This window comes from Ambystoma mexicanum, chromosome 2q (genome assembly GCF_040938575.1).
Source record: "Ambystoma mexicanum isolate Mex_15411 chromosome 2q, UKY_AmexF1_1, whole genome shotgun sequence".
NCBI lineage: Eukaryota > Metazoa > Chordata > Amphibia > Caudata > Ambystomatidae > Ambystoma > Ambystoma mexicanum.
Window position 1 is genome coordinate 1478864427 of NC_090924.1, and position 144179 is coordinate 1479008605.

The 144179-nt window shown below is 45.7% G+C and overlaps 1 protein-coding gene across 2 annotated transcripts; it reads left to right on the forward strand.

The window, feature by feature from the left end:
- Window positions 1-48566: 48566 nt before the first annotated feature.
- On the forward strand, window positions 48567-116524 carry LOC138570296 (zinc finger protein 300-like). 2 transcript variants are annotated; one of them, XM_069649067.1, is made up of 3 exons: window positions 48567-48717; window positions 63935-64122; window positions 110848-116524. In XM_069649067.1, the coding sequence occupies exon 3, from the start codon at window positions 111694-111696 to the stop codon at window positions 112672-112674; it is 981 nt and encodes a 326-aa protein (XP_069505168.1). In that variant the 5' UTR covers window positions 48567-48717; window positions 63935-64122; window positions 110848-111693; the 3' UTR covers window positions 112675-116524. The 2 variants fall into 2 exon arrangements, with proteins under 2 accessions (XP_069505168.1, XP_069505169.1); XM_069649068.1 differs by lacking the exon at window positions 63935-64122 and having other exon boundaries at window positions 48619-48717.
- Window positions 116525-144179: the final 27655 nt, after the last annotated feature.

The following is a 144179-nucleotide window of genomic DNA, read 5'->3' on the forward strand; positions in this document are numbered from 1 at the left end:
CCAAGGTATCATTCCTAGCATGAAAAGGACACAGACACAACAGGTCGGTACGTGCCGGTAGTTTTGTTAGTGTCACGTGACACACAGAACACTTCTGTTCCACTGCGGCACTCTACCTATAATAGTAGCAGTGAGTTTTCACTCTGTGCCTTTCAACTGTTTCCGGCACCTTTCTCGCTACTTAGTTTTCTTAGCTCCTGCATTTAACCGACCCTTCGTCTGTTTTCTGCTTTTTATCTTTTTGGATTTCCCTTTGGCTTTGTGGAACTGGATATTGACTGCTGTTGTTGCTGACCTTGATTTTCTCCTGGATTTCTACTTTGGATATTTCTTTGGTTTTTGGTGTTTTGTCTACTTGGAGATTGGGACAGTGCTTTTGCTGAAACGTGGATTCCTGGACCTTGACCATTGTTTTGAGCACACAGACCTTTCACTTTACCTTGTCCCTTCGTTTGCACCCTTGTTCCGTCCGGGAGGTTGCTTGCTGCTTTGGATTTCCCCTTGTATCCTGTTTTCAACCCTCCTTGGTTTCTTCCCAGCGCACCAGCACACGTAAACATGTGCAAGACAAGTCTGCTCTGTTGTTCAAAATCCCTGCTGTGTGCAACCTTCTGTTGTTTCTTTGTTCACAGCTGGCGTGTTCTGAGTGGCTGTCCTCTGTCCTCACCTTTTACTTCATTGGTTGGTCAGGGGATTAATATTCTTTTGCTCTGACAGGCACATGAAGGAGAATGCCCTATAGTTGACCTGGGACCGATCGTTACAGGTGGGCATACGATATTGGAAGGAAACCTTCTCAATTTTAAAATGGTCTCTCTGAGACTAGTCTTCCGGGTCTTCCTCATGATAGTTGGGGTACCCCTTGGAGGAATCCTCTGTTAGTTGGTGATTCATCTCAAGATTTTCCTAAAAACAGTCCTCTTCCTCTTGGGTCACCTCAGGAGGATCCTCAAGATCTTTTTCGTCATAGGAGGTTACGAATTCCGACTCATGTACCTGTTCCCTCTTAAACACTGTGGATTTATCTAGTTAAGGTAAATATATACCATCTTCTACTAGGCAATATCCTGGGGGAAAGTCTTCCCACGATGAATCCAGCTCAGAAAAGGGAACCAGAGAGTAACCAGGTGGTATGTTCTTCACGTCATACCCGAGCTTGAGATTTCGGGTGTCCTTTAGGTTCTCTGGTTTGTTTATTGGAAAGGAGGGTGTTTCTCTGACTTTAGGTTCTAGGTGGTATTTTTGGTTTTTGGGAACACCAAGGAGATTTTATTGTAATCAAGGGTTCCTCGCCTTCAGGCTGGTTTGTTAGAGAATTATCTAAATCTTCTGTTCTAAGAAAACTTCAGTTTTTGGGTAAAAGAGGTTTTTGGGTCATTTAGTACCCTCTCTTTGGATTGGACAGGGTGAGAATTTGGTTACATTTTCATATATCAGGTATCCTATCCCTTCACCTCTCTTAATTGTCATTGGGGTTGCCAAAACGTTTAAAAGGACAAACACCACCTCATTTCCATTTGAGAAAAGTGGAAGCAACTTACTTCCTCTCTTCCGATCATCACAACATGGGTGGGTATTTTTACCTGGAGCTCTAAAGAGATGAGAATGTTTTCCCATCGTGGAACCCAATAGTCACTGGGGCCAAACAAGTTGTAGTTATTTCCCTCTACCATCTTTCTCACCGGGGGGATAGCCTGGGGAGTTAATAGTTGGAAAGCCAACCCCTTAAAATGTTGGGGTCTATGGGGCTCATTCTTTTCTGTATCGGTATCATAGGACATGCTGTGGGAGAAAATGACATTAGACCAATTTTGGCCTGCGTTTTTACTCTTAGGATTCAGGACCTTCTGCTCCATCTTGTTACTTTGGTGGGATCGCAACTTTGTATCAGTCTGGCCACATCCCACTACTGACACGGTATGTGAGAATCTAGAGACATAAAGGGTGCAGACACAGGATTGATACTTGCAAATGTCTTTATTTTAAATAATAAAGGGGTTGGATAAACGCCTAACTTGCCCTATTTGTAAATGGGAGTATTCTCACCCATTAAACCAACCAATACCTTTGTTGTTGTCAGGATGTCAAAATAATAAAAAAGTGTCTACAGTCGTGTGTCAAAAGAAAACAATAACCTACTCTGACCCTCACAATTGCTATACCACAAAAACAGTAATTGGGAAAATAAATAATAGTGGGCTGCTTCTCTGGTGCTGCCCAATGGCTCTTTTGCCAGCATTTTTCAAACAGTAAAGTTCATTTTCCAGGGGGACACTCCCCTTCCCTGCTCTTTCCAAATGCTTGGGGTCTTGACAATCCTAATGTGCCAGGTGAACACTCCCCTTTCCTGGTCTTTGCAAATGTTTCTATGTCCTCTTGTTGAAATTCCAGGGGGAGACTCCCCTTCCCTGGTCTTTCTTTATTTTTGTTTGTGTCACTGCCTCACATAGGATTCTCAAATTTTGATGCCCAAGTAAGTATCATAGGACAAATGGTTTTCCACCTTTTGACATGTCCTTACTGACTTAAGCGTCCCACAGCTTTTTATGAGAAACAAATTCTGGGGAAGGGGTGTTGTCACTTGTTTATGCTTCTTCATTTTTATGTAGTCCATTAGCGTACCCCATCCAGCCCCCTCCTTCCCCTCTCCATACCTTAGGCTACGAAAACACATCTTCCTGGGTACCTTCACTCGGCTCTCCAGTGTGTGTTCCAGGTGGCGCGCTGTTTCTCTCTTTCTCTGCACCGCGCTGTACACCGGGGTCCAAAGCCTGACTGTAACGCTATTGGTGTGCTACTTTTTGATTTCTCCATACAGTGCTGGATTCCCTACCGCTGCCTGTTTCCCACTGAGCCCTCGCCGCACTGGGAGGGGTGGGAGGGGTTCCCGCCTCCTCACTTGTATGTGCTGACTCCGTGGGGAACCGCCAGCCACTTCCCGACGCCCAAACTCCCCTTGCCACGAGAAGCACAATGTCATCAAACCTCAGCTGGTTCCTGAGGCGTTCTTCAGTATGATGTGATCTTCCAAACTCCCACATCAGTTCTCTGCTGCCCACCACTTGTTGGCCTGCTGCCCCTCCTCACGCCTCCTCCTTCCATGATCCCGGGTCACTCGATCATCACTAATGCTGTTACACAACTTCTCCTTCCAACTACGATCCCCTCCAATGCCCAGTTCCCCACTTCTCCATCTTCCATATCTACTACTTCCTCCAGTTCAGCCGCCATTCCAACAACTCTTTCTCCCTCGTTCTCCACTGCTACCACGACCGCTTCGACTGCTACTACTACTACCCAACCACTCTGTATGTTTTGTCCTTCCTTTATTTTATTGGTGAACCCGTTATTAGACATACAGGATGGACTAAAATGTTGTGCAGGGTTCTGGGCCTTCTTTTGTGGCCTCCTCGTCCCAGTACTAGTTTTTTTCTAATGCTGTTGTTTCTGTAGCAGAATATATGCCGTGACATGTTTTATTCATATCTTAAATAGGGAAGACAGCAAAATTGTTTAAGGCTCGACAGTTGGCCAACATGGAGGTAGTACTCGTTGTTGAAGGGACATGGGTGATCCCTCCAGTTTCACCACAGCACCCACAACCACACGCATGCACATATGATGCCGTATAGGCACCCCAACCAAAAAGATGGGTATGTGATGCCATATAGGCACACCCAACCGAAAACAAATGTGTATGCGATGTCGTATGGAGACCCCCACCCAAAGAAATGCAGTATGAGATGCGTAACGTGAAGGCAATGGCTTGCGAAGCACCCCCAAATGTGTGTCTGCAAAAGTGAATCCTCTGTCTCTGTACCTTCTCACGCCCGACTGGAAATGTGCGTTGCACCTCTTAAATTTCTCAGTCACTGCTGTGGGCCAAGTAGGCAGCTGCATGCAGCACGTAGCATGTAACCTACACGCTAAGGCCCCTTAGTCTGGTATACATGCTGCCTCCAAATTGATGCGATACAGAACTTTCTCCTGACTCTGTGCTATTCTTTTTACCTCCACCTGCACTGTATTGCCTCCAAACCTCACCATCTGCTGCTGCCTGGTAGCGTGTGTGTGTCTGCTGCCCACCAGCACTGTCTTGGAGTGCCTGTTCCCCCATTGCCTGTTCTCCTGGGTCTGCCCTGTAAGGCCATGTGACCACCTCATCTGCCATCTTGGGACTTCTACCTCCCTGTTACCCCCCCACGACTCACAGCACATTGTCAGGACTCAGCTAGCCTTCACCTGCCTCTGGGATTGCCATGTCTGCTCCATCCTACTCCTCTCCATCGAGTGACACTCTCCTTGCAGTGAGGCAGAGGGCTGCCAACTTCACATACACTGAATGTGGCATCCTGGGCATCAGGTTCTGACAAACTATGATTCCCTCTTTTCAACCCAGCAATGCAGCTCAGGACAGATGGTTGTCTTCGGGTCTGGCAACACACCACAGCTGCAATCAACATGGAGGGTGTGGCAGACCATTTGGTGAAGACCGTGAGGAATCGCTGGGAGGACCTCAAACACTGGAGCTATGATAAGGCGAGGGCAGCCCTTGAGGCAGGTGCCACCATGGAGGTGCACCATGTGGGCTGCCATCAGAGGTCATTCCTTCAGCTCCGGGTCCTCGGGAGGTTCTACCCAGAGCTCCACACCCAGATCCTTGACTGGCAAGGAAGTCTAGAAGTTGTTGGTGAGTGCCCATGTAATGCACTGATGCACAGTGTATGGTTGTCATGGAAGGGTATACATAATTGCAGGTACTCCATTCTGTACAGGGCTTGTGTGTTGCAGTGATCTACACTGGCATGCAGCCTCCTGGCGGTGCTGGACATATGCGATGGCAGACATCTGTGAAGTGGACAAACGTAGGTATGTGCACTGTCAGCTCTTGGAGAGTTGGTGCACTTGTGCGCATGCAATGTGAGTTGGTGACAACAAGTGCTCTGACAGGTACAGATAGCAGATTACGATGTGAGGGGCATGCCTGCATGACACCTCTATGGGTTGCACATGTGGAAGTGAAGATTGCATCATCCACAATCAGCAGCTGAGACTGACACATGTATATGGATGTCTGGAAATGTCATGTTGGTGCATTTACCACCTCTCAGAGACGGAAGTGTGATCTGTCAGCCCACTAAATGGGGAGTCAGAGATGGTGTGTGATCATGCCATTTGTTTGGGCTGGGAGCAACAGCATAGCTGCATGTACCTCTACAATGTGTGCCTGTACATGTTCCATGCTTAGAGGTCAAAGTGTCAGGATGCATGTTGCTACATGTAATTGGGTATACAGGTCCACAAGCAGGTGTTGTGATACCTCTCCACCCGCCCGCATGGCCATGCTGTGTGTAATCAAATCATGACAGGTTTGTGTGGCCCTGCGTAGAACAGGGTGGTTTGATAGCTATGGTGTTCCCAGCAGTGCACCATGCATGCCCGGGTGGTCCCCTAGAGCAGCTATTCTCCGATGCATTCCGTGTTTGCCCACCCCTCTACTCCTGCGTTGTGCCTCCCAGGGCCACACAGCGTGGGGGGGTGGGTGGGGGTGGTCTTTTCCGGTTGTATTCTAATTGACCTTTTCACAACTGACCTCGGGAGAATTGACCTCGGGAGAATTGACCTAATTTAGAAGGTCAATTAGGACAAATATTGTAAAAAATGTAAATTGTAAAGAGTCAATTTAGGTAATACCGTCTTTGCCAGGTGCCCATAATGATCCTTTGGACTGCCCGGCCATCTGATGATGGACCTTGGGAATGCATGCTAGGTCCAGAACGCTGGTTGGCGCATGAGATCTGGATGGGCCATAATCTGGAATGTATTCCTATTGTGTCCATGAGGCGGCATGACACTTTTGGCTAGTCCTCCTCGGTCACTTCAGGTACACAGTTTACAAGAAGCAAAGTCGCCTTCATCTGGTAGTGTATAAGGGTCCTGTCTGCCCTTCACTTGGAACTCGCTGACACAGCCAGGCTCCCCACATCCCCAGGATGGACAAGGACCATGCACCATGCAATGTGCCCACAGAGCTTTGCCTGATGGGACTGCTCTTCTGAGTGGGTGTGCACTTTTACGGCCCAGCAGGGTGCCTGGCTTGCTGCATTCCACAGGTTAATCTTGCACACTTGGTTCATTGAGACAGGCATTTACAGGCCTCCTGCGTAGGGAAGGTGTTGACTCAAGGCCATGCCCCACCTGGGAGCGCCCCCTCCAAGCAGTGCAGAGGCAGAGCAGGTCAGCAGTTTGCCAGTGCTCATATGAGAGTATACAGATGGTGGGCTGACCACTGGACCCGGCCAACACACATGCCCATGTACTTCTCTACCGAGCTCAGTTTCCAACTGCAGTCCAGGGCAAACACAATTCCAGGGATACCAGCACATCCTTGGTGCGTGCATGGGCAGCAGCTGCACCCTCCTCCTTGGCAGATTAGTGCCTGGGCCCAGACTCTTCCTCCCACTCATCCAGCTGGCCAGTTGGTGCATGCGTGCCCAACAGGGCGCACCGCCTGCAGCATTGGGCCATCTACTGTCACTGAGGTCACATGGACAGGCCCAAGGGTGTGATGCTCATCCCAGGCCAGCCACCCATGCTCCTGTCACCTGGCTACGTACTCATATCGGTTCCATGTCTTAAAATCGCAGCAAAAATGGGCGTAAATACAAAATATTGCGGCACAAATGCTGTGGTTTTGCCGCCACAATCATGTAAAGGATGCAAGGGACACCCCCGCAACCCCTGGACCCATTATACCATTTAAGGGGAGCGGGGGACAACCTTGCAACCCCCGCTCCCCTTAAATGGTATAATGGGTTACACCTTTGCCGGGTCAAACCACAGCATTTTTGCTGCAATTCTATTACCTGATACTCTCATATCAGAGGTGGAACACTTGAAGCACAATCACACGGCGCTGTGATGACAGAAAAAGTGTATCATAAATTGAATTTATGTTTAGAACACAGCCGACACGTGTGTCGACCTCACAGTCTTCTTCTAGGCTGATCTGAAACACTACTTTAATGACCCCAAAGGGATAGGTAGAATAGGAGCTAACTGAACTCACTACAAATTCTCACAGCAGTTTTCAATCAATAAACACTGTTGGGCTAATCAGAGGTGACAAACAGCTACATTAGGGCATGTTACTTGAGTGGATTATTGATACATGTCTAGAAGTCCTTCAGTCACATTGAACGATGTGGGAAGTCCACAGTGCAAATTGCCATTTCATCACCCGACAGCATGTGATATTATGAGGTCATCTTACCAGCACCGCTCAGGGGTCACAAGTCATTTTGATGGGGCTCAACCCACAGACAGTGTTATGCCACTAGCAGTCCCCAGCACAGTTTTGTTGGCATTGGGAAAGACCCTGGATGGTGGCCTTATGGCTACCACTGCCTTATGGCCACATGTCCATCTGTTCCTTTGGTAAGTACCTTCGGCCTGGCTCAACTGCCCATGAGTTGCAGCTGGCCTACCTGTGTCCCACATTTGTCTGCAGCCATGCTCCATGGACCCCAATTTGCACTTACATTGTAGTCTGGTTGGTGTCTCCCTGTGTGATGAAATGTGGCATGGGAGCTTGAGGGGCTCCTCTGTGCTGGCACCAGAGCAGGTGTGGGAGTGACTGAGCAAGGCTAGCAGTTGAAGGTCCAGGCTGGACACAGGCCCCAGTAGGTGTCCCAGGAAAATGCTAGTGGGGCTCCATAAGGCAGCTGGCATTCCCAGGCCTCTCAGGAGGGTACTGCTCTAGTGTGTCTATGGCATGAATCCTGTTGTGCACATTGTAAGATTCTTGAAGGTGTCTCACCCGCTAGTCCCCGGAGATCTCTCGTCTAGGTGGCCAGGACACGGCCATCTCTATTGGATTCAGTTCCTGGTGGTGGACCAGTGGGGGAGGAACACCTGGACAAGGGGTCTTCGGCGAGTGGAAGTGGGATGCAGAGGGTTGAGACGTGGTATCCCCTTCCTTGTAACACCTTTTCCCCATGCAACCCTATAGGATGTGTAGAAGCTCTACCCCCCTTTTCCCACACAAACACTTTCTTACACTGTAACAAACAACGGACTAACACCAGAGCTGTTTACCTGACATGTCCCAACACACGTGTCAGGCAATTGAGAATAATCACACACACCTGATGGCCCTTTACCTTCGCCACAGGGATAAAAGGCGGAGCATGAAAGCACACTTCAAACAAGGCCAAATGCACGAGGCGATAGTGACACCAGACCAGCAGTTCAAACTGAGAAGAAAGGTTGTGAGACCTGGAAGGACGTCAACGTGGGAATTACCCTTGTCCTTTTCAACTCAGACCCATGAACCCTCTGAAAGGGAAAGCAGAAGGTGGAGGATGTTGAATGTGACTTAGCGCTGGTCGAGGCCTTGTCAGACATTGGAGACATGTAGCCCGCTGCCATTTTATGTAGTGACATAGGATTAAGTTTAATTTTTTGTGTGTTTCTCCATGGCTAGTTTTACCCTTTGCATAATTTTCTTGTGAATAGTAAATTCCAAGCTTCTTGCAGTCTCTTTGTCTGTGTGCACATTTACTTTTTTCATGTTCTTCCAGTGCATAAGTTCTGTGTCAGTCATTTGGGTTGGGGCCTCACCGTGTGTCTAGTTGTTACTGTGATGCTTGCGGGGGGACGTGTGCACATGTAGGAGGGGGGCCATGAGACAGCTGGAGGGGGCACTGGCTGATTATCAGATTCCTTTCTGTGTGCATGGAGCACTGCGTGATTGTTGTTGGAGTGCTGTTGTTTGTTGTGTGTATAATGGTGTACTTACGGGTATGGTTGTGGTGAGATGTCTCATGATGGTGTTTGTGGTCTCTCATTGGGGATGGATACTCACTTGTTCATGTGTATTGCAACATGTTACACATGGTTTAGTTGTGTGTTGTATCTGGTGACATCTCATTCACTCTGCAGATTCACTTCTGGAGGTGGAGTTTATTGTACGTTGAGTTCCTTTCTGGTCCACTGATGTGTAGGTCTTCTTTTGGCATTTGGCAATGTAGGGGTTTGAGGTAGGATGTGGCATCACTGTGGATGAGTTGGCTACACTCATCAGTTGTGCACTCAATGGTAGATAGCTGTGCCCCTCCCAAGGTACTAGCACCCAACTGCACACATCTGCAATCAGCCACTACCTGCTCTCATATCGTCCATCACCTCTGCCACTGTAATGCAGTTGTGTCACACGATTGATCCTTCAGTCTAGCTGAACACATTATTAGTCGCCTTGACTCGCCCACTCTCTGAGAAACGTCACCTCACCCAACCACAAGCCTGTTCTACTTGGGTCGCTAGCAGGTACTTTGCAACCCCTACTTACCTACGTATGTACATATAGGATAAAATGCACACATGCATTGTAAATCAGTAGTACAAATCTATGACTCCTCATTTGGTCTTGCAAGGGCATTTGACTTCAGCACTTTGAGGCCATTGCAATGGCACAAAGGTACTATAGAAATAACACATTGCATTGGTTCTCACATATACATAGAGTTGTCAAAGTGTATCTTCTTCAACAGTATGGTGTCTGTTAGGGAGAATTCTCATAAATGTGCTAGGTCCCTTCACCTTAAAGACCCCCAGCAACTGTATTTTGATGTGTGTTTTACTCTTGTGTTCTTTGATTGTGGAGTTTTAGACAACTCCATAGGCATCATCTTTTCATGTGTGTTACACAGCACCCTCAGTGCAGTTAACACAGGGAAGCCTTTCTAGGCTGTCCCAAGGTTTAAATACCTTCTCTGGGATAAACTACTGTTTCCCAGAGAATGCAAAGTTAAATTGACTTTACTTGTCTTTTTAAATTTCTAGACCCAGCACACACTACTTTACAATAGAGTGCTGGAGGGGTAACTTAGTATCCCCTGTGTCTTGAAAATCATGTAGCAGTCAAATGCTACCCTTTCCTATCGAAATGGCTGGTGGCAGTGGTTTTACAACGAACTACCATGATTTTTCCAGACTGCGAACACCGGTAGCGTTAAATCACGGGAGCCATGTTTTGTTTAAACGGGTCCCGGTCTTCTTTTTTCACCATTTCTTTTTGGAAAGGTCCTTCTAGAGTTTGTCTCTGCACGCCAAACCAGATTTGGTCCCTTTGTTTCCATGCCTTTGGCGTGCTTCAGGACTGAAGACCGCCTCTAGCGCCTGAGTGTATAGGATGGGCAGGAAGTGAGGGAGGTGCCCAAAAATCCCTGTACTTAGTCTCGTAGGAGACCCAAATGCACTCTGCCGTGATTGGCTGGCTGACTGTCCAGCAAGGACTGCCACCCTGCTGGGTGAGTGGCAGCTCGGCTGGAATGAATGGGAGAAAACTGTTCAAAAGGCGAGTCTCTTGGCTTGGAAGGCAGAGTCGACCACTAGAACAAAAGAACCGAAGACGGGCTAGAAGAGGATGCTGCTGCAACTACTGGACCGTTGGTTTGCCCGGTGGAGCCCTGCTGCAGGTCCGAATCGCCAAGTTCATCTCAACAGAGAAGCCCTTCAAGGACGACTTCTTCCTTTGAGTTGGTAACACCAATTAACTCGTAAGCCACCTGGACACCATTCTCAGAGCTGGTTGTATTTTCCTCAGAGTGCTGCAGGAAACCGAATAGCCAGGGAGAAGGACACTAGTTTGTGCGCATGAAGACAGCTACTGGAATCGAAGAATTGCCAGTTTGCCAGCTTTGGGACCAGTACAGGAGTGCCCCGATGTCCTCCCTCTTGTCCCCATGACTCATGCTCAGGAACAGCGAGATCTGCAGGAACTGCCAGGAACAGAAGTCTTCAGCTGCATCTTTTTCTTCAATATAAGGTACTGTGAAAACCCGACCGAGAGAACTTACCTCTCACTGCGAAAGTTTGTGAAACTTTGGCAACTTGCAGGTTTAGTCAGCTTGTGACCCGACATATAACTCTTTCTTCAGAGAACTACTTCCGAGAATCGTGGCAAAGACTTTTCCGTTTATCTACCAGAACTGTTTTTACCTACACAAGCATTGACTTTGGCCTACCTATTGCATTGAACCAACTCCTCTGGTTAACTCAAAATATTTGCACTGTTTTAAAGTACCTCTACTATTCATTTAATTAACTTATTCCTTTTTGCTCCTACTTCAATTGCCCTGAATGCCATTTTGCTCCTACTTCAAAGTAGTTTAAATGTTTCAGAGCCGGTTAGTGTGAAGTATTGTAGGATATTTGTGTGTCATATTGATTGCTTCCTTTTAGTGAATGTTTTCTAAATGACTGTGTAATAAATTAAGAAGTGTTTTACCAAGAAACCTTGAGTGTGAGTGTCTATTTGAATGAATTGTATACCTCTGAGTAACCTCATTACAAGCTCACATTCCCTCTTGAGATAAGCCTGGCTGCTCAGCTCGCTACCAAAATCTGTGTGGTACAGACTTATACCAAAGGTTGGTTTTGCTTACACCTGAAGTCCTAGTTGTGTGTAGTGGTCCCAAAGGGTGCTGCATACAAACTTTGCCTAACATTGTCCAGTAGACATACAGCTGCATGTGGTCTACCAACGAGTCATGGGGGAAGCTGCAGTACTGATTCAACTGCAGCACTCCCAGTTTTTAATGCTGGAGGAGGAAATGTGGCAGGTGTACTTCTTGGTGGAGCCAGGCCGGTAAGCCAAGGTAGGTCATTGCTACACATTTGGACTAGGTGGGGAGCAAACTAGTAGGGGCTGCCTGGGCTAGTGGCCGGAAGTGAGTGGGTGTGGTGGGAGATGCAAGGACTTGAGGGGGCTGTCTGGGGGAGTGGCCCAGGGTGAATGGGGTGGTAGGAGGTGTGAGGACTTGGGGCTGCCTGGTTAGTATGCAGAGGTCAGTGTGGGTGTGTGGGAGGTACAAGGACTTGAGTGGGCTATCTGGGGTAGTGGGCAGAGGTGATAAGGGCTGGTTGAAGGAGGGAAAACTAGCAGGGGCTACCTGGTGTAGTGGGTGAAGTTCAGTGATGGTGAGTGGGAGGTGCGAGGACTTGAGAGGGTTGCCTGGGGTAGGGTGTTGAGGGGGCTGGCTGGGGTAGGCTGTGGAGGTCAGTGGTGGGTGCGTGGAAGGTGTGAGGACTTAAGGGGACTGCCTGGAGGTGCGGGTGGAGGTCAGTGGGGGAGAGGTGCAAAAACCTGAGAGAGCTGCCTTGGGGAGTGGGCGGAAGTGAGTGGGGGTGGTGGGAGGTGCAAGGACTTGAGGGAGCTGTATGGGGTAGTGGGTGGAGGGCAGTGGGGGTGGGTAGTATAGGGAAGGCATGGTATCAACAGTAAAACAGTCACAAGTGACCACAGTTCAAGGGTGTTTATTGAACTTCAATTGGGTTTGAAACATGCCTATGTAATCCTAAATCTACAGATGGGAGCAAGCTACGACCATCAAATAATAATAAAGCAGTCCTAGTGGTGTCTTGTCAAAATAAAAGGGCCTATACTAATAAACCTATTGTCAATCCTTACCTCTAAATATAGTGTGGGAAATAAGGTTATGCATAAAGATAACTTTTCAAGAAACTATATGTTTGGATATTCAAGCCGTTGGCTTCCCTTCCCCACTTTTTCAGCACGGGACAAGGCAGCACACTCGAGCTTAGCAGTCTCTGGCTTTTCCAGCACGAGGGTCCAGTCCAAAACTTCAACATCATGGCCTTCTGTGCCAAAGTCCCTCTGCCATTCAAAGTCTCTTCTTCCAGAGGGCCTGATGCAACGAAGTTCCTTTCCATTTTTGTATTTCACATATATTTTCTTAGGTGATTTACTATTCACCTCGGATCCCCCTCCGCCGTGCTCAGATCCACTTTAAAACAATGTTTTCAGGATTTTCATGATTCGCGGATCACCCCAGGTCTCCCTCCGCCGGGCTCAGATCCGCTTTAACACAAAATCTTTAATCAGTCTCCCTCTGCCTGACTCGTACCAACTTTATCTACTTTGTCATAAACCTTCTTTACTTTATCAACATCTATTGTGCGCATGATTTTGCTTCACCCGTCGCAGGACCCCTTCGATTCACAATCCTTTGCACTCTTTCACTTTTGTAAACTCTCAGCTGGATACCTTACAGAGATGTCTGATTGAGCACACACGCAGTGCCGGATCACTCTGTCAAAGGTATTGTATCTTGGCTTCAAAGTTCAATCACTCATCTGGAGTTCAACTTTACTCGCGTTGGTTTTCACACGCGTTTCATACAAAGTTTGTTCCAGGGCTCCCCATACAATGTTGCCACTTGCAACCTTGGCTTCAACAGACTGGTCTTGTATTGGTCTCCCCAAATCACCAGCTTTGTTGATTTCACCGACGCCGCTATGTTGTTGGAGCCAAGGAGAGTACCACAGCAGCTGGTGAATCTCCCCGCCTTGATTATCGACACAGGAGGGCTCCGGGTACCTCCGACACGCAATGCAGGATTCCTCAACCTGTTTTCCTGGTCTTAGGCTTTCTATTCTCAAGGTTTCGTGAAAGTAACGGTTTGTTGTCAAAAAAGGTCAAGGGAGCTTCCCTCCTTGCGATCCCCTTCTGTTTTGCAGTTTCTTTTATCTTGGTAAACTGCCATCTTGGAACTGCGGTTTCCTTGTCTGCCTTGCCTCGCTCAAAATGTGATCTCGTGCTCTGCCTTTTATCCATGTGGGGAAGTGTTATAGAAGGCAGGTGTGTGTGTGTGTGATGGTCAGTAATTGCCTGAGCTTTGTATTGAGACATGTCAGGTATACGGCTCAGGTGTTAGTCCGTTTTCTCTCATAGTGGGCTGTCTGTGAGAAAGTGTTTGTGTTGTAAAAGGGGGGAGGTTGTGTACCTAAATATCCTACCTGGTGGGATGGGGTAATGGTGTTACAGGGAAGGGGAACCACGTCTTACCATCCATGTCCCACTCCGCAAAGACCCCTCAGGTGATCCTCCCACACTGGTCCATCCCCCAGGAACTGGAACCAAAAGCAATGACCATGTCCTGGCCACCTGGATGACAGTTCCCCAGGAACTACTGGGAGAGACACCTTCTGGTTTCTCACAGTTGTATGTGTGAGGACATGAGAGCACTGCCTGGGGTAGTGGGAGGGGTCAGGAATTGGAGGGGGTTGCAAGGACTTCAGGGAGATGTCCCACAGTGTGTGTGCCGCCTGAATTTAGGGTGATGGTCTGCAGTTTCACTGGGGTACTGACTTCCATCAGAGGGAACAGTTTGCACTTTTGCAGGGCGCTGGCTTGCATTGCGGGGTACTGTCCGCAGTTTCACCAGGGTTCTGACAACAGTTCACAGTTTTGCAGGGTGCTGGCTTGCGTTGTGGGAGATGTTTAGCTGAGGTGCTGGGTGGTGGTGCAAAAGCAGGTTACAACAGTTTTTTTGTTGCCGCTAGTTTTTGTTTGCATGGGGGCATGTTGTGGCCGTTGCGTGTGTAACTCATTTCTTTTTCACTGCAGATTACTTTGCGCTTTAGCATCCATGACTCAGGGAACAGTGCTAAACGTTTCACATGCGCAAGTAGGCGCAATGTTCTTCATGGCGCAAAGTAGTTTGCACAGACCTAGAGCTTTTTCTTTGAATTTGGCCCTAAGTCTCTAAAAGCATTAAGCCATCTTTCCACATGTGTAAATCCATCGAGCAAATGAAGCTCCTAACAACTTTTATAGATATTTCTAATCACTAAAGGGTCTTGTTGACTTTGGGTAATTTGCATCATTCTCGAAATTTTATCTCCATTCCTTTTGAGTGTTTGCTTCTTAATTTACTGAACCCAGGATCCTCCTTCAGGGCTCTTTTTGTCTCTTTGGTACTGTCAATTATCAATCTTTTATTGCAGTAGAACAAGACAATTAAATATCTGTAAACCCCTCAATTGAATAGCTTGTACAGCACGTACTTCACATGACACCTGAGTGGCATTTAGCAGTAAGGGAAACACATATGGGTGAGCTTATGTGCAAGTCAAAGTTTGACTAGCATGCAACATAGAAACAGCAGGATTAGAATATCAGCCCTTACAAAGTGCCTAGAAGTGTGTAGAAGAAGCACCTAGCATGTCATTGCTCATTGCCTGTGTTGGGGAGGAGCTAGTACTTTGGCTAGCGTCTTCCTGCACCCCCCAAGTGCTTTACAATTAGGCAAGACTTCTCTAAGCACTATAGCACAGAGAAAGCTTTTTTCATGCAAGAATAATCACAGCCACCAAATGAAAATAGTTAGTATTTAAATATAAGGTGTAAATAACTATTTAGCTGAATACATTTGTAAAACTGTTAAAATGTAGTTTGTTTTTCTCAGAGCATGGTAAAGAGTTCTGTGCCAAAAGGAATGCAGCCTGTGCTAGCAATAGACTACATGCATTGTGTGGGGCTCGGCTAGCTCTGGCAGAGCACACGAAGGCACTGAGCAGCTGTTTTCTGTCCATCAAAAGCCCATATATACTAAGAATAGGAGTGTAGATGCTTAAGGCACGACATACAACATTATGGAAAAACAGGGTTTTAATTGGGGGATTACTGGACCAGATTCAATATACTTATATTGGGTGGAGTGTGGAAGGTATGGCAGGAAGGTGTTTTTATGTAACATTTTTAGCAAAATGAAGAAAAATGAAGTGAAAATGTATTTTTACATAGGCTAGCATTGTGTCAAGTAGCCGGTCCCAAATGGGAACACGGCCATACAAGAAGGAAGACTGCAGGGTCCCTTGTATGGAAGAAAGACAGTTTTAGATGAGCTATGCCAGTATCCAGTACCAAGTTGAACAGTATATAAGGCACCTGCTTGGCATCAGTCAGGAGGAGCCACCCACAGAAGACAGAATGCTAGTTGGGGAGCAGAGTACTTTACCCCCATCCTCATCTTTGTACAGATTAAAGTTTGTTATCCTTGCAAGATGACTCCTAACCTTAATTCCCTAGAGGGGTGAATTATTCATCTGGTGTGAGCGTAATTAGGGCTACCTGATTATTTAAGGGGGTAACCTGTAAGTTGGGCTACTTTTCACCTGCAAACACAGGACTAGCGCTTAGAAAGGCTGAGACTGTATGAGAGAACTGGAAAGTATGTAGAGCTTAGAAGTAACACTTAGAAGCATTCTGACTGAGTAACATGTGGATACATATTGGCACGGTGTGCGGCTGTGTTTCATGTGTTAATGGTCGCCCGAGCTGCTGTCTGTGTGGAGCCTTTCTTTACTGTTCTCTATTTGGAAGTGGAGAATTCCCTTGCGTAGAGCCAGCACAAGACTTTACAAACACAAACTGCGCGAAGTGCACGCGTTGTACGGCTGCATGGTCTGTGTTCCATGGTACATGAATGAAGGAAATCACCTTGTACTCAAGCAGCTGCCGCTGACAAGCTCATGATTTCGGTTTTTTTACCTTTCTTGCGGTTATCTCTTTTCACTTGCACATCAGTACTTTTACAACTTAGAAATACCAGTAGAGTGGCCATGACTAAGAGGGCTGATAAAAATGCTTGGAAAAGCGGCCTCCAAAACCAAATCTAAAGTATACAACCTCTGCAGAAATAAACCCTACAGTAATCCGGCAATATTATTAATGGAACCCACTGTCATGCATAATACTCCTCGGTCTGCTCCGGGTGCAATCCGTCGTCCCCGCTGGTAAACGAGGAAAAATTACCTATTTTTTTCCCCAAAACTGAACAGACGGTTGCCCAGATTCCTATCCCTTTGCAGGACCATGTGGAAAAGGCCACAACAGCAGGAATGTACTGCGAGAAATCTTCTGCGAGCCAGGATTTGTCTCTGCCAATAGACAACAATTCCTTGAACTCTGTTATTCATAACAAAACTCAGCAGCCATCAAGAATAATGCCCCGATTAGCACAGTGCCTTCTCAGCATCCGACACCGAGGAAGTCGTGATACACTTGGGGCAAACCTCTAATGAGCATTTATCTGCCTAACCTGAACTGTATTTTTTTATAACAAATGATCGGGGCAAGCCCGGTTAAACCAAAAAGACTCAAGAACGATTTAATTATAATTATAAAAAACAACACATAGTTACATTTCATACATGTCAGTGATTACCACATGTCAGTGAACCCAAAACATTCCAAACTATAAACATACACTGTAATTTCTAATCATAGTGACTCTTATTAAACATATTTGGAGTATCTAGTATCTCATCAGTACATCCCATTGTAATTGAAAGGGGAATTGTATTGGTATTGATTTTAACAACAAAAAATAAGTATCACGTGTGTGTGTGTGTGACAGACACTGTGCAGTATAAAAAGTCAACCCAACTGTGTTTCGGCATGTAAGTAAGATAGCCTTCATGAGGACAAGAAATTGCGATCGGGGCTCAGACGAACTCTCCTGTGATGGAATTCTAAAAGACAAATGTAAAGTGCTAGGTGCGGGTCCATGTGTGGGCTATAAATATAATTGGCTCCAATAGTAGTTTGAACAGTGTCCCCATGGGGAAACTTACTGTGCCAAATTCTTGTAGCACGTAAAAACCAATGGTAGCACCCCACCTCTAGCTGCGGCAATGCCGGTACACTGTGGGTGGATGCGGAATAGGACTATTATCCTAGGTCAAGACCTAAAAAAGGAAACAGGCCGTCGCTGCAGGGCCCTTCCCCACATAGATTCAACAGACCCTCCTCCAAGTTATCCCGCGGTGGTGAAGAGCTATTTCCCCACTTGTAACAAGTCTCCCATGAACTCTGTCTTGTTCCAGTGCCATGTTGAATAGGCTCCTCTAGTGATCCCGGTCTCCTCCTCTAATCAGCATGTGTAATGAGAGGATAGTGCCATGGGCGAATCAGAATATAAATACCAGAGCTCAAAATTCACCCATTCCAAAATGAAATCTAAAAATTGCATGTATACATGGCTATCTATGTCCCCCCCACAAACTGTCACAGACTACATGGTTGCGGGGCCACAAACCACGAATGTTAATAGAGTACGAGTAATCCAAGCCTGTAAAAATGTTCTCCGGATCCATATCTTGTCTAATCTATCAAGGGTCATGGTAATGTTGAGTTCAAATATGTTGCCATCCTGAATGAGCCTTACCAGCGTGCATGAATTCGCTTAACTTTGTGCAAGTCAGTGAGTCATAGCGCGAGTGATACCAGCATACTAACAGTGGCTGGAACGCGCAAGCAGCCATATTAGAAGCTTGTTCATTGGGCATCATGGTAACCAGACGCCTTGATTACGTGTCATCTAGTATTGCTCGTGGAGGGCAGCCATTTTATAGTAGATCGTGCCGCTCTGAGAAACACTGAGAGCTCAACAGGGACTTTTTTTAGATGGCTTGCCGAAGATGCTTGACAGGACTTCTGTTTGGACCTTGTGTCATGCAGGTAAGGGCGTGACTCTCCAGAAGGCACCCTGCATGAAAGGTAGCAACCCAGGGTAGGTGGCCCCTCGGAGCAGACAGCCAAAGTATGGGGAAAAAGAACAAAACAACCTGTGGGAGAGTTCTTGCAATGGCAGAGGACCAAATCCAAAACGTGATTGACCAGGTAATCGTTGGAATAGATACAAGGAACTTGACAATCCAGAGTAATTGCGGAGAACAACACAAGAGAACCCAATTCCAGGAATGAGTAGAAGGAGGAACCAGGAGGATCCGAAACACAGGGAAAAAAACAGAATGGCAACCAAGCAGAAGCAACAGGGGAAACCAGCAAGGAAGCACAGGAGGGCTAGGAGAGAGAGGAATTCTAGGCGAGAAAACAACTTACAAGGCGCTGAGCTGGGTAGTAACTGAGCATTGAGAAGCACAAGAGCTGCATCAGCCGGTGTATGATAAGACTATGCAGACGGAAACAGGAACAGCGTCCAGCGCCGTGGATAACAAACTAGAGCGCGCTGAACACTTTCCTGTGACATAAAGAGGTGCCATGTTGGGGAAAAAATTGCACCGGTTAGCCGTAGCATTAGTCTTCATGAAGACCACGGCCGATAGTGCATGACAGTATGCTCCCTCGGAAAACCTGCACCACCTGGTTTGCCTTGCTACAACCGATGGAAGCAGAGTAAGCGGGGAGCCTGAACAAAGGACACAGGCTCCCAGGGTCGCTTACTAGGTGGATACCCCTTCCATTCCACTGAATATTAAAGGCACCCTCTGCGGTATAGGAAACGCAGATCCTGGATACTTCCAACTCCAACTGATGATGTTCAGGGAGTACTGGTGGAGGAACTTGTGCCCTGGAATTAGACGCAACATAGGGCTTCAACAAGGAAACGTGGAATGTCAGATGAATCCTTTTCCATAACTGGGGTAGAGCTAGGCCACAAGCAACTGGATTGATTACCTTGACTTTGAATGGTCCACAAAACCATGGGGACAGTTTAGTGGGATGAAAATGGCGAGGAAGATATCTTGAAGAAAGCCACACTAAATCCCAGACACCCTATGCAGGACAGTACTTCCTCCTTTTGTCTGCATATTTCTTGACTGAAGCTCTGGCTTGTTCCAACTTTTTCTTGGCTTGCTTATTCTCAACTTCGACAGAAATATCTAGATCAAGTTCATGTTGATACTGCAGACAATGGGCCTTATTACGAGTTTGGCGGTAGCCTTGCCGGTAAAACCGACAGGCTGCCGCCAAACTTGCGATTATTTCCAGCACCCGCAAATGGGCAATTACCGGGTCATGCCAGACCCGGTAATTGCCCATTCGCGGGCGCCGAAAAAAATGCTCCACATTCCCATTTGAGCCCCATAGGGCTTAATGGGAATGGGAAGTCGGATGCACCGGCACCATTCAGGAGCGAACAAATTAATCATGTTCTTTTGGAAGAATTATTCTTTATTATTCTTTATCAGAATGGTGCCGGTGCATCCGAAATGCTCTGCTCGCGGGTGCAGGTCAGACCTGGCGGGCAGAAAGGCACCCATGAGCAGAACTCATAGTTTGCTGGTTCGGTATCGTTGTTACCAGACCGGCAAACTTCTAATGAGGCCCAATGATTTGTGCAAAACTCAGAACCAAGAAAGAGTGTTTTTGTAACCATGACATGCCAAGATTATTGCAGACAACTTCAGGAGGAGTTATTTCATGATGCTTACAAAAGATTTAGGAAAAGGTATTGGACTACCCCAGGATGTATCCCTTGTGTGTAAGATGGGTGGTATTACTATAGGGTGAGCCTACTTTCACTTTCCAACTTTGCCTTCTATGCTAGAGCACTCAAATGTAATTAACTAAGTTCGCTGATTTAGTATACACAACTACAAATCCACCCAAAAATGTCTCGAACCAACCTGTAAACTCCCTTGCACCCAATACACTCACACAATTACAAATCACTGCACTAAAAACACACTTTCAGTGACCTCAACAGAAACCATTAAAGGCCTACCTGCATGACACACTGCTGACAGTCACTTTACCCAATATCACTATGAGCAGCAATTAGTTCGACCACTCACCACACCCAAGAAAACACTCACTGACCCCACCAAACATCATAGACAATACCCAATAGCACAAAAACATGTACTATTTGGCTCCAACCTACAAATTCACCAGATCAACTATATAGTTCTACACACAAGAGCACTTGCATCTTCAGTTTCACACAGCAGCGTGCGAGCTACAATTATGTTGTCGATTAGTAGCAGGGGCTGACGTAGCAACCAAACTCATTTGTGGGGATGTTCCAATGCCATTGTTTTGAAAGACCGTAATCTCAATGCATGTGTGTGTAGGTTTCACTTTACTGTCTAAACCGGCATGACAGTCATACAGTTACAAGAACACCTTGTTGAGAAAACATGGTGATAGAGTTGAGCTTGTCAAATTAGATATGTCCGACAAACCTTTTGTGGCAATCGACTGTTACTTGATAGTCCAATATTTTGTAGTTGCTGTGCAGCTACCTCTTTGGGAATTGCAACATTACACAGAGACATCTGCTAATGTACTGCTGTGTCTTTAATTGTCCAGGTGAAATAACAGAGGTGGGTTCTGAGGCAGGAATGTACCTCAGAGCTGAGGTACAGAAACCGCTAGACCTCAGACCAGTGGAGCAGGGGAGGACTATTACACCCATCTATTTACAGTGCCCAAACACAACCATGTTGGCCTGCGCACTATACTAAACCTCTCCAATTTCAATCTCTCTCTACCCCAAGAGAAATTAAAGATGATTACGCCCTGCTAGATAAAGTCCTCTCTGTGGACGCTCGATTGGCTCAGCGTAGTACCCTTCAGGATGCCTACATGCATATCCTGATCTGGAGTCTAGATCGAAAATATCTGTGGTTCTCCGTGGAAACGGAACACTTCCAGTATTGTGTGCTACCGTTTGGTCTCAACTCGGCAAGGCATGTCTTTACGAAGATGATGTGGGTTTTCGCAGCATTCCCCGGGCTGCAGGGAGTTCATGTACATCTGTACTTGGATGATTGGCTCCTTCGCAGTCCTTGCCTACAGGCCACAATGGCCAACCTTTGGTCACTCCTTCAGCTCCTGTTCCATTTTGGGCTGTTGGTGAACTGGCGGAAATCGTTGATGATGGTTGCTCAAGGCCTGATCTTTCTGGGTTTCTCTTGGGATACCGTCAGTACCAGAGTGGTTCCGACAGAGGCAAGGATTGATAAATGGAAGCCGTTTAGCGTTTGTGAAGACATTTAATTACCTGTGGATCTGTTTCTCCTCTAATGTATCACAAGGCCCACAGCAAAGATGGCTAGAACTAAGCGTGAACGCTCCACGGTGTGAAGGGGGATTATCTAATTTCAGCAGGGCTTCAAGCATGTTACGGAAGTATATAAGTCAAAATATCTAGCCCAGTTGGCATGTGAGGTGGAAATGTGGGGTGCAAGTGGGAGGAAGAGCTTTGAAAACTACTTCCTCAGAACCCTTCTGGGAGTGCCGTAATCAGTGGTAAATGAATTTCTCTATATGGAGGTAAACATTGGAACAGTGGAGGAAAAGATTCTCACCAAACTTCTAAAATATTGGGTATAGGTGTGGGGAAATCAGTCGTTTTGTATGTTGCATGGTAGTCGTGGAATTGTATTCTACTCCAGCTCGCCGTAGGGTCAGTTGGTTGAAGAACTTGAACACAATATTAACAGAATTATCACTGAGCCAATGGTTCACTGATCCCACTGCAATACAGGCTATCCCTAATGTCATAATAAACTAAGCCCTAAAAGAAAGGGTAGATCAGTGCTGGTTAAAACCACTTGAAAAATGTACTGTGTGAATATATTTGACTTACATATCAAGTGATGGCTTACCATAGGAAGTGACACATATCTCTACATGGGAGCAAGTATGAACATGCTCCCATTATGAGAGAATTTGGCAAACATAAGTCATTGTACATAACCCATGGGGTTTAGAGAAAATATGCTCCATGTTCTACTATTTATTGCACGGGGACCTGAAGAAGAGATGGCTACTACCCATTGTAAGGGACACCGGACTAAAATTACAGGTCTGCTTTTTCCAGGCTTCTGAAACCTGAGCCAAAAAAACACCTTCATAGAATCATTATCTTCGTACGGTTTGCTTTAGGAAGAATTTATAATGATGTATTCTGCATGTATTGTTAGTAAAAATGAGATTGATATTATGATGCATATAGATGTTATGTGTTCATTTTGACATTGATGAAAGTTTTACTATTTAGTTCTGCTGATGTCAAAACCAGTATGTGAATTTAAAAGTTTTATGTATGCTAATATTGTTTTATTGATCTGTATTATATGATACGTTGTTAATGCTGCGTGTTGTTTTGTTATTGATTGTATTGCGAGTTGTGCTTTTATGGAACTATATCCCCTAATTAAGTATTTGTTGTTATGAACAAGGTGAAACTAACAAAGACCTTCTAGAAACAAAATCCTGGGCCTGTGCAGTGAAAAAGGTCCACTCAGTTCAAATTTACCTTCAAGAGTCTCATCGACACAGATAACCATCTAATGGTCACAAGACAGTTTACTTTTAGAAGCTCCTGCCGAAAAGGAATAACCAGTCCTGTCTTTCATTACACCTTTCTATGTCCATTCACTGTCTATTTAGAATGTACTGTTACACTCCAGTCTTGTCTTAACGTGTTCACAGAAGTCTATGGCTCAAGAAACTGCAGTTAGAAATTTGGAGTCTCTCCACCATGAAACACGACTGCATGTTATTCGTTTCAGCATTCAACTTACTAACTCGGCTGGAAAGAGAAACCTGTTGCTAATGTTATCCTTGGTACACTTATTGAGTTAGACTGCTGCATGATTAATTTATTAGCATATTAAAATACATGTGTTCCCACCTTTCTGTCTCTCGGGGTTTCCTGGTTCTGTATGCAGAGAGTTTTCTGTGCCCACCCCCTTGAATGACCCCTTAGCACATGTCCGGTCTGGCAACTCGCACTGCAACCATCCTTCTCTGGGTCTGGAACTCTTCTGTCATAGCCCTTTCTCCTCCCCAGCAGGATGGTTGCTGCTCAGATCATAATAACTATTTCTCCTCATAATCTGGATGAATTCCCCTTCCCCAGATTCAGCAGTGTTTTGTTTTACTGTTCAAAAAGGATAAGCAAATCATGTCTCATAACAAAAAGTTACACTTCGAGTTCTCTTGATGGATCCAATTTAATAGCAAAGTTCCAAGTTTAATTCCAGGAATAGTTCACTATTGTTCAACAACGTTTTTCTCTTTTCACTTGTAGCCAAGATCTTAAAACAGCTTATTTTTCATCATCATAAAATATTTCTGTACTGGATATTTTGGCACCGCCTTATAGAACCACTTGCTTGTTCTCAGCATTACTTCACAAAAACCTGTTGATGATTCTTCAACTGCTTCTTCATGAAATGTACCCCACCATAGTGCTTCCAACAACCTCCACCTGCTTTACTCTCCTGCCAGGCTTACTACTACATCTCTTTGCTCTGGTGTACTCTCATGCCAGGCTTACTACTACATCTCTTTGCTCTGGTGTACTCTCCTGCCAGGCTTACTACTACATCTCTTTGTTCTGGTGTACTCTCCTGCCAGGCTTACTACTACATCTCTTTGTTGTGGTGTACTCTTCTGCCAGAACAGAACCAATGGTTACAAAATCTTCTGACCTGGTGTACTGTCCTGTCAGGCCAGACCAAACTACTAATTACAACTACTTCTGTGGTAACGGTCAACTTCCAATGATTTAACGTCTTTTGCTTCACAGTTTAAGAATTTCTTCAAGGGAAACTAGAACCACACTGGTGCTGTTTATTACACCTATGTGCTTGCCACACGCAATACAGGGTTCACTCTTCCTGAATATCTTTTATCAGAAGGGAAGCCCTCCTGCCAATCTTGTTCCAGCTCTGTATTAACCAAATACTGATTATGATTCTTTCTCTCCTTCACACTTCTTTGGCTTTGGAAATTTAGGTTTAAACCATCTCCTAATATGCCATTTACATATGGGCATTTGTCCTACTCTGTTTTCTTCTTTTGGCTTGGGTAACACTGGTTGTTTATAAATTGCCTTGCTATGATTTTCGTTTGGATTTGGCAACAGTGGTTTATATTCTCTTCTCTGGTTATTGTCCTTGCTTGTGGTTGGCTTTTACTATAACCGAATATGTGATAGTTACAGCCTTCGGGTGGGATCTTCTAGTTCTTATTCTGACAAATGCTTTGTTTTAAATCAGCTTATGTATGCAACATCATTGCTAGCTTGTTTTACATTAGTTCAGCATTCAAATGTTCTGGGCTCGGCCAGCGGGTTGTTAGGGAGCGCCCTGGATCCCAATGCAACAGTGAACTCACCGGGTCTGGTGTGCGCACCCATTTGTCTTGCTGCCTCCAGGTCTTCTGCTTCGGTTTTCCTGTGTGGCCCGATAGCCTATCCTTTATTGCTGCCCACGCCTGTCAGTTTCAGAACTCTCTCGGCTACCACATCAATCAGGTGCTCGACTGCCACTGGTGTACGGTTGACAGTCTGGAAAACCCCAAATGGTACACATTCCACTGCTCAACCTCTTCAGCTGAAATCTCAATCACATGTGACCCTCTCAGCACCGGCACCAACTTCACACGCCACTATGGACCCGGCGTCCGGGCTCTTCTTCGATTTCTTCCTCTGTTACACCGCGGAGGGGTCAGAACTCCTCCACCCACTATTGCTGCTCACCTGCATCTTCCTTGCCGCCTTCTTCTTAATGGCCTGTAACTGAGAGGGGCCTTTTATGCCTCTCAGTCACCTTCAGGTGTGGGTCATTAATCTTAATGGGCTGCAATTCATAGTTGTGTGCCTCTGAAGCCTTCTTCTTCGTCGTCCCAGTACTTTGGGAATTCTGAGACTTGAAGTCCACAACACCAAAACTAACCTTCTCACTGATATTTTCATCACTAAGTTCATTTCTCTTCTTGTGCAAATGTGCTCTAGCACCTTGAAGCATCTCTTGTGCTAGATGGAATTACAATAATGATCTTAGACCAAATAATCGTACAGACTCAAAGAGTGGGGGGAAACTACTACTTTGTAACTGGACTGTGCAACAGCTGCCAACCCTGCCAAACTTGCACAGATAAGGGAAGAACCTTTGAATCGCATGCCATGCGGGAGATTCGTTATTTCAGTTGCCCACAGGTGGCACATAAATATGGAGAGAGTGAGGGGGAGGGTGAGAGACCAGGGAAGACTCTAGCTAAACTGGTCAGGGGGTTTGGGGCAGACCCAGATTGAGTGTGTCAAAGATACGCAGGGTTTCCCACAATGGTCGGAGCAGCAGATACTTCATGCCTCACCTCAAGGACAAAGTGAACATCACATAGAAGACCTCCTGGGCCAGGTACCTATGACATGCATCTCCCATTCAACTAGGGACCAACTGGATGCCCCAATCCTGTTGGAGCAGATTGTCAGGGCCATTACAGACCTCCCAAAGGGTAAGGCCCCTGTGCCTGACGGACTCACTCCCAAATTCTACCAGGAACATGTGGTGATACTTGCCCCCAAATTGTTGGAGGTCTGGACTGAGTCACTCCGAAACTCTATCCTTCCCCCCTACCCTGCGCGAAGCTGTCATAACAGTATTACTTAAGCCCGATAAACCTGGCGATGAATGTGGCTCGTACACGCCCCTCTCACTTATGAATATTGATATTAAGTGCAAAAGTAATTGCAAACCGCTTTCTCCCGATCTTGACACATATGGTTCATGAGGACCAGGGTGGCTTTGTACCAGGGAGATCTGCCTCCCACAATATCCAGAGGTTTTTAATGTTATGTCTAGAATTGACCAGAGCTCGGACGCTGTAGCAGTCACGTTAGACGCCAAAAAGGCTTTTGATATGGTTTCATGGCAGTACATGTGGTTGGTTCTGGAGACGATGGGGATTGGCCCTAATATGAATGGATATATCAAATAGTTATATACAGCTCCTGCAGCTAGGGTCTGAGTTCATTCCCTAACATCCATGGTAATTACACTCTTTAGGGGCACCCGACAAGGTTGCCCGTTTTTGCATTGGTTATCGAGCCGATGGCAGACTACATCAGAGCACGCCATGTCCACAGAGGAATACACTTAAAAGTCTCCCCGGAAATAATATCTCTATATGCTGATGATGTGTTATTGTACATTAGAAACCCCACCGCCCATCTGGACCCCATCCTATGAGATGTCATGCGCATAGGCACTTTCTCTGGCTTCACGATTAATTACTCTAAGTCGGAGATATTCCCGCTCACTACCACAACTCAACAACCTGCATCAGAGTACCCACTTCGCTGGTCCCCCGGGGAATCAGATATTTAGGGGTTCGAGTGACCCCATCAGAATCAACCCTACTGGCTCAAAACTACACTGCCGTCGCACAGCAGGTTGAGTCCAAAATGACGAGGTGTACACTATTGCGTGTCTTATGTTACAGTCAAATGTGCTCCCAATCGAATATGAGGGTCATGGCTGGGAAGGCATCTATAGAGAGATATTGATGCTGACCTGATGGTCATTCATTCATGAATTTGATACAAATTTACTCAGTCATAATCTATTACTTAAAAGCATTTGATGGTCTTGTCTTGAGAAGTTAACTTGTAATAATCTTCTCCATGTAAATAATGTAAACCTACTATAGCAATGTATACATCGGAGGCCTTCATTTAGGCGAAATATGACCTAGTCTTGTGCATAAACTGTGCTTGGCATATACTGATGTGCAGACCTCAGATTGCTCTGCCCTTTGTGTGTGAAGTACACTGTATTTCAGAAGAGACTGTGGGTTTTCTTCTATGCTATTTTATGGAATTTTTGTTTTCTCCAGTTTATTAGACTTCAAAACAGTATAATATTGTTCAAAACAAAAACCATTTACAGTTTCCTCTATTGTGTGTCCTAGGTATGTCACCTCAGGGAATAAGATTAACATTATATTGTAAGTGGCTATAGACAACAAAAGCCAGTGTTTGATTAACTGCAACTACTGAAAGCCCCAACGGTAGCCCTTGTGCTGCAGTCCTTCAATGAACATCAAAGAATCTAAAAGGTGACAATGAATGTATGGTATCTTAATGATCGGGTCTATTCACTTTGCTTTTTTGCCACCTTGGAAAGATGAAAGTATTGTGTTTTCATTGGGTAAAAAGTTAGAATGAATAGAATAGATATGTATTGTTATATATCGCATGAGTTAAGGGTAGTGCCCTTTCATGATTATGATTAATAGATGAGAAGGATGCCTTATGATATTAGAACCGTTTTGAATTTTTGTACATTTTCCTGTCTTTTTTACATTTTACAATGATGATTTGTAATAGCTGAAAAAAAGTTCGAGTGAGTGATGATTGATAACAAGGTAGTAAGCCTGGTGGTGTAACCAAAACAGAAGAGTATGTTTAGTGTTACGTATAAACTAAGATGCGAGGTGGAAAAAAATAAAATGAGAGGTTGCCAACAAAAGGTACATAAAATTTGTATTTAATATTTGGAAATAGTGTAATTCAATATGGAAGTGTATTTTATGAATATGGTTTTAGTCATTCCTGAGGAAATTCCCCCTGATTACTATGGGACCCTAAAATGTGTTTGTTTCAAAGACAGTAGTTGTACCATGTTTGCCTATTTTGAAGTCCTGTCCAGTTCAACCAGCATGGTGAGGTCAGGCACATTTATAGACATCAATTTGGCATGACCTGAACTAAATGCTGTAAAAATCTAGCAGAAAAGAAAGGAGAATCTAATCACCAGCAATTTAATAAGAAAATAAAATTGCTTCCGAGATTGTTCTGGCCTGCATTTTCTTCAAGGAAGGCGTTAATAGCCTTCATCTAATATGCAAAAACGCATGCAAATTAGGGGAAAACGAACAGCAGATTCGGGTGAATGTCCACATGCCAGACTTGCGGCCGACACCCGGGTTCCACTTGTTGCAGAGACCGGCAAGAGACAGAGTGCTGATTCTTAACTTCAAATATAGGGCCCTTGCAAATGTCGGCTTTACCTAATCCAAATATGGTTCATATTCAAGAGAGGACTTCAGGCACCAGTAGCCTAACAAGGTGGCAGATTGGCTAATCGTGAATAATGTGTCCCTCTCATGCTTGGCGTTGAGCGCTTCCTTGATAGAGGCTTTGCCATTACTCTTGATACCTTCAAGGCTGTTGTAAACCTCACTCGGCCTGAGATCGGATGATACCCCACTTCATGTGAGTAGGCCAAGGTGCTGCTGTCCCTCCATCCTGAGACATCCAATCTCTTAGTGCCTCTCCATAATGACCCAGGTGCAGTGATGTCCATATCCTCACCCACACCCAGTAAAAGAGTGGCCTAACCTTGCAATAGGACTCCACCCGTGTCATACCAGTCTCCTTGAACACTGGAAGATTCAGAGTGTTCAAGTGCAAGCCCAATATGTTTATTATGTATTTGTTCTCAGTGACTGACAAGTTCTGACATTTCTTGTGCCCCCACAACTCGGCATCAAATGTCATGGCCTGCCTGGACTGTGCCTGTGCCCTGTAGTCTCTCAAACCACTCTGTTTCTGTTTTCACTAGCAAACCGCATCTGGCCCCACTATACCTTTCTAGGGTAACACCAGCCTTGGCCATTTGCCTTCCACATTTGCAGTTGGCTGTAACCCATATCCCCAAATAGACATACTCTCCAACTTGTTCTGCTGGCCTGGTCTTCAGCTCTAAGTTCATGAGTTTCCCTGTTTTACTAGACTAGGGATTTAGTTTTTGTGATGTTGATAGGTAGTCTGCTCCCCTCACAGAAGTTAGAAAAGACTTTGAGCTGCTTCTTGAGGCCCATTGGTGTTAATGAGAGGAGAACGGCATCATCAGGGAACATCAGAGCTGGTGTTCACCTATTGACCAATATAGGAGCATCCATCTGATGAATTGGACGTTTCTCTATGGCCCGGTTAATGAAGACGCAAAACTATTTGGATGACAGGACAAAACTTTGTTGCAAGCCCATTTCAATATTGATCGGCAGGGTTGTCTTGCCATCCAGTCCCCACCTTACAAGAGCCTGATTTTTTGGATTACAAGCTCTGTATAGCTTTCAATAGGTCGGATGGAATATTTAGGTCCTGCAGCACCTCCCACAAGTGCGTCCTTGGGTTGGTATCGAAAGCAGTGCAGACGAGAACACGGATTGCATAGATGCACATCTTGCTTAGCCTGACATAACCGACCTAATCACAGACTTTGGTCAATGGTACTAATTAATTGCGGAGACCGGCATGGAGGTGGCTTAGGACTCCCCTCTCCTCAATCTATGCTTCAAAATGGAGAAGATTATTTCCACTCTCAGCCAGCAGCAATATTGGCCTGTAGTTCTGTGGTAGGTCCCTTGCACCCTTGTATATAGGGACTATTTCAGCCTGGACCCATGATGTTGGGACCACGTTATGCTCAAGAGCCGAATTGAATAGTTTGGTCAGGTATGGAATCCAAATGCCAGGCTCTTGGGCATAGAAGTCAACCAGAATTTTGTCTTGGGCCCGGTGCTTTACCCAGTTTCTGGTCCCTGAATGCAATACCTACTTCCATGTTGGTTAATACTAAGTTTGGGCAGTTTGAGTCATAGCTATCCTCCCCCGTGCACCCCCCCCCCCGCACTCAACAGGCATCCCTCTTGCTGCGTATATTGTCAATTATACAGTGCAATATTTTGCATTTGCTGAAAATAGCCATACCAAGTTATTCAAGTAAGATCCAGGAATGGTCTAAGGATTATTGAAGCTGTACTCCATAGACTCTATAACTTAAACATATGAAGAGAAACATGAGGAAAGACTGAAGAGATATAAGATATAGACATTTCACAGCAGCAAAACACCATACATTTAAAGGAAAACTATCAACCAATGTAAAAATCAAAGAAGAGTGCATAAGGACCTATTTATTCATGGGCCTCATGTCAAGGTGAATTAGTATAGGGCTCATGGAATAAGCTGTACAAGAAAAGGGGGAGTTTTCTAAACAAAAAGTGTCAGTATGGGAAATTCAACTAAAATCCAGTGACAAAGGGGAGAGAACCTATATCTTAACAAGAACCTAGGCCCTTAACCCAGTGACCAGTTCCTAGTCTCCTGGGGTGTCTGCCCATCCAGGGAAATGTCATGGCTGTCATTCACAGTCTTATTTACGTGCCCCAGGACAGTTGTTGACTTTGGCTCTGCCAACCATAACAGCAGTCACTCACCATCTGTTATTTAAGGATTCCAGCACACTACTTAGTTTTCAGCTCTGTCTTTCTATTTGCCTTTGCTCATCGTTTTCTGGATGATTGAATGGCTTCCCATGAAAGTGTTTCTGGTGTCCTCTGGAGCATTTGCTTTTGACAGGTCCTGCTTACTCAATATCATCCATTATCTTTAGTCTCAACACCCTAATGCCACCTAGACGTCGGCTTCTCCCAACAGTCAAGTCCGTGTATAATAGAGCAAATATTGAAGTTTGTGAAATCCTAATTGTTAAGATGAGAATTCATTATAACATCGCAGTGAGCTTTGTTGTTTTATGCAAACCTCCCAATAACATGCCACAGTTTGAGGAACTCTTTCTGGTCCTTCCCAATGAAATGCCTAGACTTCACTCCCCTGTGACTGTGTTTGGCGATTTTAACCCCTGGGCAGAAAAGGAGGACGCTCAAGTGTCATCCTTACTTGCATCCCTTTCTGCACAGCTAGTGAAGGAGCAGACACATAGAGACCGTCATATATTAGATTGGGTTCTGACACATAGCATCTCCATCTCTCTTATTAGAACACTTCTATGTCCATGGGATGACCGTGTGATGGTTCTATTCTCCACGTTGTTACCTTCTTAACTTCCTCGATTGAATAAGCTACCCAGAGTAACGACTATGACTAGGGATTTTAAACACTTTATGACTTCTACCTTCTCAGCATCCTTAGATACAAACAAAAAACATTAGAACACCTTGATGACCCCTCTCTCTTGGTATCACACTTTTTGTAATCTATTTTGCCCACAATTAATCACCAAGCCCCCAAGAGGACCAAAATAATTAATCCAGAGACTGTGAAGAACTCTTGGTTTAATAATGATATAATTCAGGCCAGAAAACATAAAAGAGCTTTTGAGAGAGACTGAAGAAATAATCCTTGCCTCCTTACATTGGCGGCATACGAGGAGTCTGTATACAGGTTTAAATAAGTCATTATTGAAGCTAAATCCACTAACTTTAATGCCAGAATTAATAATGCCAAGTCTACCTCTAGAGAACTCTTAAGAATTCTGAAGGAAATTGAGGGCAAACCTCCAGTCTTGCCTGTGGTGGAAAAGAACTCAGTGTGGTGTCAGGGAATACAGGACGAATTCTCGAGTAAGATTGCTGTCCACCAACAAGCAATAACATCTCTTAAAAGCCATTTTAAAGATTGGCCTATTCCCGTGGGGCCCTCACAGACTGCACATGGTATAGGAGCTCAACAGGAACTGCATTGCATGTAATAGGAGCTCAATAGAGACTGCATTGCATGGAATAGACACACAGGCAGCATTTCTATGCAGATATCCTTTGTAAGGAGAAGGTGAAGAAGATAAAGAAAAAGGGGAAGAAAAGTGAAGCAAGGGAAAGACCACACGTGTGAGGAGAAAAGGGTAAGGAGAGGAGGCGGTGAACAAGCGGTGTGAGGTGAACAAGCGCTGCAAGGAGAAAGGTGAAACTGCAAGTGGTGAAAGGGAGATACAAGGAGTAGGAGACAAGTACATAAGGCAACAAGGAGAATGAGACATTTGGCAAATGGCAACAAGTGAGAGAAATATGCATACATAATCGAAGAATTCTATGAATCAGTGGGAAGTGTCCATGCTGAATGAAGGGCATCAGGAGCATCACTGAAACTGTTTTATCAGGAAGGAGGAGAAATCTTGAAACTATATAATCGTACAGTAAAATGGCACTGTCAAACGTCAGTGGGCTTCCAATGCTTTTAGCTGCTCCCGGGCCAACAAAAATTAAGTGGGCACAGTGGAAGAAAGGATTTCTTCACTATCTAAAAGCAGCAGGAGGAAATCCTTTTTCAAATGATAGGAAACTTGCCCTTCTGATGCATCACCTGGGTTACGAAGGTCAGAGAATTTATGAGACTCTGCTGCAATTCCTTGTGAAGGAGATGCCTTGAACGAACTAGAAACTGCATTTGCCAAATTGGATGCTCACTTGAATCCCAGAACAAGTACCATCTTGGAAAGGTATAACTTTCACATGAGGGTTCAGGAACAGAGAGAATCTGTAGAAAAATGTGTAACTGTTCTGCACCAGCTAGCATCCTCTTGCAAATTTCAGGGGGCCTTTGATGAACACTTGAGAGATCAATTCATGACGCATTGTAGATCGGATAGGATACATGAAGAACTATGGCTCAAAGATGAGCTGACATTAGAGGAAGTATTTAACATTACGCGCAGAGTGGCACACTCTTTGGCTTGTATAGCAAAACTTTCGAGGAAAGAGACTGGTGCCCCGAAATCAGAAGTGTTAAGTGTGACTGAAAATAAGAACAAGAAGAAGGTGAAAGAAAAGGAGAAGCAAATGCCCCATGGTAATAGTGAAAAACAGAGTGGACGACAGAAAAATGAAAAAAGTGGTAGGAAGGATCGCTTGTGCTATCGTTGTGCAAGTAGCTCCCATTTTGCTGCATCATTTTCATGCCCGGGAAGGAAGGCGACGTATCTGAAATGCAAGAGAAGAGGACATTTTGATAACTGTTGCAAAAATTATTCTTTTAATGAAAGAAAAGTTTTATATGTCAATGAGGAGGAAGCTAGGAGATCGTCCGATGAAGAATGCAATTTCCCAGTGGAAAGCATTATTGTCAATACAATTAATGTAGTGTGTGGAGATGATGATGATGATTGTGAACATCCGTATGCCAATGTGAAGATTAATGGAAAAGATGTGTGGATGATGGCCGGCTCTGGATCAGTAATTACATTAAAATCCAGGGAAGTGTTTGAGAGAGATATGGGAGGAGATGTTCAAAAGTTATTGAGACCTGATATCAGACCCGGGGGTTACAATCTGGATGTCATTCAATTGTTGGGTTTCACATATGGGCAGTTTGAATTTAAAGGACGCAAGTGTGAGGGAAAGGTTTATGTGACTAAGAAAGGTCTCACGTTGTTGGGGTGGAGGGAGCAGAGAAAGTTGAAGATCAGGTTAGATCCCAATGAAGTGGAACAAGTGCTACAAGTTGTAGGCACTATGGCTAGTAAGCATTCAGCGGTGTTTAGGAAGGGTGTGGGTAAAATCGAAGGTATCCAGCACCAGATTTTACTATGAAGGGGCAGTGTGCCTGTTGCTGCCAAGTTGAGACCCGTACCCCTGGCGGTAAGGAAAGGTGTTAAGAGGGAGTTGGAAAAATTACTGGAGAATGGAATTATTGAAAGGGTGGGAGGGGAAGATTGGACCTCCCCTTTGTTTGTTGTTAAGAAGAGCTCTGGTGAGTTACGCTTGTGTGTTGATTTGCTCCAACTCAATAAGTGTATATTAGTTGATCGGCATCCCCTTGCACACATGGGTGAAATGCTGTCAAGAGTGGGTGGTGCGAGAGTGTTTTCTAAACTTGATATGGCGTCAGAGTATTACCAGGTGGAATTGGATGAGGGATCCCGCAAGCTTACAGCATTTATTACACATGAGGGTGTGTTTCAATTTAGACAAATGCCATTCGGGCTGGTTTCTGCATCGGCGGTGTTTCAAAAAGTGATGCATAGACTAGTAGGTGGAATTAGTGGGACATTTTGTTTTCAGGATGATGTACTAGTATGTGGGGGAACGGTTGAGGAACATGATGAGAGATTGGATAGTGTGTTGAGAATTTTTGAGAGGACTGGCATTGTTTTGAGGGAGGAGAAATGTGAATTTGGTGTCACCAGAGTGGAATATCTGGGGTGTGAGATATCAGGAGAGGGGGCAAGACCGAAGGAGAGTTTGGTCAATGCAATAAAAGAAATCAAGACCCCGGAGGATGGAGTGCAACTAAGATCATTTCTCGGAATGACGGAATTCTATCAGAAATTTGTATGTAATTATGCTAGTAAAATAGTGGAATTGAGGAAGTTATTGAAGAATGGGTGTGATTTTGTGTGGTCGGAAAAATGTGAAAAGGAGTTTGAGAACTTAAAGAGTGAGATAGATCTTGCTCAACCTCTTGGACATTTTGATACCAGACGACAAAGCAGGATCACGGTAGATGCTTCAGAAATGGGTCTTAATGCTGTTTTGTCCCAGGTGGATGGTGAAGGTGTGGAAAGTGTAGTTGCTCATGCGTCCCGAGGTTTAATGGATGCACAAGTGCAATACTCCATTTTGGAGAAGGAAGCCGTGGCATGTTATTGAGCGATGGAAAAGTTCAGAAATTTTGTATGGGGTACCAGTTTTGTTTTGCGTACAGACCACAAACCTCTGAAAGAGATATTGGAGAATAAGGGATTGGACAAAGTTTCAAGGATAGTAACTGGGTGGATTAATACCCACTACTCTGCCTTTCCTCTCCTTCCCCCAGAAGCTCATGGTATCCCAAGCTCTGGTTCTCTCTAGGTTGGACTATGGTAACAGCCTCTTTCTAAATCTACCCGCCTCTACTCTCCGCCCTCTGCAACTAATCCAGAACAGGACTGCAAGACTTGTCCTTGGCCTCAAGCCCTGGTATCATATCTCTCCAGCTCTGAAATCTCTCCATTGGCTCCCAGTGGATGCAAGGATTAAATTCAAAACCCTCTGCATTGTCCACAAGGCTTTCTGGGGCCTGGGTCCAAAATACCTTCAGCTATCCCTCTGCAAATACCTCCCCTCTCGAGCTTTTCACTCCTCTACCTTCAACTCCCTCAGGGTCCGTCGTTTCTCAAAGAAACGAGCTGGGGGTAGATCTCTGTCTTCGGCTGGGGCCTCCCTCTGGAACAGCCTCCCTGCCACTCTAAAACTTGAGGAGAACCATCTCTGGTTCCGGAAGCACCTCAAGACCTTCCTCTTTTCTTCTGCCTTCGCTCCCCCTCTCCCCTGCTGTTCTGTTCTCTCTTGGCACCATGCACCTGGCCACCCTCTGTCCTCCGGGCCCAGGTACCTGCTCACCCTGCCACCCTCCCGCACTGCCTCCGGGCCACCCCTCGCACTGGGGTCTGTATCTGTAACCATACAGTCCCCCTTTTCTTTCTGCACTTATCAGACCTACCCTGTCTGCTGCCTTAAACCTAGCACTTGCAAATTGCTGGCTACGCTACCACTGTTTGTTACCTTTATTATTTATTTATTGTTATTTATCTGTTTCTCCTCTGCTTCACACTTTCCACTTCTCCCCCCTTCCATGCACTTTTCTCCTCCCCCTCTCCCATGCACTTGCGCATTCTCAATGTCACTGGGCCTAGTAAGATCGCTGTTTTGTTCTCCCCTGTTCCCCTCCCTTGCCTTGTTGCGCTCTGAAACACTTGTGTACGAGCGTGATAGAAATAAAATATCAATATCAATATCAATTACACAGATGCAGTGTCACAATTTTATGGCTGAGATAGTTCCAGGAAAAGATAATGTTCTTGCTGATAGTTTGTCCAGATTGAGAGTGAAGAATGATAAAGAGTACAAAGGAGAAGAAATGGAAATGGTGTTTGTGAATACGGAAGGTATTGTGACCAAAGACGAGTGGTTGGAGAGGCTAGGAAGGACCAAGTCTTGGAGTTGGTTAAGGCATATGTTGAATCGGGAATGTGGCCAAGAAGGGTGGATGTTGGTCAAGAGATAAAGCAATTTTGGGAAGTGAGGAATGAATTGAGTGTGGTGGACAATGTGGTATTTAGATGGGAGCGCGCTGTGGTACCGAAAGGGATTCGAGGTAGAGTTATAGATTTAGCGCATGCAAATCATATAGGAATTACCAAGACCAAAGGGGTCCTGCGAAGCGATTATTGGTGGCCTGGTCTTGACAGGGATGTTGAGAGAAGGTTGTTGGAGTGTCAGATGTGCAATAAAGTGGGAAAAGGCGAAGAAGCGAGGAAACAACCTGTGTTGGAGTTTGCTGTTCCTTCGGGGTTGTGGAAAGATGTGGCTATGGATATTTTGGGTCCTGTGGAACTTGAATATGGGAGAGGAAAATGTGTTGTATTTGTTTTGGACTTGTTTTCACGTTGGTGTGAATTTAGTATTGTAAGAGAGATTTCAAGTGAGATCATGCCGAGGCAGCTACAGGAGATATTTCCTCGGGAGGGCATTCCTGAGAGCATTTTGACCGACAATGGCCCACAGTTTGTAGGAGGATGTTTTGTAAATGTGAATGTGGTGTCAAACATAAGAAGACAACTCTTTATCATCCTGAATCAAATGGGTGTATTGAGAGAGTGAATAAATGTATAATGGAAGGGATATGAATGGCTGCGGAAAACGGTTGTGACAGAACGGTTGCCATACAGGAAAGGTTGTTTGCGTTGAGAATGTCAGGGACGTCATTTGGGGGTTCACAGGGGTAGCAGCTGCTATCTCTGACTCCCCCTCTGCTACCCTTAGACTTGTCATTGCAACCCCTGGGCCACTGGACAAAGAGGCAGTGCCAAGAGCAGATATCTGTGTTGCACCTGAAAAAGGCTGTTGTAAGTGCAGCTAAATGTGCCACATTTTGTTCACCTGGAATCTCGATCTCGTTAGCTGGGATGCAGGAAAAACCATGAAGCCCCCCATCACTAACAGGTTGGCAGTACATTAGTGAAGAATGCCTGAATGGTTGGGTTCAGAGGCAGGGTTGTCTGTGCAGCTCGTACCCAGTACTGTAGCAACAGGAAGGCTATGGGGGTAGGTCTAGCTAGCTGGGAATGGGTAAGAGCAGCCTGCAGTGACAGCATAGCATTAACTTAAATATCAATGTTTCTCGTTGTCTGCTTTGCACATCCAGTTAGCCACTGGGCCTGTGATGAAAGGGGTGTGACCAAGTGGCTTCTGCCATCAATCCTGCCTGGGCACTGTGTGACCTGATCCAGATCTGCAACACCTGCAGCACAGGCACACTGTAGATGGACGCAAAGTGAGATTGTTAACTTCCATGAAGTTGCCCTCTGCCTTCCTCAAGCAAAACAAATATATATTTGGAAGGACAGCTCAGGGGCAATGCACATGCTTTGGAAAAAAGAGGATGCAGTGCACCCTGTTCCAGTGCTTAGAAGCTGGAGGAGGCCGGCATTAAGCAAGATATAAATTCCCAAAGACATTTATAAAATGGGCCTTTTTTACGGGGTAATGTCATGGAGCTACTGCTGCTTACATTTTAAAATAAAAATAAAAACTGCAGTTACTGTGACCTGCAACATATCATTCTCTATCTTCCATATAACAAAATAACTGTGGGTTACTTACCAAGTAAACAAAACAGAAAGGTGGTGGCTGGAAGGTTGCAAATCTTTCATAACCACTGGCACAGCTCTGGGCAACCCTCCAGACCGTTGTTTTTCTGGCTGGACTTGTGTGGGTCAGTTGCTGGTTCCAGTCAGTTGCCAGACACTTGGGAGGCACTGGATGTCTGCGCTTTGGGCTCTAGGCCTCTTCGAGATGCTCTATCTGTTTACAGTTCGCCCGAGTGAGGTACAATAGTCCAGCTTGTTGTGTTGGACGTCTGCTTACAATCACAGTAATTTGGTAATTATGGGCCTATACACACTGATATTAGCGCTACATATGGTGATCAATTTTTGTATGAAATGTATATCATATTACAGTGATATCGTAACTATATTTTTCTTAGTGTACTGAGGAACAATGCTATGTGATGCCCCTTCCTGTTTTGTCAAGAGGTGAAAGATCATGTGCCATCACTTGCAGTGATGTCACTTGGAGCAGGTTCAAGTGATATCACTTCCTGTGATGTTATCAAAGCTCAAGGGACATATGATGTCACTACCACTACCCATGGCAGTTTGGTGAAATGACATCCCTGATAACAAACCCACCAATCCTTCTCCAACCATTATGGGTTATTGTAAACCGGCTTCACTTAGTTTGTCTGTCATGCCCTTCTAGTACTGAAACGAGGAAGAGATGACTAGGAGGCATACACACCAACATACAACCACACCACTCTGGTACTGAGACGAGGAAGAGAGCCTCAGAGGAATACCACTACAAAGGTCAGGCATGTCTCACTAATAAGCCTAACTACAGTCAGGCAATTGATAGAGAGGACTCACACCTGCAGCTCATTCACACACCACATGTGTATAAAAGGTGGGTAGCCAAAAGAAAACAGAGGAGGGAGAAAAAAAATCCGAGACAATGCTGTGAGCTGCTGGATGCAGAGCTACCATGTGATGAGGGTCGGAATACCATGGACTGCAGTAGCTGGCGGTCCAAACTGTGACAGCGTGAGAACAGGAGTTCTCTGGCATAACTGCAAGGGAAGAGAAGGCGGCATGCTGCGTGCCGGCCCTCTGATGAAGAGAGAGTGTGCTTGTTCTCCCGTGGCACTGTGAGAGTGTGGGAGTGTATCAGGGGCAGAAGAGGGAACCCTGGAGGCAACCAAGATGAAGTGAGGTCAGCGCGGTATGCGAGAAGCCTGCAAAGAAAGCCCTGAGTTCCAGAGACCAGGAAACCCGGTGTGAAACTGACTGCGAGCGCTATGAAGGAACCAGTGATTGTGCAAGTATACAATGTAGCAGAGTGGTCGCGTGGGTCTGAAAGGAGCGGAACACGTTTTCAAAAGTCTCTGTCTCAACTGTTTGATGAATTAACAATCACGTTAAGTGTTAAAGGGACCGCACACCCTGAAAGAAGGGATGGGGCAGTCCTGAAAGGTTCCAACTTGAGAACATTTCAATGGTGTAAATTAAAAGAAATCTTTATCGCTCAACCTGATAAAACCTTCAAACCCATTCTGAACATTGAACTGAATTAAAATAAAGCAGATGGCTCTTGGTTTCCCAAATACTGGATTGAATACAGGTGAGCCACCAGAAAGCTCTACTTGTGGCATAAAAGGCGTTTTCACCTTTTGGCAAAGCACTTAGCTACTGCAAAATGCGCTTTAAGTTCCATGACGATGGGAAAAGGAGTTGCAGGATGATGCTGGAGCATGCATGAGAAGCAGAAGCTGTACATTGGTATGTCTGCAAATGCACAACAGGTTCATTCAGGAATCATCTAGAGTAGGAGGGTGATAAAATAAAGCATCTTTAACCTTGTAGGTCACCTACACAGTGGGTCATGATCGGTCCCTTATTCCTTGTGTTCCCCTCCCCACCTTCTCCTAAAAAGCTTTCAAACAGCCTTTTCAAAGGTATTCCTTATAAAATACCAAAAACATTAAAAATAAGAAAACTTAGCACCATCAATTATCTAAAGCACTTGCCAGTCCTCATTATGTTGTATGGATAAATATGTGTATAGTTTGAAGGACCTACATAATGATCATTTATGTTAAGAGTGTTAGTAACACAGGCACCTTTTTCTGTTTATGATTAGTTCATTAAAACAAAAAAATACAATAGTTATTCAGATCCATGCTTCTCTGTAAAACTATTGAACAGAATAATATATAACAAATGTGATGGTCAGATTATTACAGTTTAGGCCATGGCCAGCTGCTTCAGCAGGCTACAGTAATAAACGCTGTAAGTAGATTGGACATTGAGAATGTATTTTGACATTGAGAATGAATGAATAATACATTTGACTGGAGTTAAATGCAGCAGTCACTTATTACTATATGAAAATAATTTCTATTAAATATATGTATTTAAGCATAATTCCCACTGAAGGGTTTAACAGTGTTAAATGTGTGTTTCATTTTACAGTAAGTATACATTATGTTGTTTGCATACAATTACAAAAAAATCAGATACCAAAATGGCATTCAACAACACATTTGTCTTACATCATCCAGTACAATTGTAAATTTGCAAAAGCTGAAAATATATGGGTATGTGTGTGTGTCATAATCAGCAAATTATCCCTCTACTCCCTGCTCTTCCTCTCCTCCTCCTCCCTCTACTCCCTGCTCTTCCTCTCCTCCTCCTCCTCCCTCTACTCCCTGCTCTTCCTCTCCTCCTCCTCCCTCTACTCCCTGCTCTTCCTCTGGCCCTTCTTCGGCCACCTCTCCTCCCTCCTACTCTGCCTTTCCCCTGTTCGACTCAGACGAGGTTTCTAGACAGGTCCAATCTATGAAAGTCTCATCAAAACAGGATCACCCCTGTTCCTCCAAAACCATCAAGGACCATAGTGACACCCTGGCTCCTGCTCTGGCTGCCTTCTGCAACCACTCCTTTACCACGGGAGTCTTCCCCTCACCCCTGAAGCACTCCCGTGTGCACACTCTTCTTAAAAAACCCTCTACTGAACCTGCCTGCCCGGCTAGCTATCGTCCAATCTCCATCACTCCTTTCCTTGGCAAACTCCTGTAAAAGCTTCCCAACTCTGAGCTTAATCTTTACACAGAATCTGTTGGTTGTCTTCATGACCATCAGTCTGGCTTCAGAGCTGCCAGAAGCATGGAAACTGCTCTCCTGAACATCCGTGAAGACCTGCTCTCCAACCTTGATTCCAACAACCCTTGTGTCCTCATCTTGCTTGATCTTTCTTCTGTCTTTGACACGTTCAACCATGCCATCCTGCTTAACCGTGTCAGTGATAACCTGTTTATCACGGATCAGGCACAAGAACACACAAGGGGTGCCTATAGTTACACGGGTTTTGTCTATGAGGTGAGGTTATAACACAAAAGTTGGAACACTAACCCAAGTTAGTGAATGTTAGTAACAGGATCACATTTGGTCGTGGGAGTCCTCCAAAAGACAGACACCATGTAGGGGTGATGGGAGAATCCCTATTAAGCAAAAGTGCATACACAGAAGACAGAAGGATAGAGGTGAGTTCTATATAACACTGCCTGAAATTCCTCTAATTCCTAGGATACGGAAAGGAAAAATATACCCATTTTTAGTATGCACTTGTCTATAACTGTGATCAGGGAGAAACAAGAGGGAAACTCCTGTGGCCCAATGAAAGTCAGACACACCATTTATACACTGTGGGGTGTGAAATGACTTAGCAGTAAAAATGAAGCCTAACGGCTTCAGCAAACAACAATACAATCTACTTCTGGTGAAAAACAAATTTGAATGACTTGTAGACTACAATCGGTGTGTGGAGATGTTAATAAAAGATAAAAAGTTATCTGTATAGTAAGAACCGGGTTATCTATTCACCCAGACTGTACATGTGGACCCATATATTGTACACATCTTGTCTCAGTAGTGAGATAGTGGAAGACGAGAAAAGCTTGCACACAAAGGAAAGTGTTAAAGCAAGAACAGGTGATTCCTTACTGTTCGAGGTCTACGGGTTTCAGCGGTATTTAATCAAATGTACCCACTTTCTTTAGGACAGTCTTCTTGTTCTACTGGTTATCTCCCGAATGTGGCAGGGGGTAGTATGTTGCTTACACCCTCTTTGTAAATACTACTATGCAGCCCGTGAAGTGAATCAATGGCCCTGAAGTTTTCAAATGCGTATGATGATACAGAAGAGTTCAAGGTGATCATACGTATGGTCTACCAGCCGATAATCCTGCTGTTGATGTCACCCGTGCAAGTTGACGATAGCTCACCCCGTATCTTGGATTAAGAAGCTGTGTTCCATGGGTGTTTCAACATGGAGTTCTTCGGCTCCGAGGGAATGCTCAACTCGTGCCTGTCGGGTCGCTGCCGTCTCTCGAGACGTATCGTTGGAAGCCGTGAATGGAAAAGTATCACTGATCAGGCCCTGGCTTGGCTGGCCTCCTTCCTCTCCGATCGACCCTCCCAGGTCCAACTTGGGTCCTTCCTCTCCACTATCTCTATCTGTACATGTGGTGTGATAACCTCTCTCCCTGGCTGTTCAACCAATACCTGGCACTTCTTGTCCACCGCATTGCCGCTCTCTGCCCCAACGTTCAGTGCTATGCGGATGACACCCAACTCATTTTCAGGCTCCCTTCTGCCACCTCTTCTCCTCTCATTTCCGAATGTCTGTCCGCCATCCAGGAGTGGTGTGCCTCCAATGATCTCTGTCTTAATGCCAGTAAGACCGAGATTCTCCTCATCGGCACACCTGCTCCCTCCTTTCCTGTCACTCTCTGGCCAGCCTCTCTTGGCCCTCTTCCTGCTCCCAACTGTTAGGCTAAACACCTTGGGGTCATCTTTGACTCCACCCTTTCCTTCTCTCCTCATATCTCTGACGTCTCCAAGAAGTCACACTACCAGCTGCACCTAGTCAGAGGTATTCTTCCTCTCCTCTCCTTTCCCCAGAAACTCACTGTCTCCAGAGCTCTGGTTCTCTCTAGGTTGGACTACCTTCCTCTATTCTCCACCCTTTGCAACTCATCCAAAACAGGACTGCAAGACTTGTCCTTGGCCTCAAGCCCAGGGATCGTATCTTTCCAGGACTGAAATCTCTGCACTGGCTCCCAGTGGCGTCGAGGATTAAGTTCACAACCCTCTGCATTGTCCACAACACCTTCTGGGGCCTCTATACCTTCAACTCTCTCTTCCTAAATATCTCCCTACTCGAGCTCTTCGCTCATCCGCCTCCAACTCCCTCAGGGTTAGTCACTTATCCAAGCAGCGAGTTGGTGGTAGATCTCTTTCTTCTGCTGGGGCCTCCCTCTGGAACAGCCTCCCTGTCTCACTAAAACTTGAGGAGAACCATCTCTGGTTCCGGAAGCACCTCAAGACCTTCTGGTTACCTGGCTACCCTCTGATCTCGGGCCATGTCACCTCCCCTCCAGTTACACACCTGCTCTGCCCCCCTGGCAACCCTTGCGCACAGGGACTGTTCTGTATCCCTACAGCCCCTACTAGCACTTGACACCTGCACTTGCCACCAGCTGGCTGCACTTTTATCTATTTATTGGCTTATTTATTTTACTGTTATCCTATGTACTGAACTGCCCCCTCCCCTTTCCCCCCACACTCCCTCCCCCCCTGCACTTGCGCGATGTCAATGTCACCTGGCCTAGTAGGATTGCTATCTCTGTCTTCCCTCTGTTCACCTCCCTTGCTTCCTTGCACCTTGAAACACTTGTGTATAGGCGCGTTATAAATGCCATAGCATATCATAATTGCCCAGAAATGATCAGAGCATTGAGTTCTTGAAGTTATCAGAAAGTCATCCTAAAATCCTCTTGAACACAGTTTTCTAAAATTGTGGTTTTTTTTTTACTATTCAGAAAGTCGTCCCCAAACCATCAGGAACTACAGTTTATCGTGAGGCTCTGAAAGTAATCATCAGCTCATCCGAAAGTCATCCCCAAATCAACAGATTGTTGCAATGCTCTTGAAGTAATCATCATGTCATCCTAAAGCCATCCCCAAAAAATCGGAAACAATTGAAAAACCTTTGCTGATGACTTCAGGACTGTGATGACATCTGATGATGTGGGAATGACCTCTAATGTAGTTCAATAATCATTGGATGACTGCAGGATGTCCACTAAAGTCATCCTTTTGGACCGGGGTAATGCAGGTTGGTGGGAGAGGTGTAGGGGTAGCATTTTTAGTGCGTATGTATTATGTAAGTGGAAAGTAGAATTCGAGCCTGTTAAAAGCTTGCGTTTGCCCAAAGTCACTTATAATATTTGGAAGTCGCTTTTCACAGTTCTACTCCACTTTGAATAAAGGTGCGCATGGAAATAGGCTCGTTTACACAGCCAGAAAGTCCTTTACACTTCACACCCACTGAGCCCCCTGGAATGGGCTGCTAGAAGGCCTTTAACGACCTGCAATTACTGCTTTGCTATTTCCTGAGTTTGAGTGCTCTCCACGTTTGCATATGTTTAGGAATTTGGCGTTGATGGGACTTTCCATCACAAAGACACCTCACATATTGTTACCTGGTCAAAGGGTTCACATTAGTGTAAAATACCCAAACATATGCAAAAGTAGAGAAAGCTCCTGTGGGGACTCCTCACGTGAGATCTCGAAACAGTGAGAGTTTGCGCGGTAAGCGTGAAGAGACACGAAATCGCGCCACAAGCGGAGCTAGGCCGGAGAATGCAGTCAGGCCTCGGCGCTCCTCCTCATTGAGGGAAATCAACCCCCCAGTTAATATTTGTCACATCTGCTGATCCTTGTTAGCTGAGCAGAATGCCATGGCTGGAAGACAGCCTAGTGGGAGCTCCATCTAACAAGGGATACTAATGCCCCAGCACCCATACCCTGCAGTGAAGATAACTGCCCTGGGCAACAGGAACTGAACTGTGCGTAATGCCCCATTCCCCTGCTGGGCCCAACCACCCGCTGTTACCCGTGGCGTATCAGGTGCTGAATAAATATCCCTTTCCTATTATATAAGTGTCCTGTAATCATTGAAGGCCACTACGGCTCCCTTTTAAAGATTAGTTATGATGTCTGTCTGTGACTGACATGCACAAACGAGGTTGGGGGGATAATGAGAAACATCTGAGCAGGCAGACTTTGGGGATTTGATCTGTGTCAGAAACAAATGTCACCCTGTTGCATGTCAACCCTCCTGGGGAACATGGTACCTCCCAAGGATCTGTGTATGGTCACATGGTGGCAACCATGTGACCAAGTTAATATAAAGAACGAGCCGCTTCTGGCTTGTCAGTTGAGACTACACTGACTCCGGTGTCCTTCTTTAAGGCACCCTGCTGCTGCCTCGCCGCGTGCAGAGGACCCAAGGAGGGGGCCCTGCACAAGGACTGTGCCCCTGCTGGGCAACACCGTCCCCCCTTGAATGTGCACGCCATGTGATCATGGCTGAAGTTGCAACCCCGGCCTGGGTGCCCCCAGAGCTGGGGCTGCGGTGAGCTGGGTGCCCCCAGCCCACGTGTGGAACTCCGGTGATCCCGAGAATGCAGGGTGATGCCATGTTGGCTGCGTGAACGCAGCCCTGGTGTCCATGTCGGGTGCTCCCGACATCTGTGTGGCCCGCTCCAATGACCCGGGAGCGGGTCACAACAATGGCGACAAGGGTTGGTCCGGGCCCTGCCACGGGGAGCCCGTGTGTATGAGGCAGCACCGCCCGCTCTGCGGGTGCCCAGGGCCCCGAGCTGCTTATGGGCATGGGCCACTTGGTGCCCGCAGAATGAACGTGGCGTTGGTCGCTGAAGAAGACGAGGCAGCTCTGGGGCTGGCCTAGGACCCTGTGCTGCCCATCGGCACAGGCTGCCTGGTGCCCGCAGGAAGGTACGCAGCATCGGCTGCTGATGGAGAGGCGGCGGCGGGCGTGCCGTGCAGTGGTTGGGCTGCTGAAGTGGCCTCGGCCACGCTGCAAAGGAGGTGTGGCCGCAGTGGCGTGTGCCGGCACCACGAAAGCGCTTGCTCTGAGTAGCGGGCAGTGGAGAGGTGCAAAAGGGGGCTGCCGAACAGCTGAGGCGGCCCCTGTCACTAGCGGTGTCAGATGTGGCACGAATGAGGTGGCCCGCAATACGAGGCGGGCCAATCACCACCTGGGCCCGCTATTAAAGAAATGTGCTCCGGAGCGTTAAAAAAAAAAGAATTTACGGAAACCGAGGCCCTGAGGAGAACAAAGGAGGTGGCTGTGGCCCATGATCACCTGGCGCGCGGCGGTGAACAGGAATAAACAAAAACCCTTCAGCCCTGCACCGTCTCGATCAGCCGTTGGCAGCGGTTCCATGCGGGACATAGCGTAAGGGAGAGCTGCACCATCTGATTGCAGGGGGCACGGCCAGCAACCACCTGGCCTGCAGCTGCAACACGAAGAGGCACGCGTGGCAGCATAATGGAACTGCTCACTGAATGGACCCACAGTGCCCAAGCCACCCAGGGCACCAGGGGTTGGAACAAACTGGGTGTAACTGGGTCAGTCACCCATGCAGCATTGCATGTGATCCAACCTACCGTGGAAAAAGGAGGGCATCCTATCATCAAGTGGGGGAGGGGGGCAAGGGACACAGCAGCCCTGCCCCGAGAGGGTACAGCTCCACAGGGGGTGCTCTTGCTCACTCAGTGTTGGATCAGAATGGGTGGGCCCCAATTAGAGATCCCGGGACCAAGTTAATAAAAAGAATGCGCCGCTTCCAGCTCGTCAGTCGATCCTACACTGACTCCGGTGTCGTTCTTTAAGGCACCCTGCTGGTGCCTCGCCACGTGCAGAGGGCCCAAGGATAGGGTGTCCAACTTTTTTAGATCCTTTTGCAGGACATAAGGCGGTGATGCCGTCACAGCGTCATTCATGTTTGGCCTGCCCCTTTACGTGCTTTTCTTATTTCAGGCCTAAGAAACCCATAGATTACTCCAGTTTGACAATGATGGTAAGTTGGTTATTTTTAATGAAGCGATAACAACATCTGAACTCTTGCATTCCTTAAAGTATATTTGCATGTACAAAACAGAAAGCATTTTGTTAATTGCTTTTACTGATCTGTATGCTGGGCGTTTGATGATAATGCCATATCCATATCATATCAAAAGCAGAGAGGATGTGCTGGGATCAGAGCAGCTATTCAGAACAATTCAAGTGAGCCAAGGGACACATGATTATATTATCCCAGCAAGTACATTTTTAAAATGAATCAATGCTTGCGCGATATGTCTGCTGTGCAGATATAGTGCATCTGCACAGCTGACCTGTCACGTAAGCAGCTGCGGCTGCAATCGAATGCAAAAGGGCTCATTTAGGGTGTCTCACAGATCAGCAGCCACCTGCCAGTCACTGTTATTCCAATTCGCGGGAAATGTATGTGTATGACCCCCTCCCCTCTCCTATCACAGATTCATGCACAGCAATTAGCTGTGACTTGTGTGCCCTGCAGCGGCCGGCACCAGCCCCCAGCATGCCCGATTGTGCTCGAAAAGAGCAAGTCCGGACATCCCGCGTCCCGCACAGCCACTCGGCAAACTGCAGGATGGAGTCACAATTACGGGACAAACCCACTAAATCCGGGACAGTTGGCAACCCTACCAAAGGGCGGGGCCCTGCACAACGGACTGTGCCCCTGCTGGGCAACACCGCCCCCCTCTCGAATGTGCACGTCACGTGATCATGGCTGAAGTTGCGTCCCCGGCCTGGGTGCCCCCAGCCCACGTGTGGAGCTCCAGTGACCCGGGCAATGCAGGGTGATGCCTGCTGTGAACGCAACCTGATAACACCAGCCCTCATCCCAGGGGCTACCAAGAGAAAAAATAAACCTGCAGTCGGGCGGGTGGCGGACTTTAATAGCACAGCTGACAACATTTGCAATTAATAAACGTGGTCATGTAGAAGTTGATGCTGCGTTTGCAGGTCCATAACAGTTAAGGGTGCAACATCCGTTTCACTTCGTTACCAAACTGCCCCGGAGTTTCGGGGGACAGTAACCATCTGGGTGGCGGATGAAACATTGACGCGCATGCGCGTAGATTAGAAATGTCGTCCCCGGACGCGGCTCCTCGCACGAGACACATATCACGTGAACATGCTCAGACCACGAGGTAGAGCTGCACCAATCAGGCTCAGGGTTTGCATAACTGGCGCATGCGCACTCACCGCCCCTGACACTCGCGTTATACGTCGGGCTCGAACGCATGCGCATTCAGCACTCCAACCACCCACGGGGTTTATAGTCGGGCTCATGGTGTTGGATAACATTATTTATTTATTAAACATTACTGGAGCATGTGCACTAACCGTCCGTAACTCTCCAGGAGCTGCAGGCTTAGGCTGGCATTGAATCACTGGAGCATGCGCAGTCACCTCCCTTCACGGGAGCATGCGCAGTCAGCGTCCTCCATCACTTGAGCATGCGCAGTCATCTCCCTTCACTGGAACATGCGCAGTCACCACCCTCCATCACTGGAGCATGCGCAGTCACCTCCCTTCACGGGAGCATGCGCATTCACCGTCCCCGTCACTGGAGCATGCGCATTCATCTCTCTTCACTGGAACATGCGCAGTCACCACCCGCCATCACGGGAGCATGCGCAGTCACCGGCCGCTATCACTGAGGCATGCGCAGTCACCTCCCATCACGAGAGCATGCGCAGTCACCTTCCACCATCACTGGAACATGCGCAGTCACCACCCTCCATCACTGGAGCATGCGCAGTCACCTCCCTTCACGGGAGCATGCGCATTCACCGTCCCCGTCACTGGAGCATGCGCATTCATCTCTCTTCACTGGAACATGCGCAGTCACCACCCGCCATCACGGGAGCATGCGCAGTCACCGGCCGCTATCACTGAGGCATGCGCAGTCACCTCCCATCACGAGAGCATGCGCAGTCGTCAGTAATAATACGAGGCTGTCCAGATTCGTGTATGAAATGATGATTAGCCGGCTGGTAAGAACGCATATTTCTATATTGTTTTGCCGCATCCTACATGAGCTGCAGGCCCCCTGCGGCATACCCCCTGACCCGGCTTAGAGAGAACCATCCAAATGGGGGAGTTGGGGGCCGGTGGGGGAGCAGGATAGTCCTTGGGAGGTTGGAGTCTGGGCCCAGTCGTGGTCACAGGGGAGCAAGGTGGGGGCACAGGGGGAGAGGGGTGCAGGGAGAGCCTTGCAGTGACCAGGCCCCCCTGCTTGCCTCATCTCCCCTCGCGTTCGGCCTCTTGGGTCCACAGGGGAGCAGAGGCACCAGGAAAGGCCTGAAACGCTCGCTTCTCGGCACCCCCCTCCTACTGTGGTGTGGGAGGAGGGGCGGGGACGAGCCGAGAAGCAGCATCCCTTACCGGGCAAGAAGACGCTTGCGGCACCAACAGGAAGCAACAGCGCAGCCTGGACGTGCGATCCAAATGCAGGAAAATGCACGGCCAGATTGTGTTTATTTCCTGTTTCGTGACCACGTCCCATCACGTCACACGGACTGAGCACATGAAGGGGGTGCAGTGGGTTACCATGGCCAGTTAAGTGAAACAATAAAAAAGTATTGCTTCTCTATTCACAGTCTTGGATCACGCGCCTGCCAGGCATGTGGCCACGCCCCCCGATTGAAGACCTATTCCTACAGTTTGGCTAGTTTTACGGCAAAATACTGTTTTTATCTTGCTGGAAAGACTACGTAGGAGTCTGCATTTTCACTGTAAACTAGCATAGTGTACATGAACATGCAGGCATCTAGTCAGTAAGACAACACAGGGAAATTAAGGAACTTGTAGAGATTTACTTGTAAGCCTCGCTGCGGTCACGCGCACTCTCGGGTCATTGTTTAGAATGAGAGCCGCGTGACCACAGGAGGCGGTTGCAAGTGGTTTTGAATACGGCGAGGCTTGGAGAGAGGAGGGCTCTGGGGAGCTCCTTGAATAAAGAACTCATCACCTGCCCGTGTGCCGACTTATTCTCTTCAGAACTCTTTCCTATACAGACAGTGAAATAAATTCTGGGGGGGGATTAAGAAAGACATCTTGTGGTATAGACAGACTCTGGCCGGTACATATCAATGCACTACCTGGCAGCACTGAGCGCTAAAGGCTGGCCCATCTCCCTGCAATGTTATCAGAACCGCCTCACCTCGTAAAGGCAATAACGTTACAGAAATCACTGCAAGGGAGCTTCATGCCGTAGCGCTCCAGCCCCCCTGCGGCTCTTCTTCCAGAGGCCCGGGCTGCCGCCACACTCGGATCCCGCTATGGTTGCGGCATATATATCACCCCCAGCTGAAGCGGGAGGGCTCGGCAGCCACGTAGGCATCCAAGCCTGCGTGAGCCCGTGCACCACTGCAGAAAAATAATCAAAATGTCCAACGTGCATAGTGCTAAAGACCATACAAATCCCTTCACTATAAACAATCTGGCTTCTGTAGCCTTCACTATAAATAATCTGGCTTCCGTAGCAATTACGGGACTGAAAGCACCTTACTAGACTTGCAAACATAAATGTTAGGGAGACTAGACAAGGGTAAAACAGGACCACATATTTTACTGGATCTCTCTGCAGCGTTTGACCTCCTGGACCATCCCAGACTACTGGAAACATTGGCTGAGACCGGAAATTGTTCCAGTCATGCCATTGAGTGGATAAGCTCCTTTCCGAAGTGAAAGAACCTCTAGAATATGCTAGGGTACAGCCTGCTCCGAACCAGATCCTATCAGCTACAGAGTGCCCCAAGGGGCCTGTATTTCTCCAGCCCCTTTTAAGATCTACATAAGGCTTCTATGTGAAAAACTAGAAGCCATGGGCATACACTTTACCAACTTCTGACGACCATCAGTTCACCATGGATCTTAGTGGTGACTATGTTACTGACACAGCAAACCTAAATCATATCCACTAGATCATCCAGGAATGGATGATTAGCAACTGGATGTGCTCAAATAACTCAAAGACTGAGCTCATGATATTTGGAAAAAATCAAGCCAGGAGCAAGCTTATCAAGCATATGGTTTCATACTAGATACCTGTTCCATCAAGGTGGTAGATATGTTTAAAACACTAGGCACAGTACTTGAGGCATCCCTGAATTTGGATGCTCGTGTGAATAATGTTGCAAAGAATGCCCACTATCACCTCAACATTTTGAGACAAATCCGCTGGTATCATGGAAAAATTGTGAAACTTTAGTCCAAGCTATAATCATTCCCCGGCGGGACTATTGCCATGCCTTACTTTGAAGAGCTAGCAAAAAGAACACCCAGACGCTGCAGATCATTCAGAATGATGCTGTCAGGATAATGCACAATGTCCCAAGGAGAGAACATTTTTCAAACTATAGGAGAGAGCTTCACTGGTTGCATGTGGAAAAAAAAATTCAATTTAAGATGCTAACTCTAGCCCAAAAGTGCTTATACAGTATGGCATGAGACTAATTAAAGCAAACCTTGACAAAACATAGACCCAACAGGACCCTGCGCTCAAGCGATGCGCATCTTCTTCCGTACCACAAGTCAAACGAGTCTGAGGAAGAGGCAGATCCTTTCCTGTCAGGGCTTCAAGTACCTGGAATAAGTTTCATATATATATGCGATAAGAGGAACAATACATCACCTTATGAAAACATTTGAAAACAATTCTGTACGAGCAGCTTAACTCACCGCCACGTCCTGTTATATTATTGTCTGTCCGTTGAGCACCCTGATGACTGCGGGCTATGGCGCGATATAAATAAAAAAAATAACTGCACCGGCTAATGCTCTCAGGTGCAGTAACTGCTGTGCAGCTGCTGCACAGACCGTGCTCTGGTGTAAGAGACTATATATAATATCTGCGCTGGCTAATGCTCGCAGAGGCAGTGACTGCTCTGTAGCTGCTGCACAGACCCTGCTCTTGCGCAAGTGCCCACCTCCAAACCACCGGAACATGCCCCCAACAACACATGTCCTACCTTCCCTCGTTCCCACAGGTGTCCCAACAAAAGCGGTACCTCACATGTGTGAGTGCACCTAACTGGGCGCAAAGGGAAAAGGCTAAACCCCTGGTTAGCCCAAGTGTTTCGGGAGAGCATATTTTGCAGGAATTTGCTCTTCTGGACAACCAACAGATTTAGGCCTGGGGTGCCGCAGCCACCAAGGAAAACAGGGAACCCCATGCATTTCTGAAAAGAAGACACCCGCGGGAATCCACAGAGGTCAGTATGGCACAAATTGCCCCATCATTTATTACCCACAAACCCTGGCAAAGTCCAAAATTTAGAAAAAAACAGTTTTCAGACATTTCCTACCTCCAAAACACCAAAACACTCGGCTAACAACACATGTCCTACCATCCCGCGTCCTACAGGTGTCCCGACGAAAACAGTAGCTCATATGTGTGGGTGCACGTAACTGCAGCAAAGGGAAAAGTCTAAATCACTGGTAACCCTAAGTGTTTCGGGAGGGCATATTTTGCAGGAATTTGCTCTTGTGGACAACCTACAGATTTGGGCCTGTGGTGTCACAGCCAACAAGGAAAACGGGGAACCCCACGTATTTCTGCAAAGAAGACATTGGTGGGAATCCACAGAGGTCCGACTTGTGCTAATCTCCCAAGGATTTATTATTCACAAGCCCCGGCAAAGACCAACATTTAGGAAAAAACCCACATTTTTCTGACATTTCCTACCTGCAAACCACTGAAACACGCCGCCAACAACACATGTCCTACCTTCCTGCGTTCCCACAGGCGTCCCGATGAAAACGAACGGTACCATACATGCGTGGGTGCTCCTTCCTGGGCGCAAAGGGAAAAGGCTAAACCAATGATAACCCCAGGTGTTTCAGCAGACCAGATTTTGAAGGAATTTGCTCTTCTGTACAACCTACAGATTTGGGCCTGGGGTGCACAGCCACCAAGGAAAACAGGGAACCCCATGTATTTCTGAAAAGAAGAGATTGTGGGAATCCACAGAGGTCCAACTTGTGCTAATCTCCCATGGATTTATTATCCACAAGCCCCAGCAAAGACCAAAATTTAGGGAAAAAAACACATTTTTCAGACATTTTCGACCTACCAACCACCGAAACACGCCTCCAACAACACATGTCATGTCCTACCTTCCCTCGTTCCCACAGGGTCCTGACGAAGGAACCGGTACCTCACATGTGTGGGTGCACCTACCTGGGCGCAAAGGGAAAAGGCTAAACCACTGGTAACCCCAAGTGTTTCGAGAGATTAGATTTTATAAGAATTTGCTCTTGTGGACAACATACAGATTTGGGTCTGGGGTATCGCAGCCACCATGGAAAACAGAACCCCATGCATTTCTGAAAAGAAGACACCCTTGGGAATCCACAGAGTTCAGGTGCGAATTGCCCCATCATTTATTACCCACAAGCCCCTGCAAGGTCCGAAATTTAGGGGAACAAAACCGCAATTTTCAGACATTTCCCACCTACTAACCACCGAAACATGCCACAAACAGCACATGTCCTACCTTCCTACATTCCCACTGATGTCCCGACGAAAACAGGAACTCACATGTGTGGGTGCACCTACCTGGGTGCAAAGGGAAACGGCTAAACTACTGGTAACCCCAAATGTTTCGGCAGAACAGATTTTGCAAGAATTTGCTCTTCTGTACAACCTACCGATTTGGGCCTGGGGTGCCGCAGCCACGAAAGGAAAACAGGGAACCCCATGCATTTCTGAAAAGAAGACACCCGTGGGAATCCACAGAGGTCTGACCTGTGCAAATCACCCCAGAACTTATAACCCACTAGCCCTGGCAAAGTCAAAACACAATTTTCAGACATTTCTACCTCCAAACCACTGGAACACGCTGCCAACAACACATGCCCTACCTTCCCGCGTTCCCACAGGTGTCCCAACGAAAACAGTAGCTCACATGTGTGGGTGCACCTACCTGGGCACAAAGGGAAAAGGCTAAACCACTGGCAACCCCAAAGTGTTTCAGCAGAGCAGATTCTGGTGGAGTTTGCTCTTCTGGACAACCTACAGATTTGGGCATGGGGTGTCGCAGCCACCAAGGAAAACAGCGAACCCCATGTATTACAGCTTTTCCCTCCAGGAAAGGACCGGGACCCTGCCAGGGCTCCCTGGAACCGCTGCTGGGCTTCGGGACGGTCAAACCACATGGGAGACATCAGCCCATGGCCTGGGACATCAACCCTGACCATCCTGGAGCGCTGCCTGGGCTGTGTTACAGAATTTACCTCAGGGAAGGTAAGGGGTCTGTGCCAGGGCTCTGTGGGACAGCCGCTGCACTTGGGGATGGTCACCCCATATGGGAGACAGCCGTAGAAGGCCAGGGACATTACCCCCGACTATCCTGGAGATCTGACAGGCCTGTGTTACAGCTTCTCCCCCCGGAAAAGGTCAGGACCCTTCCGGGGCTCCCTGGGACTGCCCCTGTGCTTGGAGATGGTTGATCCACTTGGGAGACGGGTGCCCATTGCTAGGGACATCACCCCGACCATCCTGGAGCTCTGGCTGAGCTGGTTACAGAATTTACTTCCGGGAATAGATGGGGTCCCTGCCGGGGCTCCCTGGGACTGCCGCTGCACTTCGGGATGGTTAACCCACATGTGAGACGGGTGCCCAAGGTCAGGGATATGACTGCCTACAACCCTGGAGCTCGGGCTGGTTGGGGACGGTCAACCCACATAGGAGAAAGGTGCCATAGGCCGGAAGCATCACCTCTGACCGTCATGGAGTTCTGGCTGCCCTGCGTTACAGCTTTTCCCTGTGTGAAATGACCGGGACCCTGTCGGGGCTTCCTGGAACTGCCGCTGGGCTTGGGGACAGTCAACCCACATGGGAGACAGCCACCCAAGACCAGGATATCACCCCCGACCATCCTGGAGCACTGGCTGGGCTGCGTTATAGAATTTCCCTCAGGGAAGGGATGAGGACTCTACAGGGGGCCCCTGGGACTGCCGCTGGGTTTGGGGATGGTGAACCCACATGGGAAACCAAAACGCTGTAACGCAGCCCAGCCAGAAGTCCAGGACGGTTAGGGGTGATGTCCCCAGCCTTGAGCATTGGTTTCCCACGTGGAGGGAGAAGCTAGAACGCAGACGAGCCAGAGCTCCAAGATGGTGGGGGGTGATGTCCCTTATTTTGGACAGCTGTCTCCCATGGTGCTCGACTGTCCCCAAGTCCAGCGGCGGTTTGCAGGAAGCCCCGGCAAGGTCCCGGTCCTTTCCCAGAGGGAAAATCTGTAACGCAGCCCAGCCAGATGTGCAGCCTGGGCTTACGGATGGTCGACCCACATGGGAGATGGGTGACAAGGCCAGAGACATCACCTCTGACCACACTGGAATTCCTGCTGCACTGTGTTACAGCTTTTCCCTCTGGGAAAGGACCAGGGGTTCTACGTTATTTCGCCGCAGTATTTTTCATCGCGGGTTTTTTCATCGCCGTTTTTTTTTGTTTGTTTGTTTGGGGTTACCCCCCCCCCCCCCCCCCAGCCCCCCACCCTTTTTTTATTTTTTTTTAATTCCCTTACACCCACAACAATATATTTAAAATTTTAACCCCCCCCAAAAAAAAATGAGTTTAAAAAAAAATGAAAACGGCGATGAAAAAACACGCAATGAAAAATACCGCGGTGAAATGCGTGTATACCGGACCAGGACCCTGATGGGGCTCCCGTGAACTGCTGCTGGGCTTGGGGATGGTCAAACCAAATGGGAGATAGCCGCCCCGTGCCAGGGACATTACCTCAGACTATCCTAGAGATCTGACTGGCCTGCGTTACAGATTCTCCCTCCTCCGGGAAAGGTCGGGACCCTGCCTGGTCTCATTGGGGATACTGCTGTGCTTGGAGATGGTAGACCCACATGGGAGATGGACGCCCAAGGCCAGGGACATCACCCCCGACCATCCTGGAGCTCTGGAACAGAAACATACAAGGAATACCAGATGCGTCGCAACACAGACTGAAGGGCAGGGAAAAGAAACACGAGGGATATAAATGTGTCACAGGCTGAAGGGCAGAGAACAGAAACGCAAGGGGTACCAGATCTATCACAACACAGGCCAAAGGGCAGAGGTTGCACATAATGTCATGAACTTCAGATCACGCCCCTTTTGGACCTCCTGGTCCTTGTCTCAACGGGGCTTACATTCCGTACTACTTCCAACATGGCCGTCCAGAGCTGAAGCCCTTGCTCGCTCCATGCGCTGAACGCGGCATGATCTATTTATAGACCGCGGCTCCGCGCTTCTCAGTACTATTGCAGAGTAGCCCAGACGTGTGTTCGTAGCTCGCGACGCATGCAAGAATTATCAACCGAGGTTCAAAATCTTAAGGCGGAAAACGCCGCGCTCAAACAATTGGTCTTATCCCGGGATTCTACTACAAAGGAGGGTTCCCTGTTGGGCGGTATTGTTGACAAGTATGATGGTTCGGCAAAAACACTTAGCGGATTCCTGGATTCATGCCTGGTCCACTTTACCTTTAAGCCCTGTTATTTCTCGACTCCTAGGGCTAAGGTGGGTTTCATCATATCCCACCTTTCCGGCAACGTCTTAACTTGGGCAACACCCCTTGTTAACGCTGGCGATGCCCTCCTAGACGACTATGATGGGTTCATACAGGCCCTTAAATGCATGTTTGACTGTCCAGAGCAGGTCTATACTGCCCAAGAACGCTTGCTGGACTTTCAACAGGGCTCCCAAGATATGCTCACTTATGTGACCAGATTTAAACAATTGGCTAAGGAAGCAGACTGGTCCTCTGAGGCTAGTTTTACCCTGTTCAGGAGAGGCCTAAACGATGAGATCAAGGATGAACTGGCCAGGGTGGCCAGACCAAATTCATTCCAAGCACTAATGGACCTGGCCTTGCAAATAGACTTTCGCATCCAGGAAAGGAAGGCTGAAAGGAAGAAATCCAAGGGAAACCCACCCAAGACGTCCTTTTAGAGCACAGCCAGAACGGACGCAAACCCAAGTCCAGCCCCAGAACCTGAACCCATGCAAATTGGAGCCTTTCGTGGACCCATATCACCTCAAGAAAGATTGAGAAGGATCCATACGGGTTTGTGTATGTAATGTGCTTCAGACAAACATTTGGTCAGGGAATGTCCACTGGCACCTCCTCAGCGTTCAGGAAACGCTAGCTCCCGATCTTAAATGGAGCAGAGATTCGGCAGAGAGATGTTTGCTCCACATCATTTCCATCCTTGAACTCTCTTGGACAAAACAGTTTGGTGATACTACAAGCCTTCCTGTCGCCCTCCAAAGACAAGACCTATCCCATTCTGGCCTTGGTGGACTGCAGAGCTATGGGAATTTTCATTGATCAAGACTGGGTTGTTAGTCATCATATTCCGTACGAGACACAAAACGCCATGCAGCCGGTGGAAGCAATTGACGGAAGACCCCTCTCTTCAGGACCCATAAGCCTGCAGACTAAAGAGATCCAACTTTCCATAAACCATCATAAAGAGCAGATTACATTCGACATCATTAAGTCAGCCCATTACCCCATGGTTTTGGGAATGCCCTGGTTACAAAAGCACAATCCGTATATCAATTGGACAGCAGGATCATTATTCCTGGGCTCAGAGTTCTGTATGTCCCACTGTCTATCCCTGGACCCCTCCTCGGTAACTTCTAAAGAACCACCAAGAGACCAAGAAACACCACTCATGGTTTCCAATATCATACAAGTTCCAGAGGCTGCTGATGTATTTTCTACTGCCATAGTCCAAGCCTTACCCCCTCACAGGCCTGAAGACTGTGCCATAGATACGGATCCCTCAGCTGTAATTCCCTTCGGCAGAATGTTCATTCTTTCCGAACCCGAGAAAAAGGCCCTTCGGGAATACCTAGACACTAATCTTGAAAACGGCACCCTCGAAATCTCCAGCGGGTGCTTCATTGTTCTTCGTTCCCAAGAAGGATACCAAGGAACCCAGACCTTGCCTCGACTATAGAGGCTTAAATCAATGCACCCTCAAGGATCTGTGCCCACTGCCCCTGATCTCGGATATCCTGGAAGCTGTGAGAGGAGCCGTACTATTCACCAAATTGGATCTCAGGGGTGCCTACCATTTGATCCGTATCCGGGAAGGAGAAGAGTGGAAGACCGCCTTTAGAACACCCTTTGGCCACTACGAGTACCTGGTCATGCCCTTTGGACTAGCCAATTCCCCAGCAGTATTCCAACGTTTTATGGATAGGGTGTTCTCTGATATGTTGTTTCTCTTCGTCATTGTCTATCTGGACGACATATTGATTTTTTCCAAGGACCCTCTGAAGCATGAAGGACGTTAAGGCAGTTCTACAAAGACTCCGGGAACATCACCTCTTAGCCAAGCCTGAAAAATGTTTGTTTCACGTTACCTCTGTGCACTATCTGGGATTTATCCTTAGTCCAGAGGGGATTGGCGTGAACCCTTCAAAAGTAAAGGCCGTTCTCGCCTGGCCTACTCCCACATCCGTGAAACAAATCCAATCCTTCCTAGGACTAGCCAATTTCTACCGGAAGTTCGTAGCCACCTTTTCCGAGATTGTACAACCCATAGTGGCTCTGCTAAAGAAGGACACCCCTTTTGTCTGGTCAACATTACAAGAAACTGCATTCCAGCGTTTGAAGACCGAGTTCACACAAGCTCCCATTTTGGCTCAACCCGATACAAGTCGACCCTTTTTAGTGGAAACGGATACCTCTAATTACGCTATAGGAGCAGTGTTGAAGCAGAAAATGGAGGACGATTTGGAACACCCCGTTGCTTATCTTTCAAGAACCTTAGCTCCTAGTGAAACATACTACTCCGTCCTGGAAAAGGAACTCTTAGCCATTCGCCAAGCCTTCACTGAATGGCAACACCTACTTCTGGGAGCCAGACATCCTCTCCAAGTCCGTACTGATCATCGAAACCTTCAGATTCTACAGTCACTGGAGTGCAGGAACAGTCGTCAGGCACGTTGGGCCTACATTTTTGCCCAGTATCAGTTCCACATTACCCATGTCCCTGGATCACAGAACCTGATCGCTGACGCCTTGTCTCGCCGCCCTGACTACGTGACCACTGAAGATAAGGCATTTCCTAAAATGCTCTCTCCCACGATCTTCGTAGCCCAAGCAGTTGATCTCCTGGAAGAAGTCCGATCGCAAACTCAATTCTCGGAAATATGGAAGGACATTTCAACACGAAATCTCTGGAAATTAAGAGCCAAGGAAGGCTACTTATTCAAGGACAATGCAAAACTCATTCCTACACGGAAGTTAAAGCAAAGAATAATAAACCTTTGTCATGACACACTCCATTCCGGGCACCGAGGTATCACCAACACCCTTCGTCTTATACAGAGACACTTCAATACATCCAGGCTTGTATAACCTGTGCCCAAAATAAACATGATAACAAAAGACCGGCGGGTCTTCTTCTGCAGCCCACTCTACCCTCTAAACCATGGGAAATCATTGCTACAGACTTCATAGTGGAGTTACCACCTTCCCGAGGATATACTACCATCATGGTCACCATAGATTTGTTTACCCATATGGCCCATTTTACGCCACTGATGAAACTACCCTCCTCTTTAGAGCTAGCTGGAATATTTCTGGAACACCTATTCCGACTACATGGGCTTCCTTCCAAGATCATATCTGACTGGGGTCCCCAATACATTTCACAATTCTGGAAACACCTCTGTCGGGTACTAGGAATCCAACGTGCCCTCTCTTCAGGATATCACCCCCAAACCAACGGAGCCACAGAACGTGCAAATAAGACCCTGGAACAATATCTCTGATGTTTTGCCACCAAGGTCCAGGATGACTGGTCTCTCCTGATAACTGTTGCAGAATTTCGCTTACAACAACTCCGAACACTCAGCGCTACATACCAGCCCCTTTTATTGTAGCCAGGGGTTCCATCCATCGGTCTTACCCTCGGTTATTCCTTACCCTACACCAGTACCTACTGTTGACTCCTGGATCGAAACTCTTATCAACATTCACCGGGAGGCTAAAGAACACTTAGAGAAAGCCAGATTACAGACCAAGAGGTATGCGGATTCCAAGAGAAGACCAGGTCCTTCCTATACGGTCGGTGACCGAGTGTGGTTGTCATCAAAACTACTCCCCCGACACTTGCGACCAAACAAGCTGGCTCCCCGCTACTATGGTCCATTTCCCATCAAGGAGATTTATAAATCCTGTCTCATATCGAATCAAGCTACCTGACTCCTGGAAAAGAATTCATCCAATTTTTCACACATCCCTATTGAAGCCCTACATCCAATCCTCTCTCAAATCCAGTAGGCCTCCTCCTCTACTAGTTGACGACCAACTGGAATATGAGGTGTCCTGGATTTGTGACTCCAGGTATAAGCGGGGCCATCTTCAATACCTAGTGGAGTGGAAAGGATATCCTCCTACCGAAAGGACCTGGGAACCTATTTCAAATATCAAGTCTCCTCGGTTGCTCAGAAGATTTCACCTAATACACCCGGGCAAACCTGGAGGGAAAGGCCTTCGGAGGAGGCATGCTGTCATGAACTTCAGATCACGCCTCTTTTGGACCTCCTGGTCCTTGTCTCAACGGGGCTTACATTCATTACTACTTCCAACATGGCCGTCCAGAGCTGAAGCCCTTGCTCGCTCCATGCGCTGAACGCGGCGTGATCTATTTATAGATCACGCCTTCCGCGGCTCCGCACGTCTCAATGCTATTGCAGAGTAGCCCAGACGTGTGTTCGTAGCTCGCGGTATTGTTTCCTTTGTCCCAGTGCTATTACCCGCTCCTGTCCCTTTTCCCCCTTCCTGGTTCCGAGCATTTCTAGCCTGTCCCAGACTCCCGGATTCCTGGACTCCGCAATCCCGGAACTAAACGCAACCTGGAACCAGACGAGACTCGAGCAGCGCTGTTCAAGACCAGGAGCGTTCGCAAGAAGGCAGCGATCGAAGACACCGGGAAACATCGGACCCAGGTGAGAAGGGGGGAACTCCTTGACACATAAGCAATAACAGGCGCAGCAGTCCCTTGTAAGGCTGCGTTACAATCATCAATAGTCAGAATTCGAGTGGGAACAGGAACTGGTGACATCAAGCAATAGACATTTGTTTGCAGTGATCTAGCACATTTTCATGAAACCAGTGGATTAATTGTCATTTTATTGCCAAACAATAAGTACTAACATTTATTGATGTCAGCCACTATAAATAACCATTATGAACCCTATTTCAAACAAAGTACTCTTATTGACAATTTCATCAAATTATTGTACAAATCCTTTGAATCTAAGAAAAATGTACATTTACATATATAGAAAATACCACACACATATATAATATACAACATCTAAAATTGATACTTTGCCTATTAGATATACACATCCACTGAATGCTTAGCTAAATATACAATTAACTGTACTGAACTGAGACAGCCGACTCAGCCCTTCAAGACAAGGTAGCAATACTATGAGGTGACTGGGGATGCAGAAGATATTCAAACATCAATAATCGAAACGACTCAGGAAGTTGGCAAAGTTGACTGTTTTATATCAATTAGCTAAAACAGGGAGTACAACAGACATCTACGGATGTCTTGTGGCATCATCTCAACGCAGTTTATAAAAAACAGCATATTTATAGTGAAAACTTGTCATTGATGATGTTAACATATGTATCCACTAACGTCATACTATGTGGCAAACTACAAAAACATATTGAAAAGAGTGATTGGATAAGAGAGAACATCTAGGTATACGTTCCATACTAGTCTAAGGCAGTGATAGGCTCCTTAACATCAGGTGGGGCAACTAAGCCCTCCCTTCAAACATGTCACTATGAACGTCACTAAATGTACAACGTCCCATTGGTTACACAAACTATAGGACCCTTAATTATGTGGCCCCCTACAATTGGTTGGCTTCTTACATCCGTCAGTACTTTTCAACCTACGTTAGCAGCAGGTAGGCTGGACTTTCAGGTGCTTGGTGAGCTGGTCATAACCATTGCTTCTCACCAATTAGCATCTCATCTATCATCACCTCAGTGGTCTGCTGTGAATTAAAGCTTTGAACTCGGCCATGGAAATGTTCTCTCCTCTGGAGAATCCAGGGGAGTAGAGGCACGCTCTGCCTCCCTGTGTAGGTGTGGTTCGTCATATTTGTCCTACTTCATCCTTCCACGTGACTGAAGACCACGATTCTGTGCTTCTGGTGCATTTCAAATACTATTTTCTAATAGACCTCTGATGTCTTCTTTGTTCTTATCCATGTCTTTCGTTCTTTCACATAATTGTAACTACTTTCTGCTCATTTTAGCTTGATACGACCTTGGCTTCTTGGGGTTGATCCAACCTCCCCTTTCAGAGATTCACTTCTGTATTTCGATTGGTTTTCAACTGCAACACACTGGAAAAGGCCTTTTTTCTCTTGTCCAGCACTGCTATATGTCATGGAAGAATCCATACTTCCCTTGCTCCTATATATGTATACATTGGTGCTTGCCGCAATCTATTACTACCTAGCTAGCCTCATGATTACTTCATCTGCTTGTGTTACTTTGCATCTGTAAACGTGTAAAATTACTTGATATCTTCATTGTTTCTTTGGCATAAGCCTCTTGAAAAGCCAGGCAGGCATTCTTGAAAAGTCTGTAAGATCTGTATAAAAAAAAAAAAAATTAAACAAATGGTACTCCGTGCATGTGATTGATGGAATTATATCCCAGCTTTGTATGCAATATTTGTTTTGGTCAAGGAAGGAAAACCTGTGTAACATAGTTGAATGTACACTGGGATGACTTTCATACAGAATTGATTGGTATAACGCAAATCGTAACCTCTTACTCGTCCGTTGAATGTACTGTGATGCATCAAAAGGAAACATGCTTACAGACATGGACCACGAAAGATGCCATTCTATTACAATGGCCATTGGTGCAATGTGCTATTTATCGAGATCAAAATACTTGAAACAGACAATGGTAAAGTCATTGAGACGAGTGAAAATTACAATACTGGGTACATTTGGTCGAAAAAGATAGAACATTTGAGATCAGAAATCGTTGAATATAGAGAAGTTGATAGGTGACCTGCCCTTACCTTGACTAACAAACAATTAGATTCAGCAAGCAGGGGAGCAAGTAACCAGGGGAACAGGTAGCACAATAAAGAGTTAGCTTGCAGTGCTCAGAGATGTTCTCCTGCAAAATATCATGGTGTTTATAAAGGATTAGAAAAGTGGGTGTGTATGTGCATGTGTGACATGTTTCTGGCGGGGTCTAGAAGAGGGGAGCTTGGAGACATTGAGGGCCTCATTACTACCCTGGCGGTAAGGGGTTAACAGGGCCGGTAGATCTGCCGGCCCCATTATCCCCTCTACCGCCTCATTACGAGGTCTGCTCGCGGGACCCGCTAAGGACGCCTGGTAAAACCAGGCGTCCTTAGCGGGTCCTGCGAGCAGACCAGGATGCTAACGGGCCCGTTGTTAGCATCATCCCCACTCCCATTGAGCCCTATGGGGGCTGAAATGAGAATGGGGATGTACTGGGTCCGGGTTCCCTGAATGGGGAAATACCGGGCCCTCCAAGGTTGGAATGGCCCAGTATTTCCCCATTCAGGGAACCCGGACTCGGTACCTGGAATGGGGGTAGCCATGCCGCAAAAAGTGGCATGGTTACCTCCAGGTTCGTAATGAGGCCCTGGGTCTGGGGAGACTATGTGAACAATGGCCTCTGTGCAGAAGATACATTTGAAGTGTACATGGTGTTTGGCACCTTGGCTGTTCCCATCCTCCCAGTCCCCTTGGGAGCGCACGGCCACAGGGGCAAACGTCCATTGATACTGGAGGGGGGATGGATGGGCATGAGGCATGCAGAAAAGGCCCGGAACACTGCTGGAGGGAGACACACTTCTGTGGATTTCAGGGGCAGGGTCTGGAAGAGGAGAGCCAGGAGACACTGGGTCTGGGGAGGCCATGTGAACAATGGCCCCTGTGCGGAAGATACCTTGTACATGGTGTTTGGCACCTTGCACGTTCCCACCCACCCAGTACTGGAGTGGGTTATAATGGAGGGAGGATGGATTGTTCCGGAGGAGGTGAGCGTAACAGGGCACCAACCATTCTTTCATATCCCTCATAGACAATTGAGCGTGTTCTCGATTCAATGAAAAATTGAAACATCTGTTCATATAAGCTCATTTGTTTGTTTTTTTTAGTTGCTGATGTTGATGGCACAAATAAACTACATATTGTATACTTGAGGTTGCATCACAGTGTGTGAAAATCACCTGTACTGTCTGCTGTCACTGGGGAATTTGGCGCAAATGGCTCCAACGACACAGGCGGGTATTACTCGTCAAACGCAGAATCGAAGCCTCCCATAAAGCCACCATGTAAATGAACGGTAAGCCACCAGCCTGTAGCATCTGTGGAAGAGAAACATACATAATGTATTTAAATGAACCCGATAAGTGTACAAACCTTACTTGAAAAGGCACCCTGTATTTTATGGCATAGTTGCCCATACAAAAGTTACTTCATGGATAAATTAACTTGGGAGTTTGAAGTGTCCACACATTACAAAAGTGAACACCGATTCAATCCATAACGTTTGGGGGCACAGGGAAATATTGTTTCTTAGTTGAACGTGAAAGACACGCAAGATTTCCCAAAAGCGCAAGAAATATATGCAATTTGTAGACTACATTAATTTGTCAGTGATGGATCATAGTTACGACAATATAGGAGAGAAACATGAAATGTTAGTGGCCTCAGTGGTCAAAATGACATGACATCTAGAGTATACTTACTCGTTACTTGGATTGCGAGGGCGAATTGTTGCACAACGTTCGTGTATAAGCACCATCATAATCCTCAACACGGACCTTGTGAGGCAGGCTGCCATGAAGTCCTGCAGCGCGGTAACGCATAGCAGAGGTGTGACTTCTTCTGATATGTAGGCCAAGCAGCCAGAGTTTTCTTGGCAGCAGCAGTTCTCCTCCTCGGTTGGAATGACCTCACACCGATTGCAGGTACACCAGGTAGAAACATCTTTTATGCAACTAGGTCCGGGCTCAGGATCCAGTGATTCATCTTCCCAACTGTCGTCCAAGGCCCCATCGTTTCCACATCTTTCTCTATCAACTAATTCTGCCTCGGAATACTCGGGCTCGTACTGGTAGGGCTGTATTGTTTCCATTACATTACAACATGTTTAAATCAAATGCAAGTAACGACTGAAATCAATAGTAATGCTAGTTAGTGTAAGTATCTGTTTGCAGGGGCTCCGTGCAACGAAGATAGCTGAACGGTGCAGAAACGAGTCACAGGCTATCCAAAAAAAAAGACAGTCAAATGATTGAAAAAGCAACTCTGATGTTGTCTGATGAGAAGCGGTCTGTTTATACTTATTGAGGAAAGAGGTGTCCTGCCATTTCCATGGAGACACGTCAGTAGCTGGGGCACAGTGAACCTTGACACGAGACGTGCATTGGCTTTGTTAAATGGGTCGTACGCATCTAGTGATGTCAGCTTCAGGGGCGGGTGATATGAGTGTGTGCCGCGAGCGCACTTGAACTTAGGGCAATGCAGCAACGGATAAGATTAGCCCAAGATCTCCGCGTGTTGATTTTGCATGTGTAAAAGTGAGGAAAACTAAAGTAAGATGTATAGTGAATATTTTTACGATCAATCACAGTATGCACATGCCTGAATGCTCGGGACAGTAACATTTTTCAGCGCACTAGACTCCGGGGATATCAAAGGTGCATCTCTTAAGGACTTGGCATAAAGTTAACTTACATGGTTTACCCATACCCTCCCCAGAATGCAGTGGGCTTGTATGCTAGCCTGCTGTTGAGTTGTATTATTTAACGGGCAAAATCCCTCTGTTTTCATTTGTTGCAAGGAGTTCAATAATTTGCTGGCCTGCTTTCATATGTTCATTAATTTTGAACCACTTCAGACAGTTTTTGCATTTTTGTTTGTTGTGCTTCCTTGCCTGTATGCAGGCTTCACAATGTTCTTCCCCCTCATTATCTACCAGTCTGATTGTGGCTCTCATTTCCCTTTTGGGATTTCTGATTTTTATATCAAATGGTTGCAGTCTTTCTCACGGAAAGGTTTTTTGTTTTAGCCCTGTTTAAGTGGCCGAAATAGCCACCCGCTTGCTATATCGGTAATGTTATCTGCCGACCATTTCATAGTCTTAATATGGTAGTCCCAACTAGCCCATAAATGATTCAAATATGCACTCTTCAAATAAATGGTAGCAGGATACCACCTTAGCCGGCTTCCTGCATTATTCACATCTAGACTGCTGCCGGTGTTCAAATGCATGGTCCTTGCCTTCATGGATTGGGTTTTTCAACTAAGAATGGGGATATAAAAATCAATAGCCGAGTGTGAAGCCACTCGGGACCAAGCCGGCTGACTAGAGCCCTTCCTTTTTAGGTTTCCATTCGTTTTTAATAGATTCCACATAGCCATTGATTCAGACCAAAGACAACCTTTGGGGAAGGAACTATTTCTCTGCTTAAGTGCTGCAGCAGCATGGGAGGGAAGCCCCCATTCTCCTTCACAAACACTGCTGCTTGGTGGAGGGGGTGAGCATGAGTTAGGTTTTTCCCTTTGAGGATACACACCTGTTGACTAAGGGGTCTCTCAGGATAGGCTAGTGTGTCCACTCCGGAATCTGCTCCAGGTTTTGAATCTCTGAATCATGAGGGATGCTGTCCTGAATAGGCTGGTAGTTTATTACTAGTTGCCCTCTAAGGGATTTGGCAATTGTTCAGGACTGGTTCTGTCAGTTATACTATCAAGCAGACTGGGGACTGGATGCAAAGTTGGCACTGTGACTTTAGGCCTCATTACATGTTTGGCGGTTCGGAAATAAGGGTACCGGTAGCAACGTACCAGCACCCAGTCCAGACCGCCAAACTTAAGAGTCTGCCGGTAGGGGCATGGATATCCTGGCAGGCCTGACCTGCCCGGAATGCAGGCCCCTATCGGCAGTGTTTTCACTGAAGCACTGGCACTGTTAGCAACGGTGCCAGTGCTTCAGTGATCACATTCCTGTGGAGTGCTATGGGACTTCACAGAAATGGGGATTTACCGTTCTGCCGCCTGCCATAATATCCTGCGGGCACCGGGATGTCAGGCAGCGGCGGCCAAAACAGTGTTACAGGGTTGCCCCTAACCCACTGCCGAATTGCGGGTTTTACCGGCAACTTCGTAATGGAGGCCTTTGTCACAAAAGCACTTTTGCTTCGGTGAGGCAGGCATGGTATCAAGAGAGACAAAGGGCCACATTATGAGTTTGGAGGTAGCCATGGTGCTGTTAGCGGCATGGCTGCCTCCAAAATCGGTCCGGGTTCCTTGAATGAGGAATTACTGGGCCATTCCAACCTTGGAGGACCCGGTAATTCCTCATTAAAAAAAACCCATCCCCATTCGAGCCGCCATAGGGCTCAATGGGAATGGGGAGGGAGGTAATAATGGGCCCGTTAATAACAGACCCGTTAATAACAGACCCGTTATTAGCTCCCAGGTGCTTTAGCGGCTCCCGCTAAAGGACCTCGTAATGCAGCGGTAAGGGGTTAACAGCACCGGCATCCTTACCGCCTCCGTTAACCCCTTACCGCTGCACTCGTAATGAGGCCCAAGGACTCAAAAGTAACAGTTTGAAAACCTTTATTATACAACTTTGTACGGTTGGTGTAGTGCCTAACAGGCCCTAACTCTAATGGGCTGATACTTCGAAGGGCCGTCAATGTCCAAAATCGGTCTATGTCCAAACCTATGCTTGCCCTCACTCTTGAAACCAAATGTGATGTTAGGTCTTCTTAAAGAAAAAATGGTGATTCAAAAAGAAAAGCAAACCAAGGCTGGTTTCAGGTAGACTTACCGTCTGGTTTAGTCCTGGCAGTTAAAAGAAAAACAGTTAAACGCAAAAAGGGGTGTACTTGGGATCTTACAGATAGGGCTCTTTTAGCAGGACTATACAGTCCACAATGTCTCTGGGTCTCTTGGGGTGCCCTTCCCCAAGCTCTGACTCCTTTGGTTCCAAAAGAAAAGTCCCAGTTCTTTTTATGGCCCCTCAGGCTTCCCTTACATAAGCCTAGGTCCCTTTTGCCTTAACCATTTAAGTGCCATGGGGTCCCCCCCCAGTTCCAAGGCCTTTTTTGGTGATTTCAGTATGTCGCCATTCAATGCCTTGTAACATTTTTGTTACATGAGATATCTCAGCCAAATTTGGCCCCTTTTTTCCCCACATGTAGGCGGTCGTAACGCCACACAGGAATCCTTGGTTGCTGTAGGGGGGTGAGAGAAAATAACCGAAAAGGGTGAAATTTTTCTGTTTTTACAAAATATTTCAATAAAATGATGTACAAAGAAGCCTGTGTTTTTTCCTTGTAAGAGCTAGGAACAAATGGTTTGCTGTGCTGAATTCCCTAATTTCCTGGCTTTCAAGAACAGGTTGAGTGGAAACGAAAACCTTTTATTTTGATGTGGTTATCAACCGTTTTGTGAGAGGTAGGCGATTTTGGCCATTTTTGCCAATTGGACATGCGTGGATGGAATGGAAGAAAAGGGTAGGAAAGTCGAATTGGAGGACAGAAAGGCATACATTTCTGAAAAGTAGACAAAATTCCAAGTTTAGGAAGGGATGATTTGCGCAGGTCGGGCAACAACTAGGTAGGGGAAAATTCCATAGTTTGGGGAAAAAGCGAGAAAATGACCCAAAAAAAAGGTATGTGGTGGACATGGTTGGCTTGGTACGGCAATGGCTTCTATGAATTTTGAGAAAGACAATGCTCCGCTACATTCCCCCGACTCTTGCAGTTAGGAAAGCACACATTTCTTGTAGTGTTTCACAAAACAAGCAATACCACAAGCCAAACACTGAGCCAAGGTACACAGGAGTTTTATGCTTACGACCTGAACAGACATACTTGGCATGTGTAAATCAGAAAAACCAATGTGGTGAGGAACGGCAAGCATACATTTTTTGAAAGAGCGCAGGCAGACCTTTTCAAGAGTAGGTGACTTGTGCAGGTTACAGAAGTGTATGGTGCCTAAAGCAATGACTAAATGTAGGGCACATTTGGGAAATGAAAGGGTTGTGTGACAAAGGGCACCAGAAAATGGTTCGAAACGTTATGAAAACCACACAAACACAACAAATGTCATACCTTCCCGCGTTCCCACACGTGTCCCGATGAAAACGGTACCTCACATGTGTGGGTGCATCTACCTGGGCGCCAAGGGGAAAGCCTAAAACACCCCTAACCCCAAGTCTTTTCCGACTGCTGAATTTCACGATTTCTTTCAGATGGGCACACCATACAGATATGGGCCTAGGGTGTCCAAGGAAAACGGGGAACCCCATGCATTTCCGAAAAGAGGACATCCGTGGGAATCCGCAGAGGTCTGACTTGTGCAAATCAGGCCAGAATTTATTACCCAGAAAGCCTAGCAAAGTCCAAAATGTGGCGAAAAAAACACAATTTCCGCACATTTCACTCGGCTCACCCACTGAAACACGCCGCCAACAACACATGGCCTACCTTCCCGCATTTCCACACGTGTACTGATGAAAACGGTACCTCACATGTGTGGGTGCACCTACCTGGGTGCTAAGGGGAAAGCCTAAAACACCCCCAACCCCAAATCTTTTCCGACTGCTGAATTTCACGATTTTTCCAGATGGCCACACCATACAGATATGGGCCTAGGGTGTCCAAGCCACCAAGGAAAACAGGGAACCCCATGCATTTCCGAAACGATGACATCCTGGTGTGTTTCGGTGGGCGGCCAGAGTGAAATGTCTGAGAATTGTCTTTATTTCCAGCCAATTTCAGAGACATTTTGGGGACATCGCCTCCAACCGTCCTGGGGTTGCGGCTGGGCTGCATTACAGCTTTTCCCTTCGGGGAGGTATTGGCACGCTGCCGGGACTCGCTGGTGGGGAGAAGCTGTAACGGAGGCCAGCCAGAGCTCCAGCAATGTCCCGGCCTTTGACATCCATGCACCATGTGGGTGTACCGTCCCCTAATCACAGCAGCGGCTCCAGGGATCTCCAGCAGGATCCCCATTCCTCCCCAGAGGTGACACCTGTAACGTAGCACAGCCACAGCTGCAGCCTGGGCTTACAGATGGACAACCCACATGGGAGGTATCCGCTCCCAGGGAAACACCAATGTTCTGCTGGCATGGAGGGCAATTTGTGGCCTGCCCCTGAAATTGTGTCCCAGCCCACCAAAATATCTGCCCAGTTGGCCCATTCCCACCCACACCACCAACAATCCAGCCCGTCTCACCCACCCCACTGACAGTGGAACCTAACCATAGAATAATAAAAAACAGTACTCACATAATGTTGCAGCTGCTCGGGTAGAAAAAGATGTAAACAAAACAAAAAACATGTGTTACCTACGGTCACACCAGCAAAAACAAATCAATACTTTCCAAGCATGCCCCCCCTTGCAAGCCATCCCTGGTGGTCTACTGAACCTCAACCCCCAGTGAAAACCCATTTGCCCCTTCCTACGGGCAGATATCTGCCCCAAGGGAGGGCTGCATGAGGTGCCCACACCCGTGGGGGAGAATCCCACCACAAAACATTGGACAGGCCCCCTAATGGATGGGCAAGTAGGGTTTGGGCACCCTGCGGCCAGATTGGCACACTAATGTGCCCCTCTGCGCCAAGGCAAGTTTAGTAAACAAAGAAAAAAATTGAAAATGGCAGGTTGCACTTTAGGGGGGCTGAGGGGCACCCTACAACACCGGGGAATTTTGTAATGTGAAAGGGGTGCACCTCTCCACCCCCACCCCAACTGGAGGGGCAGCGCATCTCATGTAGCCCTCCCTGGGGGCAGATATGGGGGGCTGTCCTGCACTCCTCCCTCGGCTCATGTGTCCCTTCCTAGGAGCAGATGGGAGGGCTGCATGACATGGCCCCCACTCCATTGTGGGTGGGGGCAGGGGGTCACCACCCCGTCCCATTAGAAAATTCCCCGTCTGTTTAGGGTGCCCCACAGCCCCCCCTAAAATGCGGTCCACCATTTTCACACCATGTGCCCCTCTGCGCCAAGGCAAGTTTGGTAAACAAAGAAAAAAATTGAAAAAGGCAGGCTGCACTTTAGGGTGGGCTGAGGGGCACCCTACACCGCAGGGGAATTTTGTATCCCCTTCCCCCCTTCCCATTGCTTTTTTTAATTTGCTTTTTTTTGTCCCCCACTCCTGGGGGCAGATGGTCATCCATCTGCCCTCAGGGGTCTCCATACATGTGGCCCCATGCTTTGGGGCCTCGGGGGGGAGGGCGCCTCTTACCTGGTAAGCAGCCCCCACTCCGCTGTACTGAAAATACATCTCTGGTGTCTAGTGGCATTGCTGCCCACGGATAGAGCGATCTGCGCCCGATCCGTGAGCAGCGATACTTACACAAATGGTGTTGTTGGAAAGGGAAGAATCTCCCCTTTCCAACGACATAATCCAAAAAAAAATCCCTGGTGCCCACGGTCCCCAACCCCCCTCCCCTCTTCCCATTGCTTTTTTTATTCACTTTTATTTTCTTCTTTTTTTTCCTCCACCTCTGGGGGCAGATGGTCACCCATCTGCCCCCAGTGGTTTCCATACATGTGGCCCCATGCTTTGGGGCTTTGGGGGGGGGCTCTTACCTAGTAAGCAGCCCCTCTCTCCCCGTACTGAAAAGACATCCCTGGTGTTTAGTGGTATTGCTGCCCACGGATTGAGCGCTCTGCCCCCGATCCGAGAGCAGCAATGCTTACACAAATAGTGTCGTTGGGAAGGGGAGAATCTCCCCTTTCCAACAGCACCTGCCTCGATCTCCGGCTTGAAATACAGCCGGAGATCGAGGCAGAGGGAGAAGGGCACTCACCTTCTCTCTTCACCACGGCAGCCCGAAATGGATGCCGCAGTGAAATTACTTTCACTTTCACGCCGGCGTGCATTACGCTACCCGACGTGAAACTCAAGGTAATCCAGCCCCCTAGCAGTGAGGGGGGATCTCCCCCTAACATAGCCCGGGGGTTGGATTACAGTTTTGAGCGATCCCTTTCTTTGTAGGGATCGCTCAAAACAAGGTGCCAAAAAGGACAAGCTATCTCGTCCTTGGCACGACGGAGGTAATGTCAAGGATGATAAATCTCGTCCTTGGCACTTAAGGGGTTAAAACGTCCATTTAAAAGTTCACAAACACAAAACACCAACAGTTCACCTTGTCAGGATGTACCTCTCAAAGCACAGTTTGTTCTGGTGAAGTTGCAACAGCCTTTCCTTCGCTTTGGAGGATTTTGCTCCCACTTCAAGTGTAGCTCCTCCTTTTCCCACCTTTTTGCAAGTGGCGCTGTACACCTTCTTTGGTCAACATCAGGGAGTTATTGGAGACTTTCGAGAATGGATGGCTTTTGCTCGTCCCCATGCGCAAACCCTCTGATTCCTTGCACCTCTCCTTACATTCTTTGTTTTCCTTCTGGCACACTTTTCTGGCACCTTCTGCCTTTCCGTGCCAATTGCACACTTCCTTTGTCTTGCCGTGCCTCTTGCACACTTTCTTTGCCTTGGTGTGCCTCTCGCACACTTTCTCTCTGTTCACTTCATGCTGCTCGCACCTTTCTCACTTTCCCTTCCTTCTTTCTCTTGCTCTTTTCTTTCTGTCCTTCACAACTATTTCTGCTTTCGCACCGCTTGTGCCTCTTCTTTCTCTTGTTTTTCAATTATCATCCTGCTTGCACCTTCTACTGCTACTGCTCCAGCAACCCACACACTACTGAGTTTCTCTCATTCACTCTCACGCACTCTCACTCTCTCTCTCATGAAACTCACGGAGTAGTGCAGCGCCTCTGGGAGTCTCCTCGGAATGTTGTGTGTTGAGGTCAGGGTCTCACCACCTGCTCCTCAGACATCCCTGGGACCTGCACATATCCCAGGGGAACAAGCACTGGCCTGGATATGGCCAATACGTCACAGCTTTCCCCAATCGTGCTCCATGAGACAGTTCCCTTGCAACCTCTCTGCCACACTGGAACAATGTCCTGGTTTCGTGTTCTCTTCTGGATACTCTGGGCTCCGCCAGCTGCAGCCTCCTGTTCCTGGCTTACATGATCCATCCAGCAAACCCAGCTTGCTCATTCCCTCTGGCAGAACTCCACCTTTTTATATCGTAACTGAGAGTCAATTGGAGTCAGGTATATATGGTTAGTGTCAAATGCCTGACCCTGCCTGACTCTATTCAAGGGACATCCTAGTGGTGTAGAATATGCATCTCCAGTCATCTTCCTTTGCACAGTGCTGTTCCTATGGGTAATCTTTCTAACTCCCAGTTGCCATTTCCTCGTCCCAGTACATGTTGGAAATGGGAAGCGGGCGATGGATGCGAATGAAAATACCCCATAAAGGCTGAGGGAGAGTGTGCTGCTGTACAGTTGGGAAAGGGGGAATCCCATGTCTCGCCTTTAGGGGAAGTTGTGACATATTGGCTGTGGTTGTGCTTTTTCAATCGTAGCTGCCCGAATGTGGAATGACCTAAGTCTGACAGTAAAAAATCGGTCTGACCATCTGAGTTTCAGGAAAGCGTTAAAAACTTGTTTGTTCGAATCTGATTGCTTGGCTCCTGTCTTCACCCCCCCCCCCCTCTCTAGCGCCAAGATACCCACGGGTGAATGCTACACTCTTTAAATTAAACATTCATTCATTCTTTGATTCATTCTCCTCCAAATCTCCCGCAACCCTCCTCACTGGTGATCATCCCTCGCTTGTCCATCCCCAGGGTTGGGATCCAAAAGGAATGGCCCTTCCCTGGCCACCTGAATGAAAGATCCCCGAAGAGTAGGTACGAGAATAATTTTAGGTTTGTCACACTTCCCATAAGGAAAATTGCGCAGGGGGAACTTTTCTCCCAGTTTCATTTTTACTGCTGGGAATCTTTCTAAACTTATTGAAGCACACACCGGTTGGTGGCAATGGTACATTACTTTAAATAATTATGAGTGCATCATTTCATTTTTACTGCACTGTATTCTTTGTGAAATACTGTACTCAAAATGACTATATATGTTGTGTATGCGGGTTTGGCCATATATTGGCATCATCATTGCAGGCTCTCATTAGCGCCCCAGGAATAGTCCTGTATGTGCCTAGAACCACCCCAGTTTACCATACCAAACATTGTGTGAGTAATTGCCATATCTTAGCTGGCTGTCATTGGTTGGAAGGCCGCTTTCAGGTCCTTCTATTGACCAAGCGCTGGATTAAGTATATACAAAGGGGATCTGGTGCCATCTGACAGTCAATTTCAAAACCAAGTCTCAGAAGAAGAAGAAGAAGAAGAAGACGACGACGACGACGACGACGACGACGACGACGACACTCGGGACTGCTGCATCTTCATTGGCCAATCTGCTTCAAAGTGAAACTGACCTGCCGCAGTGCCCCCCTCCCGTTACCCCTCTAGCACAGCATCTGGAGTTCGTGCATCTATTGCTGGGATCTCTTGCAGTCTAGTGCTTTAACCTTTGCAGTGCATCGTCATCTTGGTCCTGGGACTTCGATGCCCTGCTATTTCTATTGAGACAATGGGTCTCATTATAAGTCCAGCGGTAGCCGTGCCAAAAAATACATTCGCCCAGCGGTCCCTAGGGCCAGGCGCCGCAAAAAAGAAACTCCCCATTCCCATTCGAGTCCCATTGGACTCAATGGTGAGGGAATGGGGAGGAGGGATGCACCGGCACCGTTAATAACGGTGCCGATGCATCCGTCAATGTCTGTGACCGGGTGCCGTTCCGCCCGCCAGGTCAGTCCTGGCGAGCGGGTGGGCATCCCGGCTGCAAACCTGTACTCTGCCGGTCTGGTAACCACGGTGCCGGTAGCTCACCGGCACCATTGCTACAGCGACCAGCAGGGTTGTAATGACCCCAATGTTCTCAATGAGTCCCAAACAACAAAATATATTTTCCAATTTTATGAACAACATACACAACAATCAATGGAGGGTCCATTGCTAATGGAGGGCTGTATCCGGAGCTCCACAGCCCAGGTTCCCTACAGGTTTGATGTCCATACAGATGTCACTGTACTGCAGATGACGCCTGCTGTCTAGACTAGCCCTATTATAGAGAGGCCTAAAGCCATAGCCTTATCCATAAGATTCCCTGAGTGACTAATGATCCCTCCAATCATGTTTCTCTGTGTGTGCAGCAGTGAGTCACATGATTCACCCGGCGAGCGACTAAAGGGAGGAGTGGAACGATTGTATCCTGAAGAAAATGTGTTTTTTAAATGAGTTACATTTTAATATATTGGATTCGTAAACAGTTTGAGAACAAATGAAATCATTATTACAAGGTCTGCTGCAGTAGTCATGAGCATTGCTACTCGACAAAGAAAAGTAATGTATGCCTACGCTGGCTCTCAGTAGCCCAAAGAGTCTCCCTCAAAACTCTCGCCCTAATGCATAAATGCCTATCCAACCAGGCAGCCATCTACCTGGCTAGCTGTTTCACCCACCACACCCCCAGCCGCCTGCTAGGCAGGGTTTGTATGCAGTACCCTTGGGGACCACTATACACAATTAAGACTACAGGTGTAAGCAAAACCAACCTTTGGTATAAGTCTGTACTACACAGTTTTTGGTAGCAGAGCTGAGCCGTCAGGCTTATCTCGAGGGAATGTGAGCTGTACGGATGTTACACAGAGGTCTGCAATCACAGGTGTTCAAATAAACTCTTACACTCGAGGTTTCTTGGTTAAACACTTATTAATTTATTCAACAGTCATTTATAAAACATTCACTAGAAGAAGGAAGTTAAATATCATACACAAATATACTTCAGTCCTATACACTTTAAGTTTCTGATGCATTCAGACTACTTTGAAGGAGGAGCAAACTGGCATTCAGAATACTTAGAAGTAGGAGCACAAAGGCATAGGTTATTTAGAACATGAAAGGTTACAAGTTATTCTTAGACAGTGCAAATAAGTTCACCAGAAGAGTCAATTCAATTCAATAGGTTAGGCCAAAGTCAATGGGCTAAAGTCTTGGATAGGATAAAGCAGTTGTGGTAGTGAAACGGAAAACTCTTGGCACAAGTTCTTAGGAGTAGTTTGTAGCAAAAAGAAATGTATGCTGGGCCACAAGCTGATTAGGCCTGTGAGTTGGGAAAGTTTCAAGCACTTTCATTGCGAGAGGTGAGTAGGCTCTGTCTGGTTTTACAGTACCTTTACAACTGAAGAAAAAGATGCAGCTGATGACTTCTGTTCCTGGCAGTTCCTGCAGATCTCGCTGTCCTGAGCCTCAGTCGTGGGCACAAGAGGAAGGACGTCGGGGGACTCCTGCACTGCACTGGGACTGGTAAAAAAAACTGGCAACTGGCAAATCTTCGATTCCGGTAGCTGTAAGTCAAGCACGCAAACTGGTGTCTCCCTCCCTCGTTCTACGGTTTCCTGCAGCACTATGAGGAAATTTAACCAGCTCCGAGGTGAGTATCCAGGTGGCTTACGGTTCGGGTTGATTGGTCCCACCAACTCAAAGTGAGACGTCGTCCTTGTAGGGGCTTCTCTGTTGAGAAGAACTTGGTGATTCGGACCTGCAGCAGGGCTTCACTGGGCAAACCAACGGTCCAGCAGTTGCAGCAGCTGTCCTCTTTAAGCTCGTCTTCGGTTCTTTCGTTCAAGTGGTCGACTCTGCCTTCCAAGCCAAGAGACTTGCCTTTTATCCAGTTTCCTCCCATATAGTTCCAGCCTAGCTGCCACTCACCCAGCAGGGTGGCTGTCCTTGCCGGACAGTCAGCCAGCCAATCACACCAGAGTGCATTTGGGTCTCCTAAGAGACTAAGCACAGGGAGTTTCTGACACCTCCCTCACTTCCTGCCCACCCCAGACACTCGGGCGCCAGAGGCGGTCTTCAGTCATGAAGCCCGCCAAAGGCGATGGAACAAAGGGACCAAACCTGGTTTGGCACACATAGACAAACTCTAGAAGGACCTTTCCAAAAAGAAATGGTGAAAAAAGAAGACCGGGACCTGTTTAAACAAAGGGGGCTCAGATGCCATCTTGAAAAATATGGTTTCCGCAATTTAACGCTACCGGTGTTCGCTGTCGGGACGGGAAAAACCATGGTAGTTGGTTGTAAAACCACTGCCACCAGCCATTCTGAGAGGAAAGGGTAGCATTTGACTGCTACACTAGTACATAGACACAGGGGATACTAAGTAACCCCTCCAGCACTCAAAGGTAAGATAGGGTGTGCTGTGTCTAGGAATTTGGAAAGACTAGTAAAGTCAATTTAACTTTACTTTCTCTGGGAAACAGTAGTTTATCCCAGAGAAGGTTTTTAAACTTTGGGAAAGCCTGAAAGGCTTCCCTGTGTCACAGCACTGAGGGTGCTGTGTGACACACATGAAAAGATGATGCCTATGGAGTTGTCTAAAACTCCATAGTCAAAGAACACAAGAGTAAAACGCACATCAAAATACACGAGATAGTGGGGAAAAAAGGGTCACTCTCTCTCCAGGTAAAAAAATCAAGTCCTCACAATCATTCAAAGTTGCTGGGGGTCTCTAAGGTGAAGGGAATTGGCACATTTTTGAGAATTCTCCCCGACACCGCCCTCAGAGAGTTGCCCTGGCTCATTGTCTTTCCCTACCTAGGTTCAAATTGCAGAAAGCGGGTACGTTTAGTTTCCCGGTCCTTGCCACTAAAGTGTGGAACTCCTTGTCCAACCCACTTAGAATCTGAATTCTCCTTACACTCTTTAAAGAGCAAGGCCAAAGCGTGGCTGTTCACTCAAGACCCCTCTTCTCTCACCAGCCATAACCCGCCCTGGAATATCCCTGCACCATTGTCATTGCCTTGCCTTGCAAGTACAGCTACCTGAATGTAAATACACTGTAAATTCACTGTAAATATCTTCTAAGTAATTTGACTTTATGCTCCATCTGCATCTTATCACTGTTCCTTTGCATACTATTTATTGTAAGTGATCTTCATGCTGCTTGTAAGTTGTGTCATTAATGTTTATTATGCCACTGTAACCTAACATATGCGCCCAGATGCCTTTGGGCCAGGCGCGCTATACAAATAAACAAATACAAAAAGAAAAGCACATTCATTGTTGCATATGGACTTGCAGCCACAGCAGACCGGACATGAGAAAATTCCCTCCCATGAAAAGAAATATTCCAACCTGGAAAAATATCATCTGTTGGGCATCTTGTGGTGGAAGAGATAAAATAGCCAAGTGCAAAAGCCTAATTTATTTCCTACATTATGCGGGCAAATGCCCATTTTAATTCATGCAGCAAGATTATCTGCCCATTACAATGAACATGACTCAGAATAAGCTTGCTGAAACCCCTTACCTGATTCAGTGGCCATCACAACCTCTGTGACATATCACCTGCACCTCTTGCTTGCAAAACATGTATGTTAAAGTGTCAAAAAACATACCAATATCCAAATAACTGTGCAGATGAGCGTTTCTGTGCCCACAGGCCATGGACATGAGTTACCATTTGGACAAGCCTTTATTTTACTACTGGATGGCTGAACATGAGTTAATCTACACATTTTGACAATCTGTTACTGTGTCACCAATGCCTTGTCTTCAGCCACTCACTGTATTGCAGATAGCGGCCCTTCAGATACAATATAATGCCTGTCCTTTGTCCCCATCTACGACACGCCCCTCTTCAGTCTGCAGTCTTTTGCTTTCAGATTACTCACCCCCTGGCTTTCATTTATTCTCTTTCTCCCTCCCTATCTCCCTCTCCCATTCCTCCACTTCTGTGTCCAACATTTTGAATATTTCCGTCACCAAACTCAGTCAGTGTCCAGTAGTGGACTGGCCTACAGGGATTTCCTGGTCACCTCTGCACGATGAACCACAGTTCTGTAGGTACCCTGTGTTAGGTAGATTCACATTTTTATGTGAAAACTCCCTCACACGCGAGTCCCCCAGCACTTTCTGCTGGGCTTGTGGACATGCGAGTCCCCCAGCACTTTCTGCTGGGCTTGTGGACATGCGAGCACCACAGCACTTTTTGCTGGGCTTGTGGATTTTTTGTCAGTTCTTGTCATGAACTGCGATCCCAGATGAACCTATGCCATCTCCCCAAGTACCAGTCAGGAAGGATGTAGACGATCCCTGGCCAGAAATTGGGACAAAAGGTGAGACGTGCTACGGTTACGCCAGGCCCTCAGCAGCTAGAAAGAAAGACAAAATGCTGTGTATAGTATAATGCAAAGCCCAGTATACATAACACTCCTGATCCAGGGATAGGCAGATGATTAATTGCAGCCAGATGACTTTAGGAATCCAATAAAGACCAGCAAACCTGACCGGCATGAGGGCGCAAACTAGGGAAGATAACAACGTTCGACTGTAGCTGTCTCGCTAGAATTCCAGTTCAACAAATCCAGAATCACCATCCAAGTTCCAAGAGAATGCAGAGTTCACTAAATCCAAAAGGGAAAAACCGCAGCAATCCAGTAGAAGTGTCGAGCTCAAAAGCTAGAAAATCCAGTGGGTACATAGATGCAAAAGGCCACCCTGCGCAACAGCTGATAAGCAAGGAGATTCCAATGTCTGGCGTTTCCTGATTGATCATGTGACACGCAGCTGTCATGTCACTGCTTTCCTCCGATGTTGGTGTGCGCATCGTCTTAGGTGACCAAGGTGCCATGACAGTCTCCAGGAGTGTCGCTGGGGCGCTCGCAGCCGCAGTGTCCTGGAGAAGAAGGAGAACTCCGCTGTGAGCGGGGCAGGACCCCTGGCAACACGCAAGAGGAGCGCTGCGGTCGGCGTGTGGCAGGTGAGTTTATGGCAGTTCTCCCGAAACCTTTTTCACACTCACTCATTCTTTTATGCTAGCTGTGGGATACTTTTGTGTTTCTTTTTATACCTTCTCTTGGAGTCATGTTTTTCTCTAAATGTAATGGCATCTGTCTTTGACTTTTTCAGCACACAACACTCTCTGTGCAGTGTGGCTGGGAGCCCTTTGGACTTCCCTTTTTATTTTATGTTATTTTACTTGTGGGAACACATGTTCTGAAGGGAAGGGGGATATTTAGTATCCTTCCTATCTTTGATATTGTGAGATCAGCACACCCTACCTTATGTGGAGTGCTGAGGCGTTACACTGTGTCCCCTTTCTCACTGCTCCTTGAATGTTTTGGTTAGAGTGACAAGCTAATCTCAATGGCTGATGTCAGTGGTTTTACCCTACCTCCTTTTGTGCAATTTATACTCCCAACACAGCTGCGGTAGTGCACAGAAGGGGTAACCATTGATCCAAAATGGTGACAGTGGTCTTTTTTCACCAATTCATGATGGCTTGTGCCTTCTTGGTCCTTCTCCTGCCGTGCAGGGTGGGGGGAGGTCCTGGTTTGACTTTTATCTTCGGCGGTATCCCCTTGTGGAGCCTGCCAGTATCTCTGTGTTAACAGAAAACCGGGAGGACTCTGAAACTCTGCTGTTCTTGGTCTTCTGCTGTGCCTGCCTGATACCAGCTCCAATTGGGAGGCTGGCTGCCCAAAATGGACAGCCTCCACCCACAGTTTGAATAGTACGCGGGCGCTGATTGGCTGGGTTCCTGCATAAGAGACATGGAAAAAGGACAGCCACCACCCACAGTTTGAATAGTGCACGGGTGCTGATTGGCTGGGTTCCTGCATAAGAGGCATGGAATAAGGATAGCCACCACCCACAGTTTGAATAGTGCACGGGCGCTGATTGGCTGGGTTCCTGCATAAGAGGCATGGATTCTGAGGCTAAAGACAAGCTGATCCCTGGAACTGAAGAATTGATGAGGAAGAAGAGAGATGTCTGCAGCCCCTTCCAGACGACTGGAGATTCCTTCTGAGTAATCTCTGCTCTCTGGTTCCTTCCAAAACGTCATAAGAACTCTGAAGAGGATGACTCTCCTTTAGACTGGTGGGACCAGTCTCGAGACGACTTCCATTCCATGACGAGCTGTATCCTTCACGAACTATAAACCACCAATACCCTGGGTCCTGTGGCCATTGTTCAATGCATCATCTTCCGAATCCTCCTGGCGGACTCCTTCTGGACCTCCATACGCAAGGGTCCACTTCTTGAAGTCCCCTCACCAGAGTGCAGGACCAAGAAAGCAAGACGAATCGACCGGGCAGTAAATGCTCTTCACTGGTGCTTTCTAAAGGTTGCCAAAACCACAGAACCACAAAGAATCCTTTGCTTGGAGCCTCTTCACTCGACTGCTGCGAGATCCATTCCAGTGTCTAATGTCCCTTCTTTCTTCTGTATGACCAAGAATCTGGTGCATCTTTGGGGCATCATGCTGCATCCTCTTCCTCGCTTGTAAGGTGCTGCGGGACACCATGTAGAAATTACAAAAACTTGCTGTGCTGCTCCTGTGTTGGCTGAAATGGTGATTTGTGTTTTGGGGAGTTTGCATATACACATTTGCCCATGCCTACACAGTCTTCTCCAAAGTCCCTGACCCTTTTCCCCAACAAAGGGTGTTACTTGCTACTGAAGAATTCATCTGGAACCTTTGAACTTTCTACAGCTGGTGCTTCTTGTTGACCCTCCAATCTGAGATGTGTGGGTCAGGCCTATGCTAAGAGTTGGAGCCTTGTGCCCCAAGTGTGAGTCGAGTCCTACATAAGGTGCCCTTTTATAAAAAAAAAGTCCCTAACGCACTGCTTTTCTTCTCTCTCTCTCTCTCTCTCTCTCTCTCTCTCTCTCTCTCTCTCTCTCTCTCTCTCTCTCTCTCTCTCTCTCTCTCTCTCGTTATAAAGCTTGCAGTATTGTATTCCTCATTGCCTAAAAAAACCTTTATGCATTTTACTTTATGGACAAAATGTGCTTTAAAATATAACATTAAAAAATGTAACATTCTGACCCTGCTTTTCAGTTTTTTAGTGGAAGAACCCCTCTAACTCTACTCAGATGGGGGGTGGAGGGGTTGGTGTTGCTTTGATCGCACAGTGTAATATGCGCTCACTTTGCAAAACATTTCCAGGACCACCTTTGGATTCCAGTCCACCCCTGTCATTTTCTTTCTCTCAAAATCTCACACCTCTGATGAATTCCTTCACGTCCATTGTCACATTCACTCTCACACACTCTTGGTAATTGTACATGCTGGCTCTGCCTCTCAACACACTGTGCCCTGTAGTGGTCCGAAATCTATAACGTGTAGCAATGGACATGCTGCGCGGCCGATTTAGGGGTCTTTACAAGTTGGGCGGTATCCCGGCGGTAAGTCCTCCAGGATACTGCCCAATGCAATTGGCGTTACCGCAACATGGTCTGGCGCTATTAGCGCCGGATCACAAGTTGCGGTGGCGGGGGAAGTCCCATTTTTTTGGACTCAATATTTCTCCATGGGGCATTTTCAGCACAATTGCTGCAGCAGTATATGCTCTGAAAATGGGTGCTCAGAGCTGGAGGCGAATGCTCAAAGCTTCCCCCAAACTCAGGATTTGGGGGCGCAGCAGTAATGGCGTGGCTGCCGTATTTTTACTGCGCTGCCCAACCCCTGATGAGGCCCTTAGTACCTGTTCAGCAAACCAGGCAGGACCAAAGCAGAAACCGTGTTCAGATTATAATAATAATAATAATTTGGCATTTATATAGCGCTGCAAACCCTCAGGTATCTGAGCGCTGCTTATTATTACCCACGGTGTGTGGTGCTCATTTATCGACCTCGGAAGGATGAAAGGCTGAGTTTGGCCCCGCCGGGATTCGAACCTGCGTTAGCAGACTCTGCACCGATGTCAAAGCGAGCGCTCTACTCGCTGTGCCACTTGACTGCCTTATGGAGGCAGACAGATGTATTTTGACATGGCATTTTGTATACACTCCATAGACCTTTCTATGCAAAAACAAATGTACCATATTACATTGGAGATTACAGGGAGAGATTGCTGGCTAGAGATCTCAAATTGACCCGTGTGGCTCATTCAGTCCAGGTTCTTTGTCTTCTGCAACTCGCATTCCTACTTTAATAGCTGGAAAAGCAAAACTGCACGTGCCCAAATGCCACAATAAATGGAGCTAGCTGGGTTGTTAATGGCTGCCTCAGATTGGTCTGATAGCAGATGCACATTACAGTGTGTTAATTGTAGATTTTCTATATGTAACTGCAAAAGCCATTTGTTTGTTTTACTTCTAGTTTATATGACTGCAAATCAGGACCATTTGGAGCTTTGATACAAATTCAGAAAAACGATGTGTGCTGCTGGTGGAGACTGTATGGGAAAGGCAGTGAAGTGGGTCTGTGGGTACATGTATTTAGTATCTCGTGTGTGCTAGAAAGAAGTGCCAAAAGTGACACTAGATGACATTCCAAGCCAAGAAGGCGCTGCTGCTTTCTTTCAGTCTGTTTGCTTTCAAGAACCCCTCACTGCCATGATTAGCTTACCATTTCCTCTATTAACATTTCATGGCAATCTGGTGAACCTGTTTTGTGCGTGCATCAATTGGCCCCCCTGTGTGGACTGAAATCAAAGGTTGATTGAAGGCATTGATTTCACTGTGCGTCGGAGCTGCAGGACGCTGTTCTACTTACCTTTACTGCTCCCACAACAGCCAGCCAGCCCCCCCTCCTAACAGCATTGCGAGCACAGTGCTCTTGCTGTCTACAGGGAGGCAGAGCCGCTGAGGAACACGTGACCTGCTCACGTGACTTGCAGAATAACTTTAAAATTACCGCGAAGCTTCCCTCGCGGCGTAAGCCCTGGTGACAGAAGGGCTGGTGCTGTTTGGCTGTTCGGCGTGGACGGCGATCTTCAATTAGTAAGCCTTCTTTTCTTCCAGACTCACCAATCTGGCTGGCCGCTCTTTTGGTATCGACATAATATCACTTACAAAGCTACTGTCATTGACTATTTTTAATTTCCCAATAATAGAAATTTGTGCTCTTAGTGACAGCGGAGCTGCAGACTAATAACACTCATACTGACTGCTATATTTTTCATCCGGCCACACTCATACTCAGGTTAACCAGATTAAGGATAAACACAACATTTTATTTTTTGGGGAAGTTCGCGGCAAAGATTTGTTTCTATAACGCTATTTCATTGCTTAAATACTGATTTTATCTAATCTTATGATGAGATCTGGTTTGCGCAGCCAAAAAGGCCCTCTATTATTATCAGATGCTATTATAGTTGACTCGGCTTTACATGTTGACCCTACCTGCATCATGGCCAAGTGTAGATTATCTAACACTGTGTCCTCAATCACTTCTAAGTCTCTCTGTATTGTTCCATCTTCGGTGGAATCTACCCCTCCTTCAAATAATGCCATGTCTTGTAGCCTCACTTCGATAAAGCCTATTACTTTAAACACCCTGGAATCTAGTCTTCCACTAGCCACTCATAAAGCTATGATCCATAACTCTGAGACTACAGATGTTACTACCAGTGTTTCTGCAGCAGGCGATATTGTAGTACATAAAACTCCCAGAAAACCTAAACTATACCAACAAGTACTTGGGCAGACATACATGGACAAATACATCTTAAAAGCAACCTCAACCAGTACAGAAATTAAACTTCCCAAAGTTTTTAGAGGCAACGCTATGCTAGATCACTCGGCAATGTCTACACAAGCTTTTTTCGGTGGAAATAATAATATCACTGATCTTAGCATAATAGAGTGTGCGGATAAAGTGATGAATCTGCCATATACTACTGGAATTCCGGATATCTCTAGATCCTCTTCTCAAGAGCCAGTGGCTGATAACACACCCACCGCCCTAACTAACATTATTGAAGATATTGAAAACAACATAGCGGACTATGATCCGGACTTAGGCCCTGTGTCCATCAATCGGAACCAAGTAAATTCTCCACAATTACATCATACATTAAAAGACGTGGATGAACGGATTCGATTGACGCATCCGACAGTCTCAGCCCTAAACGTTGTTCTGAGCTCCTTTGTTGAGCTATATGACAATGTTTGGTCCGAGCTTAAATCTGTCAAAACTGCAATGACAGAACTTAATCTGAAAATTGACTGTATTGGTACAGATATCTTAGTGGATCTTACTAACAAAGTGGATTGGATCGGCACTGAGATATCCCAGAGGCGGCCGGTGCAAGCACCACAGGGCGAAAGTTCTCTAACCCCCCCTAGTCAAACAGCCATTGTCAATACCCAAATTATAGAGATATCGGATAACAACTTGCCAGTGGAATCTTCTAATATTGCTGTTGCTCATGATCAGGATCTACCAGCAATTTCTGCTGGTCTTGGTACTCCTGCCATCTCTACAGGCATATTGGCCGACCCTATTCAAAGCTTGCCTAATTCGATTCCCAATCCGGGTCAATCTAACTTTATTTGGTCCCCAGTTACTATAGTAAATGCCATTAATAAAGAAATTCTTTCTGAACAAACTAAGCCCACCTCATTGGCTAATCCCTGCAATACTGCTGAGGACCTATTTGGCTACTACAAAACCTACTCAGTCGATAGAGTCCAGTCCTATAACAAGCTTGATCCCAACTCAGGTTTTTAAATGTACACAAGACAGTGCTACTAAGCACCCAGCTCTCAAGAAAACGACGGCCCCACGCAAAACGCGCCTTATCAAGCGGAAATTGGCTACAAAGCAAACCAACTTACTCTTCACCAAATCTACTGCAAAGGTCTCTACTTTCTTGAATACTGCCTCTATCTCTAAGGGTAAATCAACAAATGTCTTTAAGCCTCCAATGACCAAATTGGTTGATTCCATGGCTCAAACCGATAGTTGTAACCCTCCAGTTACTCATGTTTCTGACATGTGGTCAGGAAACCCTCCAAAATTCTGTTTGGCCCCCTCAAAACAGCCTATAAGTGAAACCCTATACGCCTCCCCTATTTTAAAACTGTGCCCTTTGGTGCCACTTCAACATGGTTGTGGTACAGGCAAATTTAGGTCCAGTGAGCAAACTCTAACGGCTCCGATGGCTGCACAAGCTGCAAACCCCAGCAAACTACAACCTGGAGTTGATGCTAGTAAATTTAAAACCTACGAAGCAGCTCTGTTGACTCCTGGCGTGACACAAGCTAGTGGTACTGGCAATTCCAAGATCCGAGAAGAACTTCCCATGGTTCCTGCGATTCCACATGGTGTAAATCATACTAAATTACAGCAGGGGTGTGGTATTGGAAAATTTACAACCTTTGAAGTAACTCCTCTGTCTCGGGTTGTGACTCAAGCTACCGATCTAAATTACTCACAGAGCTCGTCGGTCTTAAGGTCTCATCAAATCCCAGCAAATTGGGGTCCCATTCAATTGCAACCTCCTACGAATATAATACCTAATCAGCCCCTGATCCCTGCTCTTCCTTTGGATCTGGGATTGGAGAGGGGATTCTTTCAGGATATTAACAATCTGCCTGCCTCTACCCACCCCACAATCTCTGTTGGGATTCGCAACCTGGTGGATCGCCTATATAGACCACAGGCCAGACCTTTGCCCCCTGCTGCTGTCAAACACCTTGATATAATCATGAAGGGTTCTCAAAATCTATCAGCGGACACTTTAACACGCCAAGAATGTACGAATAATAAGAAACCCAATCCTTTACACTTGATAAAGATTCAAAGTCTGCTGAAATTGGAAGAGCCTGTTTGTTTGAATCGTTGTAATGTATTATCTATTTTTTCTGAAATCCCAGCCCTCACTCTCATTTCCTCTAAGGATATTGATAGAGTGGCCTTCCTGGATTGTAACTCTTTGGATATGAGCATGATTCTCCTTGCGTCACCACTTGTCAAAGAACTGATTCTTACCCAAAAAGACTCTCTGAAGGAATTGGGATTCAGAGTTGAAGCGGCCTCAGCATGGGAAATGTCGACCAATGGGCCCTCTTTTTCACAATCAGAGTTAAACCAATAGGGGCCCATGCAGGTGGCCAGGATACCCTGCCCATACCATTAACCTCATTGAATCAACAAAACAAAGACGTTGACTGGGCTGCCATCATCTCCACCCTGTGGCAAAAACTTGTGCCTTAGGCTTATCCCCCCAAATCTGACCTTAGATTCTCAGTCGAACCTTTGTATAAAATCTTGGAATTCCAGAGGCAATCAACACCTATTCTCGAATTTGGAGTGCCTACATCTGTTGAGAGATGCAAATGTTATATGTATTCAAGAGACTTGGATGACCTCAGCCCCTTGTTTAGATGGTTTTCAAATTTTCGATCAGCCGGCCCAATATAATCTGAGGGGTAGACCTTCGGGTGGTTTACTGGTGGCAGTAGATAATTGCTCTGGGCTATCCGGCAAGGCTCTTTTGGGTCTTCCCTATGGGGCATTGGGGGTAGTTCTTAATTCGAGTACTGGCCATCTAAAATTACTAATTATTAACATCTATTGGCACACAGGGGTTGGTGAAGTTAAGCTGTTTGTGTCTCTTATCTCGCAGATTATTTTGGAGTGGGTGCTGGCTAATGACTCAGGACATGTACTACTAGCTGGGGATTTGAACTGTGATTGTTTAATCGACTATTCACCATGGGCATTATGTGAGCTGTATCCCTTTGACCGATGTGACAAAGGGAAAAAACTGGCTAGTCAAACTTGGTACATTGAATTGGGCAATCTAGGTTTACAACCTCTGCGTGACCTCTCACAACCCTCTTCAAATCCTATTAGTTATACCTGGCGGTGGGGGTCTTCCACCTCTATGCTCGACTACATCTTTGTGGACGATTATCTTCTTACAAGATGCTCGAAGTTTGAAATCTTCCTGAACTCCTGGAGTGACCATGGTATATTAACGGCAACTTTTAACATCTGCCTGACAAAGGGGCGGCTGTGCCATTCGATCGGGGTCTCTCCAAATTTATCAGGATCTGCTATTCGGTGGTCCCCTAAAAATATTGAAACTCTGAATGGTAAACTGTGGGACATGCTTAACAAGACTACTCTTGACTGGAAATTGGCAACATTTAATTCTGCAATGGTTACTACCCTGATACAAGTGGCAGTAGATGATATTGGCACTAGCCCTGCAAGCCGAACTCCAGTTACTAGGCATTCACATCAATATAACTCTGAGGTGGCAGCAGCAAAAACTATTAAGAATAAAAATATTAGGAAATTACAAACTGCAATAAGCGACCAGTCCATTCGCCTATCCCTTATTAAGAAGGTTAAACAAGCCCACAAGAACTACTGTAAAACAATTAAACATCAGTTATTACAACAGGACTCGGAATAAATGTTACAGGTTATCATGAAGGCAAATGTGGGAGCCTTCTGGCAGATCGTTAATGGACAGGATGGTAACCAGGCCATTGCTGAACTTAATCCGATTGCGGAACAAGGTTGGCTAGAGTTTTACTCAAATAGATTCTCTCCTAGCCCCCTAGCGGCAATGGCCAGTTTTACTGACTATGATCCATTAGTCCCTCATCCTAAATGGGATCCACCGTTAGAGATTGATACGATCCTGGAGTTAATTCGCAGGTGTAAGAGATCAAGAGCCCCTGGCCCGAATGGGTTAACGAACAATACCTTTAAAGCAGACCCGAATCTTTGGGCCAATCTCTTATGTATTGAGTTTCGGGATATCTTGCAAACTGGGACATGTCCTATTTCTTGGTCCACTGCATATGTTATCCCGATCTTCAAATGCGGTAGTAGGTCCTATCCCAAAAACTATCGGCCTATCGCTTTGATAGATGCGGATTGTAAAATCTTCTCTGCTTTTCTTCTTTCCCACTTAAGGGATTGGGAAAAAACTAGCCATCCTCTGAGCCCCTTTCAAACGGGCTTCCGTAAAAACCACTCCACTAACATCAATGGACTGGTAGTTAAGTGTATTCAGGAGACTGCCTGGAGCTCAACTAGGGGACCTATTTTTATGGCCTCAGTGGATCTCTCGGCAGCCTTTGATTGTGTTGACCGAAACAGGCTATGGCAAAAACTTTATGCCTGGGGTTTGCCAAGGGGCCTAATTAGCCTAATGGAGGGGGTTTATAACAATTCTACTGTTCAAATCCGGTTAAATAAAAAGGGGGACATGTCAGGTGCTGTCCGTACCCATCGTGGGGTTAGACAGGGTTGTGTGCTAGCCCCTTGGGTGTTTAATCAATATGTTTCAGATGTAGCAGAACACCTTGTGAAAGAGGGGCTATTAGCGCCGAGTATTGGCACTTTGAAGCTTATTTGGTTGGCTTACGCTGACGATTTTGTTTTATTTGATCTAACTAAGGTGGGGTTACAGCGTTTGCTGGATGTATTAGCCAACTATGCTCAACTTAATGGCTTGAATATTAATCCTGCGAAAACCAAAATCCTTGCCTTATCTAAAGGGGTTGTCAGGAAGAAAACAAACCTCTGGAAGTTAGGAGGCGCAACTGTAACCTGCTCCACTTGCCTTACTTACCTGGGCTATTATCTGGGAGCAAGTAGAGGTTCAAAAGGGCAGAACCTTCTTCTCCTGAATAAAGCTAAGGTACTGGCCAGTCAGGTCCTTAAAATTGACCGTAAATATGGCCGATTTTCTATTAGACCTGCTTTACTCTTTTTTGAGGGGAAAATCGCACCGAAATTGATTTATGGCCTAGAGTTTGGCACTCGGTTAACCATCGCCAAATTGGATGGTATTGAAGGGGACATATGGAGACGGGACTTACTCATCCCCAATGCAGTACCCCTGGCTGCGATTCGCTTCGAGCTAGGCTATATCTCTTTAACAGCACGAGTTGATTGGAGGAAGCTTCTGCTTTATGCTAAACTTAAGGCCCCTACTGCCAACACGTTATATGAATTGGCTGGCAATAACATTCACCGATCTGGATTCCTATATAAATTTGCTATGCTCTGCGAAGATATTTTGGCCAATATCAGTTCTGATTTAGAGCAACTAATCATTAATCCCACTAAAACTAAAATTAAGTTGTGGGACTTTGATTGGTGCCGGACTGTGGATGCTTTTCATGCATATACTTCCATGTCACACTTGGCTCATGAACATAAAAAAAGAGGAACTCTTTCTTCAATTCTTAAGATCTTCCCAAATCGGGATCACAGACAAACACTACTCAGACTGCGGTGGAATATTCTACCTACTCTGGATACTAAACTGAGGTGGAAACAGATTACAGCGGCTAACAGTCTTTGTAGATTTTGCTACTTAGTTCCTGAAACGGCTAAACACCTCATTCTGTTTTGTACTCATCTCAACGTCCTGAGAGACTCTTGTTTGAATGCCTTGAAATTACAATTTCTAGGTCTCCCGATTGACCTAGTATGGCAACGCTGTCTGTGTATTGGAACAAGTAGGGAGGGTCTGGCCTTATCCAGTTTTATTCGTAACCTCCATCTTGAATAGATATGCCTGTTGTTACCATGCTGTCTCAAGATATAGGTTAAAGATATAGGTTAATCTGCTGCTATTGCATTTGTTCTTGCAATTTTATGATGACTCTCTGATTTCTCCGCTGTAAAATAATTTCAAAGCTTTTGCAATATTCTAAATATGTAATTGTGTATTTATTCTATGTGTTAGTGCTCTTTGTAAAGGTTTAATAAAACCATACACAAATAAAAAAAAAATAAAATAAAAAAAAAAAAATCAAAGGTGCGTGCTTCCAAGCGCACAGCTTGGAGGGAACGTTGTGACTGTGACTTCCTAAATGATCTAATTGGGTAGTCTGTTATGCAGAATCCTGTGCAGTTCCCTTAGGGAGCACTAAAGAAGATTAAGAGTACAGGTATATGCAAGAAAATCCCCTTTGGTATCAGTCTGTACCACAAAGATTTAGTTGGTAGCTGTGGCTAAGCAGTCAGACTTCCCTCAAGAGGGAAATGAGCAGTATTCAGGGTTTACAGTACTATGGAACAAGGAAACACTGACCAAAGCTTGGTATCAAAAAGAATATATATATTTATTTTACACACTCTGATGTTCACACACAAGTCAATATTATTAAAGCAAGTTAAATCAGTCAAGAAAAGTATACACAACTCCCTATTCAAATTGTAGACAAGTTTGAGCAAGAGTGAAAACTGAGCAAAACGGCACAGTGAAAACCAAGCAGAAATGGCACTCTAAAAATTTCTCAAAAGGGAGGGAAAGGACAGGTTATACAGGTTTAGACTCTTTAACAAACCAGCAACACTTCCCAAGTAGATTGTGAACAAGTTAGGCAAGGCAGTACTTTAGCATATGCAATTCTGAGTTGAAAACTGAGCAAAATGGCACTTCACAAGTTTAAAAAGAGGGAAGGAAAAGGTGGTTATAAGAGTTAGGTGCAACAATATAGAGAAAGCAGTTGTAACAGATTTAGCCAGAGTCAATAGGCCTGTGCCAGTGTCAATGGTACAAGGCAAGGTGCCCAGGATCAAAACATTCTAGTAGCTGCAGTCAAGTCTTTAACGATTCGAAAAGGTGGTTGCAGAGGGTGAAAGACAATGTTAGAGGATAGGGGCGGCCAACCCAGCAGGTAAGTAAAGGATTTAAAACACCTTTAGCAATACCCAACGAAACGGGAGGCCTGGCTGAACAATGTACCTTTAAAGTAGAAGAGGCTCCTGCGGTGGCGGTAGTTCCTGCAGTTCGGGAGATCCAGCAGAGGAAGAGAGGCTCTCGTCATGGAGGAAGGTTCGAGTCACTGCACTGCCCAGGGATGAAACCAGCCGCTGTGCTGCCCAACAAATAAAAGGTACGCTCCTTTAAATCGCAGTCTGGGTGGACGGGTGCCTGGCTATCCGGTCTCCTAGTGCTTGGCACTGGCAATTCGACCAAGGCAGGTCCGAGAAGGTGATTGGTGAACTGGTTGGCCCCACCAGCTCAAGGGAAGAAGACTCTTTCCGAGGAATATCTTCTCAGTCGTTGGAGAAAAGTGGTGAGGATCATTGCAGATGTCTTCAGCTTCTCTCCTCTTCGATTCCTTAGTTCCAGTGGTGACGTCTTGTACTCCAGTCCTCAAGACCCTGCTTTTATGCAGCAAGACCCCCATTCATACAGCCTAGCTGTCACTCACAGAGTGGGGTGGATCTCCTGGCGGGAGAACCCTGCAGCCTATCGGGGCAGAGTGTGACTTGGGTTGCGTAGGCAACCCTGTCCAGGATGCCTATTCCCTGGACACATCCTGTCTACACATCCTGTCTACCCCAAACTCAGTGGTGCCGAGAGAAGGGTTTCTGTGCAGAAGCCCGCCAAAAGGACAAACAAAGGATCCCCGACCTGGGTTAGGATTATAGAGAAAGACACGAGAAAGAAATATTATCAAAGTTCTGGCAATAAAAACCTACCGGAGTAAAGTTCATATTAAAATAAACCGGCGGTATGTTAGAGGCTGTCAGTAAAACTGGTAGCCTCGTACAATGGGAAAATCCCATAGGGAAATATTTGCGGTCGAATATTTACGGTAGTAACCACTGCCACCAGCCAGAAACTTTTGAGAGAGGGACTGTACGGTACCCCCTCGAAAATGAAAGGGAAAAACTATGAACCCTTCTCAGTACTTCCATAGTAAGATGGGTTGTACTGGTTTAGTTCATAAGAATTGACTTGTAAAGTCAATGGGGACTTTACCTGCCCTGGTTACCTGGCCTGGGAGACAGTAGTCAGTCCCAGGGGATGGATTCTATGTTGGGGGGTCGCTACGACACCCCTGTGGTACGGCACAGAGGATGCTGTGTATCACACATGTTAAAAAGATGATTCCTATGAGGGTGAGAAACCCCATAGACCAGAAGCACACAAGATAGCCTAAAACACACTAGCAATCTGTCTAAAAGTGGGGGAAAAAGGGCCTCACTCTTAGCAGGAGAAAAAAAATAAACCCCTCAAATCCAGCAGAGCTGCTGGGGGACTCTATAGGTAAGGGAAACTAGCCTTAGAAGAGAAGTCTCCCTAACACTCGCCCCCCCCCCCAGACTAAGGGACGGAGGATCTAATCCACTCCTGGATGAGTGTCTTACATCTAGTCGGTTAAAAACATCCTAGAGAGACCATCGGCATGTTGGTGGTGACATCCTGACCTGTGCTCAATGGTAAAATCAAACCCTTGGAGGCAGATTGACCATCTTAACAGTTTTGGGTTCTCCCCTTTCATTTGCATCAACCATCTCAAGGGTTGGTGGTCAGTCTGAACTGTGAAAGTAGAACCATACAAGTATGGCCTAAACCTCTTCAGAGACCGGACAATGGCAAAACATTCTCTTTCAATAGTTGCCCACCTTGTCTCAGGTTCCTTCAGTATCCTACTGATGAAGCAAATGGGGTGCTCACTACCTTTCCCATCCAGTTGACTAAGGACTGCACCTATACCTGTATTGGAAGCATCTGTTTGCACAATGAAGTGTTGGTGGTAGTCAGGAGCTCTTAGGACTGGATCTTGACAAAGGGCTCTCTTTAGGCTTTCAACGGCCTGATTGCACTCCTCATTCCATTTGACCTTTTTAGGGAATTTAGGAGAAGAGATTACATTCAGTGGAGAAGCTATGGTCCCATAGTTCTCAATGAAATTCCTGTAATACCCAGTGAGACCTAAGAAGGCTCTCACCTGGGTTTGAGTAGTAGGTGGTGTCCAATTTTGCACAGCTTCTATCTTGCTGAGCAAAGGCCTCATTTCACCACCTCCTACCTCATGACCAAGGTAGACCACTTTGCTCTGACCAACTTGACATTTGCGAGTCAGTTGGGCCTGCTCAAGAGCCTGCAAAACATATCCTAAGTGGTTCTTTCCAAGTAGGGCTAAATACTGCAATGCCATCCAAGTATGCCATGCAGAAGTCCTCCATCACATTCAGAACCTGGTTAACCATCCTTTGGAATGTGGCAGGTGCATTCTTTAAGCCAAAAGGCATAACCTTAAACTGGTAAACTGGTATAAGCCACCTGGGGTGGAGAATGCAGTTTTCTTCTTGGCATGGTCTGTCAGGGCTGTTTGCAAGTCGCCTGACTTGAGATCAAATGTGCTGAGGAACTTGGCTGAACCAAGCCTATCCACCAGCTCATCTGTCCTTGGCAAAGGATGGGCATCAGTCTTGGTGTCTGCATTTAGAGCTCTATAGTCCACGCAGAATCTCAACTCCTTGGATCCTGCCTTTGGTACTAACACAACTGGGCTAGACCATGGACTAGTAGAGGGTTCTATTACCCCGAGATCAAGCATCTTGTTGACCTCCCCTTTGATGTGGGTTGTGACATTTTCTGACATTCTGTAACCCCTGCTTTTGACAGGTAAACAGTCACCAGTGTTTGTCATGCTGGCCCCAAGGGGTCAAGCCTGGTGAAAGTGAAAACAAGGGGGCAAAGTGATTTAACAAAACTTTGTAACCCTCTTGTTGTTCAGAAGTCAGGTTAGAAGAGAGATTGACTCTTATTTGCTCATCTAAAAGTTTGCCTTTGAGGTTAGGCAGAGGATCACTCTCCTCCTCCTCTTGAGCTGAAGCTAGAAGCAAAGCTCCTAGTTCTGGTCTCGAGGCATAAGCTTTTAGACGGTTGGTGTGAAAGACTCTGGGAGCCTCCTTAGGATTGCCTAAATCCACCAGATAGTTGAGCTCTCCAAGTTTAGCCACAACCTTGAAGGGTCCTATCCATTTGTCCTGCAGGCCCTCTGCCTTGTTGGCACCATAACAAGAACTAGCTGGTCTTGACCGAACTCAACCATGTTGGCCTTCTGGTCATGCCAATGCTTAACCAGAGCCTGACCTGCTTTCAAGTTATCACTTGCCTCAGCCATCATGTGTGACATTCTCCTCTGGAGTCCTATCACATAGTCAGTCACTCTGACTGGCTTGGGCGAAGGAGCACTTTCCTACCCCTCCTTGATCAGGGCTAATAGACCTCTGACTGGATGGCCATAGAGAAGTTCGAAGGGACTGTAACCCACTCCCTCCTGAGGGACTTCTCTATATGCAAAGAGAAGGCATGGCAGTAGAAGATCCCACTTTTTCTTAAGTGAGTCCTCTAAAGCTCCTACCATGCTCTTCATGGTTCTGTTAAACCTTTCTACCAACCCATTTGTCCAAGGGTGGTATGCTGTTGAGAACTTGTAGGTAACTCCACAGTTTTTCCACATGGCCTTCATATAGTGGGACATAAAATTTGACCTGTCGGATATTACCTCCTTAGGAAACCCTACCCTGGTAAAAAATACCAAGGAGGGCCTTAGCCACTGCCTGAGCGGTAACAGTCCTCATAGGATTTGCTTCAGGGTACCTAGTAGCATGGTCTACTACAACAAGGATGAACCTGTTGCCTGAAGAGGTTGGAGGGTCAAGAGGACCGACAATGTCGATACCAACCCTCTCAAATGGTACTCCCACCACAGGGAGAGGCACTAAAGGTGCCACGTTCTTGGAACCACTCTTACCAGAAGTTTTGTGGCAACTCTTTCAATACTTATCTACCTCAGCCCCCATTCTAGGCCAGTAAAAGTAGAGGGAGAGCCTTTCCTTGGTCTTGAAACTCAAGTGACCAGCCAAAGGTATCTCATGGGCCTGTTGCAAGAATTGGAGTCTGTTCTCTTGGGGCACTACAAGTCTTTTGTAGTTTCCAGGGGTGGACTCAGTCTAGTTACCATAGAAGAGGCCATCCTCCCAGTGTAACCTGTACTTCCCAGGCTCTTGTCCTTCAAGCTGAGAAGCTGCCTGGTGGCGAAGACCTTACAGAGTTGGACATTCTCTTTGTCCCCTACTAAAGTCTGCCCTGTTAGGGCCACCTTCTGCCAGTAAAGACTGCAGCTCAGGATGGTCCAAAGGGGCCAGATCTCCAATAAGATCCTGGCCTTCTACTAGATCTGAATCCTCAGGCTCTATTTCAACCACATGGCGGTACCTTCCTCTCAGCCTCAGCTGCAGGAGGAATCACAGGAGTGATTTTTGACAACCTAGGACATCTCCTGGTTGGAAGCACTGGAGTGCTTTCTGCTGGTTTCTTTTTGGATGTCTAGGGTTCCCCTTTGCTTCTGGTTGCTTTGAAATTGCAGTTAGTAACTCCAGTGGAGTAGGAGTGATTTCTTTTTCCATCATCTCCTCAGGAGAGCCTCTCATGGTCCTCTCCCTTGCAGGTCTGGTGAGCTCCTGTAATCTCTTACTATGAGGTCTGGGAGTACTTGAACTACTCCAAGATCTTTGAGATCATTGCCCAACAACACCCTTCCAGGTACTTCAGATTGGATACTAACAGGTATTCTGACATTCATGTCATTGCACTGGATGAGAGCTAGTAACTGGGGAAGCATCTGCAAAGGCCCTCCAGCTAACTTGGTGACATCCTCTACCTTGAAAAAAGATTCATCCACCACAGTTATGCTGGACCCAGTGTCTCTAATGGCAGGGTCCTCCTGACCATTCACTAGGACACTGTCCTTATAATACTCTTTAGTATTATTTGGGATAGAATTATACACATCTAAATTCTGTTGTTCCCACAACCCCAAGGATACTAAAGACACACTAGCTGAGACTTGGATGGGGTCTTCAGCAAGTAGTTGAAAGTTTCCACTGGTCATTGGTACTTCCTCGTCTGGAGTGAAGGCTAAGGAGACTGTGTGGATCCCTGAAGGTTTACCCTTACATCTGGTAAATACAAAGATTGTAGCCCTGGTTTGCGCTTTTGCCACTAGGAAATAAAAATCTCTATTGCCACGTTGTGATTCTATTCAACATAAGTTTTAATATATTTATTTGTCCCTTAGGTCATAGAGTGCTAATCAATAACAATACGTTTGCTGCTTAATAATGTTGAGCTTGATTCGACCTGATAGTTCCACCTGTTCAATAGATTATGCATAAGTGACTTGTGGGTAAAGTTCCATTTGTCTTCTTGTGAACTTTGTTGGGTAGTCACAGTTACATCACTGGGACTTTGGTTCGTTGCGTCACTGGGACTTTTGTGCCAAATTAGGTTTATAATGTTGTACAAAGAGGACTAGGTGCTTCTTAATTGCAGTTTTGTTGGTCCCAGTGGCCTCACTGGGGCTTTGGTCCAAGCTGAGTTTGTAATATAGCGATCAAAGCAATTTTGATTATTCAAAGGTAAATTCACTGAAAGCTGATTTTGTTTCCTTTTAGAGAAAGCTTTTGTTCCAATCTGAGGTTTTAGTCTAATGTTCAAAGCAAATTGAATGTTGATATTCACAAGTCGATTTGTTAAAGGCTGATTGTTTCCTTTTGGAAAGAGCTAAATGCTCTATTTAAAGATAGCGTGGTGCTTAGTAGTTGCAATTGTGTTGGTCCCAGTTACCTCACTGGTACATTCTGTTTCCCTTATATTGGTCCCAGTTTCCTCACTGGGACATTCTATTTCCCTTTGTCCCAATCTGAGATTTTAGTATAATGTTCAAAGCAAATTGAATGTTGATATTCAAAAGTAGATTTGTTGAAGGCTGATCATGTTTCCTTTTGGAAAGAGCTAAATGCTCTACTTAAAGATAGCGTGGTGTTTAGTAATTGCAATTGTGTTGGTCCCAGTTACCTCACTGGGACATTCTATTTCCCGACACGTGTTTCCCCGTCCCTTTGGGGACGGTTCCTCAGGGGAGGGAATTTCGTTTCCCTGTTGAATTTGTGCTGGGTGCTAATCTTTGCTTCAATTGATTCTATGATATCCTTACGGTTGTTGTGCAGATCACTAGTAGGGATACCTTTTATGGGGAAAAAATGGTTGTGATGTTTAGGGTTAGACACAGGGTTTGAAAAGTATAGACGTTTGTATAGTGGATTACAGTTTGATCTATACATAGTTGAATTTGTACTTACTAATGATCTGAATTGAGGCTTTAAGTGAGTATTCTATTCGTCTTTGTTTTGTAGGAAATAATTTTTCTGTGGACGTTAGTTGTCCTAAAAGAAAAGTAAGCTTCCATCAGTATGGAATTTTTGCTTAATATAATGTACTACATTGTGGTCTGAACCTTCAATTGTAAAGAGAGCTCGACTTGAGTGCTTAAGTTAAAGGATGGGGACTGTGCCCGCACTGAATACTAGTTACGTTCCAAAACCCCTATCTGCTTACCTTGTGATTTCTTTGATGTTGCTCGCTCGCTGTCAGTACTCAACGGAATCCGTGGTGAGACTCAACGTTGGGTTACGAACGCTCGATTGTCAGTATTTACTTCCTGGACTATGATTGCGTCTTGTAATGACGTCATCATGTTGATCACGTGATGGTGTTTTGATGTGTCTCGATCACGGCCGCCATTGTAGGTTAGGCTGAATTGTGTTTCATTGGTATACATTTCGATCTATTGCGGTCGTCATAGTTGTTTGGGCTGTAATGTTTTACAGTCATATATTTATTTAGAATTCACAAGATTTTGTTTTATCTCCCGAATTGGCTGTTTTAAGCCTTGAATTTTAATTACATTGAAATGTCTAAATTAATAGCTTTTATTTTGATAGTTTGTATAGAGAACATCAAGCTCGTTTAGATTTATGTTCAGTAAAGTTTTTGTTGTCTCCCTCGGTACTATATTTAATTGGGCTAATTATATGCTTTGTACACTTGGACAAAAGCTATAATGAGTAAAGTTTGGCTGCGGGGTCGGAGGCAGATGAAAGCCTATATGGTGTATGGTGAGGGCAGCTAATTGTTATTGGTATGATGGAAGTGTTGGATATAGTGGTTATAACAAGTGATGAAGTTCTTGGTCTGAATTTAGACCTGTGTGACATGTGTCCATATCGCATATATTTTTTGATTCTCGTTGGTGTAGCAAACGTTCAAGGTTGCCTCCCCTTGGTGGTGGCTTCACTTGCTCAAGGCCAAAAAATGTCAAGTTGTTAAGTCTGCTTCTTCATGGTGCTTTATGAAATGAGTTGCTAGCGGGGACCGAATGTTTTTGTTCTTTATTGATCTGAGATGTTCACCAATCCGGATTTTAAGTTGCCTGGTTGTGCTTCCAATGTAGATTTTTGTGCATTGGCATTTGATAGCATAGATTACAAATGTGCTATTGCAATTTATAAGTTGCTCTATTGGTTTAGTTTTGCCTGTAGGTAATGGGACCATTTTCTTTCCATTATCCGAATAGTTACATATCTGCCTTTGAGAGGTGCCTGTAGTCAAGTTGACGTCTTTGTTGTTAGTATATTGGATGGTGCTTGAAAATGAGATGGACTTAGTTTGTCTTTTAGGCTTGGGGCTTTCCTGAAGGTTATTGTTGGCTGTTCATCCAGTGTGCCATGTAGATCTTGATCGATTTGTAAAATGCTCCAATTTTTTGACAGGATTTTCTTGATTGTCTGGTTGTTAGAACTGTATGTAGTGACAAACCTGGTCCTGGGGAAGTGAGGACGTGCCTGAGATGTTGGTTTATCCTGTAGTAGTTGTGTTCTTGTTCTTACTGAGGTTTTGAGAAAACTTCTATTTGCTAGTTTCTTGCTGTATCCTCTTTAGACAACATTTCTTTTTGTGGTTTGTACATGTTTTTCAGATTCTTCTTGTGTGGAGCAATTCCTTTTAATGCATAACATTTCTCCAAACGGTATGTTATTGATGACATGTGCTGGGTGATTGCTTGTAGCATGGAGGGTACTGTTAACTGCTGTAGGTTTGGCGTAGAGTGTAGTCGGGATCCTATTGTTATGAATATAAAGGTTGATGTCCAGGAAATGTATTGTTGTTTTGCTGCTTTCCATTGTCAGAGTGAGATTGTGGGTATTGGTGTTGAGATAATGCAGATATTGATCCAATTTGTCTTTATTGCCGTTCCATATGAGTATTATGTCCTTGATGTACCACGCCCAGAAAGTTATATTGTTGTCTACTGTAAATGATGGGTGCCACCATGCGTGCTCTAGTTCGAAGTGCCCCATATATAGATTAGCATAGGATGGGGCGAACCTAGCATCCATGGCGGTCCCCTGAGTTTGCCTGTAGAGTTGTTTGTTGAAAATGAAAATGTTATTTTCCAAAGTAAACTGTAACATTTCTAGTATCATGTTGTTGTCGTTGTGATAGGATATTGATCTTGTCTTGAGAAAGTAGTTGGTGGTATGGAGTCCTTTTTCATGCAGGATGCTGGTGTATAGTGAAGAAACGCCCATGGTGACTAGCATAAATTCTGGTTCCCAGTACACGTTTTCAAGTTGTTGAATGATATGTTTGGTGTCACGGACATAGGAGGCAAGAAGGGTTGAAGTTGGTGGTCTATATATTCTGAGATGTGCTCTGTGAAGGATTCTATACTGTTGATTATAGGTCTACTGTTGGGCAAGCAGAGATGTTTTGTGTATTTTGGGTACAAAGTAAATGGTTGAGATGATTGGAAAATGAGGGTTAAGATAGTCATATTCTTCATCTGTCAGAAGGCCTTGATTTCTCCAGTGTTGGCTCATTAGCATCCAGTCTACCTTTATTTTTGGTAATGGGTCTGTGTGTAGCTTTTCATAACATGTTTGGTCATTGAGATGTTTCATAGCCATTTCTTCGTAGTCTGTGGTTTTTAGCAATACTATGTTGCCCCTTTATCTGCGATTTCCGTATTTATTGCTTTGTTTTGTTGAAGTTCCTGTAATGCTTGGCGTTCCAGATATTTTAAACCCGGTCTTGATTTAGTTTTGTGTCCTGTTAGATAGTGTTGTCTTAGATCTTGTTGAGTAGTTTTAAAAAAGATGTCAATAACATTATTTTCGGAGCCAATATAGGCTGAAATTTAGATTTTGATTTGAGTTTTGTTTCTAATGCGAGTCCTAGGGTGATGTTTTGTTCTGTGGCGAAGGACTCCATTGTATATTGTTCGTTGGGGTCTGGTATGTTCAGTAACTCCATTGTTTGCTCCACGTGTTCTACTGAGAGGTCTGACGGTATAGCTGCCCTTGAGGGTCTTTTTCTGTGTTCGGTTTGTGAGAAAAATGTTATCAGTTTGAGTTTCCTACAGAATTGGTAAAGGTCTACTGTTGTTTGGAAGTAGTCATAATAGTTAGTTGGACAAAATTTGAGTCCCTTATTTAGTGCCTTGTGTAGATTAGGTGATATTTCTTTGTCCGTGAGATTGATGATTACATTTTGCGTTGTCGCTGCGGATATTGGGATCTTGTTTTTACTCCTGTTGAGGCGGGATCTGTATCTTGATCCTTTGCCCCTAATGCCTCTTGGCCGATAGTTTGCGTTGTTGATATATTTGCTCTTAGGGCTTCGTTTCTTGCATAACTCCTCAGGAGTTTCTGTTGTAAAAATTCTTCTAAAAAAGAGGACGGGACGCCTCTTTGTTTTGGAGGTAGTGATGTTGATGGTTCTTGTTGTTCCAAGTTGCTGGTTGCTTGTGTCGGTCTTTCTTCCAATTCTGAGGCACTCACTGTGTCAGTATCTGAGCCCTGTGGTGGGAGTAGATTAGGTTCCAAACTCTTAGGCGGTCGAGGTGTTGGTTTTGCTGGTATATTGTATTGTTTATTAAAGGTATAAACCCTTTTAAATTTGTAGTCTAACTCATTTCTTAAAAACTGTTTTTCTTGATTTTGATTTGTTTTTCATATTTGTCTATTGTGTCATCTAGTATTTCGTAGTTTTCTGAAGGTTTTCTCAGGAATGTTAAGCTGTTCAATTTTCTCTTTAGTTGTGGTAATTTCTTTCACCAGTTTGTCATGTTGCTTTTTAGCGTTCTGAATTAATCTATGTATCATTTCCTTGGATGTGCTTGTGAGCATTTCTTCCCATTCTTGTAATCCTTGTAGGTCATCCTCCTCAAATGGTAAGATGCATATCCTGAGTCCACGTGATATACGTTCTACTTGTAGGTATTTTTCCAATGTTTTAATCTCCCACCATCTAGATAGCTCTTGTTTTAGTAGTTGTTCAAGCTGTATGAACAGTTGTCTTAGTGAAAGTTTATTTTCTCCTTCCGTTAGTGGAGTCTTGCGAGTGATTCCTGAGAATAATAGTTCTGCCTCTTCTTCCCTTTGTGCGTAATTTCTAAGCATTCTGGTGTGATATTGGGATGCTGCCTGCTGTTTGTTGGGTATACAGTATGAAAAAAAATATTTTCCAGTCTACAACTGCTAGGCGCGGTTCCCAATTTTGTAGTGTTCTGTTTGGATTTGTGGTCCGCTGCCACCTGGGCTATATCCTGTGACTGGTCAGGATGATGATTATTGGTAAATAAAAAGATTGTAGACCTGGTTAGCGCTTTTGCCACTAGGAAATAAAAAACTCTGTTGCCACGTTGTGATTCGATTCAACATAAGTTTTAATATATGTATTTGTCCCTTAGGTCATAGAGTGCTAATCAATAACAATAGTTTGCTGTTTAATAATGTCGAGCTTGATTCGACCTGATCAAGCTCCATTGAAATAATCGCAGGATACGAATGACTGCTCGCTAAACTCACTTTGAATGAAAACACCACAGTTAACATAGTGGTCATCTATAGATCCCCTAGCACAAACAGCCACCCAGAAACAGACATCCCACTAATACTGGCGCCCTTCCTTAAACCCAAAAGGAAATGCATCATCATTGGCGATTTGAATCTCGGTTTTAATGATACCAAGACACCAAAGCAACCTCCCTTCTCTTGGCACTGAATGACATGAACTTCTGCCAACACGTCAATGTCCCCACCCATACCAAGGGCAGAACCCTTGACTGGATCCTCACCCTCAATACCAACATCACTGTAGGCCCGATTACCCCACTTAGTTGGACAGACCACTATTGCATAGAATTCACTATCACTAGTGACGACCCCTGCACACCCAAGAACAAATCCATGGACCCCATTGAAAGTAGAAATCCTAAAAAGCTCACAGCGTAGAACCTTGACCCCACCCTGAACAAAATGTTAGATACTCGCTCAATCCTCAGCAACGATCCAACTACCATCGCTGAGTACTACCACAAATGCCTCTCCACAGCGATTGACACTATAGCACCAGTCACCACCAAACTAAGACGTATCAATAAAAAATCTAACTTCCGGTTCAACGAGGAACTAATCGCCCTTAGAAGGAAAAAACGCTCTCTTGAGCATGCCCACAATAAGCATCCCTCCCCTGACTCAGCCAAAGCATTCAAAGACGCCAATACCCTCTACAAAACAGCTACCATCACCCATAAAGCAAACGCCTACAATGCTTGCATTAGCAATGCAGCATCAGACTCCAAAGAGCTCTTCTCCATCCTTAGAAAACTTAAAAATCCACTCCTGACCGACACACCCATCAACGCAAGCAAAGAATGGTGTACCACTGTACAAGATGCTCTTGCCTCCAAAATTGCTGTGCTGCAAAATAAAATCAACTCTAAAAGACTACTCCTAGCAATCAAACCCCCCCCCTGAATCCCTGTACCCTTTCCAGTGACAACTCTAATCCCCCCTTCCAATTCACACCCGTCACTCAAGATCTCGTATTTGACACAATCTCCAAACTAAAAGCGTCCAACTGCAAAGGAGACACTGTCCCAGCCAAACTAGTCAAAGCCTGTGCTTCTACCCTGACCCCCATCATCACTTAATTTGTCAATGCCTCATTTAACTCCAACACAGTTCCAACCTGCATTAAAGAAGCCTGGGTTACCCGGCTTCTAAAAAAAACAAATCTAGACCCCACCATTCCGACTAATTATCGCCCCATAACCACGGTTCCATTCTTACTCAAAATCATCGACAAATTAGCCTACAACCAAATTCAAACCCACCTGGAATCTAACCAGCTCCTCGGTACCAGACAATCAGGTTTCAGGCCCAACCACAACACTGAAACAGCTCTCTTGGACCTCAAAATCCAGATGGATGCCATCAGAGATTCTGGGAAACTCTGCATTCTCATGCTGTTGTATCTCTCAGCCGCTTTCGACCTGGTGGACCATGACAAACTCTGCAACTCTCTTGCCCGCGAGTTTAACTTCTCCGTTGAAGCCACTGCTTGGGTGAAATCCTTCTTAACCGACCGCACCTCCAGAGTGTCCATAGGCAAAGAAGCTGCCAACCCCATCCCAGTCCCCATAGGAGTGCCCCCAGGCTCTTGCCTCTCTCCCACGCTGTATAACGCATATACCAAACTCTTGTTCTCAGCACTAGACGATATGGGTGTCATATACACTAATTTTGCGGATGACACCCAGATCCTTATACCTCTTACAGGGAACTATGACCAGGACACCGTAACGATCAATAAAATCTACGTCATCATACAGAACTGGATGGCGCTAAACAGCCTATGTCTTAACGATGAGAAGACAGAAGTCCTCATCGTAGGAGCTCCAGCCAAAATAGCAACCCTTCACCCAGAATACTCAACCATCAACATCGATGGCACCAATATTCCAGTGTTGAAGCAAGTCAAAACATTGGGCGTGTACATAGACGCCAACCTGACTATGACTAAACAGATCAACGCGCTTGCCTCTTCCACGGCTTACACTTCCAAATTAATTGCGCTCAGCCGAATATTTCTGACCCCAGCAAACTGCCTCACCCTAGCCAGAGCACTGGTCCTATCGAAATTGGACTATTGTAATGTACTACTACTAGGCACCTCCAACACTAACCTAGCCAAAATGCAACTCTTGGAAAATAAATTTCTGAGGGCAGCTCTAGGCATAAAAAAATCAGACCATATATCCAAGACTAGGAAAGACGCCGACTGGCTCCCCATCAAAGCCAGGATTATCTTCAAAACATTATGCATAACATACAAATGCCTTACCAAAAAAGGACCTATCTATCTGAACAATACTCTACACCCCAAAGTTGACGAGAGATCACTTGGATCCAATGACAAACTCCTCCTGGACCCCCCCTCGATTCAAAACCACCAGAGCAGGGGGTAGCAGCTTCACCACTCTCGCCCCCAAACACTGGAACACCCTACCCATTAATATCAAAAAAGAATCCTCCTTCACGGTCTATAAGAAACTGTTAAAAACCTGGTTATTCAACCAATATTAGCACCTAGAGATAGGACCCCGTCCATTGTATGTTTGTTGTGAATATTTGCAAATTGTGTCATGTAATGTAACTAATGTAATGTTGACTTTTATTAATTATTAAGCTTTCTTATAACCACGCCGTGACACCCGAGGGTCTGGGCGTGTAACAAATAAAATAAATAAAAATAGTTCCACCTGTTCAATAGATTATTCATAAGTGACTTGTGGGTAAAGTTCCTTTTGCCTTCTTGTGAACTTTGTTGGGTAGTCGCAGTTACATCACTGGGACTTTGGTTTGTTGCATCACTGGGACTTTTGTGCCAAATTAGGTTTATAATGTTGTACAAAGAGGACTAGGTGCTTTTTAATTGCAGTTTTGTTGGTCCCAGTTGCTTCACAGGGGCTTTGTTCCAAGCTGAGTTTGTAATATAGCGATCAAAGCAATTTTTATTATTCAAAGGTAAATCCGTTGAAAGCTGATTTTGTTTCCTTTCAGAGAAAGCTTTTGTTCCAATCTGAGTTTTTAGTCTAATGTTCAAAGCAAATTGAATGTTGATATTCAAAAGTAGATTCGTTGAAGGCTGGTTATGTTTCCTTTTGGAAAGAGCTAAATGCTCTACTTAAAGATAGCGTGGTGTTTAGTAATTGCAATTGTGTTGGTCCCAGTTACCTCACTGGAACATTCTGTTTCCCTTATGTTGGTCCCAGTTACCTAACTGGGACATTCTGTTTCCCTTATGTTGGTCCCAGTTTCCTCACTGGGACATTCTATTTCCCGACATGTGTTTCCCCGTCCCTTTGGGGACGGTTCCTCAGGGGAGGGAATTACGTTTCCCTGTTGAATTTGTGCTGGGTGCTAATCTTTGCTTCAATTGATTCTATGATATCCTTACGGTTGTTGTGCAGATCACTACTAGGGATACCTTATGGGATAAAATGGTTGTGATGTGTAGGATTAGACACAGGGTTTGAAAAGTATACACGTTTTTATAGTGGATTACAGTTTGATCTATACATAGTTGAATTTGTACTTACTAATGGTCTGAATTGAGGCTTTAAGTGAGTATTCTATTTGTCTTTGTTTTGTAGGAAAAGATTTTTCTGTGGACGGTAGTTGTCCTAAAAGAAAAGTAAGCTGCCATCAATATGGAATTTTTGCTTAATATGATGTACTACATTGTGTTGTGAACCTTCAATTGTAAAGAGAGCTCGACTTGAGTGCTTAAGTTAAAGGATGGGGACTGTGCCCGGTGTGAATACTAGTTACTTTCCAAAACCGCTATCTGCTTACCTTGTGATTTCTTTGATTTTGCTCGCTCGCTGCCAGCACTCAACGGAATCCGTGGTGAGACTCATGTTGGGTTACGAACGTTCGATTATCAGTATTTACTTCCTGGAATATGATCGCGTCTTGCAATGACGTCATCACGTTGATCACGTGAATGCGTTTTGACGTGTCTCTTACATCTGGGATCCCCTTTCACATGGTCAGTTGAGCCACAAACATAACATTTTCCAAATGTCTTTATGAACGGTGGCTTGCTCTGACCTCCTTCTGGTCTGGGACCAGAAGGTACACTAGCCTGATTCGGTTTCTCTTGTGGCTTACCCTTAGAATTTTCTTTGTGGCCCTCTTTGGAATTGGAGTTATTTGAATTCTCTTTGTTGTCTTTCTTAGGCTGCTTTCCCTCATCCTTTTTCTGAGTGACGCCTGAATCCTTGTGAGTAGCCCTGTTGGCAACCCACAAGTCAGCAGCCTTAGCTCGCTTCTTAGAATCCAGTTCTTTTGAATCAGCCAAGTGCTGTCTGAGCTCAGGAGATAGACTCCAACATTACAAGATTTCTCATTCCTTCAGAAGTGTTCACTCTGTAACCCTTAATCCATCCCTCTAAGTTTTTCAAAAACTCATTCACCCAAGTAGCCCAAGGGGTACTATCATGCTTTTTGAGGGTCCTAAACATCTTAAGGTACTGGGAAGGGGTCTTCCCAAATCTAGCTATCAAAGCTAGTTTCACACATTCATAATCCATCCTATCCACCTCCCCCAACTCCATTACCACATCAGATGCAACAGGGGGAAGCCTAGAGAATAACCAGGGGATCAACTGATTCCCTGTGATACCCTGGAGCCCATGATTGTATTCAAACATAGCTGACCAATCTAATACATCCAACTTAGGTTCATACATACCCACAATCTCTTTAGGCATCCGGGGTCTTTTTGGACTGGAGGATTTAGAGGATTCGGGGAAAGAAGCATCTTCCAAAGACGATTTCTTCATCTCCAGCACATGATTGAGCTCCATTTCTTTGAGCCTTAGTTCTTGATGTTTCTGTTCAGTTTGAGCACTAATTCTTTTGAATTCAAGTTCAAGTCTCATTTATTGTAGAGTGATAAATTCAGTACTTAATGTGGGACCTGACAATGGTCCAGTAGCCATAGGTTGAGGCCTTTTAGCAAGCAGGGGGCCAGAGGGGGTGACATTGTTATCCTCCTCTTCCTCATCTGCTTCAACGATAACATCATCATTATTCTCCTCAATATTTGCTACATTTGCTGGAAGGGTGGGCACTACAGCCCTACTCTCCGGTCTTTGGTGTTCTAACAATCTTTCAATCATTTCTGATTTCTTGCCTTTGACAGGAAGACTTTTCTGTCTGCACAGATCCTTTAAATAATCAGCAGTATTTACAAGTAGGGTCTCCTGGATATAACTTTCCATCTTTGCCTTTTTTGTTTGAAAATTAACTTTTAGTGATTGAGCCTTGTGGTTAATTGAACCACGGTACCAACAGCACTCTAAAATGTAAATCCAATACTTTTATCCTCACCGCTGTACACCAGTGTTGGGCAGAATCCTGTGCAGTTCCCTTACCGAGCACTACAGAAGATTAAGACTACAGGTATATGCAAGAAAAACCCCTTTGGTATCAGTCTGTACCACAAAGATTTATTTGGTAGCTGTGGCTAAGCAGTCAGACTTATCTCAAGAGGGAGATGGGCAGTATTCGGGGTTTACACAATAGGACTACAGTACTATGGAACAAGGAAACACTGACCAAAGCTTGGTATCAAAAAGAACATATATATTTATTTTACACACTCTGATGTTCACACACAAGTCACTATAATTAAAACAAGTTAAATCAGTCAAGAAAAGTATACACAACTCCCTATTTAAATTGTAGACCAGTTTGAGCAAGAGTGAAAACTGAGCAAAACGGCACAGTGAAAACCAAGCAGAAATGGCACTGTAACAATTTCTCAAAAGGGAGGGAAAGGACAAGTTATACAGGTTTAGACTCTTTAACACACCAGCAACACTTCCCAAGTAGATTGTGAACAAGATAGGCATGGCAGTACTTTAGCATATGCACTACTGAGGTGAAAACAGAGCAAAATGGCACTTCACAAGTTTAAAAAGAGGGAAGGAAAAGGTGGTTATAAGAGTTAGGTGCACCAACACATTTCTATGTGAAAATCAATCTAGAGAAGGCAGTTGTAACAGATTTAGCCAGAGTCAATAGGCCTGTGCCAGTGTCAATGGTACAAGGCAAGGTGCCCAGGATCAAAATGTTCTAGTAGCTGCAGTCAAGTCTTTAACGATTCGAAAAGGTGGTTGCAGAGGGTGAAAGACAATGTTAGAGGATAGGGGCGGCCAACCCAGTAGGTAAGAAAAGGATTTAAAACACCTTTAGCAATGCCCAAAGAAACGGGAGGCGTGGCAGAACAATGTACCTTTAAAGTAGAAGAGGCTCCTGCGGTGGCGGTAGTTCCTGGCAGTTCCTGATATCCAGCAGAGGAAGAGAGGCTCTCGTTGTGGAGGAAGGTTCGAGTCACTGTACTGCCCAGGGATGAAACCAGCCGCAGTGCTGCCCAACAAATAAAAGCTATGCTTCTTTAAATTGCGGTCCGGGTGGGCGGGTGCCTGGCTATCCGGTCTCCTAGTGCTTGGCACTGGCGATTCGACCAAGGCAGTTCCGGAAGGCAATTGGCGAACTGGTTGGCCCCACCAGTTCAAGGGAAGAAGACTCTTTCCGAGGAAGATCTTCTCACTTGTTGGAGAAAAGTGGTGAGGATCTGCAGCAGGGCTTCACCGGTGGTTGTCGTTGCAGATGTCTTCAGCTTCTCTCCTCTTTGGTTTCTTAGTTCGAGTGGCAACGTCTTGTCCTCCAGTCCTCAGGGCCCTGCTTTTATGCAGCAAGACCCCCATTCATACAGCCTAGCTGTCACACAGTGGGGTGGCTCTCCTGGCAGGAGAACCCTCCAGTCTATCAGGGCAGAGTGCGACTTGGGTTGCGTAGGCAACCCTGTCCAAGGTGCCTATTTCCCCTCCCACACATCCTGTCTACCCCAGACTCAGTGGCGCCGAGAGGAGGGCTTCTGTGCAGAAGCCCGCCAAAAGGACAAACAAAGGATCCCCAACATGGGTTAGGATTATAGAGAAAGTCACGAGAAAGAAATATTATCAAAGTTCTGGCAATATAAATCTACCGGAGTAAAGTTAATATTAAAATAAACCAGCAGTATTTTAGAGGCTGTCAGTAAAAGTGCTAGCTTCGAACAATGGGAAAATCCCATAGGGAAATATTTGCAGTCGAATATTTACGGTAGTAACCACTGCCACCAGGCCGAAACCTTTGTACTGGTTTAGTTCATAAGAATTGACTAGTAAAGTCAATGGGGACTTTACCTGCCCTGGGAGACAGTAGTCAGTCCCAGGGTATGGAGTCTATGTTTGGGGGTCGCTACAACACCCCTGTGGTATGGCACAGAGGGTGCTGTGTACCACACATGTTAATATGATGATTCCTATGAGGGTGAGACACCTCATAGACCAGAAGCACACAAGCTAGCCTAAAACACACTAGCAATCTGTCTAAGAGTGGGGGGGAAAAAGGGTGTCACTCTTAGCAGGAGAAAAAAATAAACCCTTCAAATTCAGCAAAGCTGCTGGGGGACTCTATAGGTAAGGGAAATTAGCCTTAGAAGAGAATTCTCCCTAACATAGTCTCTTTAACCTGGTGTCATACCTCCAGATGACAGTCTCGCAACCTTTTCTTCACTCTCGCCTGTCGTCTCTCTTGTCTCCACAATCCATATCCTGGTCTTACCTCTCTCTATCCATTATTCTTTCTTGAACCTCCTGATCTCTCTATCCTTCTGCACCCTCGGTCTCAAGGATGTATCCCTCTGTCTACTCTCCAGCTTTCTCTTGATCTTATTCACTTCCCTCCAAATCTCACTCTTCTCAAATCTTTCCATACCTCTCCTCTGTTCTACCCTCTTGCTCTACTCTCCTGCTCTCCTTTCCTCTACTCTCTTGCTTCTCACTTCTCTCACACATTCCTCTCACACACTCACTCTCACCCAACTACTGTCAACCCCCTCCTGTTCTCCCTCCAAAAGTATTTTAAAAATACTCACACAAAAACCGCAATCCTGACCCATTTATAGTTTCATAATCAATGTTTTAAACCTAAATTCTGCGTTCTCATTGAAAATGTGTTATTTCAATACAAGGCTACATCAGATTGTTTAGCAGGAACGCGTGATCCTTTATCCTCTAAGGTTCTTCCTGCCAGCATCTCTAATCGTTTGGTTCTGCTTTCTTTGTGTTCTCTAATGCTTAGAGAATATTGTAATAAAAAGTTGTCTATTTTGTTACTTCAAAATACAATTTTCACAATTGGTGCATAACTTTTCTGCTACCCTGTTGGATGCTTGCACCTCAATAGATGAGACTAGACCTTCCTATGTGTTGCTACAGACAAAGGGCCTCATTACATGTTGAACGGTGCTGAGAAAAATGCAGCAGTATTACCGTACACTGCTCCACCGGCCAAGTATAAATTTGGCGGGTGTACCTCCAGCTATAGGCTGGAGGTAGATCTTCAGACTTTCTGCCAAATTCTGGCGGAATTACCACCGCCGTAATTCCGCCAAAATCCGCCATTAAGTCCTATGGACTCAAAATATATAGGGGCTTACACCGCCTACCAACACTTGTAATACCGCTGGATGAAGTCGTGTTAACAGTAATACAGTTTGAAGGTATCTCAGCAGATTTACCACGAGATACCACCAAATGTATAATGCAGGCCAAATTCTTTCTGTTAAATATAGTAATATCCATGATAGTTCACATGTAGAAAGTAGTAATGGTAACCTCTGTTTAATGCAATAGTTGATTGAAGCCAAGAAAATGAAACCTGGTTTTTGTGATGGACTGCAACAGTGCCAAGTTTGATTGATTTCATGTGATTTCTACATGCCTTAGGATACAACTGAAGAAGCCACTTGTCATTTCAAGGCCACCAGGAACTGGAATCTGAGAATCCTACGCAACAGACGAGGAATTTTTGTACAACACATTTCTGGTGATACCCAACGTCCTAGTAACTGTGACGCCACTACTGAGAAAGTCTCTATGATCTTCTGTACTCCATGCTGAATGTCCTTTCCTCAATAGCAACTGGGACGCCACTACTGAGAAAGTCTCTCTGATCTTCTGTACCCCATGCTGAATGGCTTTTCCTCAATAGTAACTGGGACGCCACTACTGAGAAAGTCTCTCTGATCTTCTGTACCCCATGCTGAATGGCTTTTCCTCAATAGTAACTGGGGCGCCACTACTGAGAAAGTCTCTCTGATCTTCTGTACCCCATGCTGAATGTCCTTTCCTCAATAGTAACTGGGATGCCACTAATGAGAAAGTCTCTCTGATCTTCTGTACCCCATGCTGAATGTCCTTTCCTCAACATACAACAAATCTCAGAGCGCCGCTTTATCCTAAGCTTCTCTCGATATCCGATGTCCTGCAGCAAAGAGATGAAAGAACTATATAGAGTGGTAGACAAATCAAAGAAATATTGCTTTCATGTACCGAACAAAAAGTAAATTCTTGGACATATTCATGCTAGAATGTATATCTGTCACAGTCTATAGTGCTGCTATGTACAAGAACAATTTATAAGATTGTGTACATTACATGTAATTACAAATGGTCAAGAACTGTAGCCTTTCAATGAATATGCTATAAATAAAAGCCTTGTTTACCAGCAGAAAAGGTCTACAGATAAGGCTCCTTTTTCAGTGCACTGAATACAGGGAAATCTTCAACAAAATGGAAAATCACATTTTCCACCAAAGGACACATATATACAAGAAACCTCATCATTGCACAGAATGTAGCAAAAGCTTCAGTATAAAGCAAACTCTTATTTACCACCAAAGGACACATACAGGTGAGAAACCATACACATGTACTGAATGTAGGAAAAGCTTCAGTTTGAGGCACACTCTTATTGACCACTATACGACGCATACAGGCGAGAAACCTCATCAGTGCACAGAATGTGGGAAAAGCTTCCGTTTGAAGCAAACTCTTATTGACCACCATAGGATGCATACAGGGGAGAGACCTCATCAGTGCACTGAATGTGAGAAAAGCTTCAGTTTGAAGCGATCTCTTATTGACCACCATAGGACGCATACAGGCGAGAAACCCCATCAGTGCACTGAATGTGGGAAAAGCTTCAGTTGGAAGAAAAGTCTTCTTGTCCACAATAGGAAACATACGGGTGAGAAACCTCATCAGTGCACAGAATGTGGGAAATCATTCATTCAGAAGGCACATCTTACTTCCCACCATCTTGCACACACAGGTGAGAAACCTATTCAGTGCATTGAATGTGGGAAATGCTTCAGTCGGATGGCACATTTTATTGCCCACCAGGGAACACATACAGGTGAGAAACCTCATCAGTGCACTGAATGTGGGAAGTGCTTCAGTCATAAAACCACACTTATTTACCATCAGAGAACACATACAGGTGAGAAACCTCATAAGTGCACTGAATGTGGGAAAGGGTTCAGTCGGGTGGCACAACTTATTACCCACCAGAGGACACATACAGGTGAGAAACCTCATCAGTGCACTGAATGCGGGAAATGCTTCAGTCATAAACCCACTCTTATTTACCACCTGAGGACACATGCAGATGAGAAACTGCATCAGTGCATGCTATGTTGTAAAAGTTTCAGTAAAAAGAAAAGTCTTATTTACCACCAGAGAATACATACCGGCGAGAAACCTATGTACTAAATGTTGAAAACGCTTCAGAAAGAAGTGATATCTTATTGCCCCCCCCCCCATATCTATGTGACACATATAGGTGAGAAATTGTCAGTGAAAGGAATGTAGTAAATGCTTCTGTTGGAAGCAAACTCGTATTGGCTACCATAGGATGCATACGCGTGAGAAACCTCATCAGTGCATTGTATGTGGTAAATGCTTCAGTGAGTACAACATTCATGTTCACCACCAGCTATTACTGTAAAGACTGGTAGGGGGTGTCTGTACTTCCGCTCTCTATATGGTAGAGGAGAGGCACAGAGGACCCCAGCCAAGATTCTCTATTATTGGTACGTGGTCGAGCAATCAAGGCCTAGCTTCTCAAGAGGTGATGCAGGCTGGTCCTTAAGTACAGTGTAGTCCCCGAACCCCCACAAAGGAATGTCCACACACTGTATTACTGAAAACACAGTCTTTATATAATTAATATTGAAAGTTATGTACACGATCGCAATAACGCACTTTGTACCCGGAAGTCAATAATGATATATATATACAATTCTAAAGTGGTACCACTAATGTGATCCAATCTCATTAAAGTGCATCAATTGTATGGTTAAAATGTCACACAGATTAATAACGAGGAAACCAGCAATAGAGATAGGCAGGAACGTAAGATGGTTGAAACAATAGGCAGAAGGCTGACCCCGACCACGAGGCACAGTTCTGTGTGGCGATCCCCCCACCTGGGCAACCTGTAAATAAAAGATATCTAGCACAAGCCCAGTCCATATGTCCAATAGTCTCACTTCCTCCTATTAAGGTTTTACCCCCCCAATGTACCTGGTGGAGTAGAGGTCTCTGACGATGGGTAGACCGATCCTTCTTGAGTGACTCCCTTTCAGGCAGGAGCCATGGATCGTCGAGAGGTGTCGAGGACCTTGGCGTTCGGTGTTGGGGAATCGACGGCCCTTCTTGAGTGCCCTCCCTTTAAGGCGGGAGTCACGGGCCGTCGAACGTCCGACGGTGAACAGGTTGAACTACCGCCGTGAAGTGGCAGCTTCGTTCCTAGCGGTGCTCGTCGACGACAGAGCGTTGGCGTCCTGCAAGGAAGAGGCGTGCGGGGCACCTCGGTGACGATAGTTCTGGACCGCAAAGAGATGATGAAGAACTGTGGCCCAGCAAGGGCGTCGAGTCGTCTGCGTCTCTGTGGTCTTTAGGTGGCGGGAAACCCACCGGTGGATGCTCCTCGGCGCGTCGACGGTCGGGCCTTCTCCAGCGGGAGACAAGCGGATGACGATGCAGACGAGAGCGTCCGATGATCAATTGAAGTTCTTAGGCAAACGGGAGAACAGCGGCTCCGGTCGGCGACGGCGGTCGTCGACAGTGGCGAACAACAGTCCGAGTGCTTTTCCTTGGAGTTCCGCAGCAGTCCCCGTATCGGGTCGGCAGCCTGTCGAAGGTCTGTCTACCAGGGAGCGTGGGCAAAGATCAGCTCTGCACGATGGTCCCTCGTAGCTCGGGAAGAGGGCGTCTTACCAGGTCCTCTCTGGGTCAGTCCTTGGAAGCCCAGCAGCTTTCAGATTGTGAAGGAGAGCAACAGCAATTCTTCTCGTCCAGCAGGGCTTCAAGGTCAAGCGTCAGTTACTCCAGTTACTCGTCGTAGTGAACTTCAGCTTCTGAACACGATTCCTTGCAGTGAGAGGTCCCCAGATATACTGTTGATCTCCCATTCATTCCGCTGGGTCACACTCAAGCATCCAATCACGACTACAGGCATTCATGCAGGCAGGCAGCCAATCAGGCACACGAGGTATTCAGGCCATTCACTTCTCTCCAGATACTCACAACAAGTTATGTGTATTGGGACAAGTACCAAGCCATTCAACACTCCAAGCTGCATTCATACCGGTTTCGGGCAGGGCTGTCTCAGTCATTGTGTCAACCACCAGATACTAGACACCCACAACACAGAATGCATATTCGTCCCACACTCTATTCACCCAGGTCCCACCGACAGGAGGTACCCACAACATACATCACCGGGAAGGCTCCAGCTAGTCTGGCTGGGCCTTCACAACAACACCATATATGGCATTTCCACCCAACAGCCAGTCAGGGGGAAGGGACAGAGTCAGGGCTTCCCAGGACTTTGGGAAAACAAGGTAATGGGGTAATAGAAAGCAAGAGAAACCAGGGCCATCTTATTTTCCATCAGGAATCAACTGATCCCAATGGCAGGGCCGGGGTATCCCAAAATGGAGGATACTCCGCGCACCTGTCAAATTCAGCATGGAGCTGCCACCAGCCCATACCCTGCTCTGCGGGCCACCCACAGGTGCCCAAAAACATACACTAGGGGCACAGGGTTTTACCCCCACCCATGGGTGCCATAAGGGTATCCCACGGGACCGTTCACCAAACCAAAAGAAAGAGAGCTGCACCGCCAGGAGTCCCACATGAACTCCTGCGCGGAAAACACAACAGAACATACGATAAAAAGCAGTAAAGGACAAGGATATGGAGGCCCTGTCCCTCCGATGCATTTCCAGCAACACAATTACCTACTGGTGAATAAATTGAATGTGAGAAAAAATGTCAATTTCAAGCAAAATCATATTACCCACAGTAGCACACATATAGGTGAAAAATGAATGTGGGAAATGGTTTAGTCCAAACGAAAATCTTATTTCCCACCAGAGAACACATACAGGTGAACCTGATCAGTGCACAGGATATTTGAAAAGCTTCAGACGTGGAAACAACTGCTTCACCACCAAAGACACAATTCCAATGTATTCATGTGCTCTCTTAGAATACCCTTTTGGAAGCAGAGAACACATAGATGGGAGAAACGGTATTGATGCACTGAATGTGAAAAACGTTTCTTTTGAAAAGTGATCTCCTTATTCATAAAAGAAGCAGACTTTCTCCACTGGTATTAAGATGTATGTTGCCTCCGCAAATGTGCAAACACAATGGGGCTCATTACGAGTATGGAGGCAGCCATGCCCGTAATAAGGGCATGGCTGCTTCCATACCGGGCTCCAGTGCCGTGTTCCTCCAATGAGGACTTACCAGGCTATTCCAACCATGGAGGACCAAGTAAGTCCTCATTGGAAAAACCCATCCCCATTCCCATTTTAGCCCCCACAAGGGGCTATCATAGTCCCATAATGAAGGGTGCCTGTCCCGTACCGGCACCCTTCATTACAGGAACGCCAGGGTCGTAATGAGGCCCAATGTTTTGTAAGGGGGAGGAATTTTCACTGAACATTGCATGAACCTGGATTCCCAGCTTTCCTGCAAACCCTAAATACTGTCTTTGAGATTTTCTAAGAAATGCCATCCCCATCTGAACCTTCCTTTAAATGAACTCCATTGCATTTGCTCCATACTTTAAATTATATGGCTCCTGCAGGGTATTTTGCCAAACACACTAGATGCCTACTCTGACTTCAAATGTCTTTGCAGTTCCCTCCTCACAGATTATGGCTTTCTGATATGCTGGTTCCCTACAAAAGTACGTTTAATTGCATATTCTGGTTAAAGCAAATTCAATTTTCAAACCAAAAGACATTCAATCTCTTACATGTAAATATATTCGTCTGAATCGTCAACCTGGGGATCGATTAAAAAAACGAGTGTAATGATGTAATGTATTGAAATGTTGAATTAAATGGTGGGTATGAAATTTCACTCCTATGTATCTAGTAACTGTAGGCCTTAGTGGCTGGGATGAGTGGTGTTTGTTTCAACTATAAATTATTCAATTTACATGCTTGCTTTGTAATAAGTTGATGCATGAATTGCTCCTATATACTTAAAGTATGGTTACACAATTTGGTTGAGTATCCCTGTTATTAATAAATAAAAATGATTAAAATGAAAAACATGTTTCTTTCTGCACTGTCAAAAGCTTTTTTAAATGTTTTTTTTTTTCGTTTGAGTGCTCTTGCATAGGCACATCTCATTTTCTGCGAATATAAATGCGTATTCGAGCCATTACAGGTGTTCCCAATGCAAGAGCCATTGAGTTTGGCGGCAACCACTTCAATGGTGGCCGTTTGCTTGCTAATTACAATACAAGTATCCCCTTCACTGGTGGCAGTTTGCTCGATGATTTCAATAAGTGGCGTTGGACTATTAGGTGAGTCTTCCTAAATCCCAATGTTGGAGTTACACGCGTCTACCGTGGTCAGGGAAGACTGAACAACACCTTCATATCTTGTTCTCTGTGTAATTAAATATCGAAATACTCATCCAGTTTTAGAGAATTTAACTGGATAGCTTCTAGCAACCTGGCGGGCACAGCCTCAGGAATTGAGATGTTGGATACGGCACCAGCAGAGACAGCTTCCGCATATGATTGCTGTGCCTGTACATCAGATGCTACATGCTTGAACGTTTGGGAGGATTTACTAGACACAGAAGGAACAATCAGTGACTGTAATTTTTAAATAAGGGAGTCTAAAATTCACATTTTCTCATCCTGGCAAGTGACATGGGCCAACATAAAGCCCTCAAGTTTACTAAGTTACCTGAAAGGTCAGAAATCTTGGATTTGAGATTATTAATATGTAAATGCATCAAGTCATGTCCTTTATCAAGAAGATTAAGGATTCTGGTAATTACTGGGAATGAACGAACATCCACATCAGAAATAATACAATGGTCAGGATTGCTCGTTTGTGAGGTAGAAGCAGTAAGATAATTTCCAGTACCATAGTGATCAATACCATCGCTAATGGGAAATCCATAAGGCTGTTTGTGTACAATGGATTCAGATCTGAAATGTTTACCATTGTTATGGGACATGGGAGAGCTCGTCGAGGGCCGCCTCGACAGCAATACATATACTGGCTGTCATGACCCTGCATCAGGTCCAGAGTGTTATCCCCCTGGAGATTATGTAAACAAATGCTCTCAACTTCAGAGGGTAGAAGCACTGCAGGTGATGCAGGATCCAAAGATATCCTACAGCGCTTCCCCCATTCATTTTGGAGAGTGGGTGCCAAAATAGAAACATCAGATATGCAATTGGTAAAAGTCTCAGCCGAGCTGTAGTTTGTATGCGTGGCTGAATCGGCAGTCATCAAATTACCCTTAGCATGTGAAATTTAGCACTATAATCAGGAGCAGTGAACATGGCAAGATACCGTGTTGGTGTGATATAGTTTTGAGCACACAAACTGTCATTTGGTTCAATAGCAAATGATTGCTGGCTGTAAGGGAAGTTGTTGGTGTCCATAGCATGTTCGTTTGTTAGTATATCTTGTGATATGTGGACAACAGTCTCCTCACTGGAGTTGTGTAATGGAATGGGCGTAGTATTATTTAAACCTATGAGAGCTTTTGCCTCGGAAAGACGCTTCCCACTACGTAAGCTGCCAACAATAATTAAGCTTCTAATTTGGAAACACTTTAACCCAGTAAAAACAGACAATTAGTAGAATGGTGCAGCATTCATGAATTGATGGCAAGTTAACAATCTGCATACCTGTCTTATTATTTTCCTCTGACGCTTTCATAACGATCAAATCAATTGCGACTTTCAGTACACTCTTAGACACTCAGGATCAACACCGGACCATTAAACTTCATATGCGCTGAACATCAAAGAGTCTAGAGTATACCATAGCAATGTCAATACAGAAAGAAAACACTTAACCAGTTACCAGCTTTCACCACACCGCCACCTCTCAGCCGAAACACTTCGGAAGCGCGCGCTCCGTGATTATGTAGGTTGGCTGGGAGATGGGTGGAGTGGGTGGAGCTGCAATTAAGGGAGAAGAAAATGTTCAGAATGCGGATAAAGAAGACCAAGACCCAGCACAAGACCCACAGTAAGTTCAGAGCGTACTGTCCCAGTAATTATTTAAGAGATGAGGTAGATGAAAGTGGCAGTGTTTTCACACATGGCACACTTCTCCTTACAGACGGACCGTGGCAAAGTAGAAGCTCAGACAGGCAGTGTGCTTCAGCCCGACAGCTGTACACTTTCAACACACTTCCGGATGCGCATGCTCCGTGATTATGTATGTTGGTTGGGAGATGGTAGGCGGGCCAGTGGGTGGAGTTTAAGAGATTAGGTAGTTGAAAGTGGCAGTGTTTCCATGACGGGAAAACTTCTCCTTGCAGACGGACTGCAGCAAAGCAGAGGCTCAGACAGTTCGTGTGCTACGGCCCAACAGCCGTACACTTTCGACACACTTTCGGATGTGCTTCACAACCCTGCTCATACTTTTTTTGACATCACTATAGACAATCTTTGACACACTGTGCAAACTGGCCCCCAGGCAGGTTTCTACTTGCCAATGCTCCAAATCCAATTGGGAAAATCAAGACTATGGGGATCATTACGAGTTTGCCTTACCAGTGTCCGATATCTCTGTTATTGGGATATTACGTGTTCCGGCAACAGTGGTAAATTCCCATTCCATGGAGTCCAAAAGGATTCCATGGAATGGGTTTGCTGCAATCGCTGACCCCTGTAGTACTGGTGCCGGTGATAGCTGAAATTATTTGCTGGTAGGAGCCTGAATCCCCGGCAGTTCAGGCTGCCGGTAGTTCACTGCCCCTACTGCAAACTCTGTGTGCCGGTCTGGTAAAAAATCCCAGAGCCGGTATTACCTGCATTTTTACCAGACTGGCAAACTCTTAATGAGGCCCAATATCTCTCTCTTCCTGATAGCTATTCACTCTCTTCCACCTTTATGTAGGCTTTCTGTGTATTCCTATAAAATGGTGCTCCTCCACTCACCTCTCTAATATGGTTGTACCTTTGCCTTTCTGTCCCGCTTTTCTTTCTTCCCCCAGCCCTGTCAGCTGAGGCCAGGAGACAGTCCTCTCTGCCTGCTGCAAGACATACATTTCTAATCCTGTTTTGGGGTCAATGAATGCAATGATCTGCTTTGAAGGCTGTGAAAAGCTCCACAGGAGTGTGTGATCTGGCTCATACACAGGGATATGTGGTGCCGATGAGAAGAGCTAGGTGCAGTCGAACTTGAAAAGTGTGTTGGTGGAAAAGTACCAGTACGTGTGGGAAAACAGTCAAAGCAAATACCCTGTTTGATGTACAGGGGGTGAACAGCCCAGCAGTCTTGGGTGTCAGTGGAGGGGGTGGTTGCAGGTAGGGTCTGGATGCCCCAGGAGGTATGTACGGTGTGAGAATAGCCCAAGTGGTGGTTCTCCTAGGTCAGCCATGTTTCGTAGGCTGGAGAGGTGGTCGCTTACCAGTGGATCCAGAATATCTAGCTGGTTAGGCACATTGGGAGGAGATTCCCAGTACTTCTGGGAGGTGTAGTATCGAGGCTCTGGTATTAGAAATCCATGCAGTTGTTTTTTAGGAGGGTGACTTTCACCACGGTATGGATATCTTGGTAGCTGCATTTCAGCTCCTGATTCTTGCCGTTAAGCCTAACTGGGGTTTCTGTTGAGCCAAGATACATCTTCAGGAGTGAGGCCCTCTCTTGTTGATTGGGATCAGGGTAAAAAACTCAACAAGGGTAAGAACTAGACTTGTGGACTTGCCTTTTGACACTGTGACACTGTGAGAGTACTGGAATTACGGTTTAATGGATTGTGCTTCTTTTGCCAGGCTCTAGACTAGCAGGTGGTTGGTGTTCTGGACATTCTTTCTCCTTTCAGGCTAGTGGTGTTAAACTGTATTCATATAATACCGCCTTTTTATGAATATTGGCCTAAGCCCATTTGCGTTGCATGGAAAACCGCGTCTGAAATGCTTTGATTTTCGATCAATTTTGCCGCCATTTTAAGAATCGTCCACCAATTTTGATTTAGACTCCTGCTTTTGTGTTCTAAAATGGTGGACTGTGTTTTCAACTTGCAGCCAAGCCGAACGACCTTTGAGTTTTGTTAATGTTTAGGCTGACCGAGAGCAGACCGTTCAGTGCAAAGAAACCTCGTTACTCGAATGAACTGTAATCCAAGTGTTGTCTGCGCTCACAAGCCTCATCCTCATATAAACAATGAGACAATGGGGGTCATTACGACCCAGGCGCTAATTGCGCCAACTTTACCACCATGGTGGATGGCGGATTTACCGTCCCGTTCCAAGGTGAGTGGGGCGGTAAATCCCCATTTCCCCTTCCCCATTCCCATTTTTGCCCCATAGGGCATAATGGGAGTGGGGAAGGCGCTAATTACGCCACCGTAAATTACGGTGGCGTAATTAGCATCATGGCAGGTTAGCGCCATGGATTTTACCACCTGCTAAAAGCAGGTGTTAAATCCTCCATGGCGCTAAGGGACCTCGGAATCAGGCGGTAAGGGTCGGCGCTGTTTACGCCGCCGTAAACCCCTTACCGCCTGGGTCCTAATGAGGCCCAATGTAGAACAAACTCAGATCGTGTGTTTTTGCTGAACTGCATTGTAGCAATTCTTGAAACAAGGCTTACTGTGGATGAGAGAACCAACGGCATCATTGTAACTTCATGGACATGGAAACTTGTTAAATCCGTTGGACAATATTGTAATATTTGTCATGTGAACTGGGCACGAACCATAGCATGTAACTTATTAGTTCGGAGAGGGGCTGGACAATGTTTGAAAAACTGTATAAAAGTGTCTGTGTTTAGATGTCCAGCACTTTTACCCCTCACTGTGTCTGCTGGTACACACTGTGAGGTGTTGGGAGCCAGATAGCTATCTGTTTGCTTTGAATCTGTACAGAATAAAAGATACTTGTATCTTTTCGACCCGTGATTGTCGTATTTCATTTTGTGGTACTAAGCCTCGATATTTCTTTGGTCTTTCAGATGGCACCCGAATAGGGACCCTCAAGATTGATGTCTTCTCGCTGAAAAGAAGAGACGACTATCGGACCGATATCGGAGAGTGAGAAAAAAAGGGGGCCCGTTTGTATGATATGCGACACCTCGACAATACTGCACGATCCAAACCCTGAACGGTGAGCACGTGGTTTGAGAGGACATCTTGACGAGGGTCCCCATATCGAGGCAGGCTCTTTGCCCAAATTGCCAACCACAAGGATCCTTTGTAATCCAATCAGACCTCCTTTGTATTTTGTAATCAGGTGAATCGTGCCCCGATTCCTAAGTATCCTGATATTTGGTTGTAGATTTGCACTTGCGAGTTCAAACAACGCCAGGTAACACCAGTGATCTGACATGCCTGGGAAATGTTCTGCCTGTTTCAGGGGTTTATACCACAGAGACAGACAATCTTTGGAATATGGCCGACCGGCGCCACCTGAGGGTTCGCCAGCGTGTACTATGTACTGTACGTACGGTCTTGGTAGTCTAGTATTCAACAATATTTGGCACAGACAAACTAGACATGCTTCCGAATTTCAGTGGCCAGTTCATGGTAGTTTTGAAATTGTACATATAGAGTATTTAGAGTCTATAATATTAAAGAAAAAGGCTAGGCCTGCAGCATTTGATGTAATTAAGAATTGGAGAAAGGAAGCTATGCAGCAACTTAAGAGTAAAGAGAAACGCGCACGTCGACATATGTCTAACTCTGAAAAAGCATTATTGTATGATCAACAGAAACAGTCGGAATCTATTATAAGTATGGATAGGGCTTTTCAACTTGGGCAACAGAAAATATATCCGTCTCAGGATTTTCATACCTCAGACAAACTAATCGATAAATTGCTGAATGAACATAGGACTGTTGCCACTGCACCACCTCCTTATGTGACTCTCCCTGTTGTTTTACCTCTCCATGCTGTTGCACCTCCACCCGCTGTTGTTCCTGTTCCTCCCGTTGTTGCTCCTCCTCCATTTGTCGCTCCTCTTCCTGTTGTTGTCCCCCTTCTGCATCTCCGCCCTTACCGATAGTTGCTGTTCCTGTAATTCCGTCTTTACTGCCAGCGGTAGTGTCTCCACTACCCCTTGTACAAGATTTGTCTGAACTTTCTTTACCAATTGGTTCTGCTCCACTTGTAACGATTAAAGGGGCATCTGCCGATCCAAACGTAGTGACTCGTGGTACAGTATCAAAAGCTAGGAAAAGAGAATTGTATGCATGGGCTAAGAAATATATAGAAGAAGGTGAAAATTTAGCTGTCTTAACTGTAATTTTTGACCAAGAAAGTATTCCTGAACAAAATATTTTGATAGAGGGGATGGGAATGCATTTGGCTGAAATGTGGAGTGATTTGACAGACCTGGATGTCCCACAAGGGTTGAGGGGTTTGAATGTTTTAGCTTACTCAAGGGACACTGCAGAGAAAGTACATGAGCATGCTGAGAGGGTATTTGAGTTTAAGAGGGAGTTAGATCGGTTACAGGATGATGATATGGATGGCGATGGATTGGACGCTTCGTATGTGCAGTAACAATTTATTCCCTCTTGTAAATCAATGAGTGAAGAGACGCGTATTTGCAGAAGAGACACGCTTAGATGGGTTTTGGATGTTTCAATTTCTCCCATTGAATTATATGACCCGTTTAGTCAGTATGCTCCGGCAATGCAAAGGAAAGTGTTACAGGTAATGGTAGAGTACCTGCAGGATGAGCGTATGAACAAAAAGGTTTGTTGTCCCACAGATTTGGTGGTTTATAGGAGAGCATCTTCACCCGATACTGCTTTGGCTACTTTGTCACTTGATTTAGCTTTGTTTGTTAACGAACATTCAGAATTGCCTACTTCTCAATTGCCAATGAGGGAAGTTCCTCCGACATTTGTTCCTAAAGTGGGAATTCCAGCTGATGCCGCAACAGGCGCAGCAGCCACTACTATTGAAGCTCATTATGTTTCACAGTTTGTTCAAGTCCCATTTTACAGACAGGAAGTAAATACCATTAGACAGACGATACCAGATATTAGGGAAAATTCAACAGGATTTTATAAAGAAATTGAATCTGTCTTGCATTCGTCAGTTCTCACACTGGGTGATATAGACCTGTTGTTCCCTGTGATTCTACCTGCTGATTTATGGAAACAGATTAGAACTGTAGATGATTTGGCAGGATTGGGTGACACATGGGTTAACTTGGTAGGATAGATGGAGAAAGGAATGCTGGTGAGAGACCGCCACAGGTGATATTGACACTGCCAGACAGAATAGCAACTAAATTGAAGACTTTAGTTCCAGAGAGAAGAATAGTTTGGGAAAAGCTTACAGCTTGCATCCAGGGGAAATCTGAAGGCGCTACCGAGTTTTTTTTAATCGGTTCGAACAAGTGTTTTCAGATTTTAGTGGTCAGGATTTTAGTACCGAGTCAGGAAAAAGGCTGTTTGTGGACAAATTTGGGCGTGGATTGTTGCCTGATATCCAATTACAAATTATGACATCCGAAAGCGCCTGGCAAGCAAAATCGCAGTCTGAAGTATTGCACATGGCTCAGTATTATGAAAATAAGGTCAATAATGAAAAAGAGAGGATAGAAAAGAAGGGAGACTTGAAGACAAAAGTATTGTTGCAGCAAATAGTAAGAGTAACTAGAGGTGGGAATAAACAGTTTAGAGGTCAGTTTACCCCACAGTTTAATGTGCAAATGGGTCCTGTACACATGAACCAATGTGCTTATTGCAGACAAGAAGGTCATTGGCGAGCACAATGCCCAATCCTTCAGCAGCAATCAAATAATACATATGGTACCATGGGTAGACGATCCAGAGGCTGTCCTGGGATAGGAGGTCCTGGTAGAAGTCAGTTCACTCAGAATCAAGTCATTTTCACAAGATAGTCAGGAGCATAGTGTTGAATTATCAACATTTTTGATAATCCTTCGGCTGTCTATCTCTCTGAGGATCTTGCTTTTGATGATATACTGTTCCGTTAGGACAGCCTGAAGCGGAGTCTGGAACCAGTACCTATTCCCGTCGATCAGAAAGGGCCCTACGTAGAAATGAAGGTGGGGAATAGGAAGCATCTATTTTGGATAGATACTAGAGCACAATCGTTGATCTTTCGCGGGTTCCAGATATTCCACTGTCAGGGCAGAATAACATTTCGATAGGATTCTCTGGCACACCAGTGGTCAGTCTGGTCTCTCAGCCGGTACTGATTTCACTGGGGCCATTCACCGAGTCATGTCCATTTCTTTTGGTGACGCATGGTGGTGAAAATTTGTTGGGGTTGAATCTGTTGAAAGAATTGAATGCAGTAATTTACTGTTCTCCGGATGGAGTGCATTTAACGATTTCACCTCAGCAAACTTCTGTTTCACAATTCTTGACTAGGCCTTTACCGACTGAATTGGATAAAGTTTCGGCATGTTTATGGGCGGTTGATGATAATGATGTTGGTATTTTACAAATTGAACCTGTTAAAATTGTGTTGAAACCAGGTGTTAAACTACCACGTATTCCACAGTATAAGATTTCAGTTGATTGTGAGCAAGCTTTAAAGAGTATAGTTTCTGATTTTGTACATCGTGGAGTGATTGAGGAAATAGCAGGACGTTTGTGTTATTGTTCAATTTTACCAGTGTATAGGAAAGGGGATAATGCGATTCCTTTCCGTTTTATTATTGATTTACGTGCTACCAATAAGATTGTTGCTCCACAATTTCCAATTGTGCCTGATGTGACTACAATATTAACAATGATTCCAGCATCAGCTACTCATTTTAGTGTTGTGGATGTAAAGAATGATTTCTTTAGTACTCCTGTACATGTTGACAGTAGATACTTGTTCGCGTTCACCCTAGGGGGACGCTCGTTTACATTCACTCGTGTGCCACAAGGGTACACTGAGAGTCCAAGCATCTACAGTAGAGCTTTGAAGGAACAGCTCGATACACTTGAGTTACCTTCCATTTGTACGTTGTTGCAGTATGTTGACGATCTTCTTTTAGCTTCGGACTCAGAAGTTGCTTGCACGGAGGGCACTGTGTTGCTGCTTATTCGTCTAGCAGAACATGAGCATAAGGCTTCATTGAAATATTGTCGACATGAGGTTGCCTATTTAGGCTATCTCCTGTCAAAGGAGGGGAGAAGACTGAACAGATACAAAGCATCTCTAGCATGTCTGTCCCAAATACACAGAAAGAGGTCAGAGCCTTGATGGGCATAGCCTCGTACTGTAGACAGTGGATCCCTAATTTATCATTAATGTTGGCATTGACAAAGAAGGGCATTTCTTTGCCTTTACCGTGGAACATGGATTGCCAGAAAGCTTTTGATCTGCTCAGGACTGCGTTGTGTTCAGCACCAGTTTTGGGCACACCAAATTATGAAAAAGGCCTTTGTTTTGTATGTGCATGAATGTGATGGATGCGCTTTGGCTGTGTTAACGCAGGAACATGGAGGGAAGAATAGACTGTGTGGTTATTTTTCCTTCTCACTTGACCCTGTTGCATGCGCTTTGCTGAGATGTTTGAGAGCTGTTGCTGCTGCCGCTGCATCTGTAAAGCTAAGTGACGGTATGATTCTGGGTCACTCCTTAACCGTGATGATACCTCACTCTGTAGACGTTCTATTAAACAAAACGCAAGTGCAACATCTCACATCAGCAAGAGTAACAAAATACAAGCTGATTCTATTTGCACCGCATATCCAAATTAAGAAATGTTGTGCATTAAATCCGACGGAACTATTGCCTCTTCCACAAGAAATTGCTTGCAATGACAAGACACATGACTGCTTCTATACCACAGAGCATGAAACTAAAGGCAGAATTTACTTAAGTGATACACCGTTAAAAGATCCAAAAGGAGAGCCGTTTTGCGATAGCTCCTGCTTCAAACTTCCGGATGGTACATCCACTGCTGCTTATGTCATCATTACATTAAGCACTATTGTGGAAACCAAAATAATTCCGCATAACTCTGCGCAGGCCGCAGAGATTATTGCATTTACTCAAACTTGCGAACTTTCCGAAGGGCTTAATGTGAATATATTTACAGACAGTCAGTATGCCTTTGGGGTGGTTCACAACTTCGGTAGATTATGGACAGAGGGAGCTTTCTTGACCTCACATGGAACTAAGATACAACATGGCACTTTGATAGTTCGGCTACTCTCAGCACTTGTGCTTCCTACTCAACTAGCGAGAATGAAGTGCGCAGCACACCAGAATGTAACAGATGATGTGGGGAGTGGAAACGCTTTTACTGACATGATAGCCAAACATACTGCCACCAATTTGTATTCTGAAATGTATAAAACAAAAGAAATCACTAACACTTGTATAATAGACGAAGGAATTGATTGTATAAAAGACATTCAGGCTGATGCCACTCCAGAAGATCTTAAGCAATGGGCTGAGGGTTTAGCAAGTTTAGAAGATGAGGTTGTTGGGTAGATAATACAAAGCAAAGATGGATGCTACCCGATGCTTATGTCACCGCTATGGTTACGATGGCTCATGGTCCAACTCATAAATGTGCTAGAAAGATTTGTAAACTATTAGAACCTGTCTGGGTGAATGTAAATATTTTGAAAACTGCTGAGCGATTGGTCCAAAATTGCATGGTATGCTTACAGCATAATGGTGGGAAGGGTAAATCGACACTGAGGGGTAGTTTTGGTCGCTCCTGTGTGCCTTTTGAGGTTATATACTTCAATTTCATTGAAATGGAGCATTGTTAGAATTACAAATATGTTCTGGTAGTTATTTGTGCTTTCAGCAAATGGGTCGAAGCTTTCTCTTTTAAAAGATGCCACAGTAGTGACAACGGCAAAAACCATGCTGAAGAAATATTTTCCTAGGTTTGGTTTGCCAAGGGTTATTTGGTCGGACAATTGTCCACATTTTATTGCTGCTATTATCCAGCAAGTATGCGCGGGATAACAGATTGATAAACCGTTCCATTCAGCCAGACACCCTCAGAGTACCGGACTTGTAGAACGCCATAACAGTATATTGAAGAACAAAATGGCGAAAATCTGCGCCAGTAGAAATTTGAAATGGCCAGATGCCTTAGCGATAGCTCTATTGTGCATGCGGACGACCCCACAAACAGACTGGGCTCTCTGCCTATGAGATAATCATGGGGAGACCAGCCAATATTTGGAAAGTACCTAAACCTAAGCAGCTGAAAGATGTAGAGCATTTGCTCCTTTCTGAGTACTGTGACCAGTTAACTCAAAACTTGTATTTGATTTATCAACAGGTGCAAGAAGCCCTCCCAGTAAAATACGAGGGTCAAGGTCATCGACTCCGACCTGGCACATGGGTGCTTGTCAAATCGTTTCAAAGAGCATCCTGTCTCGTACCTCGCTGGAAAGGACCATTTGAAGTCCTATTGGCCACACAGACCGCTGTACGAGTAGAAGGAAAACGACACTGGATTCACACAACGCACATCAAGAAGATACCTTTTCCTCTGCCTCATGACGAAGGAGAAGAGAAGGAAATTGTTCACTCTGTTCCTCATCACAAGTCTGTTCTAACAGACACCGAGGGTGTCCCGGAACTCCTTCCTGAGCCTGTGGTGCCTGGGGAGACTGCCGCTTTGCCTTCAAGTTCTTCTTCGGATCTTTCTGCACCATTGAGCAATCTTGCTTCTGCTCCATCCCTTCCTTCAGGAAGCGACGACACTCTGTTCGCAGATCACACCGTACCTGGAGTCTTGAGGTATGATATGCGTCCGAGGAATTAGACTTACAGCACAGCATCGGCTGTGCCCACAAGAAATCATCGTTGAGCCAGTCTCTTGTTACTCTTGCGCTGGAAAAAGAATAAATCCACTGTCTCCACCTTTCATACATCTGCACACTCTTCCTCCTCGAGCCTCCCAGCATAGAAAGGGCTATTATAATAAAACTCTTATTGATCATGAATTCTAAACAGAACGAATTGCTGGGTGTGTTCACACTTGCCACAACACGGGGGAAAAGGGATTGGGCTGGTATATTCATCCTCTTCCTCTAACTACTGCATGCTACGCCTCACTAAGGGCACTATTCTTTGGTCGTTGGAATGAAAGTATTTCTGGGAACTTCGATGGGACTAATCTGAATGAAGTCGAAAAACGAGTCCTAACACCTTTGGGATGTTCCCTCTTTGCAAATAGGAGCAAACTCAATGTTGCTTCTATTAGGCCTTCTGATAGACTCTCTAGACCTTTTCAATCACTGATTTCTTTAAAATGGCTCCCGTAGGCAACCGGGATGCCATGTCCTATACTATCAATGATAGCCCCAACTCTGTTTCCTTCTGTATACAAAGGGATGGTTCTCAGCCAGTGGGTACATTTGAGGGTTGTACTAACATTGCAAATGTAACCAGTGAGGACAGACCTTTGTATGTAGGAGATCCTGGTACATTAGGATCAAAAGTACATTTGCCCAAGAAAACTGCTAACGCTTTTGTAATGAAGGATATGACTATCCAGGAACTTATGCGGATCGATATTTCTGAAGAATGTGATTCAGGATGTACGGACATTGAGACGTGGGGTTTTGAGTAAAGCGAATGTTCGAGTAATGCTCTTTGCTTAGGCCAAAAGGAGGGTTTGTTAAACTGTATTCAGATAATACCGCCTTGTTATGAATATTGGCCTAAGCCCTTTCGCGTTGCACGGAAAACCGCGTCTGAAATGCTTCGATTTTCGATTAACTTCGCTGCCATTTTAAGAATCCTCCACCATTTTGATTTCAACTCCTGCTTTGTGTTCTAAAATGGTGGACTGTGTTTTCAACTTGCAGCCGAGCCAAACGGCCTTTGAGTTTTGTTAATGTTTAGGCTGACCGAGAGCAGACTATTTGTTCAATGCAAAGAAACCTTGTGACTCGAATGAACTGCAATCCAAGTGTTGTCTGCGCTCACAAGCCTCATCGTCATATAAACAACGAGACAATGTAGAACAAACTCAGATTGTGTGTTTTTGCTGAACTGCATTGTAGCAATCCTTGAAACAAGGCTTACTGTGGATCAGAGCACCAACAGCATCATTGTAACTTCATGGACATGCAAACTTGTTAAATCCATTTACAATATTTTAATATGTGTCATGTGAAATGGGCACGAACCCTAGCATGTAACTTATTAGTTCAGAGAGGGGCTGGACAATGTTTGAAAAACTGTATAAAAGTGTCTGTGTTAAGATGTCCAGCACTCTCACCCCTCACTGTGTCTTCTGGTACACACTGTGAGGTGTTGGGAGCCAGATAGCTATCTGTTTGCTTTGAATCTGTACCGAATAAAAGATACTTGTTTCTTTTCGACCCGTAATTTGCGTATTTCATTTTGTGGTACTAAGCCTCAATATTTCTTTGGTCTTTCAGAAGGACTCACTCAGTGTCTTCTTGGCATATTCTCCATGAATTCATGGTCACAGCCTTTTGCCAATGCCCAAACTACCCTACATAAGGGCGAACAATGAAGCAGCAGCTGTAGGAAAACTGCAGCTTTGAGCCTTATGTGAGCTCATGGAGCATACGTGAAGATTCTGAGTACTTGGGCTGAGGTCTAGTAAAAGTCAGATAAAAAACATGCAGATTTCATTCAGCTTGCAGTGCTTACAGTGCTTACATGCCATTTAACCTGCCTCAGAGCAAGGCACTAGATATGTAGTAATCTGCAGTTTCTCTTTAGAAATGGAATGCTTTCACCTTTCTCACTTTCACCCAGCTTGTATGGTATAACCTTCTGATACAAATGTGCACAGCCAGTTGAGTGATCCCCTTTCCACGTAGGTTAATGATGCAGTGTTCCTCCTCACCTAATGCTGCCTTAAGCTGATATGTGGTCCTGTGTGTCTGGGTCTACGAGCTCCTTGAGGGAGAGAGGAGGAGACTGTAATATAGTTTGTTTTCTTTTTTCTTTTTCTTTGTTGTTTTACCTCAGCGTCATTAAGACTGGTTATAGATGCTTTCTCCTCCTCTAGGGGCAGGAGGTGAGAGTCCACCTGTGTTCTCTTCCCTGATGTTTTGTTAGAAATAAGGTGAATGAATTAGAAAACTTCATCCTACTAATTAAAGTGAGAGATAAATAATATGGGTTGAATAGAGGTGGAACATAGTGTGATTGCCGGATAGCAGAAGAAAACTAAATGTAATGCCTTTGTAATGGGCACCGATTATCTGGAGGCTATAATTCAGAATACGATATGTATAATTCGGATTGTAACTTGTATGTGGTTGAGTTCTAACCGGACTGATATGTGGCTGACACGTTGCAGTTCTTTTTGGTTTATTTCTGTTCTGTGTTGTCGATGTTAGTTACGTTGTTTGTATGTAAAGGAGAGGATGCATGCTTTCCAAAGGATTGCAGAGATTAAAATAGTCACAAAGACTCCTATTGTTACTTGCAAGAGTGAATTCATTGTCCAATACGAGTAAACATAGTTACTGATATACTTATGATGAATTTGCGATTACTGTGATATAAAATGAATAACGTTTGTGACCTGGAACGTTAAAGGCTTGAACTGTCCCAAAAAAAAGAAAGAAAGTAAGTGATGGCGAGGATATGGAGAACAAAGGCTAATGTAGTATTTCTACAGCAAACACCTTGCTAGATGAGACTAGAAAATACCTAAACAATGCAAAATACTCGCATACATTATCAAATTGGGACTCTTCAAAATCAAGAGGAGTTAGCGTTTTGTTTAGAAAGGGCCTAAACTTCAACATTGAAAGAGTGGCTATGGATGGTGAAGGCAGAATGATCTTTGTGAACAAGCTTTATAGTGGTAGGGTGATAACACTAGGGTGTGTATGGTCCGTGTCCACCAAAACAGCCTTTGTTCGAGGGTATCACCCAATTATTACATGATATACATGGAGAGACAATTGTACTAGGTGGGAATCTAAAATGTGTTCTCAACCATGTTGTTGACAGTTCAGCATCATGCAGGTATACAAATCATAAGCAACAAATTCAACTTCTTTATTTATTAAGAGATTTGATTTAATAGATGTATGGAGGACCATGCATCCGTCTGCGAGAGAATACTCCTTGTATTCACAAGTGCATGACTCATTCTCCAGGATAGATTATCTACTGGTCTCTGATGGACTGATTGATAAGATATTATATATAGACATTAGGGAGCGTGAAATCTCAGATCATGCTCTGGTGGATTTACGTCTGACGATGGGTGAAAAAAAGGTCGAGTTTTTTTAGATGGCGCCTGAAAACATATCTTAAAGGACGAAAAAGAGAACACATTTTGGAACATTTATCGAAATTATTGTTTAAGGAAAATATGGGCTCAGCAGACATTCAGATGGTTTAGGATAGTTCTAAAGCTACAGTGAGAGGTGAACTGATTAATAGGACCTCTTACTCCAGGAAGGCTGGATTAAAAGAGATACATGAGTTAGACTTGCCAGCCTGCAATGAAGATATGCACAAACTAAGAGAATGGGTGACCGTTTGAAGATGGTCCATGTGCAGGAGGATTTGAAGAATAAGACTAATATGCTGGCGGAAAGGGGTCTTTTTATTGTGAGACAAAAATACTGGGAATATGATGACAAGAGCGGTAGGTTATTAGCTAGCAGGTTGAAGGGAATGATGGAGGCATCATATATATATACTGGGAATATGATGACAAGAGCGGTAGGTTATTAGCTAGCAGGTTGAAGGGAATGATGGAGGCATCATATATATACTGAGAATATGATGTCAAGAGCAGTAGGTTATTAGCTAGCAGGTTGAAGGGAATGATGGAGGCATCATAGATATACTGGGAATATGATGACAAGAGCGGTAGCTTATTAGCTAGCAGGTTGAAGGGAATGATGGAGGCATCATATATATACTGGGAATATGAGGACAAGAGCGGTAGGTTATTAGCTAGCAGGTTGAAGGGAATGATGGAGGCATCATATATATACTGGGAATATGATGACAAGCGCGGTAGGTTATTAGCTAGCAGGTTGAAGGGAATGATGGAGGCTGTAAGAGGATTCAATTCAGCACTACAGCCAAGTCAACGCCTAGTCTAGAATACTGAATGAAAACCCTTATTGATATATCTTTATGTCCAGTTCATGCGTTCTGGATGACTACCCCTATATAACACCCCTCTCTTGGAATCCTCCTGACCCCACTGAGCCAAGAAGTAGTTCTGTTTTGCAAGTTAAAAGGTTTAATTGATAATTTAAACAATATATATATATATCACGCTTTATAATAAATTAATAATTGAATATCACACTTAATCTGATATGATAAAGATTAACAACGGAGAATCTGGCACTAGCACACTTCTTTATAATCACTAAGGAGTTGACATGAAATGGATAAGATAGCAACAATACTTTTATGGTTTCAAATGGATGCAATGTGGAATGAAATGCAGTAAAGAAAATAACTTGATAGGATTTCAGCAAAAGACAATGTAATCACTTTCTTGGACAATTCACCCCCCCCCCTTTTATGCTATGCAGGGAAATGGAAGGAAGGCACACAATTCTCAGAAATGCAATTCAAATGTAATTCAGTTCACCCAGCAACTTAGACTACAGAAGTTGAAAACACAGGCAAAATGCTTTGATATGTGCTGGCAATGGAGTGAAAATATGTTAAAATGCTTTTAATTCCCTCTAGAGGTTCAGGGTGAGTGGTATCTAGTTAATATTAGTCCAGGCTCACACTAGCAATGATTCAGGGATAATTAGCAGGTTAAACGAATTTCTGGCAAATGGAAGGCAAGCAGCTTCTGTTTTCACACGTGGAGAAATTTGCAAATCGCGGCAAAATGTCAAATCGCGGCAGATTTTTCCGAGTGCGCCGGGCGCGATTACAGAGGAACTACAAGAACTATCACTATCGTTTTGGGGTCCTAGGAAAGCCTAGGATCTCAGCTTCCAGATGAAAGTTACTGCAAGTCTCTAGCACAAACGGTTACGGAGATATGAGCGATTAAATAAAGGTCGTTTTTCAGATTTGAAATTTTAAAGTTCAAAAAGACAAGCGCAGCTTGCAACTAGAAAATGACAAGTGACAGCTTTACAAATGACAGGTGACAGTTAGGAGACAGTTCTACTTAGATTAAAATAGGATTGAATTATATTATTTTAACTAAGAGATTGGTTCTGCACAGTTTTCTAGTTACTCACACTATATTCGTGAGTGAAATGGGCCTCGCCACGGATCTGGTCAGGTTTTAGACTGGACTCTGGTCTCTGCACTTCACAGTGATCTGGGTCAGCTCTCTCTGGTTCTGCTAACAGGTCAGCTCTACTCTGCTGGTCTGGTCTGGGTCTCTGAAGGTTGATGGAGGTAAAGTATGGATTTTCCCGGCAGAGCTTCCAGCTGCAAATGGATTTGAAGGTCCCTATCTGTCCTGTCTCTCTGCTTTTATGTGTTTTGAAAATGGGTGTGTGTGAGCAGCATCACTAGCCAGCCCCTCTCCACTTATCATTGGCCAAGCTTTCATTTCTCCCCTGATTGGGGGAGCTAAGTTGTGTCAGAGTGATGTCATTTAACAGCCTGCAGAAAGTCCACTCCTCCTGTCAACTTGCACACAAATCTAGATTTGAACCAAATACATATTTGCAGAGGTACATATTGTTTTAAAATCATATGCACCCATCATGCATTACAGGAGGTATACCCTGTTCCAACTCTGCTCTTCCTGGGGGCTTGCATTCAGAAATGGCAATATTTTGCACTTTTTAACTGGTTTGCAATACCGGACATTACCCCAAATTTACACACATGTGCGCAAGGAGTATGGACATTAGTTGATGAAGTGTCAGATTTTTCACATGCACACATTTTGAGTAATATCCTCTTTTCCGCTAAAACCCCCCTGAACATGCCACCGGTTCTAAAAACCTCTTAAAATGTGGGCAGAAAAATCACAAGAATTATGGTGTCATTTAAATAATTTTCACAAGTCCGTACTATGAGTTATTCATCTTTTTAGAGTTATGTTCTGGCCCCAAAGGGGTGTGGTTTCCCCCGAGCACAAGGTTGAATTTCTGGTTTTTCCAGTTCTGCCAAGCCAGCTTGCTCTCACAGGCAGTGCCCCTCCTTTGTCCTTCCAGGAGGAAGCTACATTTACGACATCTGCAATAAACCATCTGCCTGGGTCAGGACAGGGCTTTGTTCAGAGCTCCTGTATTCTGTGGGGGCTCCCCTTAATTCAATTATCAGAGAGATGGCATATCCTTAGTGTGGCCAGCAAAAGGCAGATAGGCCTGGGAACACAGCTGTGACTCAAGTTTCACTCCTGATGGGGGGTAGTTGCCAGGCAAAATTGGAATCTCTTTAAGCCAGTTTTTAGCTACATGTCATTTCTGTTCCCCAGTTTTCTGCATTCAAATAAAACTAAACATTTTTACATATGCAGCTAGAATGCTGATTCTAAGTTCAAAACTATGACATTTAAACAATTGCAACCTATGTGACACTCAGAAATAGGTCACTCAGTCAATTTAAACATTTAGATTTGTAGTGTCTTTCAGTCCAAATTTACTTAAACTGCTGAAATCCACAGCTCAGCCAGTCTTGCTATAAACCTTCAAGTCACTTCAGAATATAACTTTACATTGGATCCACCTCTCAGTAAGTCTTTCTTTGGCTTGCTTTGGGTTAATTTATTCAGTTTTCTACAAAATCTGGTGGTTTTAAAACGCCGGCTTTTGGATAGTGGTGAGTACTGGTACTGCACCCCTTTTTTGGATTTAAGAAAATGAATTCCCAACAGTTATGGGTTTGCTTTTGGCAATCAGCATTGCCACTCCCAATGGTTTCAGACTACTGTGTGGGTAGTCCAATGGTGGTTTTAGGCAGCGTCCTTCTGTGCCCATAACATCGGCAAAAATGAGTGGCAGCCTATTCTTCATGCATTTCCCTGTGCATTTTCTGGGAAGCTCTGGCCATCATGATGTTTTCCATGTCAATACTGCACAGTTTTGAGGTAGGGCTCGGATGCATGGGTAAATACATCCCACAAGCCCCCCTCTGGCGATGGCCATTCTATTTCACGAATGGGACTCGCCAGACCTGGGATGTTTCCTCATCTTCTTCCAATAGATGGCACAGTTCAGCATCTTTTTCTCCATCCGGTCGGATCGATCGGTTCTCCTCGCCGGTCCTGATGGGAATATTGGGCGGTACCCCGGGCCCGTTGCGTCTCTGCTCCCGGTCTCCGGATCGTCCTCCTTGGCCCGTCTCCCGGTTTTCTTTCTCCTAGGACGACAAAGGAAGAGCGGCAATACCTATTCATAGATGTTTTTCCACCACTGTTGAGATAGTGGGGCAGCATATGCATTTCATCATAACGAAACATTACATTCTTATTTTGAAAAAAAAAACAGTATAACTAAGAGACAGTTTCATGCAAATCACAATATTTTAGAGACTAGATGTGGTATGTTTTATGGTTGGAACTGAATTAGTCTGAGACAGTACCCGCTAGGATTCCAGAGGATTCCTCCAGTTGTTGCAGAGTGTGCCTGGGATGGCAACATTTAAACTGGTTTATGTGGACCCACTTGTCTTCCCCCTCTGCCAAAGGACCTTTGGGGATGTGGATTTTGTAGGCCACAGGGGAGATCTTGTCGATGATCTCAAAGGGTCCCTTCCATGTAGGCAAGAATTTCCGCTGTTTTGCCTGGTTTCTTTGGAAGTTGTATAGATAGACCCGGTCCCCCACCTGATATTCCTTCCTGGAAGTTTTCAGGTCATAGTGGGTCTTCATGCTATCAGCTGATCTTTCTAGATTCCGCTGAGCGTAAGCAAAAGCATGTTGGAGGTGTTTCCTTAAATTCTCCACATACTCATGAGTAGTGGAGGCATTTATTAGTGTCTGCTCTTGGGTCCTATAGAGCAAATGCTGCGGAAGCACCATCTTGCGCCCAGTCATCAACTCAAATGGTGACATTTTGGTTGCAGATGAAGGGGTAGATCTGATGGCCATTAGGACCAGAGGTAATCGGATATCCCAACTTGGCCCAGAATCTGCCACAAACTTTTTTAAGATGCTCACAATTGTCCGGTTATATCTCTCTACTGCCCCAGAAGAAGCTGGTCTATAAGCAATATGCAGCTTTCTCTTGACCCCCAGTATCTCCCACATCTTTGTCATTACTTCACTGGTGAAGTGGCTACCTCTGTCTGACTCAATCCTTTGAGGTAGACCAAAACGGGAAAAGATGTGGTTAATCATCAAGGCAGCTGCAGTTTCTGCCTTGCAATTTGGGGCTGGGAGACATTCCACCCACTTGGTAAACAAGCATGTCACAATCAACATGTACTTATTCCCCCTAGCAGAGCGAATCACAGGGCCTACAAAGTCGATTTGTAAATCTGACCATGGCAGTGTCATCCCCCGCTTTTGGAGAGGCGCGCGGTGCGTGAGGGATGATGGCTGAAATTGTGCACACACAAGACACCCCTTCAAATATTGGTCGAGGTCCTGCCCCATGTGTGGCCAGTATGCAACCTCTCTTAAGATTTCCAATGTTGTGTGAAACCCCCTATGACCGGCGGTGGCCGCATCATGGGCGTGACTTAACATCAGGCTTCTGAATGAGGTAGGAACCACCCACTGATCGTGGCCAGCTTTGGATTTCCTTACCGGCAAACCGTCTTGGATCCGGAACATTTTTGGACATTTCATCAACACTCTTAGGTCCTCTTTCCCAATGTAATCGGTATCCGTCAGGGGAAAGTTCTCAGGGTCCTCAAGGTGTTGGTAAAACTTACCAATAACTGGATCCCCCTTCTGAGCTGTAATCAAATCAGCATCAGGGGTCTCCTTACTCCATTGTACAATTGAAAGGTCGTTGTGAGCATTTGTCTGGGACCTAGTGATAGCAGTGACCTGGATTTCCCCCAACAGGGACTCAATCTCCATTAGATCCCCTTGGATGGCCCCGGTTTTGGCCAGCTGATCAGCTAAGTCATTTCCAGTTTTGTCTGGTCCCTCTACTTTGGAATGACCCTTGATCTTTTTCCAATAGATGGTCATCTCATTCGAGGTGACCAGATCATCAATGTTTTGGATCAACTTCCCATGTTTCAAGGGTTTGTTGTTAGCACATAACATGCCTCTGGTTTTCCAATTAACCAGGTGCTCCACGAACCCGTTCCGTACATAATCCGAATCTGTGATTATGACCAGTTCGTGGAGTTGATGCTGGACAGCAGTGAGGATGGCCTGATGCACCGCCATCAATTCTGCCACCTGACTACTTCGGGGACCAATTTTGTATCCAGCGGAGGGTTCTGGGGACTCATTCACCCATGCATTCCCTACGCCGGCCACCAGTTCTTTCTCCCCGTTGTTGTCAACATGGTAAGAGCATCCATCCACATAGACAGTGGGCATTCCCTCACACTTGTCTTCTTCAAAGACTTTGTGTGGGGAATTAAGGTATGCCTCCATGTTGTCCTTGATTTTTAGACTTTCGTCCTCGAGACAGTTTTCTCTGGCACAATCATGCAAGTCAGGCAGACCTTGCACGAGGGGACTCTTCTTGTTTTGGCCATATCTGACCTCCACAGGAAAGCCTTGCATTGACAGAATCCAGGAAGTAATTCGGGAATTACTCACATTTCCGGCCCGGATTCTGTCACTTTGGAGATATTGCAGAGGCTGGTGTGGAGTCTCCACTATGATGTGTTCCCCATGGATAAACGGGCGGTAATTCTTCAATGCCCACACCGTTGCCAGGAGTGCCTTCTCACAATCGTTGAATTTTTCCTCCACAGAGGATAAAGTTTTGCTCGCATAGGAGATTACTTTATTGACCTTGTCATGCTTTTGGTATAATACTGCCGTCAAGCACGTATTAGAGAACCCCGTCTCCAGGAAGAACTCCTTGTTTCTGACAGGGTAAGCTAGGCAAGGCGCTTGTGAGAGGCTTCTTTTGAGTTGTCTTACTGCCTCGGCTTGTTCTGGACCCCATTCCCACTTGACCCCCCCCTTGAGGAGATGAATTAGGGGTCTGGTGATCTCTGCGTAGCCCTCAATGAACTTCTGCTGTAATTAGTCAGTCCAAGGAGGCTCCTTAGTTCCCGCAGAGTTGTGGGGTCTTTCAGTTTCTGAAGTGCTTCCACTTTCTTTTCCTGGGGACAGAGACCCTGGGGAGTAATCTCATGCCCCAAGAAATTGACACGGGTTCTACACCACTGTGCTTTCTGAAAGGAAAGTTTTGCTCCGGCGGCCCTCAACTGCGTCAGAACATAACGGATCTCCGCTATGTGTTCCTCCACAGATGAACTTTTAATGAGGACATCATCTACATAAGCCAGGTTACCCCTCGCACCCAGGTCGGGCATGGCCTTATGTAGGAAAATGTTGAATTCATTGCCGGAGTTGAGGTATCCGAAGGGAGTCCGGGTCCATGTGTATTGCTGGCCCCCAAAGGTAAAAGCCAGCTTGTATTGGTCCTCCCTACTGACCGGCACGGTCCAGTATCCATTGGTCAGGTCTATTGCAGTGAATACCTGTGACCCCTGAATCTGGGCCAGCCCTTGGTCAATGTAGGGCAGAGGCCATCGGGACGTATGGACCCGTTTGTTGAGCTCCCTAAGGTCAGCGCAGAGTCTCCACTGGCCGTTCGGCTTCAATATTCCCAGCACCGGGTTATTGAAGGTGCTGTGGACTGGACAGATTATTCCCCTGGACTCAAGGTTCTTAATTATTTCAGTAAGGGACTCCATGGATGCGAGAGGCAAACGATATTGCTTCACAAACACTGGAGTCATGCCAGGGTCCGTGGGGATTGTTGTTGTGTGGATGTCGGTGCGACCACAGTCATATGAGTCTACCGCAAAGAGATCTTGGAAATCCAAGAAAACTTGTTTCAACTTTTGCTTTTGTTCCAGAGTCACACAGGCATCAGCTAGGTTGACTCTCTCTTCCACCATCTGCCTGAAGCCTGGAAAGACTTCTGGTTTGGCTATCTCCGCGGCCTCCTCCAGCTGGGTGGAGAAGTCCCTGGTCAGAGTGCTGATTTGGACCGGAGGCTTCAGGTGGGAAAGGCAGCCCTCATGGACCTGGAAAATCACCTCATCCCTCCTGAAGTCACAAGTCACATCTTCCTTACCATAAGGGCAAGAAGTGTACACCAGGAAGTTCCCCCCCATGCCGGGTAAAAATCCTGTCTGGTGTTGTATTGTCCTCACTGTCACTGTCAAAGCAGTCCTTGGGGATTGGCCCTAACAGTTCATTTCCTAAATCTATGGAAAAATGTCGGTCATCAACCGCCATTCCAATAATGGTGCCTGCGGCTAGAGTAATACTCTTTAAGTCGCTGTTATCCACCTCTATTAGAATGGTGTCATGTTCTATGTTGACTAATGGAGTTGGGTTTACCCCCAACCCTTGCTGTTGGAGAGAAGCGTTTAGATGTATGTAAGCATCAGGGTTTTGCAGATATTGTCCTCTTTTAACTTTCACTTCCAGGGAGAATTGTCGGGTCCTTTCTGGGATGGTGACTTCCTCTTTGATCTGAATTTCAACTGCATAAGGTAGCAATTGAGCTGACCTAAATGCTTTTTCTGGATCGTCAAAGCCCATGGGATTATCCGCTAATCGGGATCAAGCTTTGAAGTTTATTAGGTCCAAACTAATGGCAAAGCGATTGAGAATGTCACTGCCTAAGTAAAAGGCGGCAGGGACGTCTCGCACGACCCAACAATTATGGACTATGCTCTTGTTGCCAATGGAGATTTTGAGCATACACCTGCTTGGCAGGAGATGTTTGGAATTAGGTGCTTCCAGGTCCATTTCCCATTTGTCTATCAGTTTGAAGGTGGGAATGGCTGGATCTTTTGGGAGTTGGCGAAACATGGCTTCGCTGATGAAGCTCTTACCGTTGTTCACACACACTCGGGCGAGAACAGAGTCCTTCCCATCATTTAACTGAACAGGGATGAACAACTGCTCTCCAATCTGCTGAATATCAGCCAGGCTCTGAGCTGATTTCACATCTTTCTGGACTATAGGAGTGGGAGTTTCTGATTGTGGATTAGTATAGAATTTCAGAGTGTTTCCTTCCAGCGTGGAGTACCACTTTAGACTGGAAGGAAGGTTGATTTTCAGAAATAGAGAGGACCCCCCGTCACCAGTCTGTTGTCCTACTGCTATTACTGTCACGTCTGGAATCTGGTTGTTCTGGAAGTGAAATTCTACTTGGTCAGATTTTTGTTCAACCATGTGGCAGGTGCCGTTTAAACTAACATGGTTGACACTCTGTTTTAATTTTATTGGTCGGCTAGTCTGGGTCCAGAGGACCTTGTTTACGCAATCTATTAGGGGTGACAACCTTCTCAGGAGGTCATTCCCTAGTAAACAAGGGGTGCCCTCTGGGGTCACTACAATGACCGGGTGTTTCACCTTGTGTCGCCCAATTTTAATGTCCAAGTCTGCAGTCCCCTCAACGGGAATTTCCTTCCTGTCAAAGTTCTGCAGTTGTCCAGGAAGAGAGGTGAGAGGAATTTGGTAATTCTCTCCCCTTCCTGCATTCAGTTCATCAAAGGCCCTTCTGGACAGAAGGGTAGCTTGAGATCCAGTGTCCACCAGTGCCAAAATTGTACCCTGCCCCTGTACTTGTACCGGGGCATAATATCTTCCCTCCTTCTCCTCAAGGGGGCACAGATAATGTACATTTTTGGAGAACTGGTGGGCTAATTTTCTGGTTTTGGACATCGCTAGCGAAGAGATTTGGGCAGAATTCTGTGGAGAGCCTTGGGAATCTGAAAGAAAAAGTTGGCAACTGGAGATCAGAGCCATTGTGGGTTCCCCTGGCTCCAGTTCTGGGCCACCCCCCCCATTTTTGGAGGCAGTCACCAGGATGGGTTTGAACCAGGGGATTTTCTTGCTGTTGGTTCTGGGATGAGATGGTGGGCGGCGGTAGCTCAGTCTCCACATCTCCCCAGTCTGGACTTGCATCCCTAGGGACCCATTTTTCTTTGGGAGGAGTTCCCCCCTCTCTGAAGGAGAAGATCCTTTTCCCAGGATCCTCTGAGGATCCCTCTACCTCAAATTGGAAGATCTGTACCTCCTCTTCAAACTGTGTCTGTTTGGGTCTTTTGTTTCTCCTACCACCCCTCTGCTCCTTAGGAGGCAGACTTTCAGGGGCAAGAGATTTTGTTTCCGGTTCCTGGGTTTCCAGGGGCTGTTTACAAGTGAGGAAGGAAGCTTCCTCCAAGGCTTTACACCCCCCTTCCCCTTGTGCCTCCTCCCTGGGAACCGGTGTGTTATCGGGGTGCTGCCCCCGTCATTGTTCTGGAGCACCAGGTCCAGAGTTGGGTGCGTTCTGCGCCGGCACGCCCATCTGAGGGTTCTGCTGAGCCCTCAGTATGTGACCCAGATCCCGCGCCATGTTTTGAACCTGGCGCTCTAACTGGGAAACCCGCTCAGGCTGATACGGGGCCCTGTTTTCTCCCCTGGGCTGATCCCGGGAAGGGTAGCTGTCCCTCCTCTGGTAATACCCCGGGTTGGGAAGATTTGGGTACCCCTCCACCCTTGGCCTCCCCTCTCCCGGATTAGGTTGTCTGGGCTCAGGGAATTGGGGAAAGAAGGATGGATGATTTTGGGGTTGGAAATTGGGTGGATACCTGGGGAAAAAGTTCTGCCCAGGATTTGGAGAATTTCTGCCCTCCTGTGGGAAGTTGGGAGGGAAGTTCCCTGGGTTAGGTGCTTGGCTGGATCCCCCCCCTTGGGCTGGAGGAGTCCACACATAACCCAGGATGGGTCGATTTCCCTTGTAACGGGGACTTACATAATCAGGAGAGCAAGGGACCCCATTTGTGGGGCTGCCTCCCTGGCTCCCTGTCTGTGACTGGCCCGAGGACCTTCTGGGCCTAGCATTATTAGGTGCAGGTAGGTTTTTAGGCCCCCCCATCTCCAAATCCAAAACGGGGGTGACCTTTACCTCTGCCACCTTGGCGGCAGCAGCAGGGGTGCTGTTGGCTTTGGGGTTTTTCTGGGCATTACTTTTGCTATCTACCGGTTTCTGCACCTCATAGATCCGGGTAGCCTGTTCAATGACCCAGTCTAAAGATCTTTTCTCGTGAAAATCCCTCACGAGCTGGGTCATTATGTATTTGGGCAAGGCATGAAAAAATGTATTAATGAATTCTCTACTGTCTGTGCGCACCCTTCTGGTGGTCTGCGCAAAAGCACGTTTCAGTTCTTGCACAAATTCTTGTGGGGCCTGATCCTCCCCACATTGCAAATTGTAGGCTGCCTTGCGAGCCTCTTGAGGATTTCTGTGAACAGAAAAATGTTTCAAGATGGCCGCCTTATAGGTGGACCATCTTAAATGATTTTGGTCCTCCAGCCCCGCAAAGAAACTGGAGTATTCCGGGGAGAAGGTCCACTTTACATATTGAATACAGCTTTGGCTGTCCTTCAAATGGAAAGTCTCCATCATTTGCTCAAACAACTCTAAGGGCTCCCAAACAGAATATTTAGCGTTCTTATGGTAAGGCGTGATGACGCTCCTGATCGCCTTAATCTGCTTTAAGGGGTCCTTAAGCAAGGCCCTTTTTGCCTTATTGGCCTTTTTGGTTCGGGTAACCCTTGTCCATTCATCCTCTGACTCAGAGGCACTGCTCCCAGAGGTTCCTGTCTGCTCTTCCAGGTTTTCCCGGATTCTGCGAGCCTGGGAATGGCTGGCCGAATGTGGGGACCTGGTCTCCTGTGTCCTGCGCAGTTCAGAGGAGTCTTCAGATTCCTCCTTGCTGCCAGGATTTGATGGGTACCCCCCCCACTGACCTAACTGGGCAGAGGTTTTCAGGATGCCCTTAATGGGCCTACTCTCCTGGGGTTCCCCATTAAATTGCACTGTGCTGGGGTGCCCATACCCTGATGCCCGCCCCTCCATACCTGGGTGGTACTGGCCTATGAGCCCCATACTTTTGTCTGGATAGTAGTCTGCCATCCCTGTGGCCCGGTGCTCATGTGCGCCAGGGAATATGGGGGTGGCAGAGTCCAGTGACTGAGAGGTATGAGGGCCTCTGGTGCTAGGGCTCCTGAGGTTATGCTCCGGAGCTTCCCTTTCCCAGCGAACCTCATCTCTATCCGCCCCTGCTCCCTGTTGCAATGCAAGAGCCTGCATTTGTGCCTTCAGTTCCTCAGTTAAGGCCTTACTAGACTCTATCAGTCTCTCCTGCATCGCTACCTGTTGCTGGAGCCTATCATTGTGCTGGCAGAGAGCCTCATTCTCTCTCTGTGTTTCCTGATTGGTCCTGGAGCACTGGGCCAGTCTTTGCTGCAGGAGGGTTACCTCCTGAGCTGTGTCCCTATTGGCCTGCTCCTTTCTTGCTAGAGCATCCTCCACCCTCCTGGTGTGCTCTAACAAGTTCTGGTATTCTTTTTGGAGGTCACCCAGTCCCTGGTGGGCCAGGTGATTTTCTTCCATTTTTCTTTTTAAATGGCAGACTTCCTGGCCTAAGGCGTCTCTTTCCTGACTAAGAGCCTGCATTTGTGCCGCCAGGTCGTCCCTCTGCCTTTGAAAGGCACCAGCTTTCTGGCGTTCTTCATCAAACTCTGCCTGGGTATCCAGGTCTTTCAAAATCAGCTTGTTGCTCTCTACCTTCACTCTATCTAGATGACTTTGCAGGGTGGCTACCTGCTCCGTGCATGCCCTGTTAAAGTCTAATTGTTGCTCCAGCTTTTTCTGGCTCTGCAGTAAGGAGTCCAAACTGTCTCGGTGCTCCTTCTGCAGGG

Coding starts and splice junctions, on each gene's coding strand:
- LOC138570296 (XM_069649067.1), top strand. CDS start 111,694: ATGGAAAATCACATTTTCCACCAAAGGACACATATATACAAGAAACCT.